General features: G+C 45.6%; 3 protein-coding genes across 4 annotated transcripts; 2 read left to right on the top strand and 1 right to left on the bottom strand.

The window, feature by feature from the left end:
- Window positions 1-37,830: 37,830 nt before the first annotated feature.
- NME6 (NME/NM23 nucleoside diphosphate kinase 6) lies at window positions 37,831-54,589 on the top strand. The gene is given in 5 exon segments (XM_049777453.1): window positions 37,831-37,917; window positions 46,239-46,331; window positions 50,963-51,065; window positions 52,690-52,816; window positions 54,217-54,589. Coding segments are annotated over 4 exon segments (558 nt in total). The 5' UTR covers window positions 37,831-37,917; window positions 46,239-46,241; the 3' UTR covers window positions 54,455-54,589.
- A 7,707-nt stretch (window positions 54,590-62,296) lies between these two features.
- On the bottom strand, window positions 62,297-66,282 carry CAMP (cathelicidin antimicrobial peptide). The gene is given in 6 exon segments (XM_049777693.1): window positions 62,297-62,437; window positions 63,546-63,617; window positions 63,759-63,824; window positions 63,827-63,868; window positions 64,413-64,558; window positions 66,279-66,282. Coding segments are annotated over 6 exon segments (471 nt in total).
- Window positions 66,283-99,430: 33,148 nt separating this feature from the next.
- On the top strand, window positions 99,431-134,667 carry CDC25A (cell division cycle 25A). Of its 2 annotated transcripts, XM_049777372.1 has the most exons (15): window positions 99,431-99,621; window positions 101,448-101,521; window positions 105,660-105,702; window positions 109,203-109,239; window positions 110,120-110,218; window positions 116,861-116,980; window positions 122,042-122,173; window positions 123,626-123,700; window positions 126,607-126,780; window positions 128,052-128,150; window positions 129,739-129,801; window positions 129,893-129,991; window positions 131,370-131,500; window positions 134,201-134,312; window positions 134,527-134,667. In XM_049777372.1, the coding sequence occupies exons 1-15, from the start codon at window positions 99,431-99,433 to the stop codon at window positions 134,665-134,667; spliced, it is 1,590 nt and encodes a 529-aa protein (XP_049633329.1). The 2 variants fall into 2 exon arrangements, with proteins under 2 accessions (XP_049633329.1, XP_049633330.1); XM_049777373.1 differs by lacking the exon at window positions 116,861-116,980.
- The last annotated feature ends 9,512 nt before the right edge of the window (window positions 134,668-144,179 follow it).

Genomic DNA, 144,179 nt, shown 5'->3' with positions numbered 1-144,179 from the left:
TCTCTTCCTCTTTTCTCCCTTCTCCTTCCTTTCTTCTCCCTCCTCTTCAAAAAAAAGAGAAAAATAGGGGCCAGAGAGATAGCATAGAGGTAGGGCATTTGCCTTGCATACAAAATGATGGTGGTTCGAATCCCAGCATCCCATATGGTCCCCCATGCCTGCCAGGGGCGATTTCTGAGTGCAGAGCCAGGATTAACCCCTGAACGCTGCTGGGTGTGACCCAAAACCAAAATAATAACAATAATAATAATAATACTAATAATAATAATGTCAAGGGCAGGGATATGATACAATGGCAAAGCATATGCATGGATGCAAGAGATAAATTTTTTTACTCTATTTAAAGAAAATGCATCACTAGTTAACATAGTTGACTTTAATACATTTGTTTACAGATAAGTGAGAGTAAAGTTATTTAAAAAATAATAGAAAGTAAAATTTAAAAAATGAAAGGGAGGGGCCGGGAAGGTGGCGCTAGAGATAAGGTGTCTGCCTTGTAAGCGCTACCAAGGAACGGACCGCGGTTCGATCCCCCGGCGTCCCATATGGTCCCCCCAAGCCAGGGGCGATTTCTGAGCACATAGCCAGGAGTAACCCCTGAGCATCAAACGGGTGTGGCCCAAAAACCAAAAAAAAAAAAAAAAAAAAAAAAATGAAAGGGAAGTGGGACCAGAGAGATAGCATGGAGGTAAGGCATTTGCCTTGCATGCAGAAGGTCGGTAGTTCGAATCCCGACATCCCATATGATCCCCTGAGCCTACCGGAGTGATTTCTGAGTGTGGAGCCAGGAGTAGCCCCTGAGCACTGCCAGGTGTGACCCCCCCCAAAAAAAAAAAAAACAAAAAAAATGAAAGAGAAGAAAATCAAAAAGAAAGAAAAATGAAGTACAGTTACAGAAAATTATCGCTCTCCAATGTAGTTATTAATATAATGGCTGAAGATTAATAAACTCTTGTTTTTAGCTATCCATTCTGTTAAACTGGTGTGTTCCTATAGGGATGATAGAATCAAACAAATGAAGTTGTTCAAGAATTCAAAGCACTATTGCAGCTTTTGTGGCATATATTCTCAGTTGCCAGTTCTCTGGGAAGAAGGAGGATGCAAGGGAAGGGCTCCACACTCGCTCCAGGGAAACCATGGTAATATCACCTCAAATAGCCGTGTGCCTGTTTAGTTAGATTGGTGTCCCTGAAGAGAACTGTAGAGGAGTGGTGAGGCAGGGCCATAGGCAAAGCAGTGATTCTGGCTAATTTATGTAGCAGGTGTGGCTTTGGAAGGACAGGGGCTTGGCCTCTTCTCTCCTCCTAAGATTGCCAGATTTCTGGTGCATAGCCCACATACCCATGATCTTTCATGGCTTAGTTTACATCTCTTTGAGAAAAAGAGTGAGTCAATGGGACTGGCCCAAAAAGACATGTTTTTTTAAATTACATTTTAATTAATTAAGGCTCTGTAATTTACAACCTGTTATTAGCAGTTTCCCATGTACAAAATTCCCAGACCCCACCCAAAGCCAAGAGGTGATTTGATCCACAGTACCACAGAACCAGAACAGTAACAATAAAATGTCAACATTTACTGGTGATGAGAATGTAGAACAATATTGATTGATTAATTAAATGGACCCAAGAGAAGATAGTATAATATTAGGCATTTCCTTATACATGGATGAGGGCACCTATCTAATTATCGCTGGTGTTCATCACTTGTTCCACCTTTCTTACTTGCAGCCCATTGGGCCCTCTGTGAGCCCTCAGGATGTTCTAAGGTCCACAAATGAAAATAATATAATAGGGAAGTTGTAGCATGAAACCAAGGGCCAAATAGTAGGATAGTGGGACAACAGGAATGAAATAAGGTCAGAAGAGGAACATGGTGGGGAAAAGGTTGAGAAACAGGTTCATATTCATTTAGCTGCACTTCCTTCACACTGAAAATGCAAGGCCAGGCACATCCCAGTTGCTAAAAAAACTTGCCAGGACTCTAAAAAATTTACACTAACATCTTCATGTCTCCTCAGATCTCTGTGTGGCACCACAAAAATCCCAAGTCTCAGGAAGGGAATCTGCGGGCTGAGGGACACTTTCTGGCTAGCAGTATGTCTCTTAACACCAGTGCAGCCCCTATCCTCCCAGAACCCACTGGGATCTGTGCTTTGGGCCTTCCTGTTGGAGGGAATGAGCCTAACCTCCACACAGACTGGATTGAGCACACAGGCCTTTTCTGAAGGGTATCAGATGGTCTCTGCCTTTCCCTTATGACCTGACTCTTTTCTCCCAAAAACTAATAACTCACTCCATGTTTTCCTATAGGTAATACTTAGGAGGATCAGAGATGAACCCTTCCTTAAACAGCAACCACCACTCACCCATTGGAATGTTTCTCAGAAGTACCGTTTCCTCCTAAAATTTTCCACTTCGTTATTCCAAAACAGACTTGATTTTTCAGGTACATTTATGTGTCATTTCTCATAGAAATTGTTTGTTTTGGGTGTGAGTGACTACATTCAGCAATGCTCAGCAATTACCACACCCAGCAATTACTCCTGGCTCTGCATTCAGGAATCCCACCTGATTGTCTTGGGAGTGACTTGGGAATAGGGTGCTGGGTTTGAACCCAGATTGGCTGCTTGTGAGTCAAATTCACTACCTGCTGTCCTATCACTCTAGCCCCTTCTTATAGAATTTGGAATGGAGGGCCCAGAAAGATAGCACAGCGGCGTTTGCCTTGCAAGCAGCCGATCCAGGACCAAAGGTGGTTGGTTCAAATCCCGGTGTCCCATATGATCTGCCGTGCCTGCCAGGAGCTATTTCTGAGCAGCCAGCCAGGAGTAACCCCAGAGAACCGCCGGGTGTGACCCAAAAACAAAAACAAACAAACAAACAAAAAAAGAATTTGGAATGGAAAAACCTCCTATCAACAGGCCCCTTTTATATAAAGTGTAAGAAAACAATCTTACTTAAGCGGCATAGGGCAGTATAGGAAGTAATTTTTTGTTGTTGTTGCTATCGTTTTGGGGCCATACCTGTCAATGCTCAGGGGTTACTCCTGGCTCTGCACTTAGAAATTACCACTTGAAGCTCATGGTACCTTATGGGGTGTTGGGGATTGAACTCAGGTTGACTGTGTACAAACCAAATGTCCTACTTACTGACCTATGGTTCTGGTCCCTCATGTGTTTTTTTTAATATATCAAGTAAATCCAGTCTTCCTGAACTGTGCCATTTTACTAATTATAAAGTTTAATTCCTGGTTTGTTTACACAATTCAAATCAATATACAAACTCTTGACTACTCATTTCATACAAAATGTTCATGTTAAAATATATTGGGAGTGTGGTATTGTAGAGGTAGTACTGCAGTTGGGCACTTGTCTTGTATGCAGCTGACTTGGATTTGATCTCCACACAAAATATGGTTCCCTGAGGCTGCCAGGAGTAATTCCTGAGCATAGAGTCAAGAACTACCTGAACATCTCTGGGTGTGGCCCCCAAACAAAAACGAAGCAAAAATCTTTTTTTTTTTTTTTTTTTTTGGTTTTTGGAGCACACCCAGCGGTGGGGTTACTCCTGGCTCTATGCTCAGAAATCGCTCCTGGCAGGCTCGGGGGACCATATGGAATGCCAAGATTTGAACCACCATTCTTCTGCATGCAAGGCAAATGCCTTGCCTCCATGCTATCTCTCCAGCCCCGAAGCAAAAATCTTATAGTGCAAAACCATATGTTCTTCAAAGCCACATCAAGCCTTTTGTTGTTGTTGTTTTGTTTTGTTTTTTTTTTGGGCCACACCCTGCGGTGCTCAGGGGTTACTCCTGGCTGTCTGCTCAGAAATAGCTCCTGGCAGGCACGGGGGACCATATGGGACACCGGGATTCGAACCAACCACCTTTGGTCCTGGATCGGCTGCTTGCAAGGCAAACGCCGCTGTGCTATCTCTCCGGGCCCCCACATCAAGCCTTAACTGTGATTTTGCTTGTGTAAATCTGCTTGCTTGCTACCAAGCAGGGAAGAAAGAAAGAGAGAGAAAGAAAAAAGAGAAAGGAAGAAAGGAAGGTGGGGCCAGAGTGATAGCATATCGGTAGGGCATTTGCCTTGCACTTGGTCAATCCCTGACAGCCTCGGGTTCGATTTCCAGCATCCTATATGGTACTCCTAGCCTGCCAAGAGTGACTTCTGAACACAGATCAGGAGAAACCCCTGAGTGCCGCCGGATGTGACCCAAAGCCAAAAACTGAAAAACAAAAAAGGAAGGAAGGAAGGAGGAAGGGAGAGAGAAAGAAAGGAAGGAAGCGAAAGTGAAAGAGAAGAATGAAGAAAAAAGAAAGAGAGAAGGAAAAAAAGATACGTCAAAATTTTGAAAGGAGGTTTTTTTGTTTTGTTTTGTTTTGTTGTTTTTTGTTTTGGGGCCATACCCAGCAGCGCTCAGGGTTTACTCCTGGCTCTACACTCAGAAGGTATTCCTGGCAGGCTTGAGGGTGAGGGGTCCATATGAGATGCTGGGGATAGAAACTGAGTTGACCATGTGCAAAACAAATGCCCTACCCACCATACTATCGCTCCAGTCCCAAGGAATTTTGAAAGTTCTATAGGTGATTCAAATGAGAAGTTTGAGAACCTTTTCTCTATAAGGTGAGAATGTTGCTTTTCGTTTTATTTAGTTGTTATGTCTGTTTTGTTGAGCCATACCCAGCTGTGCTCAGTGTTAACTCCTGGTCCTGCAGAAGTGATCACTTCTGGTGGGGCTTGGGGGACCATAAGGGTACCAGGGATAGAATATAAATAGGCTATGTGCCAGGATAGCACCCTAGCCTCTGCACTATTGATCTGGCATCTTGTTATTTTGTTTTGTTTGTTTAGCTGCATGTAGCCACATTTAGGGGCCACTCCCAATTTCATACTTGGGCGACCAGGAATGGAAAACTAGAGCCTCACCTGAAAGTACTTTCTTTCTTTCTTTTTTTTTTTTTTTGAAAGCACTTTCTTAATTTCCTTTTCAGATTAGTCATTGTTAGTAGAAAGAAACAACTGTTTCTTTTTATTGATCTTAATATCCACCACCAAGATTATTAGAATCCAGTATGCAGAAAGATACAACTTTCTTTTTGTTGATTTTAATATCCACCACCTTTATTATTAGAATTCAGTATGCAGAACTAATACAAATTTCTATTGCATAAATTATTCATTTCATAACATTTGCTACTACAAGGACGCAGCTGGATAATGAAGATAATATCCAAGTTTAAATATTTTTTGTGTGGTTTTTGGGTCACACCTGGCAGTGCTCAGGGGTTATTCCTGGCTCCAGGCTCAGAAATTGCTCCTGGCAGGCACAGGGGACCATATGGGACGCCGGGATTCGAACTGATGACCTCCTGCATGAAAGGCAAACGCCTTACCTCCATGCTATCTCTCCGGCCCCAAGTTTAAATATTTTTAATTGGGCCCGGAGAGATAGCACAGTGGTGTTTGCCTTGCAAGCAGCCGATCCAGAACCAAAGGTGGTTGGTTCGAATCCCAGTGTCCCATATGGTCCCCCGTGCCTGCCAGGAGCTATTTCTGAGCAGACAGCCAGGAGTAACCCCTGAGCACCGCCGGGTGTGGCCCAAAAACCAATATATATATATATATATATATATATATATATATATATATATATATATATATATATATTTTTTTTTTTTTTTTTTAATCAAGGGGCTGGAGCAATAGCACAGTGGTAGAGTGTTTGCCTTGCACGCTACTGACCCAGGACGGACCTGGATCAGTTTGATCCCCAGCATCCCTATGGTCCTCCAAGTCAGGAGTGATTTCTAAGCACATAGCCAGGAGTAATTCTTTTTTTTTTTTTTCTTTTTTGGTTTTTGGGCCACACCCGTTTGACGCTCAGGGGTTACTCCTGGCTATGTGCTCAGAAATCGCCCCTGGCTTGGGGGGACCATATGGGACGCCGGGGGATCGAACCGCGGTCCGTTCCTTGGTAGCGCTTACAAGGCAGACACCTTATCTCCAGCGCCACCTTCCCGGCCCCCAGGAGTAATTCTTGAGTGTCACCGGGTGTGGCCCAACCCCCCACCCAAATCTTTAATCAATTACATCTATAAGATCCTTTTTTCCAATAAGATTTATATATTTATATATATATATATGTATATATATTCCCAGGTTTAGAATGTGGGTTTCCCTTTGGGGTGGGGTAATTTTTTCAGCTTACCAGGGTTGTTTTGATTTTCATTAATTCTATATAGTTTCTGGTTTCTTTTGTTATTTCTTCTTTAACCCATCATTTCAAAATTTCTTCTTCAATACTTGTTATTTTGCTTTCTGGGAACTCTGCAAATATAGTTCTCTTAGTGATTTCTAAGTTAAAATCTAGTGTGGTCAGAAAATGCATTTTGGAGAGATAGTACAGTGGGTAGGTTGCTTGCCTTGCATTCAGCCAACCCAGATTCATGGAATCCCATATATGGCCCCCCAGAAGTTATCATAGAGTATAAAGCCAGGAAGGAGTAAGCCCTGAGTACAATCTGATGTGATACCCTCAAAGAAAGAAAAAAAGAGAAAAAAGAATGGAGGAAGGGAAGAAGAGAGGAAGGGAGGGAAAATTTTGCTTTGTGAGGCTGGAGAGATAGTATAGCAGGCAAAGTACTGGCTTTGCACAAGGCTGATTCAGATTTGAACCCCAGAAAAAATATATGATTTTCTGAACCCACCAAGAATGATCTCTGAGCACAGAGCCAGGAGTTATCTCTGAACACTGCCAGGTGTGACCCACCACCCCCTCACCCTATCACCAAAGAAAGAAATGATTTAAATACTTTAGTGGGGGTTAGGATTCCATCTGGTGATACTTGGGGGGACCATGCTGTACCAATAATTGACCGATAATTGATGCAAAACATGTGTTCCAGCCCTTTGACTTATCTCCCAAGCCCCTTATTTGAGTACTCATAGGTTTATTGAGAATTGTTTTCCATGCTAGGATACAGTCCATTTTAGTAAATGTTTCGTGTTCCCTTGGAAAGTGTGCGCCATCTGCTGACTGGAGTGCTTTATAAAGGCCACTTAAGGCAAATAAATTGAATACAAAATTGAAATAAAGTGTGTAAAATTGCTTTAAATCAGTGGATACCTGGAAGAGCAGTTAAATTATACAGTACCAAGTGACTCTAATTCTTTTTTATTCCAAAACAATTCCTCTCCTCTTGTAATTCATAATCTCCTTCAGCTTAAATTTTAAATTAGTGATTAAAGTTTGTACCCTACTAAAATGGGGACAGTCATTGAAGAGATGTGTGTTAAACATATTTAAGTATATAGAAGAATCAATAGATGCTCATGTAAAGAAGTCAAGATTCTTGGGGCCGGGCGGTGGCGCTAAAGGTAAGGTGCCTGACTTGCCTGCACTAGCCTTGGACAGACCGAGGTTCGATCCCCCGGTGTCCCATATGGTCCCCCAAGCCAGGAGCAACTTCTGAGCACATAGCCAGGAGTAACCCCTGAGCGTTACTGGGTGTGGCCCAAAAACCAAAAAAAAAAAAAAAAAAAGAAGTCGAGATTCTTGTGGGTTTGTGATTCATTATGTGAAATCTATAAAATATTTGGTTTTTTTTCACGAAAAATAAACCAAAGTCTAGAAATATGAATACCAGCGATGATCTGGTCTAACCTTTGGGTCTTTAACTTTTTTTTTTTTTTTTTGGTTTTGGGCCATACCCGGCGGTGCTCAGGGGTTACTCCTGGCTGTCTGCTCAGAAATAGCTCCTGGCAGGCACGGGGGACCATATGGGACACCGGGATTCGAACCAACCACCTTTGGTCCTGGATCGGCTGCTTGCAAGGCAAATGCCACTGTGCTATCTCTCCAGGCCCGGGTCTTTAACTTTCATATCCAGTCTCTTCTTACCATATTATTATTATTATTTAGTATCATATTTTTTGTAACACTTGGCAGTGCTCAGGGATTATTTCTGACTCTGCACTCAGGAATCACTTTTGGTGAGCCATCCACTGTGCTATTGCTCCAGCCTGTTGTATTCATTATTTTTTCAATGAATAGAGAATAACTTAGCTTTTTGTTCACTTTCTTATTCCCTTATTCTTTGGGAATAAGGTGCTTGGGGGTCCACATGTTGCCAAGAAACGAATGCAGGGCTCCTAAATGCAAAGCTTGCACTCTTTGTGCCATCTCCCTGGTCCTTTGTTCCTTTATTATTATTTTTTAAATAGATACACAGGAGTCAAGTGTGGGTTGCTGCTGAGCCAAGGGAAGGAGGGTGAGAAGAAAGCTGCAGAGAAATAGAGAACTGGAGGGAAGAGAAAGGGAGAGGGAATGATGACAATGGTTTTCGATGTAGATGAGAAGAGGTAGATCTCAAAGTGGTAGTAATTAAGACAGCATGGTATTGTTCTAAAGGTAGACTCTCAATTCATTGGAATGTCTTGAGACAGATTCTCAGGTATGTGATTAATCTTTGATAAAAGAGCAAAAAATATGATTTGGAGCAAGAAAAATCTCTTCAATGAGTGGTGTTGGGATAACTGATCAACTATATACAAAAAAATGAACTTAGACCTCTTTCTATACCATGCACAAAATTCAAATCAATGATGCTAAAGGCATATTCAAGGGGGTAATACTACTGACCAACCAAGTGGTATTACTCTTCTATACCTTGGAGCTGGAGTGATAGCATAGTGGTAGGGCATTTGCCTTGCACACAGCTGATCTGGGACAGCCCTGGGTTCTATCTTCGGCATCCCATATGGTCCCCCAAGCCTGCCAGGAGCGATTTCTGAGTACAGAGCCTGGAGTGACCCCTGATCATTGCCAGGTGTGACCCTGAAACAAACAAAAACAAAAAAATCTACATTTCAAAGGAATCAATAACCAATAATCAAAGACAGCCCAAGAACTGGAAAAATTATTTACTTACCAATCACCTGATAAGTGGTTAATATCAATGATAAATAAGATACTGGTAGAAAAGTTATAAGAATAAGACGCCCAACCATATCAACAAATGGGAAGAAGATATAAACAGACATTTTCTTAAAAAGGAAATACAGATGGCTAAAAGGCACATGAAAAAATGCTCCACATCATTAATCATCAAGACGTAAATCCAAACAATGAGGTATCACTTCACAGCACAGAGACTGGCACAATCACAAAGAACAAGAACAACCAGTACTGGCGTGGGTGCAGGGAGAAAGGAACTTTCATTCATTGCTGGTGGGAATGTCAACTGGTCCAGCTTTTTTTGGAAAACAATATGGGCATTCCTTAAAAAAAAAAAAAAAAATCTAGGGAGCCAGAGAGATAGCATGGAAGTAGAGTGTTTTCTTTGCATGCAAAAGGACGATGGTTTGAATTCTGGCATCCCAAATGGTCCTCTGAGCCTGCCAGGAGCAATTTCTGAGCGTAGAACCAGGAGTAAACCCTGAGTGCTGCCGGGTATGACCCAAAAACAAAAACAAACAAACAAACAAAAAAAAAAAAAACAGAAAAAAAAATCTAGGAATTGAGTGTCCATTTGACCTAGTAACTCCAAAGGGACCAAAAGCAAAATGGAGAAAAGACATTTGTACCCCTATGCTCCTTGCACTATCCACAATAACCAAAATCTGAAAACAACCCAAGTGTTTAAGAATAGATGTTTTCTTGGATAAAGAAATTATGGTACATATACACAATGCCATAAAAATAGATAAAATCATGAGATTTGCTGCAACATAGAGAGACTAGACGCAGTGGTCCTCAAACTATGGCCCGTGGGCCACATATTGTATTTGTATCTGTTTTGTTTCTTCATTGCAAAATAAGATATATGCAGTGTGCATAAGAATTCATTCATAAGTTTTGTTTTTACTATAGTCAGACCCTCCATTGGTCTGAAGGACAGTGAACTGGCCCCCTGTTTAAAAAGTTTGAGGACCCCTGGTACTAGAGTATCATGCTGAGCGAAGTTAGTCAGACAGAGATATATCAGTACAGAATATGTTGGGATATATGTGGGGTATAAAGAAACATAATAGGGCTGGAGTGAAAGCACAGCAGTAGGGCATTTGACTTGCACTCAGTTGACCCAGGACAGACCTCGGTTCGATTCCTGGCATCCCATATGATTCCCCCAGGCCTGCCAGGAGCAATTTCTGAGTGCAGAGCCAGAAGTAACCCCTGAGCACCACTAGGTGTTACCTAAGCCCCCCCCCAAAAAAGACAATAGTAAAATCATGAATACCCAAAGACAATGAGAAATGGTACTCAGTAGAAAATATGCCACAGGGAGGAGATTGGGGATAGGACAAGGAGGAAGCAATGATTAGTGGAGGGAAGCATTCAACCAAGAGGAGGAGATGTGAAAAATGGTAAAGCATTATGGATGAAATCATATCAACAGCAGTAGGGAAGAAATACAGCTCCTGTAGAAGCAGACAGGTGGATGGGAGATAAATGGATGGGGTATATTGGGAGGTAAATGGGTAGGGGTACGTTGGTGAAAAGAAGTAAACAGTAAACAGTGAAGGAATCAATGTTGAAATATTGTATGCCTGAAACCCAAAAATGAATAACTGTGATTTCATGGACTAAAAAATTTTAAACTACATATTAGAAATTTAAAAATATAAACTAGAATTCTAGAGCTAGAGAGATAGTATAGTCAGTGGATAGGGTGTGCTTATTGCACACAGCCAGCACAACTTTATCAGCAAGGTTAGAGCATTCTAGTCTCCTTAACACTCTCTCTCTCTTTCTCTCTCTCTCTCTCCCCCCCCACCCTCTTTTATTTTTCAGAGTGAACTTGGCTTCAGTCTGATGCAAACAAACACCTTGTATTATCTCAGTACTATCTCTCCAAACCGTTATTTTGCTTGTTTTGGGGCTGCACCCAACAGTGCTCAGGACTTATTCCTGGCTCTGCACACAGGGGTCACTTTAGGCAGGTCTCAGGGGACAATATGTAATGCTAGAAATGAATCAGCATCAGCTGTATGAAAGGCAAGGGCGTGCTATTTGTTTTGTCTGTCTCTCTGTCTCCAACTACTTTATTTTATTTATTTTTTTTTGGTTATTCGGCCACACCCCTTTGATGCTCAGGGGTTACTCCTGGCTAAGTGCTCAGAAATCGCCCCTGGTTTAGGGGACCATATGGGACGCCGGGGGATCGAACTGCGGTCCTTCCTTGGCTAGCGCTTGCAAGGCAGACACCTTACCTCTAGTGCCACCTTACCGGCCCCTTATTTTATTTTTTTTACTTTTTTTCTTTTGTCATATATAGTCAAGATTTAAAATAGAATTTATGTCATTGTCATTAGAAATAAACTCAGATGTCAAAAATTATATTCAATTGAACACTCAAACTAAAATAACTATGACTAAGTTCTGTTTATTCCCAAAATAGATAGATCTTGTGATAATAGTGTTATTTAGAAATCAGGAGCAACAGATCAGAGAGAAAGTACAGCAGGAAAGAAGGCACTTGCCTTGTACCGGCCAACCTGGGTTCAATCCAAGGCACCACTTATGGTCCCTGAGCACTACAAGGGGGGATCTTGGAGCACAATGTCATGAATACTTGAATACCACCAGGTATGCCTAAACCATCCAACCCCCAGAACAGGGAAGAATCAATATACCTTATAGGCAGAAATATATCTTAAATTACAATGATCATTTTATCATTTTATCAATGACAATTATTGTTGGCAATTTTATTTATATAAATCTTTAGATCTAGGCAGTGTCAGGAGAAGGGGGAACATATGAATAATTGGAGAAGCCAAACTCAATAATTACTTGTCTCAAGAAACAAATTTAAATGAAAATGCTTAGGATTAGAATCCAAGGAAAACATGAATCACGGAACAAATATAAAGAGAGGAACAGATTTTTTTTTTTTTTTTTTTTGGGCCACACCCGGCGGTGCTCAGGGGTTACTCTGGCTGTCTGCTCAGAAATAGCTCCTGGCAGGCACGGGGGACCATATGGGACACCGGGATTCGAACCAACCACCTTTGGTCCTGGATCGGCTGCTTGCAAGGCAAACACCACTGTGCTATCTCCCCAGGCCCAGGAACAGATTTTTTATAAATAAATAGCTTTAACAGTTTTAAAATTGAGCAAGATTTCTTGAAGTTAGAACTGTACTCTGAGGGTTCTGGAATTAAAAAAAAAAAAAAAAAGCAAAACTAAGAGCCCATTCATGGAACTTCTCTCAAGCAGAGAGCAAGCAAATTGCTCTAGACAGGAGCTGACTTGTTGGGTCTCCCATAAGGAACCTTGTGTTGGGGACAGTCAGCCAGGAAGACTAAGTTAGAGTGTGAATAAGAAGAAAGTTCTGGGCCCGGAGAGATAGCACAGCGGCGTTTGCCTTGCAAGCAGCCGATCCAGGACCAAAGGTGGTTGGTTCGAATCCCGGTGTCCCATATGGTCCCCCGTGCCTGCCAGGAGCGATTTCTGAGCAGACAGCCAGGAGTAACCCCTGAGCACCGCCGGGTGTGGCCCAAAAAAAAAAAAAAAAAAAAAAAGAAGAAAGTTTTGAAGGCAAGAGGTTGGAAAAGCTGAATCACAGTTGGCTTCAAACCTTTCCAAGCAGGGGGAGATGTGGGTAATGTCCAAAGTCCAGAAGACACACTTTGCATATCCAGAAATGTAAAATAAAATAATCTGAACTGGGAATATTTCAGCAAACCAAACATTTGGTTTCTTTTTTTTTTTGGGGGGGGGCCACATGCAACAGCACTCAGGGGTTACTCCTGGCTCTGTGCTCAGAAATCACTCCTGGCAGGCTTAGGGAACCATATGGGATGCCAGGGATCGAACCTGGGTCAACCACAAGCAAGGCAAACACCCTACCACTGTGCTATCACTCCAGCTCATGGTTACTTAGTTTTGTTTGGGTTCTTTTTTTTTTTTTTTTGCCTTTCTTTTTGGGGCCACACCCCACTGTGCCAGAGCTCACTTTTGGAGGTGCTTGGGGGAACCATAAGGGGTGCTAGGGGTCAAACCCTGGTTACACTTGGCTTCTTGTTGTTTTGGAGCCACATCTGGATGATCTCTGATGTTACTCCTGATTCTGCACTCAGGAATTGCTCCTGGCAGGCTTTTTGGATAATTTGGGATACAGGGAATAGAACCCAGGTCAGTCGTGTACAAGGCAAATACCCTTTCTGCAGTACTATCTATCCAGTCCCCACACTTGGGCTTCTTAAGAGATCAGTTCCTGGGCCGGGCGGTGGCGCTAAAGGTAAGGTGCCTGCCTTGCCTGCGCTAGCCTTGGACGGACCGAGGTTCGATCCCCCGGTGTCCCATATGGTCCCCCAAGCCAGGAGCAACTTCTGAGCACATAGCCAGGAGTAACCCCTGAGCGTTACTGGGTGTGGCCCAAAAACCAAAAAAAAAAAAAAAAAAAAGAGATCAGTTCCTGGGGCTGGAGAGATAGCATGGAGGTAGGGCATTTGCCTTGCATGCAGAAGGACAGTGGTTCGAATCCCGGCATCCCATATGGTCCCCTGAGCCTGCCAGGAGCAATTTCTAAGAGTAGAGTAGAGCCAGGAGGAATCCCTGCGTACTGCTGGGTGTGACCCAAAAACAAAAATCAAAACAAACAAACAAACAAAAAAAGTCTTTCTGACTTCGTGATTTTACCATAAAGTGCTTCCTGAACCACTGACCACCCAAGTTGGCTGCTCACTTTAATTATACACCACTTATTAATTTATCTATATGGTAAAGGAATTAATGGACAAACAGAAATGTGAACATTAAAAATAGCAGGGGATGGACCGGGTGGTGGCGCTGGAGGTGAGGTGCCTGCCTTGCCTGCGCTAGCCTAGGACGGACCTCGGTTCGATCCCCCGGTGTCCCATATGGTCCCCCAAGAAGCCAGGAGCAACTTCTGAGCGCATAGCCAGGAGTAACCCCTGAGCGGCACAGGGTGTAGCCCAAAAAAAAAAAAAAAATAGCAGGGGATGGGGCCAGAGCGGTGGCACAAGCAGGAGGGCATTTGCCTTGTGTGTGCTAACCTAGGATGGACTGTGGTTTGATCCCCTGGCATCCCATATGGTCCCCCAAGTCAGGAGCAATTTCTGAGCGCATAGCCAGGTGTAATCCCTGAGTGTCATCAGGTGTGGCTCAAAACAAAACAAACAAAAAAAAAAATCACAGAGCCTGATCAATAGCATAGAGGTAAGGCATTTGCTTTGCAAGTGGCCAATACAGGACGAACCCCTGTTCAAATCCTGGCATCCATATGATCCTCTGAGCCTGTGAGGAGCAACTTTCAAGCATTGAGCCAGGGGTAACCCCTGAGCATTGCTGGGTATGACCAAAACAAAAATCACATATGCCATATGCTTCTCTGACTACCCCTGGGGTAATCCTTGAGCACAAAGTCAGGAGTATCCCTGAGTGCCACTTGTGTTATAAATACAAAATAGAAGTAGAAGAAAAATAAAAAAAGAATTAAAAAATGAGAAATCTTTTTTTTTTTTTTTTTTTTGGTTTTTGGGCCACACCCAGCGGTGCTCAGGGGTCACTCCTGGCTGTCTGCTCAGAAATCGCTCCTGGCAGGCACGGGGGACCATATGGGACACCGGGATTTGAACCAACCACCTTTGGTCCTGGATCGGCTGCTTGCAAGGCAAACGCCGCTGTGCTATCTCTCCGGGCCCAAAAAAATGAGAAATCTTAAATAAATAAATGAAGACTAACAAATTAGAGAATAATCTAATGTAACAATCACATTTATTCATTTATTAATTCAAATCAGTAAACGTATAATTATTAATTCATCAAGTCAATATTTTGATAATCACATTAAATGAAAGAATTACTTTGTGCATACACTTAATTTTCAGAGACTTCCTTGTTGAAAGGCGTTAAAGTAAAAATAACATATATCTGTGTGTGAGTATTGGCAAGGTGATATTTAGGGTGTATGATGGGTTAATAATAATAATCACCGGAGAGATAGCATGGAGGTAAGGTGTTTTTTGCCTTTCATGCAGAAGGATGGTGGTTCGAATCCCGGCATCTCATATAGTCCCCTGTACCTGCCAGGGGCAATTTCTGAGCATAAAGCCAAGAGTAACCCTTGAGCGCTGCCAGGTGTGACCCAAAAACCAAAATAATAATAATAATAATAATAATAATAATAATAATCCAAACATGAATGCCAGGGGTAACTCAGCTTAATATGCTGGATGAAAACAATGGCATTAGCTGTGATCTGTTTTCTATCTAGTCTAAGCACTTCCTACTCATGATTTCATGTGTTCAATATGCTTGTACTCAAAGTGACTGATTCTATTTCAGGCCCTCAAATACTTAACCAAAGAACACACAGATAATATTGTAAGCCCATACACAGCCAACTAAGTGTATCTTGTACTTATTTTTACTTGTTTTGTTTTGTTTTATTATTGGGGTTTTACTTGGGGGGAACCACACCTTCTGAGCTCAGGGCTTACCCTTGTCTCTGCATTCAGGTGTCACAGCTGGTGGTGCTCAGGGGACTATGTGGATTCTTGAACAACAAACCCAATCAGTCCTGTGCAAGGCAAACAATGAATCTCTCTCTACTGTGTCTCCAATCTCCTCTTTGTTTTTTATTCTTTTCTTTTTTTTTTTTTTTTTGGTTTTTGGGCCACACCCAGTGTTGTTCAGGGGTTACTTCTGGCTGTCTGCTCAGAAATAGCTCCTGGCAGGCATGGGGGACCATATGGGACACCGGGATTCGAACCAACCACCTTTGTTCCTGGATCGGCTGCTTGCAAGGCAAACGCCACTGTGCTATCTCTCTGGGCCCTTTTATTCTTTTTTGTTTTGGGGTCACACCTAGCAGTGCCCAGGGCTTACTCTTGGCTCTGGGGTCAAGGATCACTCTAAGCTCATAGGACCATAACGGGCCCCTGGCATTAAATCTGAGACAGTCATGTGGATGGCAAGTGTCCTTCCTGCTTACTATTGCTCCCCTCATTCTCACTTTTAAGGAGGTCAGGGGAGAAATAGTACAGAGGATAAAGCACTTTCCTGGCATGCCACTGACCCAGGGTTTTAGCCCCTGTACTACATGTGGTTCCTCAAGCACCACCAGAAGTGATTCCTGGGCTCAGAGCCAGGAGTAAGCCCTGAGCACAGCAGGTACTGCCCAAGTCCCTCTATACACACTTGCCTCCAGAAAAACCAAAACAGAACATCCAGGTTCAACCAGCCAGAGATCAGAGAAAAGTAGGTATATCACTATATATTAAATATATAATCCAAGTGATAATAGATAGTAAATAAATGAATAATAATTTATACACTGAATGTATAAACATCTTGAGATGTGGTTTGGAATTATATTTTGCACTGAAAATCATAGGAGGGTAAAATATCGTATTACAGTTAGGCCAGTATGATCACAGAAAATCTAATTGGAAAACTACCAAAATTACCTCAAAGAGAAACTTCCGGCGACTTCCAAAATGATGAGAAGCAGATGTCCCCAGACACTGCAAGTCCCTGGAGAGAGGCTAATCCCACTTTCCAGAGGAAGTATGGTTCCATGGAGACATAAGTGTCCCTCAATGGGTAATCCTGTCTACTTCCTCACAAACCTTAGATACCCAGGAATCTATTGTATAAACAGTGAGATAAAAATACAAACAAAATAGTGAGTACTAGAGCTGCCAAGGACATAGAAGAAAGACAGACCTTCCCCCACACACCAGTTATTTTAGCAAAGAGATCATGTTGGGCCAGGCAGGTAGCTCAGTGGCAAAGCACTGGCTTTGCATGTGGAAGGTCCTGGAATTCAATTTCCACAATTAAAAAAAGAGGAAGAAAGAAGAGATAAACTTTGATTATGTCCAAAACCACTGAAGGAAAATTAATATAAGTACCTAGAAGAAGCTCCCGAATTACATGTGAAGGAGGCTGTTGGGAGAATTGGGGTTCCAGTGATCTCAGTGACTGTGGTGTTGAAGAATCCAGGAAGTGAGGGCACATTTGTGTTGATGGTAATCCTATTAAAGAAGGTTTTTTTTTCTTAGTTTTTGGGCCACATCTGGCAGGAGTTACTCCTGGCTCTGTGCTCAGAAATCACTCCTTGCAGGCTCAAGGAAATATTTTGTTATGATTAGTCTTTTTTTTCTTTTTCTTTTCTTCTCTCACTTCTTTTGAGAAGGTATAGGAGAGAGGCAGGGAGGCAACGGTAAGGAGTGGGGGAGGCTAGGGAGAGAGGTGTAGAGAAGCCAGGAGGCAGGAGTAAGGATGAGGGCAGGCAGGGGAGAAAGAAGGTGGAGAAGGGCAGGAGGCAGTGGTGAGGAAGCTGGGGAGAGGGATGAGGGAGAAGCATAATTAGTCTTATGAGCTGTGTATGAGGTAGTTAAAAAGTCTTTTCTTGATTTTTTTTGGGGGGGGTCACACCCAGCAGTGCTCAGGAGTTATTCCTGGCTTTGCTGTACCCCGAAGTTACTCCTGGCAGACTCGGGGGACCATAGAGGATCAAACCCAGGTTGGTTGCATACAAGACAAACACCCTACCCACTGTGCTATTGCTCCAGCCCCTTAAGAACTTTAAAGTGAAAAGAGGGAAGGCCTTAGTGTATGTTCTGCTCTCTGGATATTTTTGTCAAATCATTCAGAGAATTTTCTAGTACCTATTCATGAGATTTCACTAGCTTGATGCCATCGGTATTCAAACTTTTAAACAAGGGGCCAGTTCACTGTCCCTCAGACCATTGCAGGGCCAGACTATAGTAAAAACAAAATCTAGGAACAAATTCCTGTGCACACAGCATATATCTTATTTTGAAGTGAAGAAACAAAAATGGAACAAATACAACATGTGGCCCATGGACCACACTGAGGACCACATTCCAGGAATGTCAGAATCATTCAGATCCTTTACTATTCCATCATGACAGAGAACAGCAAAGTCGCCATAACCTTGTGAGAATGTGAAATAAGAGAGAGAATATGAATGACTTTGTTATCTAGGGAACTGGAATTTGCTTTTGATTCCCTTTCCTGGGAGAAATGAAAACAACAACAATAACAACAATAAACAAACAGCATATTCTTGAAATAAATAGCCCATGCTACTTGGCAATTTATATTCTCTATTCTGTAAGATGAAGACATCTGGGCCTGGAGAGATAGCACAGTGGTGTTTGCCTTGCAAGCAGCCGATCCAGGACCAAAGGTGGTTGGTTCGAATCCCGGTGTCCCATATGGTCCCTCATGCCTGCCAGGAGCTATTTCTGAGCAGACAGCCAGGAGTAACCCCTGAGCACCGCTGGGTGTGGCCCAAAAACCAAAAACAAAAACAAAAACAAAAACAAAGATGAAGACATCTGCACAGCAACTACTCAGAGGTTAAGGGTAGAAGGGGTTCTCATCTGCATGATCCACCTGATCTTTGCATTACCAGTACTTAGGTTTACAGTCCAAGAATGTAAACTTATCATAAGTTACTTCCCAGAAATTTTTGTGGGGGCCAGGTATTACTCCTGGCTCTGCGCTCAGAAATCACTCCTGGCAGGCTCCAAGGACCACATGGGATGCTGGGATCGAAATCAGGTTCCTTCCTTGGTCGGATGCTTGCCAGGCAAATACCCTACTGCTGTGCCATCACTCCAGCCCCTGTTCCTAGAACTTTTGCTTCTCATGTGAAACGGACTTGAGCCCAGCACCATCTGGTCTACAAATGCCTCCATTTAGCATGAGGGCTGTAATAGGATTTTATGTCATGCCACTACTAAAGGGAGTTATTATCCATAATAATATCCATATCCAGCAGCTATTAATAGAGTATGCAGACCCTTTTGCACACAATCACAGGTTTCATCAGCCTGACTTGATGAATGTGTTTTTTATGCTTTTATTGGATATAATGGTCCCATTCTCAAGGAGTTCCAGGTCCCATCTCAGTTATAATATCTATGAACTGATTCATATAACAGAATTGTGCCTACAATTTATTGCTTGGCTACTGTCAGAAAAAAAACTTTTTCCTTGCTTTCTCCCTTCATCATTTATACTTCCTTTCTGGTCAACAGGTGTGGTGCGTTTTGTACCCACTCAAAGAAATCTTAGTAGCTAACTCTTGTTTTTGTTTTGTTTTTTGGGGCCACACCTGGCAGTGCTCAGGGGTTACTCCTGGCTCTGCACTCAGAAATTACTCCTGGGGCCGGAGAGATTAGTACAGCGGTTGGGCATTTGCCTTGCACACAGCAGATCCAGGATGGATGATTGTTCAAATCCCGGCATCTCAGAAATCGCTCCTGGCAGGCTCTGAGGACCATATGGGATGTCATGAATAGAATTTGGGTCCTGGGGCCGGGCGGTGGCGCTAAAGGTAAGGTGCCTGCCTTGCCTGCGCTAGCCTCGGACGGACAGCGGTTCGATTCCCCCGGCGTCCCATATGGTCCCCCAAGCCAGGAGCGACTTCTGAGCGCATAGCCAGGAGTAACCCCTGAGCATTACCGGGTGTGGCCCAAAAACCAAAAAAAAAAAAAAAAAGAATTTGGGTCCTTTGCATAAAAGACAAGGAAGAGAAAGAAGAAGGAAAGGAAGGAAGGAAGGAAGGAAGGAAGGAAGGAAGGAAGGAAGGAAGGAAGGAAGGAAGGAAGGAAGGAAGGAAGGAAGGAAGGAAGGAAGGGAGGGAGGGAGGGAGGGAGGGAGGGAGGGAGGGAGGGAGAAAGGAAGGAAGAGGAAGGAAGAGGAAGGAAGGGAGGAAGGAAGAGATAAAAAAGAGAGAGAAAGGAAGAGAGAAAAAGAGAGAGAAAGGAAGGAAGAAAAAAGGAAGGAAGGAAGGAAGGAAGGAAGGGAGAGAGGAAGGACAGAGCAAAGAAGGGAGGGAGGGAGGAGGAAGAAAGGAAGGAAGGACTTCAACTGAACAAGCATTCTCCCATAATGTGTTGCCAGTCACTGATGAGAGTATTAAAATAGAAGTCCCACTCTCTTGTATGATCACCCAGATATAATACATTATACATATATTCTTCAGATAAGCAACTCTGCACATCGGAGGCCAGCATCATGAAGCCAATCTTGAAGTGAGAAGGCAATGACCTATCTGTATTAAGTCACTAGTTTTGGACCACAGAAAAATGAACTTCTCCTATGGTAATGATAAGAGAAAGTTCTGTATCTGGGAGCAAAATCCTCACCCAAATTGGGCTCTTATCTTCCCCCCAGAAACTGGAAGATGACGATAGAGGCATTATTCCTTTGGCTTTTATTTCTGAGATAGCATCAAATTTTGGCAATGTAGTTTATTAGTAATAAAGTTTGAAAGAGACACATTTCACTTCTACAAAAAAGTGCACATCCGGCTGGTCCGAGTGCAGCCAATTACAGATTTCTTTGTTCCTTCTCCACTCCCACTGCTTCACTTGACTAGCCTTAAAAAAAGAAAAAGTGTGGGTCGGAGAGATAGCACAGTGGCGTTTGCCTTGCAAGCAGCTAATCCAGGACCTAAGGTGGTTGGTTCGAATCCCGGCGTCCCATATGGTCCCCTGTGCCTGCCAGGAGCTATTTCTGAGCAGACAGCCAGGAGTAACCCCTGAGCACTGCCGTGTGTGGCCCAAAAACAAACAAACAAAAAAAAAAAAACAAAACAAAACAAAAAAGTGCACATACATTTTGGAAAGACAGCAAATACTGGCAAAGTTTCTAAATGTAATGCTGTAAGGAGCAACAGAGAAAGAAATCTCTTCTTTTATTTTCATTAAGGAAAAAATCTTATTTTACATTTGTGTTTACCCTTCAGTCAAATAGCACTTCTCTGTGTCAGCTGTGTTTATTCATAACTGTGTTTCCAGAATCCTTATAATATTCATCAGCTTCAAGTGTATTCATCCATTTCTTTTTTTTTTGGGGGGGGGGTTTGGTTTTTGGATCACACCCAGCAGTGCTCAGGGGTTACTCCTGGCTGTCTGCTCAGAAATAGCTCCCGGCAGGCACGGGGGACCATATGGGACACCGGGATTCGAACCAACCACCTTTGGTTCTGGATCGGCTGCTTGCAAGGCAAACACCGCTGTGCCATCTCTCCGGGCCCATTCATCCATTTCTTTATTCATCAGATGATAAGCAAATATCATGCTTTCTGAAACAATTCTGGACTACATTTATGTGGAAATGAGTTAGACATATTTCTTTTTTTTTTTTTTTTTTTTTTTTTTTTTTTTTTTTTGGTTTTTTTTTGGGCCACACCCGGTGACGCTCAGGGGTTACTCCTGGCTATGTGCTCAGAAGTTGCTCCTGGCGTGGGGGACCATATGGAACGCCGGGGGATCGAACCGCGGTCCGTCCTAGGCTAGCGCAGGTAAGGCAGGCACCTTACCTTTAGCGCCACCGCCCGGCCCCTTTTTTTTTTTTTTTTTTGTGGTTTTTGGGTCACACCCGGCAGTGCTCAGGGGTTTTTCCTGGCTCCATGCTCAGAAATTGCTCCTGGCAGGCACAGGGGACCATATGGGGCGCCAGGATTCGAACCGATGACCTCCTGCATGAAAGGCAAATGCCTTACCTCCATGCTATCTCTCCGGCCCAAGTTAGACATATTTCAATCATAAAAGAAATTATATTCCAAAGAAGGAAGCAGATAACAGATAAATAAATCAAGCTACTTAAATGTTTCTGTAATTTAATTATAGGTGCTATTAAGATTCATGCAGACAACAGACAGATAGCAGAATTGTTGCTAAGAGACAGAGAGGTGAGCAAATTAAAAAAGCAAAAATTGAAGTCTGTACATGTCAAGGAAGCCAGGGCTCACACGTCAAAGGATGAAGAAAATGAAGCAAAGTGAAAGACTCTAGTAGATAATTTCATTTCTACTTCCTGTGTGTCATCGGCAAAATATTTAGACAACACTGAGCAGAAGACTAAGTCGTTTGGCAGACGTTGAGTGACACATCTCAAGTGGTCCAGGGCACTCACTTTATATGCATGCATGTATGCCCAAGATTCTGACAGTCAATTCTCAGTAATTCATTACAACCCAGTCCTGGTGCTACTGCCCCCCAGAAAATGAAAAAGAAAAAGAAAGAAAGAAAGAAAGAAAGAAAGAAAGAAAGAAAGAAAGAAAGAAAGAAAGAGAAAGAAAGAAAGAAAGAAAGAAAGAAAGAAAGAAAGAAAGAGAAATAAAGAAAGAAAGAAAGAAAGAAAGGAAGAGAAAGAGAAAGAAAGAGAAAGAAAGAAACAGAAAGAAAGAAAGAAAGAAAGAAAAAGAAAGAAAGAAAGAAAGAAAGAAAGAAAGAAAGAGGGGCCGGGCGGTGGCGCTGGAGGTAAGGTGCCTGCCTTGCCTGCGCTAGCCTAGGAGACGGACCGCGGTTCAATCCCCCGGCGTCCCATATGGTCCCCCAAGCCAGGAGCGACTTCTGAGCGCATAGCCAGGAGTAACCCTGAGTGTCACAGGTGTGGCCCAAAAACCAAAAAAAAAAAAAGAAAGAAAGAAAGAAAGAAAGAAAGAAAGAAAGAAAGAAAGAAAGAAAGAAAGAAAGAAAGAAAGAAAGAAAGAAAGAAAGAAAGAAAGAAAGAAAGAAAGAAAGAAAGAAAGAAAGAAAGAAAGAAAGAAAGAAAGAAAGAAAGAAAGAAAGAAAGAAAGAAAGAAAGAAACAAAGAAAGAAAGAAAGAAAGAAACAAAGAAAGAAACAAAGAAACAAAGAAACAAAGAAACAAAGAAGGAGAAGGAGAAGAAGGAGAAGAAGAAGAAGAAGAAGAAGAAGAAGAAGAAGAAGAAGAAGAAGAAGAAGAAGAAGAAGAAGAAGAAGAAGAAGAAGAAGAAGAAGAAGAAGAAGAAGAAGAAAGAGGAACACGAGTGTGAGGAGGGGGAGGAGGAGGATAGCAGAAAATATCTCAAACACACCTCTGGCTCATGGTTAAAGAAAAAACTCAGTTTTAGAAATACATCCCAGAGAGAAAAAAAAAGAAAGACATCCCAGAGTTGCTATCATGTCAGCTCCATAGACTCATTTTATGCTGTAAAGAGATATAAGCCAAGCTGTGAAAATTCGTGGGCATACCAGGCTCACAGCTAAAATCTAGGGCACTCTCAGGAGGGGCTTGGACCAAGTCCCTGCCATACTGAAGCCTGGGCAGCTGCATCCACGCCCCACAATCATCACCACCAATGATGCATTTTCACTACCGTATTTTCTGGCATATAAGATGACTTTTGAAACAAACGAACAAAAAAAGTCAACCGAAAATCGGGGGTCGTCTTATACGCCGAGTATATCCCAGAAAATGTTTCAATATGCCGCTAAATGAAAATTGTCTGAATATTGCCACAAAAAGAATTTTCCAACTCGATCCTGTGCCAATCACTGCCAGGCTGCTTGGACGCCTCTCTAACTCAGCCAATCCAAGCAAGCTTTTCATGCATGCAAGTTAGACAATGTTCTGGACCCGAATCTACACTGTCAAAAGCCTGCTCAGATGGGCCAGAGTCAGAGAGGAAGTCTATTACAGCATAACCTTTGAACCTTTGCTTGTTGTGATTGGCTCACTGTGGTACATACAGTTGCAGCACAGGAACGTTCTGTCTGATACAGAGAAAATAGGCCTACACCTATGTTTTAACTGCAAAATTAGGGGGTCGTCTTATACGCCCAGTCGTCTTATACGCCGGCAAAAACGGTACTTTACTACTGTTCTCTGCACCTAATTGACAAAAACTCCAAGTATGCTGGTTTGGGGGCTGAGAACTCTGGCATCTTCTCAAGGTGAGAGTAGGCAGCCTTCTCCCTCCACTCTACTTCTGGAAACCTCAGCAGTCACAAACACATTCCACGGCTGCCACCTGTCAAGACATGGTTCCAGCTCCAGAGATCCTGAAATTCCTGGAGCATGCACAGAAGGATGAGGCCACATATATAGCCACACAACACCTCCAAATGTTTCAATACTGACAACCCCGCAGGAAAGCACAAAATTAGATGTTAAGTTAACACAGAAGCAATCTATATTCCACACAAACAAAACCAATAATTCAGAATGCCCAACCAGCAACAAATAACTTAGTAAGACCTTTAGAGAATGACTTAGTAATGAAGATTGAGTGGATATAAAAACTGTAGATATAGGGGGCCGGAGAGATAGCACAGAGATAAGGCATTTGCCTTTCATGCAGAAGGTCATTGGTTTGAATCCCGGTATCCCATATAATCCCCCGAGCCTGCCAGGAGTGATTTCTGAGCCCAGAGCCAGGAGTAACCCCTGAGCACTGCCAGGTGTGACCAAAAACCAAAAACCAAAAAAAAAAAAAAAAATTGTAGATATAAGAATTTTCGGGCCCGGAGAGATAGCACAGCGGCGTTTGCCTTGCAAGCAGCCGATCCAGGACCAAAGGTGGTTGGTTCGAATCCCGGTGTCCCATATGGTCCCCCGTGCCTGCCAGGAGCTATTTCTGAGCAGACAGCCAGGAGTAACCCCTGAGCAATGCCGGGTGTGGCCCAAAAACCAAAAAAAAAAAAAAAAAAAAAAGAATTTTCACAATTTTTCTTTTACTGAAGTTTTTAATAATTCCATTACCATTTAGTTGTATAAATATACAAATATATAATTTATATATAAAGTGTAAATATATAATATAATGCTACATATATAAAGCATAAATATATAATACAAAGTAAATATTTTCTTTTTTTTTTTTTTTTTGGTTTTTGGTTTTTGGGTCACACCCGGCAGTGCTCAGGGGTTACTCCTGGCTGTCTGCTCAGAAATAGCTCCTGGCAGGCACGAGGGACCATATGGGACACCGGGATTCGAACCAACCACCTTTGGTCCTGGATCGGCTGCTTGCAAGGCAAACGCCGCTGTGCTATCTCTCCGGGTCCATATTTTCATGCCTACCAAGAGGATAGTCTTGAGGGGGGTGGTAGGAAGCTGAGAACAACAGTGAATTATGCTAGTGGTGAGATTGGTATTGGTATGCCAATAGGAATTCCATAAAAACTATATTATGAGTAACTTTTAAACCACAATGTTCAAGTAAAGTAATAATTTTATTTTATTTTTTTTGTTTTGTTTTTCGGGCCACACCCATTTGATACTCAGGGGTTATCCTGGCTAAGCACTCAGAAATTGCCCCTGGCTTGGGGGGACCATATGGGACGCCGGGGAATCAAACCGCAGTCCTTCCTTGGCTAGCGCTTGCAAGGCAGACACCTTACCTCTAGCACCACCTCGCCGGCCCCAAAGTAATAATTTTAAAAAACTCAATTTTATGGGGGAGGGGTGTAAAAAAACTCAATTTCAGGTCCGGAGCAATAGCACAGAGATAGGGCATTTGCTTTGCATGTGGCCAACTCAGGATGGACCCAGGTTTGATCCCTGGCATTCTGTGTTCCCCCAAGCTGAGCCAGGAATAACCCCTGAGCACCACTGGGTGTGGCCCCATCTCCCCCGCAAAAAAAAAAAAAAAATAAGCCTCAATTTTAGTGTGTATGCTTCTTCCCGATGCTCAGAATGGAAGGGTTCTCTTCTGAGTTGCTTCAAGCAAAGATAATCAAAACCAACCAAGGCCCACTAATAGAATCTGGATCCCTACAACTGAGAGCAATAAGCAAGGAGCTAGAGAAGACTCCTGCTTGGCTTTGCCTCCAAGTTCTCTACTTTTTCTTTGATCTCTCCTATTCTTAGTGTGTCTCTGACTCCATCATCTTTACACTCTCTTCTTTTTCATACAAATAGTCATTCAATATCTAATCAATCTTTTATTTGACAAATATTTACTGAATACTTACAACATACCACATGCTAAGTCAGGTGTCTAGAGTAAGAGTAAAAAATTCCAAGGTTGGAACACAGTGTCATGTTGGTGAGCCTCAGCCCCTACCTCCTTACATGCTCCCTTGCCCCCACGCTCTCTCCCTCCCCATCCTACTTGGTCAGAGATGAAGAGTAAAACCTGAGGTTGTTCCCAGGTGAGGCCCAGTGTTTAAGAAAAGGGCAAAAGAGTGAGTGCACAAGAAATGTTTGATGAACAAATAATGACCGTCAAAGCTGGACCTATGACTGAAAGGATACGGTTAGGAATGCACAGGTCCAGGAACACAAAGTTTTTGGGGAGCAGAAGATGTCTGCCTCTGCTTCTTAGGGCAATCAACCATGAATTTTAAGTCCTGGGCACCCTCTTTTCCACATTGTCTGTGGCCCTGACTTTTGAATCTGTCGACCAGAGGACACTCCTGTGACAACTTCTCTGGTGGTCAGAACTTGCATTCACAGGAACAACAGGTCAAGAGGAAAGAAAGAAAGACTTCTGTTTGCTTTTAGGTCACTCCTGTTTATTTTCAGGGGTTTACTCTTAGCTCTACACTCAGGAATACTGGTGGTGTTTACAGGAACCATATGGGATGCGGGGGATCAAACCCTAGTCAGTTGCACCCTGCCAGCTGTACTATCTCCCCAGTCCCAGAAAGAAACAGTTCTGAACTGGCTATCACAAGATGGCTCAGCTCAGAGAGGCAGATAGAAATGCCCACCCCCTGTGGCATAATAATTATTCACGGGGCCGGCGAGGTGGCACTAGAGGTAAGGTGTCTGCCTTGCAAGCACTAGCCAAGGAAGGACCTCGGTTCGATCCCCAGGCATCCCATATGGTCCCCCCAAGCCAGGGGCAATTTCTGAGCGCTTAGCCAGGAGTAACCCCTGAGCATCAAACGGGTGTGGCCCGAAAAAAAATTATTCACATACTTTTAAAAACTGTGTTCTGATGGGGCCAAAGATATAGCACAGGGGTTAAGGCACTGACCTTACACACTGTCAGATGTGGGCCAAACTCCAAAACCACACCTGGGAAGGGAAAAAATGAAATTAGAAAAATTCAAATGAGGAAACAAGAAATCTAGAATGAGACATAGCCCCAGGAAACAAGAGAGATGTGATTACCTGATAGTGTTTAAAATAAAGATGCTTACTGAGCTCAAGATAATAGATGAACAAAGGAGAGCATTCATCTATTTTTCAAAACTGTTTTAATTAATGTGTGTTAAATAGATGCAGGGACTCGTTGACTAAAGTAGGTAAAGACCCAAAAATAATTACAGGCCTGCTAGTGAAATAAGAGAGAAAGGTTTCAAGTCACAGATTTCAATTTCAAGTCACAGATTAAAATCCCCTTTCCCAGGAATAAGCAATATGTCTTGGTGGAAGAGTACTTGCCTTCCAGGAGAGGCTCTAGATTTTCAGTCCTGATCTCCCAAGCACGAAACTGGGAGTGGACCTCAAATGTGGCTACATACAGCTAAAAACAAATAAAACTAAATAACAAGATACCAGATCAATAGTACAGCTAAGGTGCTTGCTTTGCACATGGCAGATTTGAGTTCTGCCTGAGCAAAATTTATGGTCCCCATGCTCCACCAAGATTGATTCCTGATGCATGCCAGGAGTTAGCCCTGAGCACAAACTTACAGTGAGTTTTACACCTGTGAAAATGTTCTATATCAAAAGGATTAGAAACAACCAGTGGTGGTAAAACTGAGATGAAAAAGGAACCCTCATTCACTGTTAGCAGAAATTTTATTTGGTCTGCTTCTATAAAAATCAGTATAGAGAGTGGGTTGGGGGATGGTTGAGAAAAAAAATCAGTATAGAGGGGGCCGAAGAGATAGCACAGTGATAGGGCGTTTGCCTTGCATGCGGCTAACCCAGGAGATGGTGGTTCAATTCCCTACATCCCATAAAGGTCCCTGAGCCTGCCAGGGGCAATTTCTGAGTGCAGAGCCAGGAGTAACCTCTGAGCACTGCCAGGTGTGACCCCCCCAAAAAAATCAATATAGACATTTTTAATTAAAAACAGAGGGGCCAGAGAGATAGTGCAATAGGTAGGACACTTGCTTTGCATCAGAAGAGTGAAGTTAAATTCTTGGCACCCCATATGGTCCAGAGTCCAATCAGAAGTGATCCAAGTGCAGAACCAAGAGTAAGCGCTGAGCATAGTAGGTGTTGCCCAAAACCAACTAAAAAAATGACTTTAAAATAGAGCTCCCAAATGTCCTATGTTTCTACTTCTTGATTTCTAGCCCAAGAACACAAAAACATTCATTCAAAGAGATCATAGCAACACTAGTTTCAATAGTCAAGATCTGAAAACCACCCAAGGGCCCAATGATAGATGAGTGGATAAAGAAATTGTGGCATACATACCCAATGGAATACTTAACTATATTAAAAAATAAAATCCTTCCTTTTTTGGATGTAACTAGAGGGTAGCATGTTAGGCAAAATAAGTCAGAGGGTGGACAATTGCCAGATGATCTCATTCATGTGGTATATAAAGAAACAAAGAAAAGGAATGAAAGCATCCAATGAAAACAAACCCTTGGACTAAGGTTACCAAGTGGGCAGGGGGTGGGAGTAGCATCTAACAGGGAGAGAGAGGCTGGATTCAAAGTAACATAAGGACAGCAATGGAGCGTCTCTGACCTTTTGATGGTAGAATAGAAATAATAATTCGTACATCAAAAGCATAAATATTAATAGTGTATCCATGCAGTCACTAATAATAAAAACGAGTAATAAAAAACTTAAATAAATTTTAAAACAGTGAAATACCTATATATTAAAATAACTAAAAGTAGGAGAGAAGCCATCAGACTGAACCTGGTAGGCCTGGGCTCTGGGTCCAGGTCACTGGAACCTTCTCAGGATAGGACAGGCCCAGTCACTGCCCTGTTGGAGTTCCCTGCGCTCCACCAACCTACACCCATTTCCACTTGCATTTATTGTTTTGTTTTTGTTTTTGTTTTTGGGTCACACCTGACAGCGCTCAGGGGTTACTCCTGGCTCTGGCTCAGAAATCATTTCTGGCAAGCACAGGAGACCATATAGGATGCCAGGATTCAAACCGGGGTGTGTCCTGGGTTGGCCACGTGCAAAGCAAACGCCCTACCACTGTGCTATCTCTCCGGCCCCTTCCACTTGCATTTAAACAGCCTGGCCCCATGACTCATCTCAAAGAGAAGCTACCTCCAATCCTGTTGGGCCCAAGATGCCATGATGCCTAATAATCCCAGTGCTACAGCTGTGGGAATATGTGGTCACATACGCAGCCACAACATCATATCTAAAGTTCACAGGACGGACAGCCTAGTAGAAACCAAGAAAATTAGATAGGAAACTTGCAATGTTGTCACCAAAGGGATATCATGCATATCACTTTCTCTCTTTTCAGCACCCACTTCTTGTCCAGAGGGATCATTTCCAACTATCATTGTCACTGTGTTCTGTAGCATATGAAAAAGTTTCCATAAGATGATTCTTGGAATTGTATATAAAAGTGTTTCCTTAGGATTGTTCTGTGACTTTTGCCCCACCTAACCCTTCCAGGTGGGGCGCTGTGGAGTTGGGAATAAATAGCTGGAGTGAAGGGTCCTTCTGTGAAAAGCTGCTGGCTGCAGGAGGATTCTTTGGCTCTCCTTGCCCGATCTTTTAAACCCTATCGTTCTGGTCTGTGTGGATTATTATTTGCTGCGGATAAATATTTCCAAGGTCTTCCCCCGAAAGGGGACAAGGGGATGGGAAGTAATTTCTCATTCTGGGGACTGTTCTTGGATTCACAAATACCCAGCCAAGATAACAGCGAAGATATCTTGCAGTGTTCTATCTCTATTCTTTTTTCTTTTTTTTTTTTTTTTTTTTTTGGTTTTTGGTTTTTGGGCCACACCCGGCGGTGCTCAGGGGTTACTCCTGGCTGTCTGCTCAGAAATAGCTCCTGGCAGGCACGGGGGACCATATGGGACACCGGGATTCGAACCAACCACCTTTGGTCCTGGATCGGCTGCTTGCAAGGCAAACGCTGCTGTGCTATCTCTTCGGGGTCTCTATCTCTATTCTTTTATTTCTTTTTTTTCTTTGCTGAAGCATATTAACACAAATCTCATGTCATTTTTACTCCTATGTCGGAGTAAATGCAAGACTCCTCCTTGCACTCTAAGAAGCGTAGAGAATTCCTTAAATATTCACATTGTTGTTATTTTACCTAATTAGTTCCTTTCAACCTCCAATTTACTTCATGTGCAGATTTTATTACCATCTCTGAAAAATACATCTTCCAGGGAAATGCATTTTGGTTTAATAATTCCAAAGTAAAAAAAAAAAAATCTAACACTCTCTTTTCCCTTTTTTTTTTTTTTTTTTTTTTTTTTGGTTTTTGGGTCACACCCAGCAGCTGTCAGGGATTACTCCTGACTCTACGCTCAGAAATCGCTCCTGCAGGCTCAGGGGACCATATGGGATGCCAGGATTCAAGCATGCAAGGCAAACACCATACCTCAATGCTATCTCTCTGGCCCCTCATTTCCCAGTTTCTGAGATCTTGACAAAAGATACCAGTTAGAACATAAAATTTTATTCTTTCTGCTCCTCCCTGCCCCATGCTGCTGCTATAAAACCAGAGGTCAGGGGCCGGGCGATGGCGCTAGAGGTAAGGTGCCTGCCTTGCCTGCACTAGCCTTGGATGGACAGCGGTTTGATCCCCCGGTTTCCCATATGGTCCCCCAAGCCAGGAGCGACTTCTGAGCGCATAGCCAGGAGTAACCCCTGAGCATCACCGGGTGTGGCCAAAACAAACAAACAAACAAACAAAACCAGAGGTCACACATGCTTGGTTATATTGTTCAGAAGTTTGGTTGAAGTCCTTACTAAAGCTCACGCATGAAGTCTCATGTTTATTTGGGTCACTCTCCTTTAATGATATTCATGCAAATTCCTGCTGTAGTGCTTGCTAGGTGTCACTGTGATGCCCTTACACATATTAACCCAGGGTCACACACTCCTGGCTGCAGTGCTCACACATCTTCAGTCGCCATACTGGCTGACAGTCTTGCACGCTTCTGGTTGTCGGTTCAAGAAGCTTCACTCTGTTGCAGTGTTGGGGTCCACAACAGAGTGAACAAAGTCAACAGAGATATCAATACTGCGCTCTGCATATGGGAGGCACCAGGAATCAAACTGATAGCCTTATCCTTGCAAGGCAGGAACTTTTGCCACTGAGCAATCCCCCAAGCCCATTAAAGATTATTCTTTGGGTGCCAGAGTGATAGCACAGCGGTAGGGCATTTGCCTTGTACACGGTCGAACTGGGACAGACCTGGGTTCGATTCCCAGCAACCCATATGGTCCCCGAGCCTGCCAGGAGCTATTTCTGAGTGGAAAGCTAGGAGTAACCCCTGAGTGCAAAGATTGTTCTTTGTATGAATATGACAAGCTTTTCTTAGTCCCATCTAGATATTATGTCATTGACTTTAACGTCTTTTCCTAAATGCCAGGAAATTAGGAAACACACACATGCAGAGCATATGCTCTGCCATTGAGCTCTCTCCCAGTCAGGATTTTTAAGGTCATGAGTCAAAGGAAAAATTCCGATGATGCTATGGAGATTATTAGAGCACTAAGAAGCATGGCAGTGGGTCTGGAACAAATTTTTTTTTTTTTTTTGGTTTTTGGGCCACACCCGGCAACGCTCAGGAGTTACTCCCGGCTATGTGCTCAGAAGTTGCTCCTGGCTTGGGGGACCATATGGGACACCAGGGGATCGAACTGCGGTCCGTCCAAGGCTAGCGCAGGCAAGGCAGGCACCTTACCTTTAGCGCCACCGCCCGGCCCCTGGAACAAATTATTTTGAAATAGAAATTAAAGAGAGGAAAAAAGGAAATTAAAGAGAGGGGCCTGAGCGGTGGCACAGCAGTAGGGCGTTTGCCTTGAATGTGGCTGACCTAGGACAGATCTCGGGTTCAATCCCTAGTGTCCCATATGATCCCCTGATCCAGGAGTGATTCCTGAGCGCATAGCCAGTAGTAACCCCTGAGTGTCACCGGAAATCATAAATTGTTCCTGGCAGGCTCAGGGACCAGATGGGATGCCGGGATTCGAACCACCGTCCTTCTGCATGCAAGGCAAATGCCTTACCTCCATGCTATCTCTCCAGCCCCAATCAGTCCCTTCTTTTATCACTGAGTTCGTAATAGTGCAGCAGTGTATGAACCAGTGCCAGGGATCAAACATACAGTGGAGGCTCTCTGCCACTGTGAATATTCCTAGGATTAGTCAAATTATTTGTTTGTTTATTTTTCATTTGGGGGTCACACCTGGCACTGCTCAGGTGTTACTCCTGGCTCTGCACTCAGGAATCATTCCTGGCAGGTTGGAGGGGGCGGTGCTATGGGATGCTGGGGATCGAACCTGGGTCAGCCACACATGCAAGGCAAACATCCTACCTGCTGTACTATCACTCCAGCCCTTATTTGATCTGGGCTAATTTTTAGAAGATCCTATCAAATCTCCTCTAATTACATCTGGATGTAATGGCCCTCATCAAATAGGCCTTTTGTCTAATGTCCCTTTCAACCTTGAAACTTGAACTAGAGATTTTGTGAAACTGGGATTCCAAAGAATGGTGTCTGGGGCCATCTGCTGGCAGAATTACTTTTGACTTGTGGAAGATGGGTCTTGTTCTATTCATATCCTCAGTTAATTTTACTCTAAACCCACAAGGAAAAAAAAATTTTTTTTTTGTGCTACTCCCGGCAGCACTCAGGGGTTACTCCTGCCTCTGCCCTCAGAAACTGCTCCTGGCATATGGATGCCGGGGATCTCACCCAAGTTCATCCTGGGTCAGACACATCCTGGGTAAGCTACAAACACCTTACCGCTGTGCTACCACTTTGACCCCTAAATCCACAAATTTAAATCTTAATCTCATTCTAAAGACCATCACAGAAATATAGCTTTGTCAATAATATTTGACCAAATACTTGGGTACCATGGTCCCATCAAGCTGATATTTAAAATTGATCATCACAGCTAGAGGGTATAGTTCAAGTAGTATAGCACATGTCTTGATATATAAACCCAGAATTCAGTGTCCCCCACCTACTAACACCACTAGTGTGGCCTTGCTAACTCTGAGCTCCACTGTGCCAGAGTACCCCAAGGTGTGAATGTCACCAGGTGTGGCACCATAATAATTTTTTTTTCAGGCCCGGAGAGATAGCACAGTGGCGTTTGCCTTGCAAGCAGCCGATCCAGGACCAAAAATGGTTGGTTCGAATCCCGGTGTCCCATATGGTCCCCCGTGCCTGCCAGGAGCTATTTCTGAGCAGGCAGCCAGGAGTAACCCCTGAGCAACGCCGGGTGTGGCCCAAAATCCAAAAAAATAAAATAAATAAAATAATTTTTTTCATTAATCATCACAGAGTCTACCCCTGAATCACTAGTTAGAAAGCAGTTGCACTCCAATGCAAACACCTACTCCAGGAGTCACTATTGTTTGTCGATACTCAAAAGTGTATAAATATCAGACAAATTCTAGTAAATGAGACAAAAAGTATTCATCTGTGGGGCCAGAGTGATAGCACAGTGGGTAGGACGTTTGCTTTGCACACGGCCTTCTAGGGTTCGATCCCTGGAATCATAAGGTCCTTCAAACCTGCCAGGAGTGATTTCTGAGCACAGAGCCAGGAGTAGCCCCTGAGTGTTGCTGAGTGTGGCCCAAAACTGTCACAGACCGATTGGTCCTGACACTATGGAATCTTTAGGGTTCCCTTGAAAGGTATGTACTCAAGTTTGGCAATGGGAAACAGAGACCAAAAAGTCAAGTTGAATTCAAACTCTATTCATTTATTCAAAGCAAAAGATGAAATATTTGGGGCCAGGAAGGTGGCGCTAGAGGTAAGGTGTCTGCCTTGCAAGCACTATCATAGGATGGACCACGGTTCAATCCCCCGGCGTCCCATATGGTTCCCCCCAAGCCAGGAGTGATTTCTGAGCGCTTAGCCAGAAGTAACCCCTGAGCATCAAACGGGTATGGCCCAAAAACCAAAAAAAAAAAAAAAAAAAAAAAGATGTAATAGTTATACTCAATTTCTTGACAAGTCATAATTTTCAGAAAAAGCTAATTTACGGGGGGGGGGGAAGGCACAGATATTTTTCTTTTGTGGGGGATGCTCAGGGGTTCCTTCTGGCTAATTCCTGCACTCAGGAATTATTCCTGACTTGAGGGACCATACGGTCTGTCCTAGGTCAGCACGTGCAAGGTAAATGCCCTACCACTTGCACCACCGCTTCAACCCATCACAGACAATTTCTTTGGGTTTTTTTTTGGGGGGGGTCACACCTGGCCAAACTCAGGGGTTACTCCTTGTTCTGTGTTCAGAAATTGCTCCTCGCAGGCACAGGGATGCCAATATTTGATCCACCGTCCATCCTGGATCAGCTGCTTGCAAGCCTTACCGCTGTGTTATCTCTCCGGCCCAACACAGACATTTTTCTTTTTTTTTTTTTTTTTTGGTTTTTGGGCCACACCCGGAGGTGCTCAGGGGTTACTCCTGGCTGTCTGCTCAGAAGTAGCTCCTGGCAGGCACGGGGGACCATATGGGACACCGGGATTCGAACCAACCACCGTTGGTCCTGGATCGGCTGCTTGCAAGGCAAACGCCGCTGTGCTATCTCTCCGGGCCCACAGACATTTTTCTGACGCGGGACAGTATCACTTTGGAAGCTGCTTCTTGCTATCAATAATTTCTCAGTAGCAAGGTCAGTTCAGAATTGTTTTGGTTTTATACACACTGAACTGGGGCCTGAAATATTAACTCTTACTATGACTGCACATAGACTAAGAGCAAAATTAGATTTGAGGATGAAAAATTATTCTGTAAGACTAAATAAAAGTACTTGAATCTACACAAATGTTCCTCATAAGTTGTGTTCACATATCTGAGTAATTTTTAAGAGAGGATCTAAAAAAGTGAGTAATAATTATTAGTAAAGAATATTTGGGGACTGGAGAGATAGCATGGAGGTAAGGCATTTGCCTTGCATACAGAAGGACAGTGGTTTGAGTCCCGGCATCCCATATGGTCCCCCGAGCCTGCCAGGAGTGATTTCTGAGCATGGAGCCAGGAGTAACCCCTGAGCACTGCCGGGTATGACCCAAAAACCAAAAACCAAAAAAAAAAAAAAAAAAAAAGAAAAGAAAAGAATATTTGAATCCATGTAAATGTTAAATCTGAGTAATCGCTAAAATGTTAGCTGAAATTATGCCTCAATTAATATTTATGCTACATCCCCTTTTTTTCCTGAATGCCTCATGGTCAGGGAACCAAGATTTTTCAGGGCCCTAAGGCCTGTGAGTACAAGTTATTTTTTTCAAGCATCTTTTCTTTCAGGTTTCATTTTTCATGCTGCCCTCTTCAGCAGAGCACAGGCTTTGAAAAAGTTCCTGTAATAGCAGACAGCTTTTTAAAAACCCTCCCTTAGGTAGCTAGGACCTTTGTAATTTGATGCCTTCCTAGATCTCAGGATTTGTTAATACGGGGAGATGTAGCACAAAACCATATTTAAAATATATATATATATTCACCTGTGAATGAATAATGAATATATATTCCCTGTGATAGCAGCAAAAATCAGAATGTTGCCTAATGTCAAATGGAAATGCCAACTAGAGCGATCTATGCCCTCATGATCTGTAGTGACAGCATAGATTATTGCAACTATACAAAGTAGCAACCTACCATCACTAAGACAAAGTAAGAAACTGAACACATGCAAATTCTATGATTCAGCATCCCTAAACCTAAGAAATCATAAAAACATTGTAGTGGCAGGATAGATAGTACAATAGATAGGGTTCTTACCATGAATGCATCCGACCTGAGTTCAATTTCTGGCACCCCATATGGTCCCACAAGCCTGCCAGGAGTGATCCCTGAGTGCAGAACCAAGAGTAAGACCTGAGCACAGCCAGTGAGACCTAAAAAACAAAATAAATAAATAAATAAATAAATAAATAAATAAATAAATAAATAAATAAGGAGGCAGGAGAGATAGCATGGAGTTAGAACGTTTGCCTTTCATGCAGAAGGATGGTGGTTCGAATCCCGGCATCCCATATAGTCCAGGAGTAGAGCCAGGAGTAATCCCTGAGCGCTGCCAGATGTGACCAAAAAAAAAATTAATTCGGGGACCAGAGTAATAGCACAGTGGTAGGGTGTTTGCCTTGCATACTGCCAACCAGGAACAGACCCGGGCTCAATCCCGAGCCTGCCAGGAGTAATCCCTAAGGGCCCCTGAATGTGGCAAAAAAATAAATAAATAAATAAATAAATTCGTTGTAAAGTGATGTTTAGTATGATATATTTATTCTTAATGGCAAGTGGCAGGTTGGTGCCAAAGCAGATAAGACCTGTCAAGAAACTTATACGGGGGCTGGAGAGCTAGTTCAAGGGGTAGGGCACTTGCCTGTGCATGACTGACGGGGTTCAATCCACAGCACTCCCATGGTTCCTTACACACTTCAGAAGTGATCCCTGAGCACAGACCCAGGAATAAGTCCTGAGATAAAAAGTAAAAGGAGGGGGCCGGAGCAGTGGCACAAGCTGTAAGGCATCTGACTTGCCCACTCTAGCCTAGCACAGACCTCGGTTTGATCCCCTGGTGTCCCATATGGTCCCCCAAGCCAGGAGTGATTTCTGAGTACATAGCCAGGAGTAACCCCTGAGCGTCACAGGATGTGGCCCAAAAACCAAAGAAAAAAGAAAAGAAAAAAGGAGAATAATATAGGCAATCCAAAAGCATATAAACTAAAAATAATATGAATTGAAGAGTTTGCACAAACACACATGAAGAAAAAGATTCACTCTGAGCTCAGTAAAATGATTATCTATTGAGTAAGGAGAAAAAGAATGAATAAATGATGGCTCTCTCCTTAGAATCTTTTATCAAAGCAAAATTGAAGCTCCATTTTCTTTTTTTTGGGGGGGTGGTTTGTTTTTGGGTTACACCTGGCGGCACTCAGGGATTACTTCTGGCTCTGTGCTCAGAAATCGTTCCTGGCAGGCACGGGGATGCCAGGATTCGAACCACCATCTGTCCTGGATCAGCTGCATGCAAGGCAAATACCCTACTGCTATGCTACCTCTCCGGCCCCTAGAAGCTCTACTTCTAATAAAATTACAAAGAAAGTTAAAAGAGCAAAAGGGGCAGAGAGCCAGTACAACAAATAGGGTGCTTGCCAGCACCCTATATGGTCCCCTGAGCCCCACCAGGCCTGATCCCTGAATACAGAACCAGGAGGAGTAAGCCCTGAGCACAATTGATTTGATAACCAATCATGTCCATTTCACTGTCACATGCTCCTTTTTATTTTGACAAGTGTTCGAGTAACTATTTTTCATTCTATGCAGGATAGTACTTCTTTGTTAGAAGTACTTCTGGATTGGCCCTTGTCCTACCTGTTCTCCACCCTAAGGGCTGGTCTTTCGCTTCCCAATAAAGATCTCTGGTCTCAGCCTAATATACATCATGGAAAGTTGTCCTAATTCCAGCACTTAGGTTGTTCTGAGCTAGACCCAAGGCCAAAAACCAAAATGTGAATTTTTCCCCCAGTGTGATTTTGTGAGCAAACAAGAATTCTCACACCCCTCTTGCTCTCTTTTAGTCTCTCTCCCCACTTATTCTTTAAGGAACAGTTCTCATGCTCTGTGTGTTTGCAGGGGGGGGAATGGGTCCTCTGAGTATACTCCTGGGGCTATTCAGACCCCAAGTCTCCCCCTTCGTCTTGGAAAATGATTTGGGCCATGCATGCATGAGATCCATCCATTTGGAGCCAGACTAACACCGGTAGGCCCATCATCTCAGTGCTGCGCTGGATCCGCCGGTCCGCCAGGGGGCGCTCAACCCTCGCTCGCCGCCCGCCTGCCGCAAGCACAGCTCCCGCTTCCGCCCTCCCATCCGCGGGGCCACGCCCACTCCCGCGGCTCACGGCAAGGACCCCCACGCCGCCAGCGGGGCTGCCCGTTCGAGTGCCTGAAAGACCCCCGCTGAAGTCTCACGGGCTGGCTAACGGAGCGCCTGGAAGGGCCTGGTGAATCTGGACCTAAGCTGCTAGACTCCTAGTCCAGCATCTGGGGTGAGCTCTAAGCCTCGAGTACAAGGCTGCAGGCTTGCAGAAAGAGGGGCAGAGGTGGGCTAGGGGCCATATTAAATGCTGAGGCTGTAAGCTGGGGGGCTAGAGGATGGAGCTTCTGTTTGGGGGGTAGGCCACACCTGCGGTGCTCAGGGATTACTCCTGGCTCTGCACTCAAAAGTGGCTCCTGGCAGGACATATGTGCTATCGCTCTGGCCCCAGAGACGGAGCTTAGGGGCTGCTGGTCTCCCCCCAAGAAAAGACCCTCCCAGGGAGAGAGGAAAGGAGACTTAGACCTAGAAATGTTTTTAGGCCAAGTTTGGAACTTGTAATTTCTTATTGGAATGACTTTTGATTTTACATGTACAGCAAGTGTCAGCATTTGTAAATCAGAGCCAACCATAAATTAGATGGCTTTAGGAAAGGAACCACCACCTCCCCTGGAGAGCCCCTGTTTGGCCTTGGATTAGCTAGATATAGTTCATTCATTAGTTCCACTAGTGCTAGGCACTCAGCATAAGTACTGAGGTTATACTGGGGAGCAGAATACATCCCTATTTTTATGAAACTGACCTCAGAGGAAAGAGGGCATAACAAGAAAACAGGCGAGGAAAATAACCCAAATGCCCCCAAACAGTTGAGTGGATAAACTGGTGCATCTCTGCAATGGAATACGATGCAGCTGTTAGGAAAAATAAAACTTATACATGGATAGACATGAAGAGTATTATGCTGAGTAAAGTAGTCAAAGGGAGAGGGACAGTCATAGAATGATTCCACTCATCTACGGGCTATTTTTTTAAAAAACACACACACCATAGTAGGTGAATAGTACCCAAAGACAATAGAAATAATGAGTGGGAAATGCAGTTAAGACCAATGACAATGGGCCCGGAGAGATAGCACAGCGGCGTTTGCCTTGCAAGCAGCCGATCCAGGACCAAAGGTGGTTGGTTCGAATCCTGGTGTCCCATATGGTCCCCCGTGCCTGCCAGGAGCTATTTCTGAGCAGACAGCCAGGAGTAACCCCTGAGCACCGCCGGGTGTGGCCCAAAAACCAAAAACCAAAAAAAAAAAAAAGACCAATGACAACAGTAGTTAGACATGATCACTCTGGGCAAAAATTGGGAATTAGGGCCCGGAGAGATAGCACAGCGGCGTTTGCCTTGCAAGCGGCCGATCCAGGACCAAAGGTGGTTGGTTCGAATCCCGGTGTCCCATATGGTCCCCCGTGCCTGCCAGGAGCTATTTCTGAGCAGACAGCCAGGAGTAACCCCTGAGCACCGCCGGGTGTGACCCAAAAACCAAAAAAAAAAAAAAAAAAAAAAAAAAATTGGGAATTAAAAGGAAAAGTGATATGCATGGAAATCTTTCAATGACAATATTCTCTTATCATATATATGGGGGGGGTTATGGGCCACACGGAATGGCACTCAGGAGTTGCTCCTGGCTCTGCACTCAGAAATTGTTCCTGGCAAGCTCAGGGGAACATATGGGAGGCCTGGGACCTAACCCAGTTATGCTGCTTGCAAGTCAAATGTCCTACCCATTGTGCTATTGCTCCAGCCCCTCAATAACAATATCTAAGCCACTGTGCCTAAAAGGAAAAAGAGAGATAGAAAAGTATCTATCAGGGGCCGGAGAGATAGCATGGAGGTAAGGCGTTTGCCTTTCATGCAGGAGGTCATCGGTTCGAATCCCGGCGCCCCATATGGTCCCCTGTGCCTGCCAGGAGCAATTTCTGAGCCTGGAGCCAGGAATAACCCCTGAGCACTGCCAGGTGTGACCCAAAAACCAAAAAAAAAAAAAAAAAAGGAAAGTATCTATCATAGGGCAGGTTAGGGTGAGGGTGGGACAACTGGAGGGTAACTGGGGAAATTGATGGTGAGAGATAAGCACTGGTGAATAGATAGGTGTTGGAACATTGTTGACTGAAATTCAGCTAACTCTTTTTTTTTTTTTTTTTTTTTGGTTTTTGGGCCACACCCTGTGGGGCTCAGGGGTTACTCCTGGCTGTCTGCTCAGAAATAGCTCCTGGCAGGCACAGGGGACTATATGGGACACCGGGATTTGAACCAACCACCTTTGGTCCTGGATTGGCTGCTTGCAAGGCAAATGCCACTGTGCTATCTCTCCAGGCCCAATTTGACTAACTTTTAACTACATATATCTTATGGTGGTTTTATTTAAAAAAAAAAAAAAAAAAAAAAGGAAAGAAAGAAAAGAAAATAGGCAAGGAGCCAGTAGAAGTGTAATGGGAAATGAGCTAAGGTATGGTGGATTTTAAGAGGTAAGCAGAATGAATACACTCTTGACTGCAAAAACTTCTCAGCCAAAGGCTCTCTGGCCAGCTGTAAGGGGGCCAGAGCATTAGTATGATATACACTTACCTTACACACAGCCAACCAAGTTCTATCTCCAGCATCCCAGGTGCCACCCCTTCAGCACCACCAGGAGAAATTTCTGAGTGCACAGCCAGGAATAACCCCTGGGCATTGTCCAGTATGACCAAAATTCCAAAAAGAATTAAAAAGGAGGGCTGGTGGGCCCGGAGAGATAGCACAGCAGCGTTTGCCTTGCAAGCAGCCGATACAGGACCAAAGGTGGTTGGTTCGAATCCCGGTGTCCCATGTGGTCCCCCGTGCCTGCCAGGAGCTATTTCTGAGCAGACAGCCAGGAGTAACCCCTGAGCACTGCCAGGTGTGACCCAAAAAACAAAAAAAAAAAAAAAAAAGGAGGGCTGGAGAGATAGCACAGCTGTAAGGTAAGGCGTTTTGCCTTGCACGCAGCCAATCCAGGACAAATAGTGGTTTGGAATCCCAGCATCCCATATGGTCCCCCGTGCCTGCCAGGAGCAATTTCTGAGCATGGAGCCAGGAGTAACCCCTGAGCACTGCCAGGTGTGACCCAAAAACCACACACAAAAAAAAAAAAAGGAAAAGAAAGTGTCAGCTTTTACACCCAGAGGCTGAAATAAAAGTAAATAAGTAAATTAAGGATAATTAAAAAAAAAGTAAATTAAGGACTATGAAGTTTCAGAGGCAGCTTGAGAGAGAGTAGGCATGAGAAATAATAAGACCTGGTAGGCCACTTAAAGGATTTGGAGGTTTTCACAAAAACAGGTTACAGATGAAAAGGCTAAGGAGAAGAATGATATTATTAAATGTATTTTTTTGGTTTTGGTTTTTCGGGCCACACCCGTTTGATGCTCAGGGGTTACTCCTGGCTAAGTGCTCAGAAATTGCCCCTGGCTTGGGGGCGCCATATCCACGGCGGGGGATCGAACCACGGTCCTTCCTTGGCTCGCTTCCAAGGCAGACACCTTACCTCTAGCGCCACCTCGCTGGCCCCATTCAATGTATTTTTAGTTCACTGTGACACAGGATGCAAAGCAGATTGTAGAGCATGGCATGAGTAGAAACTGAAGATTGGAACAAGTATATAACAAGTAGGGCACTTCCATTTCCCACAACCTGGTTCAATCCCTGACACCATGTATGTTGTTCCAGCCCCACCAGTAGTGATCCCTTAGCTCAGAGCCATAAGTAAGCTCAGTTGCAAACCAGGCAGGGTGTAGCCCCAAAACAGACCCCCCCACAAAGAAAAAGAGTAGAAGGTGAGAGACCATTGAGGAGACTATGCAGAAGTCCAGGGGCAGAAGATAATGTGGATTTTTTTTTCCTTTCCTGGATTTTTGGGCCACACCCAGCTGAGCTCAGTGATCACGGGCAGGTCCTCATACAATGCTAGTGCCTTCCCTACCCATGTCCTATCTCTCCCACCCATAATGACTTGAACTCTAGAGGGAAAGAATTGTATGGATTTGAGATATGCTGGGTATGTAAAAATGCCAGGACTTGATAACATATAAATGGAAGGTGAAGGAGGGAAGATGTCAAGGAATGCTTCTCTTTAGACTTATGACAAAGACACAACTTACATTGCTTACTCACTTCCTGTGAAAAGGAGGGACTGGCTGGCTGATCTTATCCCAGTGTGTCTAGGTTTAGCGTAGTTTGGAGTTGGAGCAAGCAGCCAGCTAGAAGACACAAGCAGAAGAAACCTTAGCATCATTTCTTCACTTACATCTGATCCTAACACCACCTTTAACATGATTTGGGCTTCATTTCATGTTAAAAAATATCAGAGTGAGGCTGGAGCAATACAGTAGGGCATTTGCCGTGTGTGCAGCCAACCCCAGATGAACCTAGTTCGATTCCCAGCATCTCATATGGTCCCCCAAGCCTGCCAGGTGCAATTTCTGAGCACAGAACCAGGAGTAACCCCTGAGCACTGTTGGATGTGACCCAAAAACAAAAACAAACAAACAAAAAGATATTAGAGTTTTGTCCTGACGATATTCATAGAAACCTTCTGAATTTATTGGCAAATTGGGGGCTTATACCAGATAAAAGACCTGATCTTGGGGCCAGAGAGATAGCATGGAGGTAAGGCATTTGCCTTTCATGCAGGAGGTCATCCATTCGAATCCTGGCGTCCCATTTGGTCCCCCGTGCCTGCCAGGAGTAATTTCTGAGCCTGGAGCCAGGAATGACCCCTGAGCACTGCCAGGTGTGACCCAAAAACCACCATAAAAAAAGGCCTGATCTTAGATTAAATCACATCTGCAGAGATAATCAACTTCTCAACGTAATAGAATCTCATAGTTGGTAGGGACTCATTTCTCTTAGCTCAGTTTATAAAATGCTTGCGTATTTATTGAATCATGTCCACCATTACTTATTGAACTTTCATGCCTATCTCAACACTAGAAATATAAAGATGAATATAATTATAATTGATCAAACAGCTCTGTGCAGGGCACTGTTTTAGCTTCTTCAGATACAAAATAATTGCAACCAAGAGTTTCCTGTCTAAAAATTGATTTCTGCAGGGAAGATGTAGACCTCGATATAAGATTAGATAATAAATGTTGGAACTTGGGCCGGGCGGTGGCGCTGAAGGTAAGGTGCCTGCCTTGCCTGCGCTAGCCTAGGATGGACCGCGGTTCGATCCCCCGGCGTCCCATATGGTCCCCCAAGAAGCCAGGAGCAACTTCTGAGCGCATAGCCAGGAGTAACCCCTGAGCGTCACAGAGTGTGGCCCAAAAACCAAAAAAATAAAATAAAATAAAATAAATGTTGGAACTTAGGGGCCGAAGTGGTGGTGCCAAAGGTAAGGCAGATACCTATCTTGCAAGCGCCAGCCTAGGATAGACCACGGATTGATCCCCCGGAGTCCCATATGGTCCCCCCAAGCCAGGAGCGATTTCTGAGTGCATAGCCAGGAGTAACCCCTGAGCATCACCGAGTGTGGCCCAAAAAACAAACAAACAGAAAAAGAAATGTTTGAACTTGGAGAAAAGAAAAAAAGAAAGAAGAAATTTTGGAGCTTGGGACCAGAGCTATGTAGCACAGTAGGTAGATAGTACAATGGGTAGGGCCTTTGTCTTGTATATGGCTGACCATGGTTCTATCCCCAGCCTCCCATATGGTCCCCAAGCCTGCCGGGAGCGATTTCTAAGCACAGAGACAGTAGTAACCCAAGTGCCACCAGGTGGGGCCAAAAACCCAAAAAATAAAGAGTTGTATTGAAGCATAATACAGTATGTAGAGTCTTGCCTTGCAGGTGGTTTACCCAGGTTTGATCCCCAGTACTCCAGAGGGTACCCCAAGCCCTGAGTATAGAGCAAGAAGTGAGCATTTGTTGTGACCCCAAAATAAAATGCTGGGGGGGTGGGCGGAGAGATAGCATGGAGGTAAGACGTTTGCCATGCATGCAGAAGGACAGTGATTTGAATCCCGGCATCCCATTGGTCCCCCCGAGCCTGCCAGGAGTGATTTCTGATCATAGAGCCAAGAGCAACCCATGAGCGCTGCCGGGTCTGACCCAAAAAAAAAAAAAAAAAAAAAAACCAATAAAAAGAAATGCTGGGGCCAGAGTGATAGCACAGTGAGTAAGATTCTGGATCCAATCCTCCCCACTCCATATGGTCCCCCAAGCACTGACAAGAGGGATCCCTGAGCACAGAGCCAGAAGTAAGCCTTGAACTCTGCCAGATGTGGCTCAAAACAAGCAAACTAAATAAATAAATACTGTGTATCCCGCTCACTTTGGGTGACCTGCACCTCTCAATTCTTGTTCACACAATTTTCCAGGATTATTTAGGGGATGAGGCAGAGGGGGTCAATGTTATTTTGATGTTGGGTCACACCCAGCATTGTTCTGGGGCTACTCCCTGCTCTTTGCTTGGGACTGCCCCCAGCCCTGCTTGGAGGAATGTATAGTGCCAGAAATTGAACCTGAACCTTTGCGTGCACACTTTTAGCCCTTTGAGTTGTCCCTCTGATCCCTCAGTCTTCCAGTTTTCAAACTTAATGGTTAAGTGCTAAGGAATAAGAGGAACCGAAAGAAGAAAGATACTGTACCATTGTGGCCAAGCTGTTTCAGAGTTTAAGTTTTATTTTTGGTTTTTGTTTTGTTTGTTTTGTTTTTTTGGTTTTTGGTTTTTGGGCCACACCCGGCGGTGCTCAGGGGTTACTCCTGGCTGTCTGCTCAGAAATAGCTCCTGGCAGGCACGGGGGACCATATGGGACACCGGGATTCGAACCAACCTCCTTAGGTCCTGGATCGGCTGCTTGCAAGGCAAACACCGCTGTGCTATCTCTCCAGGCCCAGAGTTTAAGTTTTAAATGCTCTATAGAATATAAAGGAAATTGGGGCCAGAACAATAGTACAGCAGGGAAGGTACTTGCCTTGCATGTGGCTGACAGGTTTTGGTTTTTGTTTGGTTTTGGTTTTGTTTTTGGGGCCACACCAAGTGGTGCTCAGGGGTTATTCCTGGCTGTGTGCTCAGAAATTGCTCCTGGCAGGCTCAGGGGTCGGTGGAGACCTTATGGGATGCCAAGGATCGAACCAGGTTTGTCCTTGGGTCAATCATGTGCAAGGTAAATGCCCTACTGCTGTGCTATAACTGACAGGTTTTGATTCCTGGAACCACATAAGTTCTCCATCACCAGGCACTAGGGCACAGAACCAGGAGTAAGTCCTAAATACTGCCAGGTGTGGGGAAAAAAAAAAAGAATATAAAGGAAATTTGGGGAGGGGGATATTGGTGGAGCTAGTATTTCAACTTGAATTGCTCTTTTTTTTTTTTTTTTTTTTTTTTTTTGGTTTTTGGGCCACACCCGGCGGTGCTCAGGGGTTACTCCTGGCTGTCTGCTCAGAAATAGCTCCTGGCAGGCACGGGGGACCATATGGGACACCGGGATTCGAACCAACCACCTTTGGTCCTGGATCGACTGCTTGCAAGGCAAACGCCGCTGTGCTATGTCTCCGGGCCCTTGAATTGCTCTTGAATTGATAATTCCACTATAAGCTTATAGTTGCACAAACTAGAGAATAAAAATACTCCAGAGAACAACTTGCACCACTACTCGCTTCCCTCAATTTCATAAGCACCTAGATACAATAACATAGGGACTGGATCACATGCTTTGTGTTATGGGACCACCAATACTGCACGCTCCACCTAACACCACTAGGAGTGTCTCACCTAGCGAGGAGTAGCCCCTGAGTATTACCAGGCATGACCAAAAATAATAATAACAATAATAATGTGGACCAGAGAGATCATGCTGGGGTTATTTTTAGCATGCAGCCAACCCCACTTAGATCATCATCAACAAATATCCAAATATTGCCCCTTAAGCACCTTAGGATTAGCTCCTGAGCACCACCGGATGTGTACCAACCCCCTCCCCAACTAATATTAATGTGCAGGCTTATGATGTAACTGTCCTGTGCTTATGAGTGTTAGAAGAGCAAGGGTGGGGCCAGAGAGAAGACATGGAGGTAAGGCATTTGCCTAGTATGCTGAAGGACAGGATGGTGGTTCGAAAATCCCGGCATCCCATATGGTCCCCTGTGCCTGCCAGGGGCGATTTCTGAGCCTAGAGCCAGGAGTAACCCCTGAGCACTGCCGGGTATGACCCAAAAACCAAAAAAAAAAAATAGAAGAGCAAGGGTGTTAGGGCCGGAGAGATAGCACAGCGGTAGGGCGTTTGCCTTGCACTAGGCCAACCCTGGAGGGACCCGGGTTCAATTCCCAGCATCCCATATGGTCCCCTCAAGCCTGCCAGGAGCAATTTCTGAGTGCAGAGCCAGGAGTAGCCCCTGAGCGCCGCTGGGTGTGACCCAAAAACCAAAAAAAAAAAAAAAAAGCAGGGATGGCTTTTGAAGCTGCAGAGTTGTAGAGTTGCAGAGCTGGGAGGGTGGAGCTACAGCCCAGTGGCCTCTAATCCTAATCAGCTCTCTGATGGCAGGAGATGACCTCAGTCCTGAGAAGCCCTCAGGCTCTCCAGCTCACTTTGGCCCTCATCAAGCCCGATGCTGTCGCTCACCCGCTCATCCTGGAGGTAAGCATGAATCCTGTGCCTCTCCCATAGGCATTGCTTCTTTTCAGGAACCACACTTTGCTTCTCTTGCAGCCATTTTAAAGACTTGTGAAGACTGACTGTATCAGAGATGTGTTACATGCTGTGGCGGGAAAGAAGACATGGACTCTTACCCTAGCCTGGAAACCTCCTAAGAGAATTGGAATGAGGGGCCAGAGTGATAGCACAGTGGTAGGGCATTTGCCTTGCACACAGAATACCCAAAACATAGCCAGGTGTGATCCCCAGCATCCCATATGGTCTCCCGAGCCTGCCAGGAGTGACTTCTGAACACAGAGCCAGGAGTAACCCCTGAGCACTAACCAGTGTGGCCCAAAGACAAACAAACAAAAAAGGATTGAAATGATACAAATATAAGAAAGGGTCCAATACAATAGAAAGAAGCAAACTTCAAAACAGTGTGTCTGGGCCCGGAGAGATAGCACAGCGGCGTTTGCCTTGCAAGCAGCCGATCCAGGACCAAAGGTGGTTGGTTCGAATCCCGGTGTCCCATATGGTCCCCCGTGCCTGCCAGGAGCTATTTCTGAGCAGACAGCCAGGAGTAACCCCTGAGCACCGCCAGGTGTGGCCCAAAAACCAAAAAAAAAAACAACAAAAAAAAACAGTGTGTCTATTAGTTTTCTCTTGTAGATAATAAACTATCACAAATGTAATGTCTTTATTTTAAAAAGATTGCTTAAGTAGCTCACAATTCTAGAAGTTAGAGAGCTAGTGAGCTTCCTTGGGTTCTTTCCTTAGGGTCTCACCAGGCCAAAGTTGAGGTACTAGCTGATTGGTCCACATCTGGAGGGCCCAGGGACGAAAACAAAGACTGCAGGAGAAAGAGTTGGGTGGCAATTTTTTTTTGTTTTGTTTTGTTTTTATTTTTTTTTGTTTTTAGTTTTTGGGTCACACCCGGTGGTGCTCAGGGGTCACTCCTGGCCGTCTGCTCAGAAATAGCTCCTGGCAGGCACGGAGGACCATATGGGACACCGGGGATTCGAACCAACCACCTTTGGTCTTGATCGGCTGCTTGCAAGGCAAACGCCGCTGTGCTATCTCTCCGGGCCCCGGGTGGCAATTTTTAACTAAAGTTTGTGCTACTGCAAAACAAACAAACTTTTAAAGTCATTTAGGCTGTTGCCAGAATTTGCTTTCTGTGCTGATTCTTTTTTTTTTTTTTTTTTAATTATTTGCTTTTTTTGGCCACACCCTGTCACGCTCAGGGCTTATTCCTAGCTATGCACTCAGAAATTGCTCCTGTCTTGAGGACCATATGGGATGCTGGGGGATCGAACCACAGTTCGTCCTGGGTTAGCATGTGCAAGGCAAATGCCCTACTGCTTGCACCACCGACTGTGGTGCTTATTCTTGTGGGACTGAAGTCCTTGTTCTGTGTGGCCTTTAGGCCACACTGCTTTCGCAAGAACATTTACATTCCTTCTTACACATTGCTATCTTTTTGGTTTGGTTTTGGGCCATACCCAATCATATTCAGAGCTTCTCCTGGCTAGACACTCAAGAATTACTCCTGGCAGTGCTTAGAGGACTGTATGGTATGCTGAGGATTGAACCCAGGTTGACGCAGGGGTCTCAAACTCAATTTACCTGGAGGCTGCAGGAGGCAAAGTCGGGGTGATCCTTGAGTGCAAAGTCAGTAGTAAGCCTTGAACATTGGGGATGTGTGACCCAAACAACTAAAACAAAACAAAATAAAAAAAAAGATTCCTCTAAGGCTGGGCCACAAAATATTGTACGGAGGACCGCAAACGGCCCGCAGGCCGCGAGTTTGAGACCACTGATTAGTGCAAGGCAAGTGCCCTATCGCTCCCAGCCCCTGCTATCCATCTTTAAGCAATAGATGCACCAGATGCTTCTCATACTTCAAATCCCTCCTAATTTCTCCTATAGCTCCCAGCCAGATAAAATCAGCCTGGTTTGGATTTTTTCAGTCTGTGCTTGAGGGTTACTCCCAACAGGTCTTGCACATGGTCAACATGGGTTGATTCCCCTAGACCCCATAGAGTCCACCAAGCACCACTGAGTGTGGCCAACAGAGTAAAAAACCTTTTAAGAAGAGCCCATGTGACTAATCAGGGCAATCTGAAGAGTGTCCCTTTTATTTAAAGCAAGGTCAATTGATTAGTCAGGTTAATCACACCTGCAAGATCTTTATGCTATAGAACATAACAATCATACTGTTTCGATTTTACAGTTCTGGAGATTAGAATTAGGGCTTTTTCGAATAATGCCTGCCCTGGCTTGACAAATACTGGCTGAACAGCACTGTTAAATAAACCCACTGAGAACAGAGGGATAGAGCAACTCTCAGTGGTCCTGGGGACGGGCCATCGATGCCCGTCCTAGTGCCACACAAAGTACAGACCCCATGGCAAAAGGGAAAACCCCTGCCTCCAAACTCTGGGTCTTTCCCACTGAGTTTACCAATAGGTACTCTACTTTACCTAGGGTGCAGCAGTGAGTGTTCCATGGTAGGTTTAGGGCCTGACCCGGCCTGTGGTTGTAACAAGACCGGATTCTGGACCCACCTTAGGCCTGGTTCTAAGTGGGTTTGAAACTGGTGCCATCAGCCCCAACCCAACTGGACCACTCCCAAGTACCAACACTCATCTATTACTAAAAAATATAAGAGGAACTGGAGAGATAGCATGGAGGTAAGGCATTTGCCTTACATGCAGAAGGTTGGTGGTTCGAATCCTGGCACTTCTGAGCATAGAGCCAGAAGTAACCCCTGAGGTGTGACAAAAAAAAAAAAAAAAGAATGCAAGTATCAAGAGCACCTATATTTATTTATTTATTTATTTATTTATTTATTTATTTATTTATTTTGCTTTTGGGGCCACACCTGGTAATGCCCAGAGGTTACTCCTAGCTATGGGCTCAGAAATCGCTCCTGGCTTGAGGGACCATATGGGACTCCTGGAGATCGAACCTTGGTCCGTCCTATGTTAGTGTGTACAAGGCAGATGCCTAACCACTTGTGCCACCGCTCCGGTCCCATAAAGTATTTAATATTCAAAATAAATATAAAGTCAACCCACTGAAGTGCAGAGGAGGACCAAAGTTTTAGGAATAGTGGCCCGCAGTGTGGGAAGCCAGCATACCTCAAGGAAGATGCTGCTTCAGGTAATGTACAATATAGGTTCAGGTGTTCCACAAAAGGAACACAAAAGGACACAGAACAGTACAGTCTTATTAACTAGGCTGAATGTTCTTCATTCCATAAAGAAAAGAAGCCACAGGGAGCCCAGGGTTAGCTCCAAGTACTGGTCTTGCAGGCATGAGGCTGAAAATTACATCCCTGGTGAATTCCACATGCACCCCAACATTCTGCAAAGCACACTGCAAACACAACAGCCAAGCGTGGTCATTGTGAAAAAGACAAGGGAAGGTAGATATAAAAATATTGGAACCACTCAAATGCTTCTGAGTAGAGTGAGATGCATAACTGGGTGGTTTTAAGTTTGGCTTTTTGCTTGTTTGTTTTTGTTTGGGGGCCATACCAGTGATGCTCAGGGGTTACTCCTGGCTCTGCACTCAGAAATCTATCCTGGCTTGGGGGACCATATGGGACACCAGGAAATCTAACTGCAATTCATCCTTGGTCAACACATGTGAGGCAAACACCCTACCACTGTGCCACCACTCCGGCCCCTAGGTTTGTCTTTTTTTATTTGGTTTTGTTTCTTTTTTTTTTTTTTTTTTTTTTTTGGTTTTTGGTTTTTGGGTTTTGGGCCACACCCGGCGGTGCTCAGGGGTTACTCCTGGCTATCTGCTCAGAAATAGCTCCTGGCAGGCACGGGGGACCATATGGGACACCGGGATTCGAACCAACCACCTTTGGTCCTGGATCGGCTGCTTGCAAGGCAAACGCCGCTGTGCTATCTCTCCGGGCCCGTGGTTTTGTTTCTTAAGACACAAAAGTGATGCCCAGGACGTGCTCCTGATGCTCAGGGGTTACTCCCAGTGGGACATGAGAAACTACATGTGATGCTAAGACTCAAACCCAGGTTTGCCACATGCAAAGCATGCAACCTTCTTACAGTCCGATTTATTTCTCAGGTCCTACTGTAGGTGTTTATAATCTGTCAACACTGTCATGGTTTGGAGATAAAGAAACTCAAGGCTAGATTGCTAGCCAGGAAAGTGAATCCTTTGGACTAAAGTTGAGAGGGGTTATAGGAATGGCACTTCCACTTCTGCTCGAATCCCACACTGTTGACTGTGTAACTGGAGGTCTTTACCTCATCACTTTTCTTCTGTTGGCCCATCAACAGAATAGACCCTAAAGTTGTGAGCTCCTAGGAGACCTTTTCTTTTTCTTTATTTTTGGTTTTTGGGCCACACTCGTCGGTGCTCAGGAGTTACTCCTGGCTCTATGCTCAGAAATCACTCCTGGCAGGCTCAAGGGACCATATGGGATGCTGGGGATCAAGCCCAGGTCTATCCGGGTCTGCCACGTGCAGGGCAAACGCCCTACCGATGTGCTATCACTCCAGCCCCAGGAGACCTCATTTTCATCATTCTGGATCTCCTACTCACTAAAATGGTCCTGTTGGCTGATATTTATCTCTTGGATGTTGTTTATCCAGGCTATTCATCAGCAGATTCTGAGCAACAAGTTTCTTATTGTCCGAATGAGAGAACTTCTGTGGAGAAAAGAAGACTGCCAGAGGTTTTACCAGGAGCATGAAGGTAGGGTTAACAGTCCTCTGAAAAGAGACTCCCAGCAGGGTAGCCAGGGAGATTTTATCTGACACCAGGACAGACTTTCCTACATGCCATCTGAAACTGCAGCCAGTCTTCTCAGATCTGTGATTTATACACAGACTTTTTATGATTATCAGACTTTAATTCCATTTACTTTATGGTCCAATCAGAAATATAATATTTGAACCAGACCGAAAGCACAGTGAGTAGAGAGCATTTGCCTAGCACACGGCCGACCCAGGTTCGATCCCCGGCATCTCATATGGTCTCTGAGCCTGCCAGGAGCAATTTCTGAGTGCAGACCCATGAGTAATCCCTGAGCACCATTCGGTGTGGCCCCCCCAAAAAAAAGAAATGTAATGTTTATCCTCATGCATCATTAAAAAATGATACATTACTTAGTATTTACTCGGTCATCTGTTGTCCCAGTGCATAGGATTTCATTTACTTCTCCCAGTAGCTCTATGAGGCAGTTGTTGCTATGTCCCAATGTATAGATCAAATCATTTACCTAAAACTCTACTGGTTCCAAGTGACAGAGCAACTGTCACTTGCAATTCAGAAAGCTCCTGTGGATGTCCCTGTCTTGACGAAGGTCTTCTATCTTTGCAGGGCGTTTTTTCTATCAGCGGCTGGTAGAATTCATGGCCAGGTACTTTTTTTCTTTTCTTTATTTTTTTTTGGGGGGGGATGCCACACTCAGCAGTTTTCAGGGTTTACTCTTAGCTCTGTGCTCAGAGATCACTCATGACAGGGCTCAGGGAACCATATGAGATGCTAGAGTTCAAACCTGGGTCAACTGTATACAAAACAAGCCCTCTACCCCATTGTACTAAGTCTCTGGCCCCATGGCTCGGTATCTCTCCTGCTCCCGACATTAATTATATTTGCTGCTTTAAATTGGGAGCAGTGAGGCCGGAGAGCTACCCAGCGGTAGGGCATTTGCCTTGCACGTGGCCAACCTAGGACAGATGGTTGTTTGATTCCCGGAATTCCATGTGGTACCCTGAGCCTGCCAGGAGCAATTTCTGAGCGAAGAGCCAAGCAATCCCTGACTGCCACCAGATATGACCCAAAAACCAAATAATAATAATAATAATAATAATAATAATAATAATAAAATTGGGATCAGTGTCTAAAGTATAAAGAAACATGAGCTGGTGGAGCAATGCTGACTCCTTGTTGCATGGTAGTTTCTGATCCAGTGCTATATAAGAATATTTTTGAGGTGCTTTCCTCCGGGATCTCCTGTATCCAAACTCTGGGTGCATTATCTCATCTTTGCAATCCTGAAATTTCCCATGCCCTTCTTTAGGGGATGAATTGTTCTCTCTCTCTTCCCATTCCCCACCTCTCCCCTTCATTTGCCTTTACTTTTAGCGTGCTTTCTCTCTATATATCTCTCTCTTTCTCTCTCTCCATTCCCTCTCCTCCCCCTTCATTTTCCTCAGCAGTGGACCTCCATCCCCTTCTACTTGAAGCAGCTTTCCATGTGCTTAGAAGGCCAAGAAAGCCCTGCTGTCTAGTTTGCAGTGCTTTTTGTCCTGATCACAACACATACTCCTGAGACAGGCAGGCAGGCTCCTGACAGGTGCTCTTTTGTTCCCAGTGGGCCGATCCGAGCCTACATCCTTGCCCGTGAAGATGCCATCCAATTCTGGAGAAAGCTGATGGGACCCACCAGAGTTTTTCAAGCACGCTACGTGGCCCCAGATTCAATTCGTCGGGAAGTCTCGGCCTCACTGATATCCCGCAAACCACCACTCATGGCCTCTGGTGAGTTTTTTTCTTTGACAACAGTTGAGAATAAGGAAGGGAATGTGAACAGACTGTATGGTGAGGTTGAGAACAGGTGCCCCCCACTGAGTTCTGAGTTTTTCTTCCCAGTTTTCTGTCTGTTTTGTTTTGATGCTCAGGGCTTACACCTGGCTCTGCTCACGGATCACTCATGGTGGGCCTCGGGATCATAGGAGTGCCAGATATCAACTCTTTTCTTTTTTCTTTTTGGTTTTTGGGTCACACCCGTCAGTGCTCAGGGGTTACTCCTGGCTCTATGCTCAGAAATCGCTCCTGGCAGGCTCGGGGGACCATATGGGATGCAAGGATTCGAACCACCGTCCCTCTGCATGTAAGGCAAACACTTTACTGCTGTTCTATCTCTCCAACCCCCAGATTTCAACTCTTGAGTCAAGAGATAGCATAGTATTAGGGCATTTGCCTTGCATGCAGCTGACCTGGGATGGATCAGGTTCCATTTCCAGCATCCCCAGCCTGCCTGGAGTGATTTCTGAGCTCAGAGCAGGAGTAACCCCTGAATGCAGCTGGGTATGGCCCAAAAACAAACAAACAAACAAAAACAAATCTGAGTCAACTGCATGCAAGGCAAGCTATCCTACCCTCTCTGTACTGTCTTTCTGACCCTCATTTTTATTTGGGCCCCTTGTAGCCATCTCTCACCAGATAAAACTGCCTGGATTTCTTTTATATGCCTGGAGATTGAAGAAATAAAAAGTAGAGGGGCCAGAGAGATAGCATGGAAGGCAAGGCATTTTGCCTTTCATGCAGAAGGTCATCAGTTCAAATCCCGGCATCCCATATGGTCCCCTGTGCCTGCCAGGAGCAATTTCTGAGCATGGAGCCAGGAAGAACCCCTGAGCACTGCCTGGTGTGACCAAAAAAAAAAAAAAAAAAAAAAACACAAAAAGAGAAATAAGGGCCCGGAGAGATAGCACAGCGGCGTTTGCCTTGCAAGCAGCCGATCCAGGACCAAAAGGTGGTTGGTTCGAATCCCGGTGTCCCATATGGTCCCCCGTGCCTGCCAGGAGCTATTTCTGAGCAGACAGCCAGGAGTAGTAACCCCTGAGCACTGCCGGGTGTGGCCCAAACCAAAAAAAAAAAAAAAAAGAGAAATAAAAGTAGAGGCACCGGAAAGATAGCACAGCGGTAGGGCATTTTTTATTTGCCTTGCACGTAGCCAATCCAAGACAGATGGTGGTTTGAATCCTGGCATCCCATATGGTCCCTGTGCCTGCCAGGAGCGATTTCTGATCGCAGAGTCAGGAATAACCCCTGAATGCTACTGGATGTGACCCAAAAAAAAAAAAAAAAAAAGAAGTAGAAAGCTGGTTTCCTAAAGCTCATTATGATCTTCATGCCTTCCTCCTGCACTCTATGAAAGCCCTTTCTCTGTCTTACATCTCTTACAGACTCTGTGGTTTCAGCCAGTAGAGAGATTGCAGCCTTTTTCCCTGACTTCAGTGAACAGCGCTGGTATGAGGAGGAGGAGCCCCAGTTTCGCTGTGGCCCCATCCGCTACAGCCCAGAGGGAGGCATTCACCTTGCAGCCACCACAGGAGCCCCCAGGGACAGCATGATGCAGACTTCTCAGTCTGTAAAGTCCGGCGATGATACCAGTCTGTTCTTGTGGAAAGATCTCTGATCTAGAACATTCTCTTAAGGAAGACCAGGGGAACCTCAGAGGACATTTTGGCATCTCTGCTGGACACTGCTGCCAGCCCTGGATATCTACCTCCTCACATGAAAACTTCTCTCACTTCTAACTCTCTACCTCTTCTCCAGAACTATCCCTGGTGGACTCAGAAAAATCAAAAGATCACCTTTTAGGAGGAGAACTGTTCCTCTCCTTTTTTAGGGAGGAATTTGCCTAAGGAGACTGTCTAAAAAAAAAAAAAATGCAGTGATTCTGTGTAAGCAATATTTGGCCTGCCTTTCTCAGTAAAAAATTAGGGTTCTGGGCCCGGAGAGATAGCACAGCGGCGTTTGCCTTGCAAGCAGCCGATCCTGGACCAAAGGTGGTTGGTTCGAATCCCGGTGTCCCATATGGTCCCCCGTGCCTGCCAGGAGCTATTTCTGAGCAGACAGCCAGGAGTAACCCCTGAGCACCGCCAGGTATGGCCCCAAAATAAAAAGTAAGTTTATTTGAGACTGAATAGCTGCCATGGCCCTGCACCCGCCATAATTCAAGAGTAAGCATTTTCTAGAACTTTGCTAACACAGACTCCCCAAAAAGTTGTGACCTAGACCTCACCTCCAAGATAGGCATATTTGGAAGGCCTCTTGCCCCTTCTTTCTGCAGATGGTAGAGTCCTCTAGTATCCTGCTCATTTCTTTTCTGGGCATTATCTACTCTGCAGTTGGATTCACTGTTTACCCATTTTATGGTAGAAATGTCAGGGTCTAACAGTACCCCTATCCGTTGGCTCTCAGTGGCTGCTAAAGCCCTTAAATAGACTTCCAGGTAAGCCATCCACAAGGGCACCGCTGCCAGTTGGCTATAGTCTTTGGGCACAGGATTCACTCGAATTGTCAGTCACTGACCTATGTGATTTGAAAGGCTTTTGAGAACTGATGGGCTCTCAGGGGATGGGCAGTCAGTCTGGGTTATTGTGTAGTTTCCTTAAGCACTTCTGCCTTGGAGCCAGAGAGCTAGTACAGTGGTAGGGTGTTTGCCCTGCACGCGGCCACCCAGGACAGAGAATAGTTTGATATTCCCAGCATCTCATTGGTCCCTGGAGCCTGCCAGGATCAATTTCTGAGTGCAAAACCAGGAGTAACTCCTGAGTGCCGCTGGGTGTGACCCAAAAACAAAATAAGAAAGCAAAAAAGCACTTCTGCCTAGGCCAGCTCTTTCATTGGTGTTAGGTGATCTCTTCATGCACAGACAACCTGCCCTCCAAACGACCTTCTTTCTTTCCTCACAATTTTTTTGTTTCTTTTTGTTTCTTGATCACACCTGGCAGCTCTCAGGGGTTACTCCTGGCTCTATGCTCAGAAATCGCTCCTGGCAAGCTCAGGGGACCATATGGGATGCCAGGATTCGAACCACCATCCTTCAGCATGCAAGGCAAACGCCTTACCTCCATACTATCCCTCCGGTCCCTTTCCTCACAATTTTGCTCTCACCAGTGACTAATTGGGTTGAGCATCTGGTGCACATTCATTTGTGAGATGTCTCACTGCCACTGTCTTAACCACAGCCTCTTCCCAAATGGCAGCATGGAGAAGTATTACTTAGACCTCAGGCATCTGTTTTCACAATAAGTTCAACAGAATCAGCCACCTAGCTCTAGGAATGTCCATCAAATAAAATAACATGTTAGTTTCTGGGCTCATGAAAGAACTGAATCGAAACAGCAGGGCTAGAAGGATAATAAGGTGAGTAGGGCATTTTCCTGGCTTGTGGTGTTTTTATCAGAAGTTATAAATTAGCTACACATATGGAAGGGTTTTTCATTGTTTTTAAAACTGGCGTTCATCAGGGGCCAGAGCAGTGGCACAAGTGGTAGGGCATTTGCCTTGCGTGAGCTAACCTAGAACGGACCAAGGTTTGATCCCCCATCGTCCCATATGGTCCCCCAAGCCAGGAACAATTTCTGAGCACAAGCCAAGAGTAACCCCTGAGCATCACCAAGTGTGGCCCCAAAACCAATAAAGTAAATAAATAAAACTTGCTTAAATCATTTAATTTTCCATGTATGAAAACTGTGTGATAGTTTCTAAAAGAAAAAAGGAAGAGGGCCCGGAGAGATAGCACAGCGGCGTTTGCCTCGTAAGCAGCCAATCCAGGAACAAAGGTGATTGGCTCGGATCCCGGTGTCCCATATGGTCCCCCGTGCCTGCCAGGAGCAATTTCTGAGCAGACAACCAGGAGGAACCCCTGAGCACCGCTGGGTGTGGCCCAAACCAAAAAAAGAAAAGAAAAAAAAAGGAAGAGAGAAAAGAATGTCTGCCGCAGAGACAAGTAGGGGGATGGCAGAAGGGAAACTAGGGACATTGGTGGCTGGAAGTATGCACTGGTGAATTGTATGACTGAAACTCAATCATGAACAACTTTGTGACTGTATCACAGTGATTCAATTAAATATTTTTTGTTTTTGTTTTTGGGCCTCACTTGGTGATGCTCAGGGGTTACTCCTGGCTCTGTGCTCAGAAATCGCTCCTGGCTTGGGGGACCATATGGGACACGGGTGGGGTGGGGGGGAACGACACACAGAACCGCAGTCTGTCCTAGGTCAACCACGTGCTAGGCAAATGCCCTACCGCTATGCCACTGCTCTGGCCCCTAAATAATTTATTTAAAAAAAAAAATACTGTGGGGCCCGGAGAGATAGCACAGTGGCGTTTGCCTTGCAAGTAGCCGATCCAGGACCAAAGGTGGTTGGTTCGAATCCCGGTGTCCCATATGGTCCCCCATGCCTGCCAGGAGCTATTTCTGAGCAGACAGCCAGGAGTAACCCCTGAGCACCGCCGGGTGTGGCCCAAAAACCAAAAAACAAACAAACAAAAAAAAATAATACTGTGGTGGCCACAGTGGAGTCTGGGTCCTTTACACAGAGATTCTGGTGTGAGTCTTCATGAGATGGTCAATGAATTCTTGATACAAGGACTTAGGAACACAGTCTCCTTCCACCGGTCAGAGTAAGATAGCTGTAGGTGAGCCGAAGGGTGGTGCAGCCCATGACTAAGGTGTAGCAGTCCTCAATATCAGGCATTACCAGCAGTTTCTTGGGCACTGGTGCTGAGACTCTATGCCAGGGCCTCTGGGTAGGGAAGGATGAGGCACCCCAACATCACAGTGTGGGGCAGTGTAGAGCTTATGAAGGAGCATATGTGGTTTTATTTCCAAGAACAAAAAGTTCTTCATTTTGTAAAAGACAGCAACTTTGTTTTGACAGCAAGGCATTCGGTTTCCTGAATCCACCACATTGTTTCAAGAAACTTTGGCAAAGAATCTTCTGAATTTTGGTTTTTGGGTCACATCCGGCAGTGCTCAGGAGTTACTCCTGGCTCTATGCTTAGAAATCGCTCCTGGTGGGCTCAGGGGACCATATGGGATGCCAGGATTCAAACCACCATCCTTCTGCGTCTAAGCAGCTGTGCTATCTCTTCAACAGGAATCTTCTGAATTTTAATGTGCTTTATCTCCAACTATTGGATGATAACACAGAAGATAGAGGCATCCAGAGGGCGACTATCACCCGTTTAGTTCCCAGCACCACTTGTGGTCCACTGAGCACTGCCAGGGGTAACTCCTGAGCAGGAACCAGAAATATATTCTGAGCACTATCAAGTACAGCTCAAGCACCAATTCCTAACCCCACCCACCAAAGAAAAAGAAAATGTCAGGGTCTCTGAGGGATGGGTCAGTGGAAAAATCGCCTGCAAGTATGTGCCTTTGAGTTCAATCCCAGTGCTATCCGCATGCACCCAGTGAAGTCTGGCAACTCTGCTGTCTGTGACCCTCAATACCACAATAAAGTGTGAGCTCCTGCCTACTCTAGCCTCATGTGTGTGAGTACCACAACTTAAGAACCCAGCAAAGCACCAGAATTCAAAACTCAGCCAGAACTGTAACCCCCCCACAAGCACATATGCAAGTATCACAATTCAAATGAGCAACCCCAGTAAGCACTTGGCCAAGAGTGCAAGCGCTAAAACTATAAAACTAGATCAGCACCCCTGTATGTAGCACATAACTCAGTGTACAAGCACCACATCAACCATGTGTGGGCATGGGTGTAGTATAACCCCTAGTCTTCACGACGATAGCAACAAAAAGTGTGAAGGGGGCCAGAGAGATAGCATGGAGGTAGGGTGTTTGCCTTGCGTGCAGAAGGATGGTGGTTTGAAGTCGGCATCCCATATGATCCCCCATGAAATGCCAGGAGCCATTTCTGAGTGGAGAGCCAGGAGAAACCCCTGAGAGCTGCCGGTGTGACCCAAAAACAAAAACAAAAAAAAAGTGAGGAAAGTGGGGAAGGAGAGGGGATATTTCCCCCCATTTTGGGGTCATATCAACAATTATCAGAGCATTCAGGGACCACTCCTAACTGGGCTTGAAGATCAAACCCAGGTAGATCACATTGCAAGGCAAGTAGCCTACCTACTATACTATCTCTCTGGCCCCAAGGTTCAGTTTTAATCTTGTTTTTTGTCTGTGTAAATGATATTTAACTACTATTGCAGGACAGGGAGTGAATTCCCAGTCTACTGGTTTAGTGGATTCCAGGAGATTGCAAGCATTCTCTGCAAGTATACCTTTAGATGCAAACTCACTAACCCTTCCCCCGCACTCACACCCTCCAGAACCTGTGCCTTTAACCCACAGTCCTAATTGCCCCAGGTTCAGGCATCAGACCTCTGGGAGCAACCCTTGCACACACCCCCAGCCTCCTGACATTCTTCCAACTCAGGCATTCTAAATCTGGTTAGCCCACATACTTACCTTGGTTCATTCCTTCTCTCTAAAACCAAAACCATAATAAATGCTCTCCCTTTGCTTCCCTCTGCCTGCCTGACCTTCTCCTGTACTGACATTCCTGCTCCCAACCTCCTCCTCCATCACCCCCAATTAAGGTTTACACACTTCTTTTTTTTTTTTTTTTTGAACACACCAGGTGGAGCTCAGAGGTTACTCCTGGCTCTGTGCTCAGAAATCACTCCTGGATGCCAGGAATCGAACCTGGGGGGTCCGCCCCAGGTCAGCCACCTGCAAGGCAAACACCCTACCGCTATGCTATAGCTCCGGCCCCATTTACTTTTTTTCCTTCTTCTTCTTTTTTTGGTTTTTGGGCCACACCTGGTGACCTGGCTATGTGCTCGGAAATTGCTCCTGACTTGGGGGACCATCTGGGACACCGTGGACCAAACTGTGGTCCGTCCTAGGTTAGCACGTGCAAGGCAAACACCCTCCTGCTTGTCCTACTACTCCGGCCCCTGTTTACTCTTTTTTTAATACAAAATTAATTTTAATAATGTTTGCTCTGAATCAATACCTGCTGTGTTCAGGGACACTCCTGGCCAGGTTCTGGGGACCATATGTGGTGCTGGGGAATCTACCTGTCAGTTGTTGTAAGGCTTTACTTACCCACTTTACTATCTTTCTGGTGCAACAACAATCTTTTCCATGTTAATGGTCACCTGATAGATTGTGATATGTTCATCTCAACATATCTGAATAAAATCAAAATCCTAGACACATGAAACAATAAAAAGGAAGGCTGAGGAGACAGTTCAAAAGACTGAACACATGCTTTCATGCAGGAGGCCTAGATGTGGGCCCCAACACTGTAAGACCTCAGCACTGCAAGTACCTCTGGAACAATTCCTGAGCAACTCCTGCCTCTACACTCAAGGATCACTCCTGGCAGGCTCAGAGGACCATATGGATTTCCAGGGACCAAACCCAGGTCAGGCACAGACACATGCAAAGCAAGTACCTTAAGGGTACTTAAGGTACTTAAGGGTATTTTCTCTCTGGACCCATACTTTTTTGGGGGAGGGACACACCTGGCAGTGATCAGGAGTTACTCCTGGCTCTGCACGTGGGAATTTTTCCTGGTGGTACTCAAAGTATCATATGGAATGCCAGAGATTGAACCCTGCTTGGCCACATGCAAGGCATATATCTCCTGGTCACTATGCTGTCCCACTAGCTTCCCCAAACCCTCTTATTTTTACTGATACAAATTTTTTTTTTTTTGGGCCACACCTGGTGGTGCTCAGGGGTTACTCCTGGCTGTCTGCTCAGAAATAGCTCCTGGCAGACACGGGGGACCATATGGGACACCGGGATTCGAACCAACCACCTTTGGTCCTGGATCGGCTGCTTGCAAGGCAAACGCCGCTGTGCTATCTCTCCGGGCCCTACTGATACAAATTTATTGTACCAAATGCAAGCCCACAACTTAAAACTGTTACTCAAGGGCCCGAAGAGATAGCACAGCGGTGTTTGCCTTGCAAGCAGCCGATCCAGGACCTAAGGTGGTTGGTTCGATTCCCGGTGTCCCATATGGTCCCCCGTGCCTGCCAGGAGCTATTTCTGAGCAGACAGCCAGGAGTAACCCCTGAGCATCACCAGGTGTGGCCCAAAAACAAAAACAAAAACAAACAAACAAAAAAAAAACCTGTTACTCAAAGCTGGAGTGAGATTCAATCCCGAGCATCCCATATTGGTCCCCTGGCCTGCCAGGAGCGATTTCTGAGCACAGGGCCAGGAGTAACCCTTGAGCACCACCGGGAGTGGCCCAAAAACAAAAACAAAAAATAAAAACTATTTTGGGAGCCAAAGCCATAGCACAGTGGTAGGGCATTTGCCTTGCATAGGGCCAACTTGAGACAGACCCTGTTCAATCCCTGACATCCCATATGGTCTCCCCGTCTGCCAGGAGCAATTTCTGAGTGCAGAGCCAGGAGTTACACCAGAGTGACACTGGGTGGGGCCCAAAAACCAAAATCAAAAAAATAAAAAATAAACCTGTTACTCAGAGGACAAGAGAATAATGACCTAAAGGGTCCCTCAAATCCTGCCAGGAGTAATCCCTGCACATAAAAACATCTCTAGGTATGGCCCCCAAACCAAAATAATGTGGCAGGCTGTAGCATAAGGCTCAATTTCTGGCACTGCTGGTACTGAAAAAGTCCAAGAGCAAGCCCACTTCCTGCAACACTGAAGCAGGGGGCCGAAGCGTGGCGCTAGAGGTAAGGATCTGCCTTGCAGTGCTAGCCTAGAACAGACCACAGTTTGATCCCCCAGCAGGAGGTATGTGAAGGGTATGGAGAAGGACCCTAACAAAGAAAACTAGAAATGTTGCTTGAGATCCCTAAACTCTGCTGCTTCACCCCACGCCCTCCTGGAGAGACCAGCTCCCCTCATCCACCTCTCTTTGTCACTTTCTCTCTCTGATTCTCTCTCTCACACACAAACACACACAATCATGAACCTATGATTTGAGGCAATAGTACAGTGGCTAGGGTGTTTCCTTGGCATGGGGCTAACCCACGTTCAATCTTTGGCACAACATATGGTTCCCTGAGCAACGCTAGGAGTAATTCCTTAGTGCAGAGCCAGGAGTAACTCCTGAACATAACCAGATATGACAATAAATAAATAAATAAATAAATAGGAGAGATAGCATGGAGATAAGGTGTTTGCCTTGCTTGTAGAAAGATGGTGGATCAAATCCTGGCATTCCATATGGTCCCTCAAGCCTGCCAGGAGCAATTTTTGAGCGTAGAGCCAAGAGTAACCCCTGAGCACTGCCGGGTGTGACCCCAAAACAAAACAGACAATAAATTAAATAAATAAATACTCTTAGTCATGAAAAGTGAGAAAAGCCAGACAAGTGAAATTGAAGCCCAGAGATGATTGCTTTCACAAGAATTTATTTTTCAGACTCCAAAAGCCTGAGCAAAACCTAGGTTTCTTCTTCCTCTGGCTCCACTCTGGGCTGAAGATTTCGAATGAAATCCTTGATTTTTCTACCAAGTTTGCGGATCTTCTGTCCACCTTTCTTGATTAATTTTTTCAGTCGTTTGAACAGGCCGACTCCTTGCATCTGCAAACCAAAGACAAAAAGTTCTGTGTGGACAAGGCTCCTCCCCAGGGGCCGGAGCAGTGGTGCAGGACCTAAGGCGTCTGCCTTGCGTGCGCTAGCCTAGGACAAACCGAGGTTCAATCCCCCAGCGTCCCATATGGTCCCCCAAGCCAGGAGCACTTTCTGAGCACATAGCCAGGAGTAACCCCTGAGCATGTGGTCGGGGGAAAAAAAAAGCAAAACAAACAAAAAAACAAAAGAAGACTCCTTCCCAACTTAGCTATTCCCCTATGTGGGTCCACTTCTCCCTCAGGCTGTGATCTCTGGAGCAAATAATGATGGAGTCCCTGCTCCATAGACAAGTAAAAAAATGGGGCATGGAGTTGGCAAGTGATGTTCCAGGATAACTCAGCCTGACCCCAGAGGGCTGTTGTAGGTGCATGGGCATAGAACACCCACTGAGTCTGCTTCTCTCAGAAATCCCAGAGAGTTTGCTAATGTACAAATATGTGGGCCACATCCAAAATTGGGTCAGAGGGCCAGAGAGATGACACAATGGGTGTAGCAAAAAGAAAGAAAGAAAGAAAGAAAGAAAGAAAGAAAGAAAGAAAGAAAGAAAGAAAGAAAGAAAGAAAGAAGGAAGGAAGGAAGGAAGGAAGGAAGGAAGGAAGGAAGGAAGGGAAGGAAGGAAGGAAGGAAGGAAGGAAGGAAGGAAGGAAGGAAGGAAGAAGGAAGGAAGGAAGAGAAGGAAGGAAGAAGAAAGAAAGAAAGAAAGAAAGAAAGAAAGAAAGAGAAAGAAGAAAAGAAAGAAAGAAAGAAAGAAAGAAAAGAAAGAAAGAAAGAAAGAAAGAAAAAAGAAAGAAAGAAAGAAAGAAAAGAAAAAGAAAGAAAGAAAGAAAGAAAAAAGAAGAAGAAAGAGAAGAAAAAGAAAGGAAAGAAGGAAAGAAGGAAAGAAGGAAAGAAAGGAAAGGAAGGAAAGAAAGGAAAGAAAATAATCACTGCTCCAGAGTCAGGATTGAGTCAGGTCAAGGGGGGATCCCAGGAGTGACTTTCTGTACCCTGGATAGAGTTACTGGATCCATAAATGTTCAACATATCACCCCCTCATCAGCCTGAGGAACCTACTCACCTTCTCACAGTTGATGTCGAAGGAACCCCTGACAGAGTCCAGGGTGACTGTTCCCACACACTGTCTCACCGACTAAGAAGGAAAGGCCCTGAGTTACAATGAGACCCGCTGGAACTCCAATCCCTCCCAGCCTCCCCCTATGGTGGGAATGTCCCCCACAAGCCTACCATTCATTTCCTGGGAGGTGGGAGATCCTGACAACCTCAGCCTCACCCCTTTCTCTTTGAAGTCACACAGCTGCAGTGGCTGTTGCTCTGTCTTGGAACACACCGTCTCTTTTTTATTAGGACAGGTATGGGCTGTGGACTGCTGGGGTCTTCATCCTGGCCGGGGAGAGAAAGGGGGAGACAGGACTCGAGGCTACATTCTTGCCTTCACACAAGAGAGTAGTGTTACAAAAGCCCAGTATATGCTGGCATTGAGGCTTGATGCTGGGTACAGACACTGCTTCCTGCCCTCCTCGCATGTACAGAGAGCAGACTCAAAACAAGCTCAAAAGTGCGGGAGCTGCGGTCTCCTGGAGGAAAGCAAGGCTGCTGGCACCTCCCCATCCTTCCCTCTGTGGGCCAGAGGAGAGTTCAGACGAGAAAGGAGACTTCCCAGAGCTCATGTCTGGACTCCTGTCCCTGGAACTCTCTTCCAGAAGTTACTCAACATAGGGAAGTTCTTTAGTAAAGAGGGGTGTGAAGGGGGACCGCTCCTCTCAGAGGACCTTTTGGACTAGGAAGTTCTCAGACTCCCAGATCTCTGGGAGAGTGGGACCCATGACCCATGACAAGGAGATGAGTGTGAAAAAGGGAGGGACAGAGAGAGACAGAGCCCTGGCTAGAGAATACACCCATTTTCCCTCCCCTAGGCCGGACTCACTTCATTGGGCCTCTGGTTCAGTTCCAAGAGGCGAAAGTAATTGGATTCTGACGATTGCTGGTTGAAGTCTTCCCACAGCGCTGAGAGCAACCTCCTCATAAACTGAGTAGACGTTTTTGAGAGTCTCCAAATTCCTGAGTAGAGGCCTGAGGGAGCAACAGCAAAAGCACACAGTGTACACCATGCCAAGAAAAGGTTATTCCTCTGGTTCCCCATGGTCCCTCAAATGCCCTCTTCCTGACCCAAGGACCTCCTTTATGTCCAACTCGAGCGCTGATGCAAAGACCCAACCAGGAACCTCCCTGACCATCCATGGAGGCCTGCCAGCGTGTGGTCCAGGGCTTGCCTCAGTTCCGCTGTTGCTTCAGAAGACTTACAGGGTTTGTGGGGCCGCAGCCAAGGGGAAGAAATGGTTTCTCCATCTCCTTAACAAGGCCTCAGCCTCTCTTGTGAGTCCACAGGGAAATGTTATGTCAGGGATCCTCCAGAAAGTTGAGCTCTCCAGAAGGGAGCCCCTTACCTCCTACCCTCCAAAGGTGAACACCACAGAAATCAGGGCAATTCCCACCTATGCACCTCCAGTTCTTGGCACTTCTGAACCAGTGGACACTCACTGATGTTTGATGCATAACACTAACTGCCAGACTAGAGATTCAGGGGCACAGGCCTTTAGAGACAGTGTCCTGGACTACATGTCAGTCATGTCATGTCAGTTGGTCATGTTAGTCATGTCAATCACATGTTACCTTTGCCCCTGTCCTGAATTCTCATTTACTACAATGTCCCTAAGCATGGGGACTTTCTACTCAGTGGTAGAAAGTCAGCCTTGTGGACATGAGTCCCTGAGTCCCCATCCCCTGGCACCCTCCTTTCAGAACAAACCCCCACTACACTGTTGTTGAGATTCCTGGTGCCATACAAGTATATAATCTCCTTCACCTGCCAAATATCTCATCCTGCTGTGAGCCCCATAACTGAGTATGTTCATCCCCCACTCACCACATCAGCAATGGAGTGGGCTAGAAAGCCAGTACATTGGGGCCGGAGAGATAGCATGGAGGTAAGGCGATTGCCTTTCATGCAGAAGGTCATCAGTTCAAATCCCGGCGTCCCATATGGTCCCCGTGCCTGCCAGGAGCAATTTCTGAGCATGGAGCCAGGAATAACCCCTGAGCACCGTACATTAATTAATTAATTAATTAAATACATTAATTAAAGCCAGTACATTAATGGAGGCACTAGCTTGGCATGTGGCTGACCCAAATTCAACTCATATGGTCCCCCCAGCTCCTGAGCACAGTCAAGAGTAATCTCTGAGCACTGTTGAGTGTGATCCAAAATTAAAAACCATACAACAGCAACTGAGAGAAAAGAGGAAAACAAAAAAACAAAATAAATTAAAATGTCCCCTAGTCTCCACCCACCTTCTTGACTGAACTTTTTCTTTATTTTTCTTTTCTTCTTTCTTTCTTTCTTTCTTTCTTTCTTTCTTTCTTTCTTTCTTTCTTTCTTTCCTTTCTTTCTTTCTTTCTCTTTCTTTCTTTCTTTCTTTCTTTCTCTCTTTTCTTTCTTTTTTCTTTCTTTCTCTCTCTCTTCTTTCTCTCTCTCTCTTTCTCTCTCTCTTTCTCTCTCTCTCTTTCTCTCTTTCTTTCTCTCTTTCTTTCTCTCTTTCTGTCTTTCTTTCTTTTCCTTTCTTTCTTTCTTTCTTTCTTTCTTTCTTTCTTTCTTTCTTTCTTTCTTTCTTTCTTTCTTTCTTTCTTTCTTTCTTTCTTTTTCTTTCTTCTTTCTTTCTTCACCTTAGATGACAAATTGTTCATGTTTTGAGTTTTAGGCACAAAATGTTCCAACACCAGTTTGTCCCTTTACCCATGTCTACTTCCCTCCATTAATGGCCCTAATTGTCCCTGGATATAACCCAGAAAAAAAACCAAAATTAAACCAAAAATGTTGAACCGGGTGACATTCCCAACAGCAGTGATAAGGGTCCCTTCCCTCTGAAAATCCATGCCAACATTAATTGTTTTTGTTCTTTTTGTTTTGCTTGATTTTTGATTGTGCCACACTGTGGTACTCAAGGTTTAGTTTTTTTAGTTCTGGTTCTGCACCCAGAAGATCCAGAATTTGGGGAAACATTATAGGAAAACTTTTTTTTTGGTCTTGCATGCAAGGAAACACCCTACCGCTGTACTCGCCCTGACCCTGTTTTTTATTGTTTTCCATGCATTTTCTGAGTTTTATTGAAATCTTTTATTTTTGCTTTTTTGCTTTTTTTTGCTTTTTTTTTTTTTTTTGTGGTTTTTGGGTCACACCCGACAAGTGCTCAGGGGGAAACTCCTGGGCTCCATGCTCAGAAATTGCTCCTGGCAGGCACAGGGGACCATATGGGAAGCCGGATTAGAACTGATGACCTTCTGCATGAAAGGTAGCCCCTGAAATCTTTTTTTTTTTTTTTTTTGGACATACCCAGCAGCGCTCAGAGGTTACTCTTGGCTCTACACTCAGAAATCGCTCCTGGCAGGCTCAAGGGACATATGGGATGCCGGGATTTGAACCACCAACCATCTGCATGAAAGGCAAACACCTTACCTCCATGCTATCTCTCCGGCCCTGTTTTATTGAAATCTTACACAAGTCAGAAATTGGAAATATGAGCACATCATAGAACAAATTGCCATGATTTTGACGTTTATTTTTATTTATTTATTTATTTATTTATTTATTTTGTTTTTTTGGGCCACACCCGTTAGATGCTCAGGGGTTACTCCTAGCTACGCGCTCAGAAATTGCCCCTGGCTTGGGGGGACCATATGGGACGCCGGGGGATCGAAACCGTGGTTCTTTCCTTGGCTAGCGCTTGCAAGGCAGACACCTTACCTCTAGCGCCACATCGCCGGCCCCAATTTTGTCGTTTAAACCAAACAAATTTTTGTAGGTCGGATTTCAAAAAGACATTTTGTGTTGTTTTGGTTTGGTTTTGGTTTTTGGGCCACACCCAATGACATTCAGGGGTACTTCTGGTTGTGGACTCAGAAATCACTCCTGGCTCTGAGAACCATATGGGACACTGGGGATCAAACCAAGGTCTGTCCTAGATCAGCCACATGCAAGGCAAATGCCCTATGCTGTGCTATCCTTCCGGCCCCAAAAAAGGTGTTTTTGTTCTTTTTGATGAGTACCAGTCTCTCTGGTGTGAGAGGATTATCTCATGGCTGTTTTGATTTGCATTTCCCTAATGTGATTAGTGATGCAGAGCATTTTTTTTTTTTATTTGTCTTTTGGCCATTTGTATGTCTTCTTTGAGAAGGTTTGTTCATTTCTTCCCCTCATTTTTTGATGGAGTTGATTTTTTTTTTTTTTTGTGGTTTTTGGGTCACACCCGGCAGTGCTCAGGGGTTATTCCTGGCTCCATGCTCAGCAATTGCTCCTGGCAGGCACGGGGGACCATATGGGACGCCGGGATTCGAACCGATGACCTCCTGCATGAAAGGCAAACGCCTTACCTCCATGCTATCTCTCCGGCCCCGATGGAGTTGATTTTTTTCCTTATAAAGTTCTCTATATATCTGAGATATTATGAGCTCTTTATCGGATGAGCAGCAAACAACTATTTTGTCCCAGTCTATGGAGTGTCTTTGTATTTTGGTTATTGTTGTTTCCTTTGAGTTCAGGAGCTTTTTCTTTTTTGTTTGTTTGTTTGTTTGTTTTGGTTTTTTGGGCCACACCCGGTAACGCTCAGGGGTTACTCCTGGCTATGTGCTCAGAAGTTGCTCCTGGCTTGGGGGACCATATGGGACACCGGGGGATCGAACCGCGGTCCGTCCAAGGCTAGCGCAGTCAAGGCAGGCACCTTACCTTTAGCGCCACCGCCCGGCCCTGTTTGTTTGTTTGTTTTTAAGGCCAATCCTGGTGATACTCAGGGGTTACACCTGACTCTGCACTCAGGAATTATTCCTAGCGGTGCTCAGGAGACCATATGGAATGCCAGGGATGGAACCCAAGTTACCACATGCAAAGAAAGTGCCCTATGCATCTTAATTTAATGTAGCCCTGGGGCCCAGAGAGATAGCATGGAGGTAAGGCGTTTGCCTTTCATGCAGAAGGTCATAGGTTCAAATCCCCGCATCCCATATGGTCCCCTGAGCCTGCCAGGAGTGATTTCTGAGCGTAGAGCCAGGAGAAACCCCTGAGCAATGCCGGGTATGACCAAAAAAAAAAAAAAAAATCTTAAAAATTTAACATAGCCCTATTTATTTATCTTAGCTTCCATTTGCTTGGCCAATGGCACTGAATTATTATAGACGCCTCCAATTTCAATTTTCTCTCACAGTCCAAATTTCTCTCACAATCCCCAGAAATTCAGAAATACTCTCAAGCCTGTATTTGCAGCACAGAGGTTGGAAGCCTGCTCTGTTCCTGAAATAGTGAAAGTTGCTCTCGGAGAAGTGCTCCTGAGCCTTTCCCTGTCTCCTCCAGATTTGTTTCCTGACCTCACACCTCCTTGGTTTTATTTTTGTTTTTGGGTGGTTACACCCAGAGGCACTCAGGGGTTACTCCTGGCTCTACACTCAGAAATGGCTCCTGGCAGGCTCGGGGGACCATGTGGGATGCCGGGATTCGAACCACCATCTATCCTGGACAGGCTGTGTGCAAGGCAAACACCCTACCCTGTGCTATCTCACCGGCCCCCTCACACCTCCCTGGGAATTCCCCTTAGGATGCTGATTCTTATCAAATTGACAAATCCCAAAATTCAGACTATGAAAACTGTATGCCAGTGCATGAATTCTGGGATGAAAGCCACAAGTTACACTTCCTCAGGGATCCTACTCAACCTCCCCACCTCCACAGGAACAACTCTCTTGGGAAATTCCACACCCACCTCTAAATACTACCTTTCCTGGCTTCTAGGCTCACTCAGATCTCAGTCCTTTCTTCTGTTACCCGACTGTGTTTGCAGTTGTTCACAGCAGTGTTCGGGGCCATGGAGTGCTAGGGACTGAATCCAGGGCCTCTAGCATGCAAAACTTGCCCACAAGCCCCTTCTCAACTGACCTAAATACTCCCCACTACACTCACCCACCTCCCTGCATGTCTCCTAGGGCCCAGGCTACCATATATACCTCGATCATTCCTAAGTCCTGATACTTTTTCCCAAATCTTCTACTTATCCTCTGTAGAGCCTTCCCTGATTTCTACCCAGACACACCAACTGCCTCCTCTTTTCCCACAGCTCCCAGGAAATTTCCTCAAATCCTACACAATGGGGGCCGGAGAGATAGCATGGAGGTAAGACGTTTGCCTTTCATGCAGAAGGTCATCGGTTCAAATCCTGGCGTCCCATATGGTCCCCCGTGCCTGCCAGGAGCAATTTCTGAGCATGAAGCCAGGAGTAACCCCTGAGCACTGCTGGGTGTGACCCAAAAACCACACACACACACACACACACACACACACACACACACACACACACACACAAAATCCTACCCAATGATCCCACCTTGCCCAGAAAAAAAAAAATTGGCAGGATTGGTCTGAGCTGACTGGTGTGAAGGGTGGAGGATATGAATGGGAGAGCTGACAGGCCAGCATGGTAGAGGTGTCCTGAGTCAGGAGTTAAGTTTCAGTGCCTGTCCCCTATCCTCTTGTGGCTTTGACACCTGGGTTGCTCACTCACTCGGCCCCATAGGATATGAGGGGGTTTGAGAAGGCTCCTTGGAAGGCAGCAACCTCTGCACACAGGCCATAGGTTGCGCAGGCTGCTGAGAAGGAAGAGGGCAGAGGCTCTGTGTAACCTCTTTTCCCACCCCAGCATTGCCACAAGGCCTCTTGATCAAACAGGGCTTGCATAGAAGCTCCTGCACAGTGGTTGGGAGAATGGTCACCCCAAAATTGAAATCCCTTATGGCTGTCAGTCACTCAGTCTCTTCCAGCTAGTTACAAGTGCAAACAGCTGCAGGGTTGGTACCTTCTGCCAGCTCAAGGTCTTGTAGGGCTGGGCAAGTCTCAGGCCTCATCTAAAGACTCAGATGGATACTTACTCTGTTCTTCTTGGGGTGGGGGGGTGTCCCTGAAGCCAACAGAAAAGGGGAGAGAGACAAGAGAGCCCTGCGAACTCATGTCACCCTTTATCCCAGGTAGAGACACTGCATTTCTTGCAGCTCACAGGCTCCCCAGGGGACACAATCTAATTTTTTCTGGCACCCTTCTCAGGACCTAGTATTGAGCTCTGCCCCCAGTGGGTTGCAGATGGGTGAGAATAGAGGCCACTGGACGAGCACCAGATTCAGAAAGCATCTTGTTGGGTAGGAGAAAAAGTTTGGTGGGCTGAGCACACACTTATCAGGTAGGAGGCTCGCTCAGGTTTGGTCTATAGCACCCCACCCACATGGTCCCCTGAATGTGCTGGGAATGAACCTCATCACCAGCATCAAATACAGAGTAATAATCTCCTGGTATGGCCCCCCGATTTTTTTTTATTGGTTTTTGGGTCACACCGGCAGCGCTCAGGAGTTACTCCTGGTTCTACGCTCAGAAATTGCTCCTGGCAGGCTCAGGGGACCATATGAGATCCTGGGATTTGAACCACCGTCCCTCTGCATGCAAGGCAAACCCTTACCTCCATGCTATCTCTCCAGTCCCTCTTTTTATTTTTTGGTTTTTCCCAAAATATGTTTTAATTTAAAAAGGGCAGTGGGGGCTGGAGAGTTAGCATGGAGGTAAGGCGTTTGCCTTTCATGCAGAAGGATGGTGGTTCGAGTCCTGACATCCTATATGGTCCCCCATGCCTGCCAGGAGCGATTTCTGAGCGCGGAGCCAAGAGTGACCCCTGAGTGCTGCTGGGTGTGACCCAAAAACCAAAAAAAAAAGGGGGGGCAGTGAATGGCATGGAGGTAGGGCGTTTGCCTTGCATGCAGAAGGACAGTGGTTCAAATCCCAGCATCCCACATGATCCCCTGAGTCTGCAGGAGTGGTTTCTGAGCACCAAGCCAGGAATAATTCCTGAGCATTGCCAGGTATGGTCCAAAAAAAAAAAAAAAAAAAAAAAAAGAAAGAAAGAAAGATGGAGTAGTCTTTATGGGGAAGTTGAGAGTGGTACTCCCCCTATCCTGTTCAAGAGGATGCCCTAGAACTGAACCACCAAGTATAACTTGGAGGACTCCTATCCCAAAATAAAGATAGTATGTACTGAGAATCTTCAAGAAACAGTAAAGGATGGGCCGGAGAGATCACATGGAGGTAGAGCGTTTTGCCTTGCATGCAGAAGGACGGTGATTTGAATCCTGGCATCCCATATGGTCCCCTGCGCCTGCCAGGAGTGATTTCTGAGCCTAGAGCCTGAGCGCTGCCGGGTGTGATCCAAAAACAAAAAAAAAAAAGAAGAAAGGAAGGAAGGAAGGAAGGAAGGAAGGAAGGAAGGAAGGAAGGAAGGAAGGAAGGAAGGAAGGAAGGAAGGAAGGAAGGAAGGAAGGAAGCGAGGGAGGGAGGGAGGGAAGGAAGGAAGGAAGGAAGGAAGGAAGGAAGGAAGGAAGGAAGGAAGGAAGGAAGGGAGGGAGGGAGGAAGGGAGGGAGGGAGGGAGGAAGGGAGGGAGGAAGGAAGGAAGGAAGGAAGGAAGGAAGGAAGGAAGGAAAGAGAGAGAGAGAGAAAGAAAGAAAGAAAGAAAGAAAGAAAGAAGAAAGAAAAGAAAGAAAGAAAGAAAAAGAAAGAAAGAAAGAAAGAAAGAAAGATACGAAAGAAAGAAAGAAAGAAAGAAAGAACAAGAAAGAAAGAAGAAAGAAAGAAAGAAAGAAAGAAAGAAAGAAAGAAAGAAAGAAAGAAAGAAAGAAAGAAAGCAAGAAAGAAAGAAAGAAAGAAAGAAAGAAAGGAAAAGAAAGAAAGAAAAGAAAGAAAGAAAGAAAGAAAGAAAGAAAGAAAGAAAGAAAAGAAAGAAAGAGAAGAAAGAAAAGAAAGAAAGAAAGAAAGAAAGAAAGAAAGAAAGAAAGAAAGAAAGAAAGAAAGAAAGAAAGAAAGAAAGAAAGAAAGAAAGAAAGAAAGAAAGAAAGAAAGAAAGAAGAAACAGCAAAGATTGGGGCCGGAGAGATAGCATGGAGGTAAGGCGTTTGCCTTTCATGCAGGAGGTCATCGGTTTGAATCCCGGCGTCCCATATGGTCCCCTGTGCCTTCCAGGAACAATTTCTGAGCCTGGAGCCAGGAATAATCCCTGAGCACTGCCGGGTGTGACCCAAAAACCACAAAAAAAAAAAAGAAACAGCAAAGATTTACATATGTGTGTACAGAAAAAACCTAGTCAAAGGAAGATTCTTTTTTTTTTTTTTTTGCCTTCCAAGCAGTGCTCAGGTGGGGGTAATGGGGACCACCATATTGTTGGCCAACCAGGACAATGCAAGGGTTGGAGGATGTGATGCTGCTAGACCACCTTAGCAGTGCTGGCCGCCCCCAGGGCCTACTCCTAGCTCTACACTCAGGCATCTCTCTTGGCTCTGCACTCAAGGATTACTACTGGTGAGGTTCAGGGGACTATAGGGGCGCCAGGATCAAAACCAGTCAGCCACATGCAAGACAAGCACCTTATCTACTTTACTATCTCTCCAACCTCTCATACCCACCCATTATACTTGGGAGCTAGGGATCACTCCTGATGATATCTGTCCCTTTGCTGCAATGACAGGTTGGTGCTCAGGCCCTACAATGCAGTGCAACTCAGGTTCAGCTATGCTGAGACCAATTGGCTACAGCAGGCAGTGCTAGGTATCAACCTAGGGCCTTATGCATGCCAGACATACACTGCACTCCTTGAGCTACCTTCATAATTGTCCTTTTATCGCCAATCACACAGACATCTTAAAAGGCCTAGAGCAGTCCCTGGAGTCTGAATTTTAACTCAGCCATAACTCCCTGTGAGGTAGGTATAATTCAGGACTAGAAAGGGATAGGACCTCAAAACCATTCCCGCCACGGTCCCCCCATGAGGCACTTTACCCAATGGGGGCATTTGTTAATCAGCTAATAGGACAATGGAGCAAGAGGGTCTAACTCAACCTGGACAGAACGGAAACCCAGGAAGAATTTCACCTTCCAGAGCCACTGGGATTAAGAAAGACAGAATGACAACACAGAAATTGCTTGCTAATCCCATGTCCTTCCAGCCTCCAAGTTCATTCTTTTATTTTTTTTTAATTTTTAATTTTTGGGTCACACCCAGTGGCACTCAGGGGTTACTCCTGGCTCTGTGCTCAGAAATTGCTCCTGGCAGACACGGGGTGGGGTGGGGGGGGATATATGGGATGCCAGGATTCGAACCACCATCTGTCCTGGGTTGGCTGTATGCAAGGCAAAAACATCTTACTGCTGTGCTATCTCTCGGCCCCTCCAGATTCATTCTTTGTGAGACACAGAATCTAATGGGCCTAACTTGCCATCAAAGACCTTAGACTTCAGGAGGAAGGATTTCAGTCTATCTTCCATATTACAGCCTTTGAGAAGTTTTTCTCTCTGTGTTCCAGTATCTTCCATGGCTCCCTTTTTTGTTTGGGATATTTTGTTTGTTTTTCAGACCACATATAGCAGTGCTCAGGGTTTGCTCCTGGCTCTGCACTCAAGGATCACTCCTGGTGAGTTTGGGGAACCACATGGCATACCAGGATAGACCATAGGTCGGCTGTATGCAAGACAAGCAGGCTGTTGTACTATCGCTATACTATTGCTCCGGCCCTGTAGATCTTTACCCCAGTGTTCTTCGTGGTCTAACCAGTGCTGCTGGCCCCACTCAGGCCTCCTCACCTCCACTTCTAGTGAACCCCCCTCTCCGAGAGCCGCCAGCGTCTGGCACTCACCATCACGGTGTACATGACTCTAGTGTCACATCCAATAATATGAAATGGATTTGTAGAGATAGTATAGCTCGTAAGGCATTTATTCATCTTGGATGTGGCTAACCCACATGTGGCTATCCTCAGCATGGCATAATGGTATTCGGTCCACTAAAGGCTCCCAGATCCCTGAGCACAGACATAGGAACACAGTCAAGTGTGCCTCTCCATCAAAATATGTGACATTTGCATGGTGAGAGGCAGAGAGGGAGGTTTCAACTGCCCTTGTCATTTCTCCAATCTACTTTATTTCACACTCATGAAAAGTATGTATTGAGGGGCCAGAGAGATAACATGAGGGCAAGGCGTTTGTCTTGCATGCAGAAGGATGGTGGTTCGAACCCCAGCATCCCATATGGTCCCCGGATCCTGCCAGGAGTGATTTCTGAGCGTAGAGCCAGGAGGAACCCCTGAACGGCACCAGATGTGACCCCCAAAAAAAACAAAAACAAAAATAAACCAAAAAAAGAAAAGTATATATTGAGGGTATGTACTGAAGGTATGTACTAAAAAATATGTACTGAGGATGTGGCTCAGCAATATAGCATTTGTCTTAAATGTGTGAGTCCCTGGGTTCACTTCCTAGCAGCAAACTGTGTTGTATATTACAGTGTCTAAAACAGAAACATGGGCTGGAGCAATGGTACAGAGGATAGGGCATTTTATTTACATGCCATCTACTCAGGTTCAATTCCCAGCACCCCATATAGACCTCTGAGTACCACCAGGAGGGATCCCTAAGTGCAGACCCTGGAGTAAGCCATAAGTACAGCTGAATGTGGCCCAAAACAAAACAAAAGGACAACTAAAGTAAAACATTAGAAAAGAAAATCCTAGGGGCCCGGAGAGATAGCACAACGGTGTTTGCCTTGCAAACAGCCGATCCAGGACCAAAGGTGGTTGGTTCGAATCCCGGTGTCCCATATGGTCCCCCGTGCCTGCCAGGAGCTATTTCTGAGCAGACAGCCAGGAGGAACCCCTGAGCACCGCCGGGTGTGGCCCAAAAACCAAAAAAAAAAAAAAAAAAGACAGGGCCGGGCAGTGGCGCTAAAGGTAAGGTGCCTGCCTTACCTGCACTAGCCTTGGACGGACCGCGGTTCGATCCCCCGGTGTCCCATATGGTCCCCCAAGCCAGGAGCAACTTCTGAGCACATAGCCAGGAGTAACCCCTGAGCGTTACTGGGTGTGGCCCAAAAACCAAAAAAAAGAAAAGAAAAGAAAATCCTGAGGCTGGAGTGATAGCACAGTGGTTGGGTGTTTGCCTTGTACGCAGATGACCTGGAGTGAACCTGTGTCCAATCCCATATCATCTCTTGAGCCTGCCAGGAGCAATTTTTTTCCTTTTTTTTTTTGTTTTTTTTTGTTTTTTTTTTTTGTTTTTTTGGTTTTTGGGTCACACCCGGCGGTGCTCAGGGGTTCCTCCTGGCTGTCTGCTCAGAAATAGCTCCTGGCAGGCACAGGGGACCATATGGGACACCAGGATTCGAACCAACCACCTTTGGTCCTGGATCGGCTGCTTGCAAGACAAACGCCGCTGTGCTATCTCTCTGGCCCCCAGGAGCAATTTCTTAGTGCAGAACCAGGAGTAACCCCTTAGTGCTGCCGGTTGTGGCCCCAAAACCAATGTGTGTGTGTGTGTGTGTGTGTGTGTGTGTGTGTGTGTGTGTGTGTGTGTGTGTGTGTGTGTGTATCCCAAGTGCTTATTCACTTATTTACTTAACTTATTTATTCTTGGGTTAAATGTGAATGGGATCAGGACTAACTCCTGGTTCTGAGCTCAAGGATCAGGAACATAGAGTGTTGGGGATCAAACCCAGATCAGCTACATGCAAAACAAGCACCCTACTCAATGTACTATATAGCTCAGGCCCCCACTTACTTATTTTAATTTGAGGGCCACACCTAGTCCTGTTCAGGAGTCACTCCTCCATAACACTTAGGAAACCAAATAGTGATCTAGGGCTCCTGCAAACAAAGCATGTGCTCCAACCCTTTGAAGCATTTTCTCAGACCCTGAAAATTATTTATACTTTGTTGCTCTCAGTTGCTAATGCTTTTGTGTGATAGGCTAGTGAGGAGTCATCCTTCCTATGTCTTCTGAAGACTTAACCCAAGAACAAAAGTGGTTAAGGGTATGGGATGTGGCTCAACAGTAAAGTACATGCCTTCTATGCAAGCTGGGTTCCATCCCTGACACCCCACACACGCACACTTTGAAACCAAAGAATGTGAAAAACCAAAGCTCTCTGGGCCTAGGACCAAGGTGGTCCCAAGCTCCCAGTAAAGCCACAGTAAAGTATTCTTCCACTCTATAACTTCCCCATAGGCAGAGAGTGTTAGCCCAAAGATAAAACCGCAAAATGTACCCTCTAAAGAGCAATACCCCTCTGTTCTGCTGAAATAGAGGAACTAGGTGGGTCTGAATTTCCACCAGATAAGGACCCCTTGACACAATGAGTTGGGACATCAATCCTAAGACGTGATGTGATTTGTGTGCAAATGGAAATGGGCAAAGATGAACTGCTTGTATTAACCAGTGAAATGCTTGAGTTGTTGAAGCTTGTAAAGCCCTATGTTCTGCTTGACGATTTGACTTGGGGTCCTTGTTAAGACTCCACTGTGGGGGCCAGGAAGGTGGCGCTAGAGGTAAGGTGTCTGCCTTGCAAGCGCTAGTGTAGGATGGACCAAGGTTCAATCCCCTGGCGTCCCATATGGTCCCCCAAGCCAGGAGCAATTTCTGAGCGCATAGCCAGGAGTAAGCCCTGAGCGTCAAACGGGTGTGGCCCAAAAACAAAACAAAACAAAAAAAAAAAAAAGACTCCACTGTGTTGGATGAGATGTGGACTTTGGCTAGCCAAATAAACTTTCTTTTGCACCTTGCGTTGTTGGAGGTGGTCTTTGATTCTTAGAGCCAATTCAGTGATCAGCTTGGACCCTTACATCACTAAGGTCCCATCACTTCTGAATGTGTCCCATGCCCTCTTTGTCAGGTCTTTTAGGCCACACCCAGCAGCACTCAGAGTTGATTTGAGGATTGACTCTGTGCTCTGGGATCACACCTGGTGGACTCAGGGGTTGTTAGGGTCAGCAATATGCAAAGCAAGTGCCCTACTTACTATACCTCTCTCTGGTTCCTGGATATGATCCCTATTTAAAACGTTCACACAGGGGCCAGAGAGGTAGCTCAGCGTTAGGGCATTTGCCTTACACGCAGCCAACTCAGGATGGACTGGACCTGGGTTCTATTCCGGCATCCCATATGGTCCTCCGTGCCTTCCAGGAGTGATTTTTGAGCATAGTACCAGGAGTAACCCCCTGGGCACTACTGGGTGTGACCCAAAAATAAAAAAAATTAAAATAAATAAATAAAGCACGCATACAGAACCGGGAGTCAGGAAGGTAACTCCTGGCTTACATGTATAAGATCCTGGATTTGATGCTTGGCAAGATAAAGATAAATAAATAAATAATATAAAGTATTTGGTGCTGAAAAGACAGCTCAAAAGAATGGGGCATGGGCCAAAGCAATAGTACAGCACTATGTTTACTATATGTGTGACCGGCCTTGGTTTGATTCCTGACACCACATATGGTCCCCAAACACTATCAGGAGTAATTCTGGAGTGCAGAGCCAGGAATACCCCAGAGCACCGTTAGATGTGGTTCCAAAACAAAACAAAAATCTAAAAGAAACAAACAAAAAAGTTGTGACTGAGGGGCTGGAGAGGAGGCCTTGCATGTGGCCAACAGTAGCTTGATTCCTGGACCACAAATGGTTTCCAAGCCCTGCCATGAGTGATCCCCGAGTGCAGAGCCAGGAGTAAGCCCTGAGCATCTCCATGTGTGGCCCCGAAATAAACAAACCAAAAGAATTTGCCACTGAGATAAAGGGCCATAGAGATCTAGCACAGGTCTGTGGTTCTGATCCTAAGGATATATTATCTGTAAAAGGCTCTATAAACAGATCCATAGCAATTGGGGTTCATTGCCCTTCTCACTTGTTTGGCTTCCAGCCCTCTCTCACTAGTACAGCACCTTTCTGATAACCACTCTTTACTACTCTTTCCCGAAGATTATCTCCTGTGACCAGCAGGAGGTGTTGGGAAATAGCTCAAGTTGCTGGAGGCATCCCCACCACTCACTGGGTCCTGTGTAAAACATATGGTGTTCTGAGCACTTCGAGAGAAGCCCTGGTGGCCGAAGCACTAAACAAGATGGGGCTGAAGAGATGAAACAGCAATTAAGGCATTTTCATTGCATGAAGACTATCCTGGTTCATCCCCAGCACCACACATGATGTTCTCTTTTTTGGGGGAAGGGTTTGGGCCACACCTGGCAGCGCTTTTTGGTTACTCCCAGCTCTGAGCCCAGAAATCGCTCCTGGATGACTCAGGGGACCATATGGGATGCTGGGAATTGAACCTGGATCTGTCCCCGGTAGGCTGCATGCAAGGCAAATGCCCTACTGCTATGCTATCACTCCAGCCCCTATGCTCTCCTTTTTGTAAAAATGGTTTTTAGGCCATGCCTGGCAGTGCTCAGGGCTTACTCCTGGATTGACGCTGTGGTCACAGATCACTTATGGTGAGCTCAGGGGACCATAAGAGGCGTCAAGGATAGAATCAGGGTTAGCCACATCCAAGGCAAATGCCCTACCTGCTGTACAACTCTCTGACCACACATATGTGGTACTCTAAGCACTACCAGGGAGACACAGAGCCAGGAATAAGCCCTATGCATCGCCAGGTGTGGCCCCAAGTCCCTTTCCCAAGTAAATAAGTAATAATACTCTGTAGGTCTGAGTGATATAGTATAGAAGGAAGGGCGATTTCCTTGCATGCAACCTGTCAGGTTCAATCTCCAGCAATTCATATGGTCCTCCAAACCGGGCCTGAGCATAGAAACAGGATTAAGTTTTGAGAACCACTGGCTGTGGCCTCCCCATAAAATAAAATTAAAAATCCTGGGAAGTACCAGGGAGGAACCATTGGGTTTGATCCCCAGCACCGATGATCCCCTGAGAATCAAGAAGTTGTACCCCCTTGAAGATTGCCCAGCATGGTCCAAAAGCAAAAAAAAAAAAAAAAAAGTTTGGGAAACGAGTGCCCCCTGGTGGTCGTCCTATGTGCTAATGAAAAGGACTATTATCATTATCCTAAGACTTAGGACCTAATAAGTCATTAAGTCCTTTAGGTCTTGGGTGGGTGGGTGTGTGTGTGTGTGTGTGTGTGTGTGTGTGTGTGCTTTCCTCTTGCCTTGTGTGAGAAGTCAGTGTGTGTGTGTGTGTGTGTGTGTGTGTGTGTGTGTGTGTGTGTGTGTGTGTGCTTTCCTCTTGCCTTGTGTGAGAAGTCAAATGGCTCCTTCCACCATTTGTAAGCAACTGGAAAGAAGAGGAAAAACGAAGAGGAAATTCTGGAGAATGCGTTCTGAAAGCCGAGTGAAGCAAATATTTCCAGCGGAAGGGATCGTCTTATTCAGTAGCCAATGGTTAGCTACTAAACAGAGTAGAACTAGACAAATTGTTCCCAGAAACAGCAAAAGTCCCAGGGGAACTTGACAAAAGTCTTTTCCGGTGGAACAGAAAGGGTAAATTTGCAACTGGAGAGAGTTTGAGAGGAAATAAGAGGGGGGAAACTAAAGATAAATTTTTTTAAGTTTTTTTTTCCCTTCCCCTCCCCCAAATTTTTTAAGTTTTACAGTAAAAGGAAGGAGTATCTTTGGAGAAGCAAGAGGGATCAAAGTAATGTTGATTGTCAATATTCATTGAGGGGTCAAAAAGCTATGCCAGGGGTTATAATGCTTTCCTTGCATACAACTTACTCAGTTTTATTTCCAATAACACATGAGTCCCAAGCACTGCTGGACAAAGTCAGGAGCAGTCCTGAGCTGTTGGGTGTGGTGCAAATCCCTACCCCCAGAACCAAATAATAATAAATATTAAATAAACTAGCATTTCACTGAACCCATGTCACAAATGAAAAAAAAAAACAACAATGAACTTGATGTTGTTTATTTTGTGATGCCAGGGACCAGGATTCTCACATGTGAAGCATGAACTCTATCATCAAGGCTCATGCGTGTGCCCTTGATATCCTTTAATCAGGGAAAACAGAATATGGAAAGTGGCCCAAAAGGTCAGAGTGCATATATTGCATATGTGACTCTCAGCTTCAATTCTTTTTTTTTTTTTTTTTTTTTTTTTTTTTTGGTTTTTGGGCCACACCCGGTAACGCTCAGGGGTTACTCCTGGCTATGCGCTCAGAAGTCGCTCCTGGCTTGGGGGACCATATGGGACGCCGGGGGATCGAACCGCGGTCCGTCTCCTAGGCTAGCGCAGGTAAGGCAGGCACCTTACCTCCAGCGCCACCGCCCGGCCCCTCAGCTTCAATTCTTGACACCATATGATAATATTTTTACTTATTGAATCACCATGAATTACAAAGTTATTCATGACTGAGTTTAGGTGTACAATGTTTGGACACCTATCTCTTCAACAGTATCTCTTGGGGCCAGAGTGGTAGCACAGGATAGCAAACAAGCGTTTGCCTTGCATGCAGCCGATCCAGGACGGATGGTGGTTCGAATCTTCATATCCCATATGGTCCCCCGTGCCTGCCAGGAGCGATTTCTGAGCTCAGTCAGGAGTAACCCCTGAGCGTCACCCAGTGTGACCCCCAAAATATAAATAGAAAAGAAAGGGCTATATACAACAAAAGGAAGAGCTATCTACAACATAGAAAGACACTACATACAATACTGACGGGCATTAAACAGACATAGGCATGGCCACCACATACATACACACACACATAGATGGAAACGAAGATTGATCCATAAGTTGCAGTTGAAAATCTGGCCCAGGTGTAACAGGTCAAAACGCTTCAAAGTATAAAGCCAGCATGTCCGGTGTAAAAGTTTTCCAATTCCTTGGAATAATCAACGATGATGGAAGAGAACTTTGCTTAAAAAAGGCTTCATGTGGGCCCGGAGAGATAGCACAGCAGCGTTTGCCTTGCAAGCAGCCGATTCAGGACCAAAGATGGTTGGTTTGAATCCCGGCATCCCATATGGTCCCCCGTGCCTGAGCAGACAGCCAGGAGTGACCCCTGAGCATCGCCGGGTGTGGCCCAAAAATCAAAAAAAAAAAAAAGAAAAAAAGAAAGGCTTCATGTTCATGTTGGGGCCGGAGAGATAGGGTGTTTGCCTTGGATGCAGAAGGATGGTGGTTCGAATCCCAGCATCCCATATGGTCCCCCATGCCTGCCAGGAGCGATTTCTGAGCATAGAGCCAGGAGTAACACCTGTGACCCCCCCCCCAAAAAAAAAAGGCTTCATGCTCTAGAATGTGTACAGAACATTTCCAAATCAATTATAATTTTCAAGTCTAGAACACTAGGTAATATGGTAATGAGCACTGTAAAAAGGGTCTACACCTCGAAGTATATTTTCCCATGTTTTGAACATCCAGGTTCCTTTCCTGAAGGCAAACTGAGAACAAAGGCATATAATATAGTAGAAAACTAGCATGAATTCAAAGTAAATTGCAAAAACATACTCAATGACTGAGCACTGTAGCAAGAGTTCATGGCATTCAAATGCCTTATCCAAGGATCTCTGTGGAGAGATAGTAGATCATACAAGCAGTTATAATTAAATGGAAAATGAATCATTTAAAATATTTGTTAAGACATTATCATAATGAGCATTGTTAGGAGTCCTGTAGTATATATCACTGTAATGCAAAATTAGGGCATCCAAACTATATCTCCTAGGATCACTGTGAACAAGAGCAATAGAAAATTATTATATGAGGCACAATAGTAGTGCGTTTGCCTAGCACACAGCCAACATGGGATGGACCCAGGTTAAATCCTCAGCATCTCATGGTTCCCTGAGTCTGACAGGAGCAATTCCTAAGTGGTGCCAGGAGTAACCCCTGAGCACCGCCAGGTGTGGCCCCCCCAAAAAAACAAAGAGAAGTTATTATAAATAATAGTATTGCAATTAAGACACTAAAACATTCTCATAGTGAGCACTGTAGTAGGCGTCCATGTCTTCCAAACACATCCTGCAGCTGTTTTTTATTGGTAAAATGTTAAATTATGGGGCTAGAGCAGTGGCACAAGTGATAAGGCATCTGCTTTGCCCGAGATAGCCTAGGACCAACTGTGGTTTGATCCCCCAGCATCCCATATGGTCCCCCAAGCCAGTAGTGATATCTGAGCGCATAGCCAGGAGTAACCCTTGAACATCACCGGGTGTGGCCCAAAAGCCAAAAAAAGTTAGAATATTATTGTAGACATCTATAAAGAGTATTTAGCATTTAGTTGAATATCTGCTAATCTAAACAGCTATATCTGTTGCAACAGGTCTCTTTGAAGTATAAAAAAGAATATAAACTGCTGGAGATTTCACAGATGAGTTGGAGGTTTCTGAAACTTCTTCATCATCAAATTTAAACCAATATCACCTTGCTGCATTTTTACAATAGGCCGGGAAATGACCTTTTCCATTTCACCATAATGGTTCGAAACAGAATAAATTGTATTCTTCAGGGTTGTCCTTAGAGTCCATAGTATACTGTAATAAGTGAAGGTTTTCTGAAGGAATGTCCACAAGGACTGTAGTTTTTTCATCTTCTTGCCTTCATAGAAGCAGCATTTCAAATATATTAAGAGCATAGGTGTGGGGCCAGAGAGATAGCACAGCGGTAAGGTGTTTGCCTTGCAAGCAGCCGATCCAGGACAGAGGTGGTTCAAATCCCAGCATCCCATATGGTCCCCCATGCCTGCCAGGAGCGATTTCTGAGTGCAGAGCAAGGAGTAACCCCTGAGCGCTGCAGTGTATAACCCAAAAAACAAACAAACAAAAAAGAGCAAAGGTGCTTTCCAAATTTCTTTTCTTTTTAAGAAATCCTGTATGAGCTGAAGAGATACAACGGAAGTAGGACGTTTGCCTTGCATGCAGAAGGATGGTGGTTTGAATCCCGGCATTTCATTTGGTCCCCCGAGCCTGCCAGGAGCAATTTCTTTTTTTTTTTTTTTTTTTTTTTTTTGGTTTTTGGGCCACACTCGGCGTTGCTCAGGGGTTACTCCTGGCTATCTGCTCAGAAATAGCTCCTGGCAGGCACGGGGGACCATATGGGACACCGGGATTTGAACCAACCACCTTTGGTCCTGGATCAGCTGCTTGCAAGGCAAATGCCGCTGTGCTATTTCTCCAGGCCCACCAAGAGCATTTCTGAGTTTAGAGCCAGTAGTAACCCCTGAGCACTGCCGGATGTGACCCAAAAACAAAAACAACAACAACAACAAAAAAGAATTAAGAGATATAATAGAGGGATCGGAACAATTGCATTACATATATTCTACATGGATTCAGTACCTAGCACCATATACGGTCCCTTGAGATGTCATCTTTGACCTGTGATTCTTTGCCATAGTCCTTAACCACAACACAACTACAGCCAACCACTTTAAGAGTCTCCCCCTCTTCAATTTTACAGAGGCTGACCCAGTCCCTTAGATTTTTTTGTTGTTGTTGTCATCAACCTTAGGTTGATCTGGTGTTCAGTACAAAGTGTCTCCAACAACTTGACATTCATAGGTTCATCACAGTTGGATGCAAGTACACAAAGATGAGTTTGGCACCTGTCTAAGGCTTTGGCAGCTTAATGGATTCTACATACAGCGCGTTGTGAATGAGGGCAGGCCTCAGCACCTCTTGCATAGTAGTATTCATGTCCATTAAACCTCAGAAGTAATGCCTTCCTAGGCCATGGTGATTACGGGTGGAGCCAAATCTTGAATGCACCAAGCCTCTGCCTCTGCTCAATTCTGTGGCAGCAGGAAAAGGTCATTTTTCCTTCTTCTTTTTTTTTTTTCCTTTTAGGCACTGTGGTTTACAATATTGTTATTTTATTTTATTTTTTTGATTTTTGGGTAACACCAGGCAGCACTCAGGGGTTACTCCTGGCTCTGGACTCAGAAATCGCTCCTGGCAGGCTCGGGGACCATATGGGATGCTGGGATTCGAACCACCATCCTTCTGCATGCAAGGCAAATGCCTTACTTTCTTTCTTTTTTTTTTTGGTTTTTGGGCCACACCCAGGGGTTACTCCTGGCTATGCGCTCAGAAATCGCCCCTGGCTTGGGGGAACCATATGGACCATATGGGACGCCGGAGGTCCGTCCTACGCTAGCGCTTGCAAGGTAGACACCTTACCTCTAGTGCCACCTTCCCGGCCCCAAACACCTTACTTTCATGCTATCTCTCCGGCCCCAATATTGTTGAAAGGCTATTAAACATATCATTTTTATCTCCTTTCAGCACCCAGCTCTTCTCCAAAGTGATCGTTTCCCATTGTCATCATCCAAGTGGACCCTTCTCGGTTGATCCTTAGCACTGCACAGTCCCAAGTGCCTCTGGCAACAATCTCCATCAAATACTAAACACAGGGGCCGGGCGGTGGCGCTAGAGGTAAGGTGCCTGCCTTGCCTGCGCTAGCCTTAGATGGACCGCGGTTCGATCCCCCGGTGTCCCATATGGTCCCCCAAGCCAGGAGCAACTTCTAAGTGCATAGCCAGGAGTAACCCCTAAGCATCACCGGGTGTGGCCCAAAAACAAAAACAAAAACAAAAAACAAATACTAAACACAAAGCACTAAGCATCAAATCAAAGCACATCAAATACTATCAGGTGTGGCCCTCAATAAAACCAAAACAAAACAAAACAAAACAAAAAAACTCTCTACTTACCCATTCGTCAATCAATAAGTGGAAATTGGGTCAATTCGGCTCAGTTCTGTTTAGAATTAAAATGAACAATGTGGGATCAAAGTGATAATAAGGTGGTAAAAGGTCCTTGCAGTGGCAGGAGGTGGGAGCCGGAGTACGATAGTAAGGTGAGTAGGGTGCTTGCCATGCAAACAAGAGACGTGGATTCGATCCCTGGCATTTGATATTATGCCCCAAGCACCAGAAGTAATTCCTGAGTACTGAGCCTGGAGTAAGCCCTGAGCACAGCATCACTGGATATGGTCAACAAACAAACAAATGTAAATAAATAAATACTTGCTTTACATGCAGTCAACTTTGATTTTTTTCTTTATTTAAACACCATGGTTACAAACATGACTCTTGTTGGGTTTTAGCTACAAAAAGAACACTCCCCTTCGCCAGTGCAACATTCCCACCACCAATGCCCCCACATCTCCCTCTTCCCACACCCCCTGCATGTATTCGAGACAGGCATTCTACTTCTCTCACTCATTAACATTGTCATGGTAGTTGTTAGTGTATTATTTTTCTAACTGCATTCACCCTTCTTTGAAGTGAGCTTCATATCATGATCTGGTCCTTCTGGCCCTCATCTCTGGGTATTATTACAATGCCTTTTATTTTTCTTAAAACCCATAGATAAGTGAGACTATTCTGTGTCTATCTCTCTCACTATGATTTATTTCTTTTTTTTTTTTTTTTTTGTGATTTTTGGGTCACACCCGGCAGTGCTCAGGGGTTACTCCTGGCTCCATGCTCAGAAATTGCTCCTGGCAGGCACGGGGGACCATATGGGATGCCGGGATTCGAACCGATGACCTTCTGCATGAAAGGCAAACGCCTTACCTCCATGCTATCTCTCCAGCCCCCACTATGATTTATTTCACTCAGCATAATAGTTTCCATGTCCATCCATGTATAAGAAAATTTCATGACTTCTCTCCTAACGGCTGCATGATATTGTGTATATGTACCACAGTTTCTTTTTCTTTTTCTTTGGTTTTTGGGCCACACCTGGCGGTGGTCAGGGGTTACTCCTGGCTGTCTGCTCAGAAATAGCTCCTGTCAGGCACGGGGGACCATAAGGGACACCGGGATTCGAACCAACCACCTTTGGTCCTGGATCGACTGCTTGCAAGGCAAACGCCGCTGTCCTATCTCTCCGGGCCCGTACCACAGTTTCTTTAGCCATTCATCTGTTGAAGGACATCTTGGTTGTTTCCCGAGTCTGGCTATTTATTTTTTTTAATTTTTATTTTTTTATTTTTTATTTTTTTTTGGTTTTTGGGCCACACCCGGTAACGCTCAGGGGTTACTCCTGGCTATGCGCTCAGAAGTTGCTCCTGGCTTGGGGGACCATATGGGACACCGGGGGATCGAACCTCGGTCCGTCCAAGGCTAGCGCAGGCAAGGCAGGCACCTTACCTTTAGCGCCACCGCCCGGCCCTGAGTCTGGCTATTTAAATAGTGATTTTAATTTCCAGCACTATGATGGTCCTCTGAGCTCAGTCAGACCCCTGAGCACTGTTGAGTGAGGAACTGCCTTCCCACATGAACAATGCACCTGTGACTATTCTTGGTTGGGGCTTACTTAGAAGTAAGTCTATGTCATCTCTTCCCTTCCCAAAGTCTTTCTCACCTCTCACCTTTCCTTCCCAACAAACATGACAAAGACCTCCACTGGGTGGGGGGAGGAACTGGAGTGAAAGCACAGCGGGAGGGCATTTGCCTTGCATGCTACAGACCTGGAACGGACCCAGGTTCGCATCTCATACGGTGCCCCGAGCATGCCAGGAGCGATTTCTGAGCACAGGGACGGGAATAACCCTTGAGCGCTGCCGGGTGTGGCCCCAAAACAAACCAACAAAAAGACCTTTGCTGGGTCCCTGTGACTCCAATGGAGTCTCTCTGTACAGTGCAGGCCTGCAGAGTATGTAAACTCTCTCTCTCTCTCTCTCTCTCTCTCTCTCTCTCTCTCACACACACACACACACACACACACAATATATATATATGCACAATATATATATATATATATATATATATATATATATATATATATATATATATGCGCTCATCCCAAGAACCAGAACTGCCTACTACCCACTGTCACCACAAATACATACATGCCAGAACCAGGACTGAACACTCCCCACTGTGTCCCTGTGACACCCCACAGCCCTGTCTTTATGCCTCCACTTCAATCTTCTATACTAATGTTCCCAAGACCAATCTCCTAAAACTCTTTTTTTTCTTTTTTTTTTTTTTTGGTTTTTGGGTCACTCCTGGCTCTACGCTCAGAAATTGCTCCTGGCAGGCTCAGGGGACCATATGGGAAGCCGGGATTCGAATACCTTCTGTATGTGAGGCAAACGCCTTATCTCCATGCTATCTCTCCCGCCCCATTTTTGCACATTTTCAAGGAGAATTAATACCCTCATTCGAGTGAACCCCAAATCTCTCTCCTAAGTGCTACTCTGGAAAGTACATAAACACAAGACTGAGCTCATCAAATTTCTCTGCCTCGAAATCATTGAAAAGTTTCCATTTTAAATTATTTACTTCAACTATTACCTAGGAATCATAGTCCTTTCTCTCCTTTCTTTGGGCCACACCCGGCGTTGCTCAGGGGTTACTCCTGGCTTTCTGCTCAGAAATAGCTCCTGGCAGGCACGGGGGACCATAAGGGATCACCGGGATTTGAACCAACCACCGTTGGTCCTGGATCGGCTGCTTGCAAGGCAAACACCGCTGTGCTATCTCTCCGGGCCCTCCTTTCTCTCCTTTATTCCCACTCTCCTTTATCAAAATCTAAAGGAGATAGGCTCCTTCCTGGCACCCAAGGCCACTCCCTTGCTTTGAGGCACCAGCAACTTCTAACCCCAGGACCTTCAACCCCATTCCTAGGTTCTGGAGCTCAACCAAAATTCAGAATCTCTCTCAAACAGCTTAGACAGCCCCTCTTCATCTGGCAGACTTCCCTTTCACCCCCCACTTATCCACCCTGCAGCAAATCTGATTCTATTATCATCGACCTCCACACCCTCCACAGTCCACTGGATAAGGCCCAACCCTTCAGCAACCTCCAAGAATTATTCCCTTTTTCCCATTTTCCCTCACAGTTCACTCCTGTGTGTGCCGGTTCTAGAAATTTGCTTGTACAGCAACCAAGAAGCAGTTTCTAGAAAGCTCAGATCTTTACCTTCAGACTTTTGAAGACTCTTTCTTCACACCTTCATGCTTCAGTGTTTTACTCTCCCTAGGAGGTTCCCCCTAACACTCAAACAGTGTCCCCCCTCTCTGCCCCTCCTCCAGCTCCCACAACCCTCCCGGAAAGAGTAGCCTTGATCTTGGTGATGGATTCATTATGAGGATGCTCCTTCTGAGAGATAGCGTATTGTTTGTTTGTTTTTAGGAAACCTATACCCCTGGAGGTAATGATTTGTGGCATTTGACTTGAAACACTGGGTCTGCCCCTGTAAGCACTGAATAAACATTTGTTTAGAACTGGGTTGAGCCCAGTATTAGATCATGTAAAACTGGAGGAGAAGGAGGATATTTCTGAGATTTAGCAGATATAAATTTTTGAAAAAGCTGCTGGGCCAGGGAGAATACCAGGAGGTGTAAGGACACTGGAAGGGGGTAAAGGAAGAAGGGAGGTGCCAGGTGGCATGGTGCATTGGTGAAAGGAGGTCGATACTGGTGGTGGAATTAGCTCTGAAACATTGTATGTCTGAAATCTAAGTATGAAAAACTTTATAAATCACAATAATTTCAATAAAAAAAATTTAAAAAAAAAAAGAACACAGGCCTCGGTGGCCTTTGGGGGGAGGGAAAGAGGTTAATAGGGGTTCTGGTGAGAGAAAACAGGAGATGAGGGTAGAACAATAATACCACAGGTAGGGCTTTTGTCTTGCACTTAGCTGACCTTGGTTTTGATCTTCGGCTTCCCATATGGTGCCCTGAGTCACAGCAGGACTAATTCCTGAGTGCTGAGCCAGGAGAATTCTGAGCACTGCTAGGTATGGCCCAAAACTCCCTCCCCCCAAAAAATTATAAAAGAAAAAAGAGGATTAAGGGTTGGAGAGATAGTGCAGCAGTAGAGTATTTGCCTTGCATGCAGCCAACACAGAACAAACCTGAGTTTGATTCCCGGCATCCCATATGGTCCTCTGAGCCTGCCAGGAACCATTTCTGAGCGCAGAGCCAGGAGTAATCCCTGAGCATCACCAGGAGCGACCCAAAACACAGAAACAAAAACAAAAATGAAAAGGGGGATGAAGCTTCAAAAGGAACCTTACTGTAAAAAAATGCTCTAAGTCAAAGGTTTAGGACTTTAGCCTGGTCAGTTATTGCTTTCCAAACCTACAAGCAAATCAATCATAACATTAATTTTAGGGCTCATGGTCAAGATTTTATTTTGGGGGGCATTGGACCATCACTGTGTTCAGGGTTTATTCTTGGTTCTATGCTCAGGGATCATTCCCAAGTAGGCTCCAAGCAAGACAACTATCTCTGTAGTCTGAGAGCACTTGCTTAGAATATATATGATCTGGGGCAGGAATGATAGCACAGTGGTAGGGTGTTTGCCTTGCATGTGGCTGACCCAGGACAGACCTGGGTTTGATTCCTGGGTTTGCATCCCATACGGTTCCCCGAGCCTGCCAGGAGAGATTATCTGAGCACAGAGCCAGGAGTAACCCCTGAGTGCTGCCTGGTGTGGCCCCAAAACAAACAAACATATATATATATATATATATATATATATATATATATATGCTCTGGGTTGGATCCCTGGCACCAAAACTTTCACAAAAAAATAGTTCAGGGGCCGGGAAGGTGGCGCTAGAAGTAAGGTGTCTGCCTTGCAAGCGCTAGCGTAGGACGGACCACGGTTCGATCCCCCGGCGTCCCATATGGTCCCCCCAAGCCAGGGGTGATTTCTGAGCGCATAGCCAGGAGTAACCCCTGAGCATCAAACGGGTGTGGCCCAAAAAACCAAAAAAAAAAAAAAAAAAAAAAAAAAAAGTTCAATAGGGCCCGGAGAAGTAGCACAGCGGCGTTTGCCTTGCAAGCAGCCGATCCAGGACCAAAGGTAGTTGGTTCGAATCCCGGTGTCCCATATGGTCCCCCGTGCCTGCCAGAAGCTATTTCTGAGCAGACAGCAGGAGTAACCCCTGAGCACCGCCGGGTGTGGCCCAAAAACCGAAAACAAAAAACAAAAACAAAAACAAAAGAAAACCAACCAGTTCAACAACATACATAAAATATGAAAGCCCCCTACTTGTAGTAATGTAATGGGTTTTAAGCAGGAGGTGAGGGAAGTCAGATGCCCATTAGAGCTTACTTGTATGCATGTATGGGGTGGGGTGTCAGTATGTTAATGTCCTCCCAAAATAGGGCAGCAGTGGCAAGAAGTAGAAAGGGTTGCAGGTTTGAAACTGAGAAATGGTCTGCAGTAACTAGGCTTCAGTTGCCAATGGGCCTAAAGTCCATTCTGATGAGAGGAGTTGGGATTTAGGAGGGAGATTCTAGTTTAAGGTGGGAATTTAGAAGTGCTATGGCATAAAGTGGAGTCTGATCTAGTACTGGAGTGAGTGTAACTTCAGAAAATGGGGGTGCTGAGCCAGGGGGATTAGCTCAAAGGGTGACCTTTCTTGCAGAAGCCCAAAGTCCAATACCTGGCATGCAAAAAAAAAAATTGGGGATAGGGGCCAGAGAGATAGCACAGCAGTAGAGCGTTTGCCTTGCATGCAGGTGATCCAGGACAGATGGTGGTTTGAAACCCAGCATTTCATATGGTCCCCTGTACCTGCCAGGAGCAATTTCTGAGCTCAGAGCCAGGAGGAACTCCTGAGCACCGCCAGGTGTGACCCAGAAACAAACAAAAAAAAAAATTGGGGGAGGTGTTTTGGGCCACATCTGGTGGCACTAAGAGGTTACTACTGGTTCTGCATACGGGATGCTGAGGATTGAACTGCGATCAGTTCTGGGTGGGCAATGTGCAAGGCAAATGCCCATCCACTGTGGTATCACTCCAGCTCCAGAAAAAAAAATGTTTAAGCAAGGTCCACTAGAAAATTTTGCCATTTTAGGTTCAACATTGTGGGCCAGAGAGATAGTTCAATGGGTACTGCACATGGCCAATCTGGATTCAGTTACCAGCATCCTAGATGGTCCCTCAAGCACCACCAGAAGTAATTCCTGAGTGCAGAATCAGGAGTAACACCTGAGCATTTTGGGGTATGGTCCAAAAACAACAACAACAATATAAATAAACATTGAGCTATAGTTGGGGCCCAGAGCAATAGCACAGTGGTAGGTAGGGCGTTTGCCTCGCATGTAGACCCTGGTTCAATTCCTGGAATTCTATATGGTCCCCCAAGCCTGCCAGGAGTGATTTTTTTTTTTTTTTTTTTTTTTTTAGGAGCGATTTCTGAGTGCAGAGTCAGGAGTAACCCCTGAGCACTGCCTGGTGTGACCCAAAAAACAAACAAACAAAACCATTGAGCTATAGAACAGAATCTAGCTTGTGCTCAGAATACTACTATCCTACAAAGCTTATTGCCCAGTACAATCAAGTATAAATACAAATTATGAATCTATTTTTTTTTTTTTTTTTTTGGTTTTTGGGCCACACCCGGTGGTGCTCAGGGGTTACTCCTGGCTATCTGCTCAGAAATAGCACGGGGGACCATATGGGACACCAGGATTCGAACCAACCACCTTAGGTCCTGGATCGGAAGCTTGCAAGGCAAACACCGCTGTGCTATCTCTCCGGGCCCATGAATCTATTTTTTAATTTGGTCACACTCAGTGGTGCTCAGGACTTACTCCTGGCTCCATGCTCAGACATTACTCCTGGTGGAGCACAGGGGACCATTACTATCTTGCTGATCCCCAAATTATGAATTAAATGTGTTGGATCTCTGGTCATGAATGACCTCGGAGGTCATACAGTTTAATGGGTTAAACCCATTGTAGTTCAGAATAATTCATAGAGCAATTTTTTTTTTTTGGGTCACACCCGGCGGCGCTCAGGGGTCACTCCTGGCTCTCAGAAATCGATCCTTTCAGGCTTGGGGGACCATATGGGATGCCGGGATTTGAACCACCGTCCTTCTGCATGTAAGGCAAATGCCCTACCTCCATACTATCTCTCCGGCCCCCTAGAGCGATTTTTATATTCAGGCAGGGCTCCCCACTAGGATTATGAAATTAAAATGTCCAAGGGAGGGACCAGGCTGAGATGTGGTTTGGGGACGGAGCATTTGCCTTGCTTAAAATGATACCCTGAGTTTTATCTCAGCACTGCAAAACAAACAAACAAAAACCTAGCCTTTGGAATCAAGAAAATAGCTCAAAAGGCTGGACCTCAGCTCTAAAGATGTGTGGGGTGGGAGGGTAGGGAGTGGGGGTTATCACCAGCACTGCCAGGAGCAACCCTTTATTTTTATTATTTATTGATTTTATTTGTCTTTTGTTTTGTTTTTGTGCCACACCCAGCTTTCTCCAGACTCTGCTTAAGAACCATATGGAATGCCAGTGACCGAACCCAGTTCAGCCACACAAAAGGCAAATGATAGTAACTTTTATACTATCTCTCAAGGCCCAGGAACAATTCCTTAGTACTTACTAATAGGTATGCTTCAAAACAAATTAAGAACATCTCTAGGGGTCAATAGCAATAGCGCAGTGAGAGGGTAGTTGCCTTGTGTGTAGCTTACCCGAGTTCAATCTCTGGCTTCCCATATGATCCCTTGAGCCTGCCAGGAGCAATTTCTAAACTCAGAGCCAGGAGCAATCCCTGAGTGCCTCTGGGTATGGCCCAAAACAAAACAAAAATCTCTATAACATACTGATGTCTATGTAACATTTTATTTTATTTATTTAGTTTTGTTTTTGGGTCACACCCAGCAGTGTTTAGGGGTTACTCATGGCTCTGTGCTCAGAAATCACTCCTGGCAGGTTCAGGAGACCATATGGGATGTCAGGGATAGAACCGGTGTTAGCTGGGTGCAAGACAAACACCCAACCTACTGTACTATCACTCTGGCCCCTAAAATTTTTATTTTATTTTATTTTAAATTTAAAGTATGTATAGGAGAGTATATATGTCTACTGGGTAGAACTGAGTAGACAAGAGTCTTCAGTGACAGGGTCAGAGAGATAGCACAGCAGTAGGGCATTTGCCTTGCGCGAAGTTGATCAAGGATGGACGATGGTTCGAATCCTGGCATCCCATATGGTCCCCCATGCCCGCCAGGAGCAATTTCTGAATGCAGAGCCAGGAGTAGCCCCTGAGCACCACCAGATGTGGCCCAAGGGGGAAAAAAAAAGCAATCAGAGTTTCTTGGGGGCCCGCGGTGATAGCACAGTGGGTAGGCCATTTGTCTTGCATGTGGGCCACCTAGGTTTGATCCCAGGCATCCCATATGGTGCTCCAAGCCTGTCAGGAGTATTTTTTGAGCACAGAGCTAGGAGCAACCCTGAGGACTGCCTGGTTTAGCGCGCGCGCACGCGCGCGCGCGCACGCACACACACACACACACACACACACACACTCACACACACACACACTCACACACACACACACACTCACACACACACTCACACACACACACACACTAACAGACACACAAAGTTAGAGCTTCTCAAATGATAATTATAAAAGAACCAAAATGTGGGGACCCTTGATTCTAAAGGTGCCTCCTCCCCAAAGCAGCATTCAGGAAAGAAGTAATACAGCTTTCTGAACTGCTTTCCATTTTGGAAGACTCTAATTCTTCTGACTTTGCTTCTTAGTACTAAACTGAAAATGAAGGTCCAGTAATATTTCTTTTTTTTTTTTTTTTGTTTGTTTTTTGGGGGGGCCACACCCGGCAGTGTTCAGGGGTTACTCCTGGCTGTCTGCTCAGAAATAGCTCCTGGCAGGCACGAGGAACCATATGGGACACCGGGATTCGAACCAACCACCTTTGGTCCTGAATCGGCTGCTTGTAAGGCAAACGCTGCTGTGCTATCTCTCCGGGCCCAGTCCATTAATATTTCAGGTTTAGTTCATGTTCCAGGCTGAGTTTTGATTTACCATTAGCCCTCCAGGCCTGTCCAAAACAATAACAACAACAACAACAACAAAAATAAACAAGAAATCTAATAGACTCATGAAATGATCATCTAACAGTACCATGTAAGGGCCAAATTGATATTATAACTGATAAGGTGTTTGCCTTGCACACCTGAATTTGATTCCCAGCATATGGACAAGCATTGCCAGGAGTGATTCCTTGTGGCCAAAAAAACAAAAGAAAGAGGGGCCGGAGAGATAGCATGGAGGTAAGGCGTTTGCCTTTCATGCAGGAGATCATCGGTTCGAATCCCGGCGTCCCATATGGTCCCCTGTGCCTGCCAGGAGTTATTTCTGAGCAGACAGCCAGGAGTAACCCCTGAGCACCGCCGGGTGTGACCCAAAAACCACAAAAAAAAAAAAAAAAAAAAGAAAGTACCAAATAGGCCCGGAGAGATAGCACAGTGGTGTTTGCCTTGCAAGCAGCCGATCCAGGACCAAAGGTGGTTGGTTCAAATCCCGGTGTCCCATATGGTCCCCTGTGCCTGCCAGGAGCTATTTTTGAGCAGACAGCCAGGAGTAACCCCTGAGCACCGCCGGGTGTGACCCAAAAACCAAAAAAAAAAAAAAAAAAAAAAAGAAAGTGCCAAATAAATTCAGGATTATTATTTTCAAAATTTTAATATAAATCTAGTTTCTCAGGCCCTAGAGATAAAATCCTAGCTCCAGATTTTGGTCTCTAGGCCTCTTTGAAGTCTGTTCCCTGATCAACCTCTTTCTGGATCTCTGATCTGCAGGGCTCTCTTTCCAGTCAATGCCTTTTTATTAGGGCCTGTCCTTTTGCCCCAGATACTTGCTTCCGCCTCCTAAGCACTTATTCTAGTATCTCTAAGAGATTGTTGTTTCTGTTTTTCATAAATCCGTTAGTTGAATAACTGTGAAGTATTCAATTAAATGAACAACAAAGTTGTTTATGATTAAGTCATACAGTGTCCAACACCCTTCGCCAGTGCACATTTCCTGCCACATTTCCTGCCATCAGTGTCCCCAGTTTCCTTCCACCCTCATACCTGCCCTCCCCCATGCAGCCTCTGTGACAGACTTTTTTTTTTTCTTTTTCTTTTTGATTTTTGGGCCACACCTGATGGCTGCACTCAGAAAGAAATAGCACTGGCAGGCTCAGGGGACCACATGGGATGCTGGAGATCAAATCAGGGTGGGCCATGTGCAAGGCAAACTGTACAATCACTCCAGCCCCTACGATTCCTTTTTTTTTTGGGGGGGGTCACACCTGGTGGCGCTCAGGGTTGCTCCTGAGCTCTACACTCAGAAATAGCCCCTGGCAGGCTCGGGGGACCATATGGGATGCCAGGATTCGAACCACTGTCTTTCAACATGCAAGGCAAATGCCCTACTTCCATGCTATCTCTCCAGCTCCAGTCTAGCTTTTTCTTCACAGTATGTACTCATGGAGAGATGAGTTCTTTTTTTTTTTTTTTGGTTTTTGGGCCACACCCGGTGACACTCAGGGGTTACTCCTGGCTATGCGCTCAGAAGTCGCTCCTGCTTGGGGGACCATATGGGACGCCGGGGGATCGAACCGCGGTCCGTCCTAGGCTAGTGCAGGCAAGGCAGGCACCTTACCTCCAGCGCCACCTCCCGGCCCCGAGAGATGAGTTCTTTAAACAGTTCCTGGGGGACAATGGAATGAAAGAAAAAAGGCAAGAGCTCTGTTCTTTTAAGTCTCTAGTTCATTGTAATGACTCAGGATCTTAAAAATCAGGTAGATGATAGCTGGGGAATGTGTTAGGGTGACTGAAGGCAGAGCTGAAAGGGTGGGTGTTAGCTAAGTGAATTGGGTTGGGGTGGGGGGAGGAGGGAGGGAATTCCAGTCAAATCTCAAAGAAAACATTGAAATTGGTTCAAATCTAGAAAAATCTAGCAAAAATCTAGCTAGGCGAGGCAGTAGATTGGATGAAGGAGTGAGTGACTAGTAACCTGTCCTGAAACAAATACAGATAGAACTTGATATCCCAAGTCACAATACAGGACTTTTCCCTTTAAGTGTGGCACTGGGACTTCCCAGAATGGTCCTAACCTAATGGGGTTTCTGTGTAAGAATTTGGTTAAATTATTCTTTTCCTTTTCCTTTCATTTCACAGCTGAACGTGGTCCCCTAAACATAATCAAAATATAGGCTTTGGGGCCCACTCAGTGGTATTCAGGAGGTATTTCTGTACACTCTGAGCACTCTGTGCTCCTTTGTTGCTTCTAGCCACTGCTTGGGAGACCAGGTAGCAAAACTGATAATTAAAACTGGGTGGACCTCTGATATACAAAGCATGCACTCCAGTCTTTGTTTAGTCAATCTTTAAGAGAAAATATGGGGTCAGAGAGATATCAGAGTGATTAAGACATTTGCCTTGTACATGGCTGAACTAAGTTTGTTTCCTGGTACCCCATATGGCCCCTAAGCAGTGCCAAGAGCAATCTCTGAGAGCAGAACCCAGAATCCCAAAATAAAACACGTGTTGCCACCTTTCCCCCACAAATAAAGAAAGAAATGGTGGGATAGTACAGGGGTTAAAGTGCCTGCCTTGTATGTGGTCAATCCAGTTTGATCCTGGCACTGAGCAGTCCCCAAGCATCATTGGAAGAAACTCTTGAGCACAGCACTGGGAATATATGCTCCCAAACAATATCATATGAGGCCCAAATCCCCACTCCTAAATTAAATAACATGAGCAGAAACTTAATGGTAGGCCCTAAGTACAGATTGTGGTCAAAATCTCTACTGGACATTTAAAATACCCAAGATCTAAATAAAGAGTATTTACTATAAACATGCTAAAATCAAGTCTCTTTTCTTTTTCATAATTCCAGGTATGTTAACCAAGGCTTCAGACGTGCAAGGCAAAGTCTTCTGTCACTGAGCTGCGTGCCTTGCCAAAGTCTGATTGCCATTGTTTTGTTTCCCCCTTTTTTTCAAGGGGGGTTTATGGTCCATACCCAATGCTCAGGACTTAATCCTAGCTCTGGATCATTTCTGGCTTGCTCAGGAGACCATATCAGGAAACCATAGAGAGTGCTGGTTGTTCAAACATGGGCTGTCTGTGTGCAAGGCAAATACTTTATCCTTTGTACTATCGCTCCAGTCCCACTTAGTCATTCTAAGTCATTCTAAAACCTAGATTTCTAGAAGAAGGCTCAAAAGCTTGGAGGAATACTTTCACCACCAGGAACCCAAGCTCTATCAGGTGTATCCTCAAAACAATAACAACCTACAATCTCATAACCACCACTGGTACTCTAGGAGATACAAAATAATTATACAACTATAAAATGAGGTCAATTCCTTCCTTAAAGTTGTTATAGCAATTAAATCATACAAATCGGGCCGGAGAGATAGCATGGAGGTAAGGCGTTTGCCTTTCATGCAGGAGGTCATTGGTTCGAATCCCGGTGCCCCATATGGTCCCCCGTGCCTGTCAGGAGCAATTTCTGAGCCTGGAGCCAGGAATAACCCCTGAGCACTGCCGGGTGTGACCCAAAAAAACCAAAAAAAAAACATACAAATCAAGCACTAGGCAGTGTGTGGCCCAAAAGCACTATACAGGGCAATAGTACAGTGAGTAGGGCACTTGCATTGCGTACAGCTGATACAGGTTTGATATCTGGTGTCTAGAACCCCACCAGAAGTGATTCCTGAGTGAAGAGAAAAGGAGCTCAGGACTATAAGGAAAAAAAAAGTGGGCAGAGCAATAACACAGCCATAGGGCATTTGCCTTGCAGGCGTCCAACCCAGGATGGACTTGGATTTGAATCCCTGACATCCCATATGATCCTCCAAACCTCCCAGGAGTGCTTTCTGACTACAGAGCCAGGAGTAATCCCGGAGTGGCCCTGGGTGTAGCCCAAAACCAAAACCAAAACCAAAAAATAAAAAATAAAAAAAAAATAAAAGAAGAAGAAGCATTATACAACCAGTATCTACTTTATTTACTACATTATCTAGGAGCACCCAGTGGAGTAAGAAAGCATGGAAGAAGGGCTGGAAGGTCCAGTTCACAACATGAAGCTCACCAAAAAGAGTGCTGAGTGCAGTTAGAGAAATAACTACATTGAGAACTATCACAACAATGAATGAGTGAGGGAAGTGGAAAGCCTGTCTCAAATATTGGGGGTGGAGAGAAGGGAAATTTGGGACATTGGTGATGGGAATGTTACACTGGTGAAGGGGTTTGTTCTTTACATGACTGAAATCCAACTACAATTATATTTGTAATCAAGGTGTTTACATAAAGATACTAATTAAAAAATGATATAAGAAAAAGAAGAAAAAAAAGAAAGGATGGAAGAGAAGGAAAAGATGTCCTAAATAAATGGTAGGGAGGTGAAGGGAGAATTTTGGCATCCATAAGCTAAGCTAGGCCCAAATTCAGGCTCAATTTAGGACATTCAGTTTCTTCCCTTGTTCTAAATTGGGGGGTACTGAAACAAGGAGAGGGAGATGATAGGCAAGGATCCACAGCATTAAAACTGCAAAGACTGCACCCTACTTTAATTCCAATGAACCCTCTAAAGGCCCTTCAGCACACTCCCCATTATTTCAGTGCAAAATGTGCAGGCCTTTAGCCAAAGCCAAAGGGGAGTGGAAGAGAAGAGCAATGGCGGCGGGCCAGGAAAGAACTACAACTCCCAGCATGCTCCGGGGCGTCCCTCGCTCTCTCTAACCCTGCCCTCCCCGTCTCGGGAGCCGCTCAGCGTGAAGGGGGTGGGGTCGGGTTTGGCGCCGGCCCCGCCCCTTTCGGAGAGCGGGTGAAGGGGAGCCGCGCGCGTGGCGCGAGCGCTTTTCCCCCCGCCTTCCCACCTCCGCTTCTGATTGGTCGAGCGCCGCTGCCAATCAAGGGCCGGAAGTGGGAACGCCGCGTCCTGATTGGTCGGTCCCGTTTGGCGCCAACTCGGAAAGAAAGGGGGCGGGGCGGCTGCTCTTTGACCCCAGCGACAGCTCCGGGAGAAGAAGGAGAAGGTGAAGGCTGGAAGGAGCGGAGGAAGGCGCGTCGTCGGTGGCGTGGGGGCTGAGGAGGGGAAGAAAGAAGGGAAGGAAGACGGGGAGGGGACCCCGATCGCCGCCGCGCGGCCTCCCCGCCTCCTCGCCGCGCTGAACTTGGCGCGTTTGTTTAGATTCGAGCCTGAGGCGAACGCCGCCCGCCGCCTCGCGGGCCCCGAGGAAGCTCAGCCGCCGTGCATGCGGGTGGCGCCGGCTGGGGCCCCGCTCAGCCCTCGCACCCGTCGCCGCCGCCGCCATGGAGCTGGGCCCGGAGCCCCCGCACCGCCGCCGCCTGCTCTTCGCCTGCGGCAGCCCCCCGCCCGCGCCCCCGGCCCCGCAGCAGCCCGTCGTCAAGGCCCTGTTCGGGGCCCCCCAAGTCGCCCCCGCGGGCCTGTCGCCCGTCGCCAGCCTCGCCCTCACCATGGGCCGGCTGCAGGGGCTGGACAGGTGAGGTGGGGCTGGGGCACCGGCCTCCCCTCATCCCCCCTCCGCGGGGAACCCCCCTGGAAGGCTCGTCTCGGGGGTCCCCAGCCCGCTAGCCCCCTCCTGGGTCAGGAGCTGATGGATCGCCTCCCTCCCTCCCGCCATGTGCACCTCTTGAACCCTGGGCCAGAGAGGCCTTGTCGATCCCTCTCTTTCTCTCCTCAGGGTCACCCTGGTCAACCCTACGGGTTTGGGGTGACCCCCCTATTCCCCATTCTCACTGCACCTCTCTATCTCTCCTCAGGGTCAATCTCATTTCTGAAATGGGCCCTCTAGGGGTTTGGGGTGACCCCTTCGCTGCCCCTCTTTCCTCAGGGTCATCCTGGCTCCTGAAATGGCCCCTTTAGGGGTTTGGGATGACCCCTAGTCCCCATCCTCACTGCCCCCTCTCTCTTTCTCTCCTCAGGGTCATCCTCGTTTCTGAAATGGGCCCTCTAGGGGTTTGGGGTGACCCCTTCGCTGCCCCTCTTTCCTCAGGGTCATCCTGGCTCCTGAAATGGCCCCTCTAGGGGTTTAGGGTGACCCCCTATTCCCCATCCTCACTGCCCCTCTCTTTCTCTCAGGGTCACCCTGGTCAACCCTGAAATGGGCTCTCTATGGGTTTGGGGTGACCCCCCCTACTCCCCATTCTCGCTGCACCTCTCTGTCTCTCCTCAGGGTCAATCTCATTTCTGAAATGGGCCCTCTAGGGATTTGGGGTGACCCCTTCGCTGCCCCTCTTTCCTCAGGGTCATCCTGGTTCCTGAAATGGCCCCTCTAGGGGTTTGGGATGACCCCTAGTCCCCATCCTCACTGCCCCTCTCTCTTTCTCTCCTCAGGGTCATCCTCGTTTCTGAAATGGGCCCTCTAGGGATTTGGGGTGACCCCCTCGCTGCCCCTCTTTCCTCAGGGTCATTCATCCTGGTCCCTGTAATGGGCCCTCTAGGGATTTGGAGTGACCCCCCATTTCCATCCTTGCTGCCCCTCTTTCCTCAGGGTCACCCTCGTTTCTGAAATGGGCTCTCTAAGGATTTGGGGTGACCCCCCTACTCCCTATCCTTGCTGCCCCTCTCTCCTGAGGGTCACCCTCTGTTTCTGAAATGGGCCCTCTAGGAATTTGGGGGTGACTCCCCACTCCCCATCCTTGCTGCCCCTCTAAGTAGGTCTTGCCCCTGGACCATCACCTCTACACATCAACCAGCTGGCTCCTGGAAAACGAGGCTCTTACGGAGGGAAAAGCAGACCCCACTCTCCCCCAGGCACTTGCATCCATCCACATTTGGCTGGCTGAAGCATTTCCCCGGGATCGTGGTTTCCTATGAGCTTTGTTCCTCAACAAATGGCCCCTAATGGCATTTTTTCCTTCCTAGCCTTTGTGCACGATCCTGGCAGTTCCCCTAAGTCCGGACATTTCTACTTTTGCATATTCTGAAACTCCTCTCTCAGGATATTTCCTTTTAGCAGAATATGCATCCCCCATAGTGTTTTCTGGAGCAGCCAAGCTAAGCACATGTCTAGCATCTTTTCTAAGACGGCAAAAGCAGCAGCGTGGCCTGTGTGTGCCTAGAGCACTTCGTCCCATTTCTGGAAAAAACCTGCAGACATTAGTGTAGGCCTGTGTCTTTCTTTGTGATCCAGAAATGTTAACGGCTGATCTGGGCAAAAGTGTGGTTTGAGGTGAGGCCTAGAACTGATGGTGACCCACAGCGGCCTAACCTTTTGCTAGCAGATCACCCCAGAACCCATATCCTGTGTGTTGTGTGACTTTGCAGTGATGTAGTTATAGAAATGGAATTATTTCTTTGTTTCAGTGACTATGAACAGCCAATGGAGGTGAAAAACAGCAGTCTTCAGAGAATGGGCTCCTCAGAGTCTACTGATTCAGGTATTCTTTTCTTTTAGTCTTTCTTTTGGGGCGGGGGAGGGCTGCAACCAGCTGTGCTCGGGGATCACTTCTGTCTGGCTCAGGGAACCATATGGGATGCCAGGGATTGAACCCAGGCCAGCTGTGTGCAAGGCAAGCTCTCTGCCCACTTGTACTATCAGTCTGCATCCCCCCCCTCTTTTTTTTGGGAGGGCCACATCAGGAGGTGCTCAGGGGTTACTCCTAGCTCTGTGCTCAGAAATTGCTCCTGGCAGGCTTAGGGGACCATATGGGATGCTTGGGATCAATCCCAGGTCAGCCATGAACAAGGCAAATGCCCTACCCACTGTGCTATCATTCCAGCCCCCCCCCATTCCCCCTCCCCCCATTTTTCTTTAATTGAAACAATGTTGGTCACTCCTGGTAAGCAATGTCTGGAATTAACCAAGATAAATAAGTCTTAAGCATTTCGAAGTGCTGTATAATTTCAATACTTGAAATTTGCTGAATCTTATGATTTCACCTAGGTATTTAATTTGTTGAGTACTGGAAAAAAAGATAGAGAGAAGCCATGGCATTGACTGTCCTTAAGAGCTATGCAAGGACGGGCTGGGGAAAATGTGCAATGTGTTTATTTTTTGTTGTTTGATTTTGGGTCACACAAGGCAGCACTCGGGTTACTCCTGGCAGGCTTGGGGGACCATATGGGATGCCAGGGTTCGAACTACCGTCATTCTGCATGCAAGGCAAACACCCTACCTCTGCTCTCTCTGGCCCCTGCAATGTGTTATTTTGTTTTGTTTTGGGGTCACACCCAGTGGTGCTCGGGATCATATGGGATACTAGGGATTGAACCTGAGTTAGCCATGTACAAGGCAAACACTCCCTGCTGTGGTATCGCTCTGGCACAAATTGTGCAGTGTGTAAGAAACTCAACTTGTAGCCAACATGGGTTCAATCCCATAACACTCCACCTGAACCTGAACCTTCCAGAAGTGATCTCTAAGTGGTCATGAGTAAGTACTACAGGGTTGTGCTGTTCCAACCCCCCTCTAAAAAAGGAACTGCAAAGAGGAGCCAGAGAAATAGCAGTGAATAGGCTGCATGCAGGAGTAATTCCTTGAGCACAGTCAGGAGTACGCTAAGTTTGCTCCCTAACAAAATAAGGCCTCTAAGGTCTCATTGTGATAGTCTGTAGACAAAGGTAACATGTGCCTGGTATCTGCAATGATTTTGTATGTACTTGGACAGGGGAGTAAAGTTTACTGTATTTTTATGTGGTACTGAGATCAAGCCCGGGACATGCAAGATAAGCTCTACCATTGAGCCATATCTTTTGCTTAGTCTTACTGCTATTAAATGGCAGTCTGAAAATCTTGGTAGTTAAATGTATGACCAAATTATGGAAATTGTAATGAAATTTCAACAAACCTGTGGTGGATGAAATTTACCAGTGCACTTTATTTTAATTCATATTACTGCTGGATTTATAGGTATTCGTGTAGATGGGAGCATTCTGGACATAAACTCCAGGAACTATAAGACCAAGTCTTAAAATACAGGTTTCATGGGGGGCCGGAGTGATAGTACAGTGGTAGGTAGGGCACACATTTACCCAGGGCTGATCCAGGTTCAATATCCAATATCCCATATATTCCCCTGAGCCTACCACAAGCAATTTCTGAGTGCAGAGCCAGGAGTAGCCCCTGAGCAACGTTGAGTGTGGCCCAAAACCTAAATAAAAAATATAGGGCCCGGAGAGATAGCACAGCCGGGTGTGACCCAAAAAAAAAAAAAAAAAAAAAAAAAAGAAATAGCTCCTGGCAGGCACGGGGGACCATATGGGACACTGGGATTCGAACCAACCACCTTTGGTCCTGGATCGGCTGCTTGCAAGGCAAACGCTGCTGTGCTATCTCTCCGGGCCCTATATAGGCTTTTTAAGAACAAGGGCTGGGATTCTCATTTGTGGCTACATGGTGCTTTTGGTAAGGAACTAACATATTTCCAGTAAGGTTTATATAGACCCAGAGGAAAAATGGGCAGACATTATTTATTTACTTTTGGTTTATGGACCCCATCCAGTGATAGTCAGGGTTTACTCATGGCTCTGTGCTTAGGGATCCGTTGGTTTTGAGAACATGTGATATACAGGATCAAACCTGGCTAGGCCAGGTACAAGGCAAGCAAACACCTTACCTGGTGTACTATCTCTGTAGTGTTCTAGGTAGGCATTATTGGCTCAGGAATATGCTAGTGTCTTCCTGCTGCCTTAGCTAAGATGGGTACCTGACTTGGTATTATTTTGTTCAAGGTAACCACTCTATACTTGCTTGGCTTGGCTTGTGACTAAAATTTACAAAGCCTCAAATAATGCACATGATCTGAAAATCAAAATGATTCCAAAGGGACAGCTTTTGGAATTCCTTGGAGCACAAAGCTCTAGAGTAACTCCTAGCATCATTGAGTACTTCAAAAATTATCTTGGGGGAGGGGTTTGAACCACACCCAGTGGCGCCCAGTGGTTATTCCTGGCTCTACTCAGAAATTGTTCCCAGAAGGTTCGGCAGACCATATGGGATGCCTGAGATTGAAATCAGGTAGTTTGGGTCAGCTGCGTGCATGGCAAACACCCTACCACTATACTACTGCTACTTCTCTGTTTGAGAAAGGATTGTTATTTTGTTTTTTGTTTTTCCTTTTGGGTTTGGGTTTTGGGCCATACCCGGCTGTTATTCCTGGCCCTGCACTCAGAAATCTCTCCTAGCAGGCTTGGGGGATGGTATGGGATGCCAGGAACCGAACCGGGGTTCATCCCAGGTAGGACACAACTAGGTAAATGTACTGCTGCTATGCTATTCCAGCCCCAGAAAGGATCATTTATTTATTTATTTAATTTTATTTTTTATTTTTGGGTTTTTTTTGGGTCCCACCCGGCAGCGCTCAGGGGTTACTCCTGGCTCTACACTCAGAAATGACTCTTGGCAGGCTCTGGGGACCATATGGTCTGCTGGGATTCAAACCCCCGTCCTTCTGCATGCAAGGCAGACGCCCTACAGCTGTGCTATCTCCCGGCCCCCAGAAAGGATCATTTCTAACTGAATTATCAAACATCCCTGAGAAAATTCAGTTAAATTCATTTTCTTTTTTTTTCTTTTACTTTTTTTTTTTTTTTTGGTTTTGGTTTTTTGTAACCCTGGTGGTGCTCAAGGGTTACTCCTGGCTCTATGCTCAGAAATTGCTCCTGGCAGGCTTGAAGGACCACATGGGATGCCAGGGATTGAACCAGCATCCTTCTGTGTACAAGGCAAAAGTCATACCTCCATGCTATCTCTCTGGCCCCAGTTAAATTCAGTTTATTTGGAGCCAGGAGTAACCCCCAATCACCAAAGGTGGCCAAAAAAATAAAACTCAAATTTTGTACAGCCTTTTATTTTGTTTTTTTGGGCCATACCTAATGGCCATTACTCCTTGCTCTGCTCAGAAACTGCTCTTGGCAGGCTTAGGGGACCATATGGGACGCCAGGGATAGAACCTGGGTCTGCTGTATGCGAGACAAATGCAGTACCCGCTGTGCTATCGCTCCCGCGCGCCCCCCCCCCCCCCCATCCCCTCAAGAATTTTTGTTTGTTTGGGCCACACCTGGTGAAAGCTCAGGTGTTACTTATGGCTGCACTGGTGATCGAATTCAAGCACTAAGTCTCTGCAGCGTACTTCATTTCTTTTTATTTATTTATTTATTTGGTTTTGGTTTTTGGGTCACATCCGGCAGCGCTCAGGGGTTACTCCTGGCTCTACGCTCAGAAATAGCTCTTGGCAGACTCAGGACCATATGGGATGCCGGGATTTGAACCACCGTCCCTCTGCATGCAAGGCAAATGCCTTACCTCCATGCTATCTCTCCGGCCCCTATTTCTTTGAAGTATATAAAAACTATTCCCCTGGCTGCTTTATTTTTCATGTTTTTCGGGCCACCCCCAGCTGTTCTCAGGCTGGCTCCCTCACTCCTGGCTCTTAGCTCAGGAATTACTCCTGAGTGCGGGGGACCATATATGTTGCCTGGGTTCAACTACATGTGTAGTAGGCGCCTTATCCACTCCATTAGCTCTCCTAACTGGCCTTTTTATGATGATATAAAATAAAATATAATCTTCCGCAGGTTTTTGTCTGGATTCTCCTGGACCTTTGGACAGTAAAGAAAAGTATGTATTCACTGCTTTCAATGTTTTAAAATGTGCATAGACTTATTTTTTGTGATGCTCAGTACTTACACCTGGGTCTGCTTGAGGATCATACCTGACAGACTTGGGTGCCCATGTGGGGTGCTGGTTTACTGTATACGAGGAAAGTGCCCTACCTGCTGTACTATTGCCCTGGTCCCAGAACACACTTTTCTTTTATTCGGGAGGGGGTCCACACCTGACAGGCACAGGGGACTAGATGGGATGTCAGGATTCAAACCACGGTCCTGGATCGGCTGTGTGCAAGGCAAACACCCCCATAGCTGTGCTGTCTTTCAGTCCCTTACTGATACTTTCTAACTTTAGTTCATATTTCTAACTTAGTATTTGGTGGGCCGGAGAGATATAGCATGGAGGTAAGGTGTTTGCCTTGCATGCAGAAGGATGATGGTTTGAATCCTGGCATCCCATATGGTCCCCTGAGCCTCCCAGCAGCAATTTCTGACGCAACAGGAGCGATTTCTGAGCGTAGAGCCAGGAGTAACCCCTGAGTGCTGTCGGGTGTGACCCAAAAACCAAAAAAAAAGTATTTGACTTGAAGTCTCTGGATCAGGTTTTTAAATCTGTCTCTCCTGCCACCAACACCCCTGGTCTCCATTTAAATTATTTTCCCCAGTGGCCCCTTGGAGTATTCTTCGGCCACATGGTCCCTGCTTGAGAAACACTGCTCTAAACTGATAACTTTTTGAAAATGAGTACTGTAGTATGTCATCTGCTTTCAGAACTTTGCTAGCTGTAATTTTTGTGTTCTTTTTGGTGTCTCACCCAAACCCTTGTTCCATCCTTTGACATATATAAATTGAGAATATAGTTTATAAAGTTTTTTTTTGTTTTGTTGTTGTTTTTTTTTTTTTGGTTTTTTTTTTTTTTTTTTTTTTGGTTTTTGGGTCACACCCGGCGTTGCTCAGGGGTTACTCCTGGCTGTCTGCTCAGAAATAGCTCCTGGCAGGCACGGGGGACCATATGGGACACCGGGATTTGAACCAACCACCTTTGGTCCTGGATGGGCTGCTTGCAAGGCAAACACCGCTGTGCTATCTCTCCGGGCCCTTAAAGTTTTAATCACTGAATTAGTTACCTATTTTCAGGTGTACAATGGTCAAACACCAATCCCTTTGCCAATGTCTGCTTCCTACCACTCATATCCTGTTTCCCTCCTGTTCCCACCTTTTTTTCCCCTTTTATCCTGTAGGCATTGTGACTTACAATTATAGTACTGGGCCGGAGTGGTGGCTCAAGTGGTAGGGCATTTGCCTTGCATGCACTGACATAGGACAGACCGTGGTTCGATTCTCTCCCCCCCCCCCTCCCGTGTCCCATATGGTTCCCCCGATTCAGGAGCAATTTCTGAGCGCAAAGCCAAGAGTAACCCCTGAGTGTCACCGGGTGTGGTCCAAAAAACAAACAAAAAACCACAAACAATTATGCTACTGATAGAGTACCATTATCACTTGACCTCCATTCAGCACCTAGTTTTTATCCAGAGTGATCACTTCCTTCATGATGTGTTTTAAGAGAAGTGTGCTAACTGGACTTTGTATTCCACTGAGAAGCTAAATATTGATGTAATTTGTGAGAATAGCAAAGCTTAAGTTTGTTTCTGTGAGGCTGGAGCTATAGGGGCCAACACAGGACGGACCCTGGTTCAAATCCCTACTAGGAACGAGTTCTGAGCACAGAGCAAGAGAAGAAAAGTTTTCTGAATCCACACTATTGATCTTATTCTGTTTAATCCTTACATAATGAAAGACTTGATACAAAGCTTTAATGTCATACATAAAAATCAATTTAACTTTTTCTTTTGGGGTCAGAGTGATGGCATAGCAGATAGGGTGTTTGCCTTGCACTCTGGCTGACCTGAGTTTGATCCTCGGCATCCCATTTAGTTCCCTGAGCCTGCTAGGAATATATTCTGAGCGAAGAGCCAGGAATAGCTCCTGAGCACTGCCAGGTGGCACAGGACAGTGCTTAGATGCTAATTCCAATGGTGCTCAGGAGACTGCAATGCTGAAATAAATCTAGACCATTTGCATAATAAGCATGCACATTAATCCCTTGAGCTAGCTCCCCAGCTTACTGTATTTTAGGGAGTTAGAAGGCAACTTTTGTTTTTGTTTTTGGACCACACCTGGAAGTGCTCAGGGTTTACTCCTGGGTTTAATCCTGGCAGATTTAGGATGCTGGGGATTGAACCCAGGTGACCAGTGTACAAGGCAAATGCCCTGCCCCACTGTACTATCGCTCTAGTCCCAGAAGGCAAATTTAATTTTTTTATCTTTTTTTTTTTTTTTTTTTTGGTTTTTGGGCCACACCCAGTGATGCTCAGGGGGTACTCCTGGCCATGAACTCAAAAATTGCTCCTGACTTGGGGGTGACCACATGGGATGCCAGGGGATTGAACCACGGCAAACACCCCACCACTTGCATCACCGCTCCGGCCCCAACCAGAAGGCAAATTTAAAAGTAATGAGATATCGAAACTGGAGAGATAGGACAGTGAATAGGGTGCTTGCCTTGCCTGTGACTAACTGGGCTTGATTCTTAGCACCCTATAGAGTCCACTGAGCCCCTTACTCAGCATAGGGAGAGGAGCAACTTCTGAGCATTTTTAGGTGTGGCCCAAGGCCTTCTGGACACCCCCCAAAAAAGGTAATTGATGTCTTTTATAACCAGGCATCCTTCTTCAGTTAAATTTTTCAATAAATTCCCATCTGTCTGGCTAACTGCTTTAAATACACAAATACTTACTATAAGAATATAGAGAGGCTAGAGCTCTAATATAGCAGGTAGGACATTTGCCTGGTGTGCAGCCAATCCAGATTCGATCCCCAGAGTCTCATGGTCCCCCAAGCCCACCAGGAGTGATTCCTAAGTGCAGAGCCGGTAGTAATTCCCTGAGCATTGCCAGATATGATCCAAAACAACAATAAAAAAGATTATATACACTACTTTGACTAATATATACCCTTGTCCTTCCTGCTGTTCCCCTCATAGATGCTATCAACTCCATTATCTCTGCCAAAGTACACTCCACTCAATAGCCAGAGATGGCTCAAACTTAAACAGATGTTTTTGCTTGTAGGAGGCTTGTGCTTTATTGCCAAGAGCATGTTTCCTTAGGCACCACTGGGAATGATCCCCAGTACAGAGTCAGGAGTAGCTCTCAAGCACCAATGGGTGTGACTCAAAACACAAAAATAAAATTGTTCTTGGGGACTGAGATACAGACTGTTTACTGTATGCTTTGCATGTGGGAGGCCCAGGTTCTAGCCCTAACACTGCAAAGTGCTCCCGCATCAAACTAGCAGTAACCCTCTCAGTGTCCCCAAACCAAGATAATCTGTTCTTTCATGTCTAAAAAGAGATTTTTCTCCTGCTTAAATCACAGATAGGATGCAGCTTGTACTGTGAATGTCTTTTTTTGCTTTATTCTCATCTTTTACCTTCTGATCTCATTGCAGCCTCGAAAATCCCATGAGAAGAATAAATTCCCTACCTGTAAGTTAGTTCCATTGTTTATCTTAAGATATCAGTGATTACTTTCCCTTTTAGCTTAGTCATGGACCCTCGGCAATGAAGACTTTCAAGCATTGAAGTCTCAAGCATTTTTTTTTTTTTGGCTTTTGGGCCACACCCGGCAGTGTTCAGGGGTTACTCCTGGCTGCCTGCTCAGAAATAGCTCCTGGAGGGGCCGGAGAGATAGCATGGAGGTAAGGCGTTTGCCTTTCATGCAGGAGGTCATCAGTTCGAATCCCGGCGCCCCATATGGTCCCCTGTGCCTGCCAGGAGCAATTTCTGAGCCTGGAGCCAGGAATAACCCCTGAGCACTGCCAGGTGTGACCCAAAAACCAAAAAAAAAAAAAAAAAAAGAAATTCAAGCATTTTTAGCAGCTTTTTTTTTTTTTTTTTTGGTTTTTGGGTCACATCCGGCGGTGCTCAGGGGTTACTCCTGGCTGTCTGCTCAGAAATAGCTCCTGGCAGGCACGGGGGACCATATGGGACACCGGGATTTGAACCAACCACCTTTGGTCCTGGATCGGCTGCTTGCAAGGCAAACGCCGCTGTGCTATCTCTCCGGGCCCTTTTAGCAGCTTTTTAATTACTACCTTTTAATTTTTTTCCCTCAATCTCTAGCAAGCAAAGTTTTTATTCTTTTTATGTAAGTGTTAATTTGGGGTTGAGCTGGCTCCCTAAATCCTTTCTGAGGATTGTGTATACTGTGAAGTTAGGTGTAAAGCCATGTAATGGGGGTAGGGGCAAAAAAGGAGCTCTAGCCACACTTTTTTTTCTTACAGTGTGCACCACCATTTTTCTGTTGAGAACAGCTTCCATGAAATTTTCATGTATGCACCCTAATTCCTTGTTTTTATTTTGGTAGCAGAAGTTCTTGGGGTGTAGCCCAGCGCTGAAGAGGAGCCATTCTGATTCTCTTGACCATGTCTTTCAGCTGATGGACCAGGATGAGAACAAGGAAAATGTGAGTGTTCACATTAGTGTTGTAATAGGAAAGAGGCAAAATTCACAAGTGTGGCTTACAGAGAAATTAACTCTATTGAGTCAGAAACCTAGACTGGATCTTGCTGTTCATGAGGCTTTGATTTCTAGACTTGGTTGGACTAACACTATGTAGTAGGCTTTTTTGGGAACTAAATTTTAGAGCTGACATTTATAGATGTTTTTAAATGGTTTCTAAATATAAATATATTTCTGACAGGTAGAAGTCACTCGTGGGAGGTCTGAGCAGTTAATTGCCTTGCATGTAACTGACCTGGGTTTGATCCTTGGCATCTCCTATGATCCCCAAGCCCACCAGGAATGATTCCTGAGTGCAGAGCCAGGGATAATAAACTCTTGAGCATCTCCTGGTGTGACTAAAAAGTTAAAGGGGAAGGGGAACAGTACGTTATGGTAGTTCTTTTTGTTAGCTGTTTGGACAAAATATAGCTCTGCTGAGCATTGGAGGGGGGAGATGGACTGTCTAACCAGGGCCTTGCAAGGATGTATGGTCCTCCACCTTGCACATTCCCAGCTTTCTGAGAATAATAATACTTAGGAATAGTATATCTGGAAGGGTCTTCTTTGTGTTTACCTGAGATGAGTTGTGATCTTGAAAAAAGGTTTTTTGGCTGTATTTGAAAGAGGACAGCAAGTTCCAGGGATTCATAGCATATCTCAACAGTAGGGGGAGTACGTTATTTTTGATGGGGTCATAGTCAACTGTGCTCAGGGATCACTGTACCAGCTCTCTGGCCTCCAGGTAGATTTGGTGTGTGTGTGTGTGTGGGGGTGTTTCACCGGGGTTACTCATGGCTCTCTGCTCAGCACTCCGTCCTGGCAGGCTCAGGGGACCATATGGGATGCCAGGATTCGAACCACCGTCTATCTGCATGCAAGGCAAACGCCCTTCTCTGTGCTATCTCTCTGGCCTCTAGGTAGATTCTTTTGTTTTTCTTTGCTGGGGGATTAAAGAGACTCCTGAGCTGAGAATACCTGGGCCCCAGATATTATTTGCTAACTAGGCCAGCAAGTCATTGCATTATTTAAGCTGTGATGCTGTTCAGGCATCACAGTGTACAGGGTGTCATGTGGTCTGGGGAACTAAACTGTCTTCACATGCTTGGTAGGAACGAGTCTCTAGTGCTACACTATCTCCCTTTTCCCTAAAAGGAGTGGTTTGTGGGTTTTGGGCCACACTTGGTGTTCTTGTTACTCCCAATTTGGTACTTTGGGGAAACCATGCAGTGCTGGGAATCTAACCATCTCCCACATGCAAGGCAAATGCTGTACCACTGTGCCACATCCCAAGCCTTAGAAAGTAACTTTTTAGGGTTTTTGTGTTTGGGGTATGGGTTGTTTTGGTTTCTTATGTTTGTGGGCTACATCCAGTGATGCTCCTCGAATAATTCCTGATAGTGCTTGAATGATCATATGGGTAGAAGGTAAGTTTTTATTCATGCAAAAATCAAAGAAACCTCAAAAAAAAAAAAAGAAACCAACAACCCACAAAGAAAGGGGGACCAAAGCAATGGCGAAGCAGTAGGGTGTTTGCCTTGAATGCGGCTGACCTAGGACGGACCACGGTTCGATCCTCCAGCGTCTCATAGGTCCCCCAAGCAAGCTAGGAGCGATTTCTGAAGTGCACAGCCAGGAGTAACCCCTGAGCGTCACCAAGTATGGCCCAAAAACAAATGAACAAACAAACAAAAAAGATCAAAAAGCCTGACTTTTCTCTCACACCTAGTAGTATGCCCTTGCTCAGATAAACATCCAGAAAAAGTCACTCTCTCACCCTGACTGCTTAGGGACATTCCTGGTGGATCTTGTGTGGGACCATTATATGATGCCAGCAATAGGGCCTGGATAAGGCATGTGCAAGGAAAGCATTCTACCTGGTGTATTCTCATTAACTTTTCTCATAGTTCTGTGCCACTGTAGTATTTAGTAGTATCTGGAATCAGTGTAAACTCTATTTCTATTAAAACTCTTTCAGCATGGGACCAGAGCCATAGTGTAACAGATGGGCACTTGTCTTGCATTTAGCAGACCTGGATTCAATTACTGGCATCTTATATAGTTCCCCAATAACTTGCCAGGGTTGATCCCTGAGTGTAGAGCCAGGAATAACCCCTTAGCATCACTGGATGTGGTTAAAATTACATTTTGTTTGTTTTGTTTTTGAGGCCACATCCAGGATCACTCGAGGTTACTTCTGGTTGTATGCTCAGAAATTACTCCTGGTAGGCTCAAGGGACTATATGGAATGCCAGGGATTGAACCATGATCAGCCATGTGCAAGGAAAATACTCACCCGCTGTGCTGTCGCTCCAGCCCGTCTTTTACCTTTTTTTTTTTTTTTTTTTGGTTATTTTTGGGCCACACCCGGTGACGCTCAGGGGTTACTCCTGGCTATGCACTCAGAAGTTGCTCCTGGCTTGGTGGACCATATGGGACGCCGGGGGATCGAACCACGGTCCGTCCTAGGCTAACGCTGGCAAGGCAGACACCTTACCTCTAGCGCCACCGAGCCGGGGCCCCCCCCCCCTTTTTTTTTTAACCTTTATTTTTTGCTACACTTGTTGGTACTCAGGGCTTACTCCTGGCTCTGCACACAGATCACTCCTGGCAGTTTTCAGGAATTGATGGAGTTCCAGGAATCAAGCCCAGGTTGGTTATATGCAAGACAGGTGTCATTCTGATATTATACTATTTCTCCAGACCCTTAAAACTTTTTTTTTTTTCCGTTTTGGTTTTTGGGTCGCACCTGGCTGCGCTCAGGTGTTACTCCTGGCTCTACACTCAGAAATCACTCCTGGTGGGCTCGGGGGACCATATGGGATGCCGGGATTCGAACCACCGTCCTTCTGCATGCAAGGCAAATGCCCTACCTCCATGCTATCTCTCTGGCCCACTACCCTTAAAACTTTTAATGAAGGTCTTCTGGAATAGGTTCAATAGCCTTTGAAGACCAGAGAGATAGTACAGCTATTCAGAGCCAACCCAGGTTTGGTTAAGAGCCAAAGTGGGTTTGATCCCAGCACTATATATAGTCACTCGAACACCAGCCAGGTGTGGATCAAAAGCAAATAAAGCCTTTGAAGTGGTATTTTCTGTTCCTTTTCATGGCCTATCATATGCTTAATGTACAAAGCCTAACTTCCTGATCTTTAAAATGAGATTGGATAAGTGGTTAGTATTGAGTTGCTGTACAAAAAGGACTTAATATTGGCGATAGTACAAGGATACTTACTTTGCATGGAGCCAACCCAGGTTTGATCTCTGGTCTGCCATATATGGCATCCTGAGCATCATGAAGATCCCTCAGACATGTGCCTAATACTGTTCGACAAGTAAATCATCTAATATTAGCTGTTACTGCTCTGAGCACACAAGTTTTTGTTTTTATTTTTTGCGGTATTGGAAATTGAAACTGGAGCTTCACACAAGCAAGATAATTGCTCTGCTGTTGAGCTATATTTCTGACCCTTTAATGATATGTCCTGACATAGAATTTCATTTTCTTTTTTTTTTTTTTTTTTTTTTTGGGCCACACCCAGTGACGCTCAGGGGTTACTCCTGGCTATGCGCTCAGAAGTCGCTCCTGGCTTGGGGGACCATATGGGATGCCGGGGGATCGAACCACGGTCCGTCCTAGGCCAGTGCAGGCAAGGCAGGCACCTTACCTCCAGCGCCACCGCCCGGCCCTGACATAGAATTTCAAATAAAGAAACTGAGTACTTCCTTCCTTCCTTCCATTTCTTTCTTTTTTTTTTTTTTTGTGTGTGTGGTTTTTGGGTCACACCCAGCAATGCTCAGGGGGCACCGGGATTCGAACCCCGATGACCTTTCGCATGAAAGGCAAATGCCTTACTTCCATGCTATCTCTCCGACCCCCTGAGTGCTTTTTTTTATTGTTTTATTTTTTTTTTCCTTTTTGGGCCACACCCGGTGAAGCTTGGGTTACTCCTGGCTGTGTTCAGAAATCACTCCTGGCTTGGGAGCTTATGGGACGTTGGGGGCGTCGAACCATGGTCCATCTTAGGTTAGCATGTGCAAGGCAAATGCCCTACCACTTGTGCCACTGCTCCAGCCCCTAATTTATCTATATCTATCTATCTATCTATCTATCTATCTATCTATCTATCTATCTCTGGCCACACTTCTTTTTTGGGGGGGGGATTTGGGCCACACCCGTTTGATGCTCAGGGGTTACTCCTGGCTATGTGCTCAGAAATCGCCCCTGGCTTGGGGGGACCATATGGGACGCCAGGGGATCGAACCGCGGTTCGTTCCTTGGCTAGCGCTTGTAAGGCAGACACCTTACCTCTAGCGCCACCTTCCCGGCCCCCTGGCCACACTTCTTAGCCAAGGCTTACTCCTAACTTTGCATAGGGTTCACTCTTGGCGGGGCTCAAGGGAACCTATGTGATACTGTGAATGGGGCCTGTATTAGCTGCATGCAAAGCAAAGGCCCCACCTGCTGTGCTATTGCTCTGGTTCCTAGCAGGGTTTTTTTTTTTTTTTTTTTTTTTGGTTTTTGGTTTTTGGGCCACACCGATGGTGCTCAGGGGTTACTCCTGGCTGTCTGCTTAGAAATAGCTCCTGGCAGGCATGGGGGACCATATGGAACACCTGGATTCGAACCAACCACCTTTGGTTCTGGATCGGCTGCTTGCAAGGCAAACGCCGCTGTACTATCTCTCTGGGCCCCCAAGCAGATTATTTTTACCTGTAGATTTTAGTATAAAATGTGATCATTTTAGGGGCCGACCTGTAGATTTTAGTATAAAATGTGATCATTTTAGGGGCCGTAGCAATAGCGCAACAGAAGGGTGTTTGCCTTGCACACGGCTGGCCCAGGACGGACCTCCGTTCAATCCCCGCATCCCATATAGTCCCCCAAGCCAGGAACAATTTCTGAGTGTAGAGCCAGGAGTAACCTCTGAGCGTCACGGGGTGTGTCCCCCACAAAAAAATGATTATTTTAGGTAGGAAAAATTATTAGTAAGTAGGTGTGAAAGGGAAAACCCTCAAATCTAGACTGAGTTTTTATTTTTTATTCTGTTTTTGGACCATGCTCAGGTTTATTCTGACTGTGCTCAGAGATCACTCCTGGTGGGCTCTAGGGACCAACCAGATGGGGTGCTGGGGATTAAGCTTGAATCAGCCATGTATAAGGCAGGTGCTCTACCTACTGTATGATTGTATGATCATTCAAGTTATTGAATGATCCCTCCTTCAGTGTATCAGGATCCCGACACCATTATCCTATATTCCCTTCCTCCTCCCCAATTCTCAGTTCCATGTTTTGTTGTTCATGTTTCAGGATTTGTTTCCATTGGGAAGCATTTAATTCCTTTATTTCTTTATCTTTCCAGCCCTTGGTCTTACTAATTCACTTCACATAGCATTGATAACCTTTGTTTCATCCAGACTGCAGCAAATTGCAAGGTTTCATCATTTGGGGTTTGGGTTACATACATCCAATTGCTCAGGGCCCCAATCTAGGTTGGGCATTAGCAAGCCATGTGCCTTTGCCCTTTTACCATCTCTCTGATTTCAAGACTTCATCATAAAGCTGAATTGTATAATTATAGGATAGGTTTTGTTGTGTTTTTGGAGTGCCAGAGATGAACCTAGGACCTCATACTCCAACCTAGAAGAAAAAGTTGACTGCCATTTACAAGAATTCTATTGAAATGACTTCTTTAGATTTTAGAAAGTTGTTGATTTATGGTAGCTTCTCAGTGTAATGTCTTGTGAATTTTTGGAAGATTCTTATTTGTGTTAGAAAATTAATTGTTTGGCTTGAGAGAAAAAGAAGATGTTGGCTCTTGGTCTTGGAAATTCTTAGTTTTGTGGCTCCAGTGGTGGAATTTTTTTTTTTTTTTTTTTTTTTGGTTTTTGGGCCACACCCAGCGGTGCTCAGGGGTTACTCCTGGCTGTCTGCTCAGAAATAGCTCCTGGCAGGCACGGGGGACCATATGGGACACCGGGATTCGAACCAACCACCTTTGGTCCTGGATCGGCTGCTTGCAAGGCAAACGCCGCTGTGCTATCTCTCCGGGCCCTTTCTTTTTTTTTTTTTTTTTTTTTTTTTTTGGTTTTTGGGCCACACCTGGCTGATGCTCAGGAGTTACTCCTGGCTGTCTGCTCAGAAATAGCTCCTGGCAGGCACGGGGGACCATATGGGACACCGGGATTCGAACCAACCACCTTTGGTCCTGGATCGGCTGCTTGCAAGGCAAACACCGCTGTGCTATCTCTCCGGGCCCGGAATTTTTTTTTTTTTTTTTTTTTTTGGTTTTTGGGTCACACCCTGCGTTGCTCAGGGGTGACTCCTGGCTGTCTGCTCAGAAATAGCTCCTGGCAGGCACAGGGGACCATATGGGACACCGGGATTTGAACCAGCCACCTTTGGTCCTGGGTCTGCTGTTTGCAAGGCAAACACCGCTGTGCTATCTCTCTGGGCCCTCCAGTGGTGGAATTTGATGAGACATGTATAAGTCTTTTACAGAGACAATCAGCCTAATCCTTTGACATATTAGCTGAGATGCAGTGGTGGCCCCTTGAGCTAGTTTTCATAGACAGTGGAAGATGTCTTGACCATGCTATCTTGCAGGAAGCCTTTGAATTTAAGAAGCCAGTAAGACCTGCATTTCGTGGCTGCCTCCACTCTCATGGACTTGAGGAGAGTAAAGATCTCTTCACACAGAGACAGAACTCTGCCCCATCTTGGATGGTATGTTCATTGGCTGTCACAGAAGGACTTCTGGGGGAAGGGAATTGCAAGTTTTTCACCACGGTAATTCTTGTTATCTTTTATCTCAATTTTTTTTTTTTTTTTTTTTTTTAGTTTTGGTTTTTGGGTCACACCCGGCAGCGCTCAGGGTGTGACCTGGCTCTGCTCAGAAATCACTCCTGGCAGGCTTGGGGGGGGGGGCATATGGGATGCTGGGATTCGAACCACTGTCCTTCTGCATGCAAGGCAAATGCCTTACCTCCATGCTATCTCTCCAGCCCCAGCCCCATTATCTCGACTTTTTAAAACTCTTTTAAATTTATTATTTATTTTGTCTGCTTGGGGGGCACATCCACCCAGCAGCGCTCAGGGGTTACTCCTAGCTCTATGCTCAGAGCGATAGCACAGTGGGTAGGGTGCTTACTTTGCATGCGGCCAACCCAGGTTCGATTCCTGACATCCTATGTGGTCCCCTGAGCACTGTCAGGTGTGGTGTCCCCCCCCCCACCTCATCCCACCTACCCACCCCCAAAAAGAGAAATTTACTCCTGGTCCGCTCCAGGGACCATATGGGATGCTGGGATCAAACCTGGATTGACTTTGTACAAAGCAAAAGCCCTCCTACTCACTGTGCTGTCGTCCGACCCCCTGAACTTTATTTTTAACTAGCTATCATATTTTTGTAATTTAAATATTAGGCTTGAGTCAGCCACATTGCAAGGCAAGTGCTCTACCTGCTCTGGCCTCAAGGCACTTTTCTTGTATACAGTCCACCAGTGGACACAAGTACTACATAAGGTCCCTCAGGAAACACATACATGTACACTTTGTGCAAACAGAGTGGGAGTGGCCTTGGAACATAGCCAGGTGTGACACAAAAACAATGCAAAACTTGGACTAGAAGTGATAGTATAGTGTAGTGGAGAGAAGGGCTTGCCTTGCATGAAGCTGACCCAGGAGTGGTTCCCAAGCCCAGAGCCAGGAGTAACCTAAAACCAAAACCAAAACAAACTTGTCTCATTCCATTTATCCTTAGTACAAGAGATGCTTCCAAGAGTTGTTTTTTGTTTGTTTGTTTGCATTGAGGTGCACACCCAGTGGTGGGTTGCTTCTTGCTCTGAGCTCAGGAATCACTCCTGGCGGGCTCTGGGGAACATATGAGATGCCAGGGATTGAACCTAGGTCAGCCATGTGCAAGACAAACACCCCTACCAACTATTGCTCTGGCCCTAGAGTTATTTTGTTCAATATGGCTTGGTTCTTCCAAAGGTTGTTGATTGATAGTAGTTATGAAATCTAATATGAACTAGCTAGGGCCATTTGCAGATTGTCTTTTATTTCTGAAATTTCCTACTGCTGTTTCGGTAGTTGCAAACTAGAGACCCATCTTAAGCAGAGTGGTCATACTAGTTTCCAGTATTTCCTAGGAACTTGTATTTGAGACTTCAGCTTTCCAAGTCTTGTTTGTTTGTGGCTTGTAGTTCAGGTCCAACCAGTGTTGCTTTTCTGTCTAGCATTTGCATAGAACTCTTTTATGTATATTGTTTTTAATCTAAGTATGAGTTAGATGGAGGTACCCCATTTTACAGTGGTAGAAAATATAGTCAGAAAAGTTGGATGGTTTGCCAAAAGAAGTAGGTAAATAGAATACCAAGATTTTAATCACACCTGGAGAATTTCTGTTTTGGGGAGACCACATCTATCAGCATGGTAAGGATCATTCTTGGTGGAGCTCAGGGGGGCCATTTATGATTCCAGGGATTGAGTGGACCTTAGTTGGCTAAATGTTCAAGTACCTGTTGTACTATAATACATTATGTGTTTTTCCTACATATTTTGGTATTCAGTATTATGGATTTTATAATAGGGATTTCTTTTTGTTTTGTTTTGTCTTGTTTTTGGGCCACACACAGTGACACTCAGGGGTTACTCCTGGCTATGCACTCAGAAATTGCTCCTAGCTCAGGGGGGACCATATGGGACCCCTGGGAATCAAATTGCAATCCGTCCTACGTCAGCCGCATGCAAGATAAACACCCTACCGCTGCGCCACCGCTCCAGCCCCAGGATTTCTTTTCTAATAAAAACAATATTACTAATGAAGGGGCCAGATCTGTAGCACAGTGGTAGGGCGTTTGCCTTGCTTGCAGCTGATTCAGGACTTATGATGGTTTGATTCCTGGCATCACATATGGTTCCCCCCATCCCCCCAGGAGCAATTTCTGAGTGTAGAGCCAAGAGTAACCCCTGAACACTGCCTGGTGTGACCCAGCCCCCCCAAGTAACCCCCCCCCCAAAATAGATTACCAATGAAGTATTCGCTGTTGTTATTGTTATTTATTTATTTTTTTTTTGGTGGGGGCCACACGTGGTGATGCTCTGGGGTTACTCCTGGCTATGCGCTCAGAAATCACTCCTGGCTTGGGGGACCATATGGGACACCAGGGATCAAACCGCAGTCTGTCTCCTAGGTCAACTGTGCCACCACTTTTTTTAAGGGAAGAAACACTGAACTTCCTTGCTTAAAAAAGATATTCTATTAATCATTTAATGATTAAAAAAAACAATTGAGCAGGAGCAAAAAGTTTGTTAATGTGAAAATACTGAGTTGAATTTTTGTTTTGTTTTGTTTTTGGATCATACCCTGCAGCGCTCAGGCATTACTTCTGGCTCTACGCTCAGAAATCGCTCCTGGCAAGCTCGGGGGACCATATGGGATGCCGAGATTCAAACCACCTTTCTTCTGCTTGCAAGGCAAACGCACTACCTCCATGCTGTCTCTCTAGCCCTGAGTTGAATTTTTTAAATGCCCTCCATTTCCCTCCTCCCTCACCCCTTGCTTGCATTCAAGACAGGCATTTTATTTCACTCACTCACGACCATTGTCATGGTAGTTGTCGGTGTAGTCATTTTCCAACAACTCATCACTCTTTGTGGCAAGCTTCGTATCATGGGTTGGACCTTCCAGCCCTCATCTCTATTGTGTCTATGTATTATTACAATAATGTTTTTTACTTTTCTTAAAACCCATAGATGAGAGAGGCTATTCTGTGTCTGTATCCTCGCTCAGCATAATAGATTTCATGTCCATCCATGTATAGGAAAATTTCATCACCTCATCTCTTCTGATGGCTGCATAGTATTCCATTGTGTATATGTACCACAGTTTCTTTAGCCACTCGTCTGTTGCCGGGCATCTGGGTTGTTTCCAGATTCTGGCTATTGTAAATAGCGCTGCAATGAATATTGGTGTGCAGAAGGCATTTTTGTGTTGTGTTTTGTGTTCCTAGGGTATATATCCCTAGGAGTGGTATTGCTGGATCATATGGGAGCTCTGTCAGAACATTGTATATTTTAGATACTAGCCCCTTATCAGATGGGTATTCAGGGAATAGTTTCTCCCATTCTGTGTGTGGCTTTGTATCCTCATCACTATTTCCTTTGAGGTGCAGAAGCTTCTCAGCTTAATATAGTTCCATCAGGGACCGGAGAGATAGCATGGAGGTAAGGCATTTGCCTTTCATGCAGGAGGTCATCGGTTCGAATCCCTGCGTCCCATATGGTCCCCTGTGCCTGGAGCCAGGAGTAACCCCTGAGCACTGCCGAGTGTGACCCAAAAACCACACACACACAAAAAAAATAGTTCCATCAGTTTATTTCCACTTCCACTTGTTTGGGCAGTGCTCTTTCCTCCTTTGGTCTTAATGTGATGGAGTGTTTTACCTATATGTTCTTCTATATAGTTTATGGTTCTAGGTCTTGATATCAATGTCATTTGGATTTGAACTTTGTGCAATGGTGTAAGATGGAGGTCCGAGTTCACTTTTTTGCATGTGGCTGACCAGTTGTCCCAACACCATTTGTTGAAGAGACTTTCCTTGCTCCAGTTTGCATTTCTTGTCCCTTTATCAAAGATTAATTGGTTATATGTCTGGGGAACATTCTCTGAACGATAAGCTGTCTTAAACAAAGTTTGAGTTGGCAAATACAGGAAAATAATTGTGTTTAATATATTTTAAGTTATATGGTGGATTTTATATGTATATATATCATAATAGTCCAGCACACAATAATTCCATTTAAAACTGAACAGCTGGGAAGCCAGAGTAATAAATAGCACAGAGGGTAGGGCATTTGCTTTGCATGCAGTCTTAGTTTGATTATTGGAGCCCCATATTGTCCCCCATGCCCTGCCAGGAATAATTTTTTTGTTTTTTGGCCACACCCAGTGGCCCTTCTGGCTCTGCGTTCAGAAATCATCACTACTGGCAGGCTAGGGGGACCAAATGGGATACCAGGAAACTAACCCAAGTCTGTCCCGGGTCAGCCCTGTGCAAGGCAAACACTCTATGGCTGTGCTATCTTTCCGGTCTCAGGAATAATTTCTGAGTGCAGGAATAACCCCTGAGAAGTAACCAAGAGTAACTCTGAACATTGCCAATAAACAGACAATAACAACAAAAACCCTTGAACAGGTGAGTCAGAAATAGAGTATAGGAGGTAGAGGGTGCTTGCTTTACATGCTGCCAACCAGGATTTGATACCCAGTACATATTATTCCCCCAAGCACTGGATATGGCTAAAAAAATCAAAATAAATAAGATTGAAGAGTTTTTATTTAACTTCCAAATCTAAAAACTAGGATAGATATTTTTAGAACCAAAGCACCCTTTTTCTTTCCCCCTCTGTCAGAGCTAGAGTTAAGTAAGTAATTTCTGGGCCATTGTGGTCTCCATTGACACCTTTTCATTCGCCAATCCTCATGTTAATAGGTAATCCTGGAACCAATCCCTGTCCACCCATTACAGTCTAATAAAAGTAAACCTTGTTCTTAGAAGAGACTATCCACAGACTCCACTAAGGTGAATTGCACCTCAGTTCTCTGAAGGGCAATCCTTTTGAGGCCTGATTCAGGACAGCATGTGAACGTTAAGTAATCTATAACCTTAGGATTCACCTTTCTTTACTCGTAGTTAAGGTGTTAACTTCTTGCAAAGTTGCTGGACACATCCACAGAAATCAAACCTGATTATTTAACAAACCATGTTTTCTGTCTTGTAGTTTTCCTCAAATGAAAGAGACGGTGAACCCGGGAATGTTAGTCCTCATTTCATGCCCCAATCACCTGTAACTGCCACTTTATCAGATGAAGATGACGGCTTCATGGATCTTCTTGAAGGAGAGAATCTAAAGGTAGTGGGAATAGTGGGAGGTAGATGAGGGTATATGCATTGCTATTCCACTAATAAACCTGGAAATTTGAGAAAGTCAGCAATTCCCTGTTTAACTGTTTATGCTCATTTAATGAGAATTTACAAAGGCTCTGATTTTAGTGTAGTTAAACCCCGTTAAGGTTTAAAAGAACAGTGATAGGGGCTGGAGAGATAGAACAGCGGTAGGGCATTTGCCTTGCACACAGCCTTGCACACAGTGGGTAGTTCAAATCCCAGCATCCCATATGGTGTTCTGAGCTCGTGTGACCCACAAACCAGAAAAAAAAAAGAATCATGAAACAAGAATAGTGGAGCACTGGTTGCCATATAATATTGAACTGAAAGGATTAAGGATATCTCCTCGGGGCCGGAGAGATAGCATGGGGGTAAGGTGTTTACCTTTCATGCAGAAAGTCATTGGGGCCGGAGAGATAGCATGGAGGTAAGGCATTTGCCTTTCATGCAGGAGGTCATCGGTTCGAATCCCGGAGCCCCATATGGTCCCCCGTGCCTGCCAGGAGCAATTTCTGAGCCTGGAGCCAGGAATAACCCCTGAGCACTGCCGGTGTGACCCAAAAACCACCAAAAAAAAAAAAAAAAAGAAAGAAAGTCATTGGTTTGAATCCTGGCGTCCCATATGGTCCCCCGTGCCTGCCAGGAGCGATTTCTGAGCACGGAGCCAGGAAAAACCCCTGAGCACTGGGGTGTGGCCCCCCCCAAAACAAAACAAAAAAGCAAAGGATATCTCCTCACCTATGGTCAAGAAATGCTAAATGACCCGGCCTGGAGAGATAGCACAGCGGTGTTTGCCTTGCAAGCAGCTGATCCAGGACCAAAGGTGGTTGGTTCGAATCCCGGTGTCCCATATGGTCCCTCGTGCCTGCCAGGAGCTATTTCTGAGCAGACAGCCAGGAGTAACCCCTGAGCACTGCCGAGTGTGGCCCAAAAACAACAAAAAAAAAAAATGCTAAATGAACCTGTGTTCAGATACCTTTATGATTAATTGTGATTCTTCTGGTTTTAAATTGAATGAGTTGCGCACATGCTTTCAAGTGGTCAGTTTTAGCTGAAGCACACAATTTATTATACTGCTCACTACAGGTTGTACCTTCTGAGCGATTCTTGACAGAAGCCAGATTTCTTTTCTAAGTGCCAGAAATTGGGCATTTGAATTTGTTAGGATGAACCAGTAATGCATATACCTATGCCACTGTACCATTTCTGCAGGCCCTCCATTGAATCTGTAGTGTTGGGGACAGCGGTCACATATGCAGCAGTGCTTTGAAGCTATTCCACCGGTTCTCAGGCAACCATAGATTGCAGGGGTTGACACTGGGGCTCTCACATGGCAGAGCATGCACTCCAGCCTTTTTGAGCCTTCTCCCTAGGTTGTTTACGTACTGGATCTTTAAATTGCTCTTTTTCTTTTTAGAATGAGGAAGAGACCCAATCATGTATGTCAAGCCTCTGGACAGCTCCTCTTGTCATGAGGAGAGCTACAAATCTCGTAAGTTGTTCCTGGTGTCAAGAGGATGAAGCCTTAAAGGAATTGCCTGCCTGGTATAATGGACGAGATTAAATTTAAAACAAGCCCAGAGGCTGGAGAGATAGCATGGAGATAGGGCATTTGCCTTGCATGCAGAAGGACTTCCGGCATCCTATATGGTCCCCCGAGCCTGCCAGGAGCGATTTCTGAGTGTAGAGCCAGGAGTAACACACTGCCGGGTGTGACCCAAAAACCAAAAAAAAAAAAAAAAAAAAAAAACAAGCCCAAGAGAGATAGATGGCACAGTGGTAGGGTGTTTGCCTTGCAAGCAGCCGACCCAGGATGGACCTGGGTTCAATTCCTGACATCCCATGTGGCCCCCTGAGCCTGCCAGGAGTGATTTCTGAGTACCGCCAGGTATGGTCCAAAATATTAAAAACAAACCCTTTTGTGGCTAGAGAGATAGTATAGCACAATGATAGGGTGTTTTACCTGATTCCCTCCATCACATAGGGTCCCCTGAGCACTGCTGGGTGTAGCCGAAAAAAGAAAGAAGACCCTTTTGCCCTCATAATAGGAGTGAAAAGAGTTTGGTGGTACAATTTATCCTGAGGCTGACTTTTGACTCAGAACCCATAAAAAGGGACATGTTGGATCAGGGTGTAGTCAGTAGTGGTAGAACATTTGCCTGAGATATATGAGGGCATAAACTATCTCTGTGGCCCCCTTTCACCAATAAATAAGTGGAATAAAAACTTTATTGGTCTTCTGAATTTTACTTTCAACAATTGTGAGTAGAGACTATTGGGTGAAAAAAAATGGCTAGAGCTGGAGCAATAGCACAGTTGTAAGGTGTTTGCCTTGCACACAGCCAACACAGGACGGACCCTGTTTCGAATCCCGGCATCCAATATGGTCCCCCGAGCCTGCCAGGAGGGACTTTTGAGTGCAGAGCCAAGAGTTAACCCCTGAGCGCCACCAGGTGTAACCTTCCCCAAAAATACATACATACATGCATACACAGAGAGAGTCAGAAAGTCTTCGATTGAAGAAAAATTAATCTTTTTCATTAAAATCCAAAAAGCATTTTGTTTGGTGGCTGCATCTAGTGGTGCACAGGGTTTATAGTATGTTGCATATGGGAAATAATTGTCTGATTTTTAAAATTATTTTTTAAGAACATCACTATTGGCATCAGAGCGATGATAGCACAGCGGGAAGCCGTTTGCCTTGCACGCTGCCAACCCCAGTTAGACTCCCACTCCTTTCCTGGCATCCCATATGGTCCCTCTAGCCTGCCAGGAGTAAACCCTGAGCGCTGCCAGGTGTGACCCAAAAACCAAGTAAGTAAATAAATAAATTGGACCAGAGAGATAGCACAGCGGTAGGGCATTTGTCTTCATGCTGCCGACCCAGGATGGACCTGGGTTTAATCCCTGGCATCCCATTTGGTCCCCTGAACCTGCCAGGAGCAATTTCTTAGCACAGAGCCAGGAATAACTTCTAAGCTCTAAGTGTGGCCCCCAAACCAAAAATAAAGATGAGGACCTTCTGTTTATTTTGTCTTTTGGGGCCCAACTGGTGTGCTCAGGGCTTAATCTTAACTCTGCACTCAGGAATTACTCCTGGAGATGTTCAGGAGATCATATAGCAGGGGTGGCGAACCCTTAGCTCTCTAGCTGCATGCGGCTCCCGCCCAAAATGATTACTGTTCTTTGCCTCTTATTATTTTGTATACTGTGGCTCTTTGCCAAGTTTGGATTTTGTTATGCTGCTTCTGAGAAGAGATCTCCGAGTATGTAGTCCTGCCCCCAGGCTGTGTCATCCCATATCCCATCCCTCAGAAACAACTGCATGGGCCAGCGAGGGGGGGAGAGACACGGACCCATGTGTCATATGTTGTGTCACATCTTGCCGTTAGTTCTTAGTATGGAGGACATAGCACACCCTCACCATCACTGCAGGATTTTTACCCTCACTCAAAATGGCAAAATGCAATATGTGTTTAATAGATTATTATTAAAATTATATGCTTTTGTGTGAGTGTCTGTTTTGGCAGGTCACTGCGTGGTGTGGCTCTCTGACTCACAGTTTAAGATTTTGGCTCTTTGTGTTGAACTCGTTCGCCACCCCTGTCATTTAGGATGCTGAGGATCTAATCTGAGGCAGCTACATGCATTGCAAGCATCTTACCATTTTCTCTAGCCCCAAATGAGGGCACTTTAAGCATGCTTTCCATTTCAGGACCCTGAGCCATGGCGCAAGCCTAGGAAGTTTGTCTTGCACACGTTAACTTAGGACGGACCTTGGTTGGGTCCCCCAGCGTCCCATATGGTGGTCCCCCAAGCCAGGAGCAATTTCTGAAAGCATAGCCAGGAGTAACCCCTGAGCATCACTGGGTGTGGCCCAAAAATCTTTTTTTTAATCTTATTTTTAATTCCGGAGAGATAGCCTGGAGGTAAGGTGTCTGCCTTCCGGACAGAAGAATGGTGGTTCAAATCCCGGCATCCCATATGGAGCTCCTGAGCGCTGCAGGGTGTGACCCAAAAACAAAAAAATAAAAATAAATAAAAAGATGGGCCAGGGCTATAGCACAGCAGTAGGGCATTTGCCTTGCATGCAGCCAGCCTAATATTGACCCCATTTTGATTCCCAGCATCCCATATGGTCCCCCAAGCCTTCAGGAGCGATTTCTGAGCACTGCCAGGTGTGACCCTAAATAAATAAAAAGATGCCATAGAGCTAGCTCAGGGACTATGGTTCATGCTGGAGAGGGGAGGGGGCATGCCCAGAATGCTCAGGGCTTAATTCTGGGTCTGTCTAGAAATCACCTAGAGATGTACCATGGGAATCTAATTGGATAGCTGCATGGTGATTGAGTAAGGTTTTAATTAAAAGGGGTCTTTTTCTCCCTCTTTCCTCTTAAGGGCAATCGAAGCAATCTGTTTGACTCCCCTTCCATATATAGCTCCACTGCACGATCAATGCTGAAAAGATCAGAACGATCTCAAGAGGAATCTCCACCTGGAAATCCAAAGCGGAGGAGGAGTGTGACTGGGGCCAGACCCGAAGAGGCTGTTAGTCCAGAGAAAACCCAAGAGGTTAGTTTTGCAGGTGTTGTTTTGTTTGTTTGTTTTTGGCTGGAGGACAATGATCCAACCCCTCCCCTTTTTTGTTTTTGAATAAACTCTTTGTTTTTGTTTTTCATGTCACACCCAGTAACTCCTGGCTCTGTGATCAGACTCAGGGGACCATATGGGATATCAGGACAAATCCTGGTCCATCCCGGGTCGCCCTACTGCTGTGCCATCACTGATAACTTTATAGAAACTTTTTTGTTTTTGTTTTTGTTTTTTTTGGGTCACACCCAGCAGCACTCAGGTTACTCCTGGATCTACGCTCAGAAATTGCCCCTGGTAGGCACCTGCAAGGCAAATACCCTACTACTGTGCCATGGGTTCAGCCCCTTATGGAGACATTTTTATGATTATTGTTTTAAAATCGGGGCCGGGGCGGTGGCACAGGGCATAGCTAGCGTAACATAGCGCGTGCTAGCCTAGGACGAACCATGCTTCGATCCCCTGAGTGTCACCGGGTGTGGCCCTAAAAGCAAGCAAACAAAAATTTAAAATTTAAAATCCTAATTGGGCTGAAGAGTTAGCAATGGTAAGGACACTTGCCTTGTATGTGGCTGACTTGGGTTTGATTGCTGGTATCCCATAGAGTTCTGTACAAAACCAGAAATAACCCAAGTGCCACCAGACATGGCCCAACAATTAAATAAATAAATAAAATCTTTGTTAAACCATCCCAATTTATTATGGCTTATGAGTTTTGTTTTTGTGGTGTCAGGGGCATCCAGCTTAGTGCTCCTGGGGGGTTTTTCAATCAACTACAAGACTGTTACATGCAAAGCATACTTTTTTGTTTGGTTCTGGACCACACCTCAGTGCTCTGGTTTTATTCCCAGTTCTGTGCTCAGGAGACAATGTGCGGTGACTGGATCGAATCAAAAAGTTGGCTGCATGCAATGTCAAGTGACTTACTTGTATATTATCGCACCACGGCTCTGCGTCTCTTATCTCCCCTACCTGCTATTCAGAGCTGAGTGCAAGGCAAATGCTCTTATCTAGTGTACTAGCTCTGTAGTCCTTTCCAGACTGCTTTCGTTGTGTTGTTCGTTTGTTTGTTTTTGGGCCACACTTGGGTTACTCCCGGCAGGCTTGGAGGACCATATAGGGTGCTGGGAATCTAACCCAGGTCAGCCACATGCAAATCTACCTGCTATCACTCAACTCCCCATATTCCAGATGGATATTTGCAAGTCATGTTCAAAGCACTGATCTCATTCTCTTTGTTGTTGTTGCAGCAGAGTCTTCTTCCGTCTTTATCCCTGGCATTTTCTCCAAAAGGGACTATTGAGAACATTTTGGATAATGACCCAAGGGACCTTATAGGAGACTTCTCCAAGGTAATTGAAAGCAGGTGCAAGTAGGGCCTGGGATATTGCTCAACAATCGAGCACATTCCTTGAATGCATGACATCTTCAGCACCTCAAAAAAGAAAGCATGGGATGCCAAGAGATGGTACAGTGGGTAAGGCTGAGTAAAGAAAGGAATAAACTCTGAACACCTCCAGTTGAGCTCAAGAAAAAAAGAAAGGAAGCATGTACAAGTAATACTGCTTTGACTGACTCCTCAGCCTTCATTATATCATTATATATATATATATAATCATTATATCCTTGACTACGGAAATGTTTCATGACTAAGGTGTGCCTTGGTCTTTGTGATTGTTGACATGGTAGTTTGCTGATCAGAGGTTTCATATATAAAGCCAGAAACCAGGCTCTCATGGAATTAACTTCTATTTATAAAATCAGTACATAATGCAAGCCAGGAGAGAAAGTGTGATTTGCCTGCAGGAGGCTAAGTTTAACACCTAAACCACTAAGAGAAAGTAAGCACTTAAACCAGGTCCTGGGTACTGCTAGATATGGTACAAACCCACCCACCTCAACCCACAGGAGAAAGAGTTCTGTAGAATCAAAATATCATCTATGGTCCCTTCTTCCTCTCTTCCTCCTTTCTTCTATCTTGAAGAAAAAGAAATTGTTTTCAGTATTTATTTTAGAATATCTGGGTTGAGATTAAATTTCTTGTCCTTTTTTTTTTTTTTTTTTTTTTTTTTTTTTTTTTTTTTTTGTGGTTTTTGGGTCACACCCGGCGGTGCTCAGGGGTTATTCCTGGCTCCAGGCTCGGAAATTGCTCCTGGCAGGGACGGGGGACCTATGGGACACCGGGATTCGAACAGATGACCTCCTGCATGAAAGGCAAACACCTTACCTCCATGCTATCTCTCTGGCCCCGAGATTAAATTTCTTCATTGTCCAATTAAAATGTCATTTGAGGGGCTAAGTGTGATAGAACAGTGGTAGGGCATTCACTTTGCATGCAGCTGGCCTGGGACAGACCTGGGTTTGCCATTTCATGTAACCCCTGAGCACCGCCAGGTGTGGCCTGAAAACCAAAAATAAAAGTGGGGCCAGAGAGATAGCACAGCAGCATTTGCCTTGCAAGCAGCCAATCCACGACCAAAGGTGATTGGTTCGAATCCCAGCATCCCATATGGTCCCCCGAGCCTGCCAGGAGCTATTTCTGAGCAGATAGCCAGGAGTAACCCCTGAGCACCACTGGTGTGGCCCAAAAACCAAAAAAAAAAAAAAAAAGTTATTTGAGGGGTGATGCCCCTCTGGAGCCCCAGGAGCCAATCATGAAAATTATCTAGAGATTTCTATATATATATATATTTTTTTTTTTGAGATTTCTATATTCTTATCTAGCTGACTGATAGCTTAGCTTTGGCCTCTAAAAATGATGATGTGGGGCTGATGTCCAATATGGTCCCCCAAGCCAGGAGTGACCCTTGAGCACATCGCAGAGTGTGGGCCCCCCCCAAAAAAAAAAGAGGATGATATACCTTCTGATTTTAATTATAAGGCAATAATAAATGTTGAATTTGAGAATTTTAAGATTTGCCCCCCTTTCTTTTTTTAAAGGGTTATCTCTTTCGTACAGTTGCTGGGAAGCATCAAGATTTAAAATATATCTCTCCAGAAATTGTAAGTATCCTTTTAGAATATGCCACGTGGGATATTTTACTCTAGATGTTCGTGTCAGCCGTTCATTTTTTTCATGGCATTCTTTCCACAGGTGGCATCTGTTTTGAATGGCAAGTTTGCCAACCTGATTAAAGAATTCGTTATCATTGACTGCCGATACCCATATGAATATGAGGGAGGCCACATCAAGGTATAAGATTCTTTTTTGTTTTTGTTGGTTTTGGGGCCATGCCTGGCAGCGCTTGGGTTACTCCTGGCTCTGTGCTCTGAAATGGCTCCTAGCAGGTTCAGGCAACCATGCTGGGAATCAAATCCAGGTCCATCCTACTGCTGTGCTATCTCTCCAGCCCCAAAGTATTAAGTTACTGTTACTAAGGCTTCCTAGTGAACTTTTTTTTTTTTTTTTTTTTTTTTGGTTTTTGGTTTTTGGGTCACACCCGGCAGTGCTCACGGGTTCCTCCTGGCTCGACGCTCAGAAATCACTCCTGGCAGGCTTGGGGGGACCATATGGGATGCCGGGATTCTAACCACTGTCCTTCTGTATGCAAGGCAAACGCCCTACCTCCATGCTATCTCTCCGGCCCCAATAGTGAACATTCTCAGGGGTGACAACGAAGGAACTTAAATTGTATCTGCTTTACCAAACATGGGGAAGTGGCACCTGCTCACATGCTGATTAGGAGAAATTGGGGGCTGAAGTGACCTTACAGGGGTAAAGACTTTTGCTTTGCATGAGGCTGACCCTGATTTGATCTCTACCACCCCAACATATAAGGCATTTGGCTTCTGGTAGCACTGGAAGAGTTCTGTGAACAACTCCGCGTAGTGCTGTCTAATGAGTGCTGTTTCTTTTTACCTTGGGCCACCAGCAGCAGCAAAGACAGAGCTCTTTGGTCTCTAGGCATTGTGATATTTGTTAGTTTGTAGTTGTGCTGCCTGGTGTAGGAGGTTTTAGGGAGTAGTTCCATTTTATGTATTAACCTTTAGCCCTGAAAGGACTCAGATACATGGTAAGACTCAATTAATTATATGTTAGTTTTTGCTGATACTTTACAACTTTTAGAAATCCCAAGTTCGGGGCCGGGAAGGTGGCGCTGGAGATAAGGTGTCTGCCTTGTAAGCGCTACCAAGGAACGGACCGCGGTTCAATCCCCCGGCGTCCCATATGGTCCCCCCAAGCCAGGGGCGATTTCTGAGCACATAGCCAGGAGTAACCCCTGAGCGTCAAACGGGTGTGGCCCAAAAAAAAAAAAAGAAATCCCAAGTTCACAAACCCTACTCAGTGCACAATAGTTAAGAGATTTTGAGCTGTCTCTTTAAAGATCAGATAGCACAGTGGCGTTTTCCTTGTAAGCAGCCGATCCAGGACCTAAGGTGATTGATTCGAATCCCAGCGTCCCATATGGTCCCCCGTGCCTGCCAGAAGCTATTTTTGAGCACATAGCCAGGAGTAATCTCTGAGCACCGCTGGGTGTGGCCCAAACCACCCCCCACCCCCACAAATCATTCTCACAGAACTATTGTAGCCTCAGACATGCAAGTGCCAAAAGTCTCTGGTGCCTTTACAGGGTGCAGTAAACTTGCACATGGAAGAAGAGGTTGAAGACTTCTTGCTCAAGAAGCCCATCACCCCGACAGATGGGAAGCGTGTTATCATCATGTTCCACTGCGAGTTTTCTTCTGAACGAGGCCCTCGAATGTGAGTGTTGTGTAAAAACTTAGGTTTTTATGGTACCAAATGGTATGGTACTAAATGAACCTGGAGCATATCAACAAAGCATTTCCATGCTTTACCCACACTTGGCATGTAAAAACAAACTTTCAGGGGGCCAGAAGGAATAGCACTGCAGCAGTAGGGCATTTTGCCTTGCATGAAGCCAGTCCAGGACAGACAGTGGTTCGAATGCAGGGAGCGATTTCTGAGCACAGAGTCAGGAGTAATCCCTGAGTGCCACCGGTGTGACCTAAAAACCAAAGGGAAAAAACCCAGTTTTGTGAAGGTAATTAGCCGTCACTAGATCTTAATAGCTTTCTTTCTTTTTTTTTGTTTTTATTTTGGTTTTTGGTTTTTGGGCCACACCCAGCGGTGCTCAGGGGTTACTCCTGGCTGTCTGCTCAGAAATAGCTCCTGGCAGGCATGGGGGACCATATGGGACACCGGGATTCGAACCAACCACCTTTGGTCCTGGATCGGCTGCTTGCAAGGCAAATGCCGCTGTGCTATCTCTTCAGGCTCCTCTTTTTTTTTTTTTTTAACTTCTCTTGAGAAGGGAGAGAGAGAGTTTAATAGCTTTCTTGAGCATAGGCTTGACCTAATAATTTAAGATGCCAAGAACTTTTGGCTCCTCTAGTCTGGTGCTGGTGTTGTCCCTAAGGTGTCACCCAAGGATTCTTGCCATGGAAGTATCAGTTCTTTTGTCAAATACTTTCATAAACTCATGTTAATAGGAAGGGTGGGTTGTATACTTTATATTGCCTTTTTTTTTTTAAGTTTTTGGGTCACACCCGGCAGTGCTCAGGGGCCACTCCTGGCTCTACACTCAGAAATTGCCCCGGGCAGGCTCGAGGGACCATATGGAATGCTGGGATTTGAACCACTGTCCTGCGTGCAAGGCAAATGCCTTACCTCCATGCTATCTCTCCGGCCCCATCTAAGATTGAATTTTAAAACATTTTATAGATAGGGCCCGGAGAGATAGCACAGCGGCGATTGCCTTGCAAGCAGCCGATCCAGGACCAAAGGTGATTGGTTCGAATCTCGGTGTCCCACATGGTCCCCCGTGCCTGCCAGGAGCTATTTCTGAGCAGACAGCCAGGAGTAACCCCTGAGCACCGCCAGGTGTGGCCCAAAAACCAAAAAAAAAAAAAAAAAAAAAAAAAAAAAAAAAACCAAAAACAAACAAAAACCCAACATTTTATAGATAAAAGTATAATTAGGAAATATTAGTGTTTTTTCCAGTTTTGGAGGACCACACCTATTGATGCTTAGGGACCACTCTTTTTTTTATTTGTTTTTGTTTTTGGGTCACACCCGGCAGTGCTCAGGGATTACTCCTGGTTCTACGCTCAGAAATCACTCCTGGCAGGCTTGGGGGGAACATAGGGGGTGCTGGGATTCAAACCACCGTCCTTCAGCATGCAAGGCAAACACCCTACCTACGGGGCCGGGCGGTGGCGCTGGAGGTAAGGTGCCTGCCTTACCTGCGCTAGCCTAGGAGACGGACCGCGGTTCGATCCCCCGGCGTCCCATATGGTCCCCCAAGCCAGGAGCGACTTCTGAGCGCATAGCCAGGAGTAACCCCTGAGCGTCACCGGGTGTGGCCCAAAAACCAAAAAAAAAAAAAAAAACACCCTACCTACATGCTATCTCTCCAGCCAAGGGACCACTCTTGAGCAGCACTGGGTATGACCATAAAAACAAAATTCTAGAGTGGTCAGAAGGGAGACTTAAGAGTAAGTAAACTGCAGATTATTAGAAAGTGCTTCAGGGCCAGAGCAATAGCACAGCGTTTGCCTTGTGCATTTGTGCATTTGCCTTGCACATGAGCAACACAGGACAGACCCCAGTTCAATCTCCGGTATCCCATCCCCAAGCCTGCCAGGAGTGATTTCTGAGCACAGAACCAGGAGTAACCCCAGAGCACTAATTGTCGTGGCTCAAAAACCAAAAAAGGGAGGGAAAGGAGAGAGAAAAGGCACCACCTATCAGCTGAGACTGTTCATGGAGAACATTACAGTATTCCATTCAAACAGATGCTGCAAGTCTATATCCTCAGGCAGATATCTTCTTAGGTGTGAGGGCCTGTAAGTTAAGTGGGTGCAGATGCAGGTGGTATCTGAGGATTGCTTTGGGTGGAGGAAGGGATAGGACCAAAGAGATGGTACAGCCTTTACAGTACTTGCAGCCACCCCCTCAACACTACCCAAAAGTGAAAAAATCAAGACAGCAGGGCCCGGAGAGATAGCACAGCGGTGTTTGCCTTGCAAGCAGCCGATCCAGGACCAAAGGTGGTTGGTTCAAATCCCGGTGTCCCATATGGTCCCCCGTGCCTGCCAGGAGCTATTTCTGAGCAGACAGCCAGGAGTAACCCCTGAGCACCACTGGGTGTGACCCAAAAAGCTTAAAAAAAAAAAAAATCAAGACAGCACTGTCTATCTTTGAGCAGAGCCTGTAAACATTTCCTAAAGCTCACACATATGTGGGCCCTGTGAATAGAGCATTTGCCCTCAATGTGTGGCACCTAAATTTGTCCCCTGCACCAGAGTGGGGAATCTATACACATAGCCGGGAACTTATGATTTGAATTGGGAAGATGTGTGAAGGCCCAGACCACTGCTTTTACTGCTACCCCCACCTTTCTCAGGATAGATAAGGTAACTTTGCATTACTCCTTTATAGGTGTCGATATGTGAGAAAGAGAGATCGACTTGGTAATGAATACCCCAAACTCCACTACCCCGAGTTGTATGTCCTAAAGGGCGGTTATAAAGAGTTCTTCCTGAAATGCCAGGTAAGATGGACAACCTGACAAGGGCAGTCAGTTCTCCACTTGTTCAGCTTGGAGGTTGACTCTGAGGGTCAGCTGTTTTTGCCAGGAGTCAAGGGATTTGATTTACTCTGCACTGGAAGAGGCTTGGGCCCATCCGGCTTTGCATTGCTTCTCCCAGAGTGGGCTGAATCTGAGGTGCATATGCCCTGACCTTACACTCCCTCTTGTCTTCTAGTCTCACTGTGAACCCCCAAGCTACCGGCCCATGCACCATGAGGACTTTAAAGAAGACCTAAAGAAATTCCGCACCAAAAGCCGGACCTGGGCAGGAGAAAAGAGCAAAAGGGAGATGTACAGTCGTCTGAAGAAGCTCTGAAGGCAGTGTCCAGCAGCAGAAGCAGCGGAACTCTCCCTTGTCCAGCCCTCTTTTTTGCTACAGAGAAACTTGACAAAGAGACCAGCTGTTCCCACTTGGAAAGAAAGCCCAAGGCTTCCAAACCTTAAATCTACTTGCCAACACTCCCAAGACTGGAGCCATGAGCTGCGTTTCTTCGTCCCTATGAGCCACCCTTCCCTGCATCAGGACTGTCTGCAAAGCTCACTCGCCACAGCACAGAGCAAGATATTCTGAGTCCACATCCCCCAGTGGGAAGAGCCTTCTTACCGAGCACTGACTTTTGTCCTGGAGGGCAGGGGAGGAGAGTGGGACTGGAGCTGTGACAACGAAATGCTGCTGGCTGAATACCAAAGACAGCCTGTGAAGCAAAGAGCTTTGTGGGGTCACCCGTATCTTTAATTTATTCAACTACATCAATCACTTTATTTTTTGAACTCCTGGAGACTTACTTAACTGCTTTAGGTCAAAATACTGCCGTTCTTGGTAGGGTTTTAGCATCCCAGGTACTACCTCTGTTAAAAAAAGAAAGAAAACAATTGGGGGTGAAGAGGCAGACTGGAGAGTTAGTTGTCAGTTTAAAATGCTGTCGCCCCCCAGGAGGTACTGCAGTACTTTAAATAGCTGCTGCTATTTAAAGCCAAGAACTGATACAGTGGGAACAAGCCCCCCAACTCAGCCTTGGGCATAGGACATAAGCTAATTCTCCTAGACCTACCTCAGGCCATTGAGAACCATTTAGGGTTGCCTTTGCCCTTCCTTGCTCCAGTTCCTTGGGTTGTCTGGTTTAGGGTCACAGTCAGGAGAGTACTTGAGGCAACTTCCATTGGGCCACCCTCAGGTCAGTGTTGAGCACAGCAGCATAGGTATCAGAGGAGGAGGGCTAAGGATGGCGGCGGGGCTGTGATGGAGGAAAGTATCCACTGTCTTCTGATACTCTGATAGCTTTTATTTAAACTTTAAAAAAAAAAAAAGTCATTTTATGACTCAAGGAGTATCAAGGCATGTCGACTGGGCCACCCAAGGGTGGGGAGAAGGGGCTGGAAGCCCTGGTCATGAAAAGGGAGTTGGTGCTGGCGGGAGATGACCACATAGAATGTTTCTCGGGTAGCGTGGTGGCTTGAAGGTAAAACTTTCTGAGTTTATCATGTTTTAATTCAAGGGGCAGGAGGTGATGGATCACTACTTGCATCTCCTTATCCCATGGAAGTGGGGGGTCCCAAAAGAACACCTCCTATCCCAGGAGCTAGAGCTGACTTGATCAATTTTAAAGGGGCCTGCTTGGTTCCTTTTCACCCCCCACCCTTCGGCACCAGCCTCCTCAACATCTTCACTCCTTTGGGGTATAGCCAAGTTTATCTTGAACTCAAGAGTCGGTCTCAGCTCTTGCCTTGGCTTCCTATTGGCGGGGTGGGGAGGGAATCAGTGATGCTGGCAATGACTGGTTGATGTGTTATGGGTTTGAGTTACTTTGGCTATAAAACAATCTTGTTAGAAAATGTATATGTGAAATAGCAACAGGAGAAGCGAGAGAAGGCCTCCCTCACATACTGAGACTTATTTGGTTTCTAGTCTTGTAGGTCAATGTCTGAAGAGGGAGGTGGAGTTGCCTTCAAATGTACTAGGTTATTGTTAGCCAACTGCTACAGACTTTGAAAATAAAAACAATCTTGAACCCTTGTGTCTAGTTTTCATGGAATCTTTGTTTTGTGTCATTTTCTTGTGTTTTTTGGACAATGCTGGGGGTTTACTGCTGTCTCTGCGCTCAGAACTCTTGGCAGGCTCAGGGGATCATATGGGATGCCCAGGATCAAACTCAGATCTATACCACATGCAAGGCACTGCTATCTCCGGTCCATTCCTTGTAATTTTTGTCCAAGTGTATGAAACTCTAGCATGCCTTACTGAACAGTTGTTTATCTGGCATGAAAACTTGAAGATCCTACCATTAGTGAAAGCTATCTATATTAGGCAGGAATCTTCCCTTGTCTAGCACCTTATTCCAGATGTTTTTCCCTTACTGGAATTATCTGGGATCACACAAGATCTTCCTCTGTTGTGGTATTTGCACACTTGACCGCAGTGCAGTGCTCACCGGGGTTGAACACTAGTTTTTGGTCCTATTCAGTTGGGCTCTCACCAACTTGTTTTTCTTGTGCCCACCAGAGGTCACTATTATCCTCACATATATAGTCCCAAAAGTGGCACTCGCATCTGGCAGCACTACCAAAGATTGTGCATGGAAATACCAGTAAAGCCACACAAGGACTTCATTATAAATGGAATTGAAGTCATGACCCTGTTTTGCATGGCAAGTCAGAGCCAGGCCCCCACATATTTTCTGCATGTTTTGCGGGGAACCCTACTACAATACTTGATATGGGACCGCTTGTGGACTCTGCCGGGCTGAGATTGAACTACCTAATGAAAAGTAGGAGCTCCAGTCTTGAGCTATTATCCTGGTCTCCCAGATATTTGAACATTTCCAAAGAAATTTAATCCCTACCAGAGTCCATTTTTGTCTTTTTTTTGGGGGGGGGTTTATTTTGTGCCACATCCTGTGACATTCGGGGGTTACTCCTGGCTATGCGCTCAGAAATCGATGCTGGCTTGGGGGGACTATTTGGGATGCCAGGATACGAACCACCATCTGATGTGCTCCAGGGACCGACAGTGTGTTGTGCTGGTGACCACTTGTACGACCTCAACCCCTGTACCATCCATTTCACTGGTCCCGTATTGCTATGCTGTTAACCATCCAATTTTGCAATATTTTCCCAAAAAGTAAAATTCTAGATCAAGGAAAATGAATATGTGCCAGGAGAGGTCCAGGGTTGGGAGCGCAACAAGCAGAAGGCTGAGGGAGGAGGGCCAGAAGGGGAGTCCCCCGGAAAGTCAGTGACTCATTGATGACCTTGGCGAACAAAGGCTGAGCCTTTGGGGACGGGAAGAAACCGTGGCCGGGACGAAGTAGGCTTCCAGAGCGACAGCCGGCCCAAGACAGCGAGAGGGATTCCTTCCATGACTAAGATGGCCCAAACCTTGACGCCTGAAGGCCCTGGAAAACCCACTCTGAGGTCCAGAGCTTTCTGACTCCGCGGGTTCTGGAGATCTGCAGAGCCGGCCCCTCCTGGTGCCTCCACCCACTGGTGCCTTTGTTCTCGCTTCTTCCTGGGACTTGTGGGCCCAGGCGCTGCCGTGGCAGATACGCCGCCAGATGGCGATGGTGTCCTGCAACATCTGCTTTTCGGTTTTTCTCTCCTGAACCATAGGCGAGAGGAACTGGGCCTCTAGGCGCTCTCAGCCATCCTGTCTTCAGTCTGCATTCCAGAGCATCCTTCCTACTTCGAGTTCATGCGAGGCTTGGCTGTTCTTGGTGCAATTGTTGCCAGTGCTTCATATACCACAGAGCAAGAGCACCAAAATGGAAAACAAATAGGCAGGATATAATTTATAAATATAAACACTTGGGGTCCAAGGACGAGACCACACAATTGGAGTAAAGCAAAACAAAACTTGATTCCGTCGGCCACAAGCCCCACACTGACCATCCCTGGCCGTATCCCAGAGGAAATGACTACGCCCAAGGTCCCAAGCTATTTTATTATAGGAAGGGGAATGAGTAAAGGGAGGTTCTAGCTGCTTGATGATTTTTTAAAATGATTGGCTGTTGTCTAGGGTACCTTCCTACTGCTCCCGCATGTCCTTTCCAGATAGGCACCCGGGATGGCCAGATATCTCAGGGAGGTGTTAATGGAAACATAGGCTTGAGAAAGAAGCTTAACACACGTGGTCTTTACAGCATAGCATTCCACCTTGTTCAGAACCCATGGTCCCACAATTTGATTTTTGAAGCTACTTGGCGATGCTCAGGGGACACTCCTGGCTCACTGTCTGGAGGTAGGTTCAGTGCTGGGGAATGAACTCAGACCCCCTCCATGCAAAGCTTGCATTCCTATCCTTAAACTATCCCTTCAGCTTCCTGATGAGTTCCTTCCTTCCTTCCTTCTTTTCTTTCTTCCTTCTTTCCCTTCCTCCTTATCTTCCTTTCTTTCTCAAAGTAAAATAGTTATTTAGGAAAATAGGAGAAAAGATAGAGGTATTCAAGTGAAAATATACAGGCTTCTCCAGAAGATAGAGAAGGCTGAGAGTGAGTTCTGCCATAAAATAAAAAAGGACGGACACACCTCAGGTTGAGATGTCAGTGACACATGACCCAACCACCTTGAGCTACTGATGATTCAGGGTGGGACACATAGTGGGATCCAGCTCATGTTTTTTTTTTTTTTTGGGGGGGGGTCACACCTGGCAGCACTCAGGGGTTACTCCTGGCTCTATGCTCAGAAATCGCTCCTGGCAGGCTTGAGGGACCATATAGAATGCCGGGATCCGAACCACAGACCTTCTGCATGCAAGGCAAATGCCCTACTTCCATGCTCTCTCTCAGGCCCCTCAGCTCAAACTTTTGAATTGAATGCTTACGTATTATCCAATGTGGGATGGTTCTGATCAAATAGCAGGCTCTAATCAATAAATTAAAAGCCAGCATTCTAGGGCTGAAGTGAGTACAGGTGGAAAGACATCCAGCTTAATCTCTGGCATCACATGGTTTCGCCTTTTGTACTAGAAGTGATCCTTGTGCACAGAACCAGGAGTAAGCCCTGAGCACTGCCTTGTGTGGTCCCCCAAAACAGTGCCTACCTACCTGTGTGACCCTGAGCAAAAGTCTTAACCTGGACCTCGGATCTATAAAGGAGGATGGACTTGGAGATAGTAATTTCTTTCTTTTTTTTTTTTTTTGGTTTTTGGGCCACACCTGGCGGTGCTCAGGGGTTACTCCTGGCTGTCTGCTCAGAAATAGCTCCTGGCAGGCACAGGGGACCATATGGGACACCAGGATTCGAACCAACCACCTTTGGTCCTGGATCGGCTGCTTGCAAGGCAAACGCCACTGTGCTATCTCTCCGGGCCCGGAGATAGTAATTTCTAACAGGGCTTGTCTTTTATTTATTCTTTGGTTTTGGGGCCATACCCAGTGGCATTCTTTGGTTACTCCTGACTCTTCTCTCAGAAATTGCTCTTGGCAGGCTCAGGGGACCATATGGGGGTGAGAGGGATCAAGCTTGGGGTTATTGCCGTACAAGACTCTGGCCCTAGGTCTTGTCTTGCATGCAGCACACCCCACTTCTGTTCCTGACACCACATATGGTCTCTCAATGCCTGCCAGGAGTAATCCCTCAGCACCACAGGTGTGCCCCAATCTGATAATAATAATACAAAGGATCAAATTGGACAATTTTCGTGCGTGCCTTTGTGTTTGCTGACATCTATTGGAAATGCCTTTCTCATTCCACAGAACTAATTGGTGGGAGGCTTTAATTTAGAAGCCACACCTAAGGGCATTTCCCTTGCATGCAGCTCATCCAGGTTCAATACCTGGCACCCCATGGAGCCTACAAGCTCATCAGGAATGATCCCTATCACAGAGCCAGGAAGTACTCAGGAAGTAGCCTGAGTTCTGCTGGGTATGACCCCTTCTCCCCTGCCCCAAGAAAAAAGAGAAAGGGAAAAAAAAGAATAAAATTATTGTTCCCAGAGAGAGCACAGAAGTAGGGCATTTGTCTCGAAAGCAGCCGACGCAGGACCAATGGTGGTTCGAATTCTGGCATCTCATATGGTCCCCCGAGCCTGCCAGGAGCAATTTCTGAGCATAGAGCCAGGAGGAACCCCTGAGCACCACTGGGTATGCCCCCCCCCAAAAAAAATTATTGTTCCCAAAATAGGTGATACTCTATTCTATACCTTTGGTTCTGTGAAAGGCTTTGTTTTTTTTTTTTTTTTTTTTTTTTTGGGCCATACCCGGCGGTGCTCAGGGGTTACTCCTGGCTGTCTGCTCAGAAATAGCTCCTGGCAGGCACGGGGGACCATATGGGACACCGGGATTCGAACCAACCACCTTTGGTCCTGGATTGGCTGCTTGCAAGGCAAATCTCCGGGCCCTTTTGTTTTGTTTTTTAATTGTTAGATCACACCCTGCCATGCTCAGAGCTTACTCCTGACTCTGTGCTTAGGGATCACTCCTGGTAGTGTTTAGGGAACTGGGGATTGAATCTGGTTCAGCTGCAAGCAAGGTAAATGCCCTACCCACTAAACTACCTCTTTGGCCATGCTGGTGTCTCTGCTTTGTGGCTTTCTGAAGACTTAACTCCCACCTTTTCACGTATCCTGAAGATCATCTAGATAAATAAAATGCTTCCTTCTGGGCACAGCGGCGTTTGCCTTGCAAGCAGCCGATCCAGGACCAAAGGTGGTTGGTTCGAATCCTGGTGTCCCATATGGTCCCCCGTGCCTGCCAGGAGCTATTTCTGAGCAGACAGCCAGGAGTAACCCCTGAGCACCGCTGGGTGTGGCCCAAAAACCAAAAACCAAAAAAAAAAAAAAATGCTTCCTTCTGGCTACTCAGTTATAAATTGCAGAGATGGGAACTGACGTCTACTCCTCAGCTTCCAGCTTCAACACTCTTCCCTGATTTTCTCCTTGCAGTCACCTTCCTGCCTCACCCCACTGGGTTAGAGAGCCAGGAGCCTCCTTGGGGGAAGCCAGAAGGGCTGTGGATTTGGGAACCCCTATTTGAGGATTCGGAGGCAGTGACAAGGTCACTGCAGCAGCTGGTCAAACTGTAAATGAGGGCTCAGCCCTGAGTCACCCCTGGGGACCGTTCTCCTCTCTCCTCCCCCCACTCTCAGCTGTCTCTGGTCTCTGGAAGGTGACAGGACTGGAGCTGGGACAGGCAGGTTGCATAACAGGTGGGGTTTCCTTGAATATAAGGATAAAATAGCACCCTGGGTTAGGGTCCGCAGTGTGCAGGAAAGTGGGAGAGCAGTCCATTGAAGGGAGCTGTGAGAAGGAAGGTCCCCAAATTCATTTTGTTTTTGTTTAGTTTTTGCTTTGTTTTTTTGGGCCACACCCGGCAGCATTCAGGGGGTATTCCTGGCTCTGCACTCATAAATCACCCTTGGCAGGCTTGGGGGACCATATGGGATGCCAGAAATTGAACCCAGGTCCATCCTGGGTCAACCAAGTGCAAGGCAAACACCCTACCAATGTGGTAGAGCTCCAGCCCCTTGTTTTTGTTTTTGAGCCACACCCAGCAGTGTTTTGGGTGTTACTCTCTGGCTCTGTGCTCAGGAATCACTCCTAGCAGGTTCTGGGGACCATACAGGATGCCAGAGATCCAACTCAGGTCAGCCATGTGCAAAGCAAACATCCTACCTGCTGTACTATCACTCCATCCCCATTTATTTATATTTATTTTTATTTTTATTTTTTTGCTTTTGGGCCACACCCAGAGATGGTCATGGGTTACTCCTGTCTCTGCATTCAGGAATTACTCCTGACTTGGCTCGGGGGACCATATGCAATGTGGAGGATTGTACCAGGGTCAGCTCTGTGCAAGGCAAGACCCTATCCACTGTACTCTCTCTCTCTCCAGGCCCACCCCTTGTCTCCTGTGGAGCCCCACCTCACCAGGGAACAGGGGCTTTTCTGAATGAACAGAGGCTATTTGCCAGGTCCTTAGTACATTCTTTACTTATTTTTGTCTCCTTTTTTCAGTTAAAAGTGCTTCCACCCTGGACATTTCCTTCCTAAACACAAAGGAGCACAGGGTGGTGGGGAGAACAGCAAGAGGCCTTGGCACCAGCTAGCTGGATAGGGCCACCCACTTGGGCCTTCAGTTCCAGAGGAAGCTGTAGTTTCATGCGCCCTAAATCTCCCTGAAACATTGCTGAATTCCACAAAGATTTCACCCCGATATACTCTGGGCCAACCCACTTTGTTTCTCTCTCTGCTGGGCTCTTGCTGGACTGTAAAGGCAGGACAGACTCCACAGGGAGAGACAGACTGCCCCTGGGCGTAGGACTCCTCCTGGCCACTTATGTTCCTAGACACAGTGTCTCTCCCTGGACGCGGCTGGACACGCATGGCATGTTGTTCTGAGCGTCACTTCCAAGTTCAGGCCTTGACTCAGCTGCAATCCAAGCCTGGGCGACTCCCCAACTGCCCTCTACCTGGGCCAGGCCTCACTTCCTCACCTCCCTGGCATCTGCTGCTCCCCAAACAATAAGGTGTGTCAGAGTGCAACCCCGGGTGAACAGACCTGGAGCAGGAGGGCTGTGAGGATTAAGAAAGCAGGACAGACATAACACATAAAAGCATGGTGTAACACCATGTAACACCTCCCAGCCTCACGGACTGAGTGCCCAATTGTGCTCCATGTAAAATATTTATTGTTGGGGCCGGAGAGATAGTATGGAGGTAAGGCATTTGCCTTGCATGCAGAAGGATGGTGGTTCGAATCCGGCATCCCATATGGTCCTCGAGCCTGCCAGGAGCGATTTCTGAGCGTAGAGCCAAGAGTAACCCCTGAGCGCTACCGGGTGTGACCCAAAAAAAGAAAAAAACAACAACAAAAGAAACAAAAAAATTTATTGTTCAGTATCAGTCAACATGGGAGGAAGGAGAAGTTGGTAACAGACAAAAGTACCTATGTAATGCTAACCAAGCCTAAGCGAGTCATTTGGTGGTGGGGGGCTACACCCAGCAGTGCTCTGGGGTAACTTCTGTTTCTGCGCTCAGAAATCACTCCTGGCAGGTTCGGGGGACCATATAGTATGCCAGGGATAAAACCTGGGTCAGCGCGGTTCGATCCCCAGGCGTCCCATATGGTTTCCCCAAGCCAGGGGCAATTTCTGAGCGCTTAGCCAGGAGTAACACCTGAGCATCAAACGGGTGTGGCCCGAAAAAAAAAACAAAAAAAAAAGAAAACCTGGGTCAGCAAATGCCCTACCTGCTGTGCTATTACTGTGCTATTGCTCTGGCCCCTTTTTAGAGGTGTATGTGAGGCCGGAGCTATAGCACAGTGGTAGGGAGTGTGGCTTGCACACAGCCGATCCAGGACATAGCCAGGTTCAATCCCTGGCATCCCATATGGTCCCCCAAGCCTGCCAGGAGAGACTCCTGAGTGCCGCCAGGTGTGACCCCAATAAGGGGGTGTATGAAGGGAAGAGAGCTAGGGCAAAGTCTCTGTGAATTATCTTCCTCCTCCTGGAGAGATGACAGATAAGAGTGAACACAGGTTTGCTGAGGCTTGCATCAGGTAATTCAAATGAAGTCTTTAAATCATCTCTTTCCCCACTCTCCACAGACTGTCAACTGTCTCGCTAAACTTATTTATTTCTTGGATGTCTTCATATACAACAGAAGTTTACAGAGAGGAAGGTGTGTTGAGCCACCAGGGAGGTGATGTTAGGGCAAGTACAGCAAGTGGGTAGAGCAGGAAGGCTGAGGAGCTTAGGAGCTTAGGAGCCTACTTAGACGTCTGACTGGCTCAGGAAAGCCAAGTGTGTGACACATGTGGGCTGACACTATCCTCAGGTCACTGAGCTCCAAGTGAGCTGCTGAGCAGAGAGGGATTAAGTGGACAGAAACTTCAG

Source organism: Suncus etruscus, chromosome 7 (genome assembly GCF_024139225.1).
Source record: "Suncus etruscus isolate mSunEtr1 chromosome 7, mSunEtr1.pri.cur, whole genome shotgun sequence".
NCBI lineage: Eukaryota > Metazoa > Chordata > Mammalia > Eulipotyphla > Soricidae > Suncus > Suncus etruscus.
Note: the sequence above shows the minus strand (reverse complement) of the source record. Positions and strands in the feature narration are given on the sequence as shown.

Coding starts and splice junctions, on each gene's coding strand:
- CDC25A (XM_049777372.1), top strand. CDS start 99,431: ATGGAGCTGGGCCCGGAGCCCCCGCACCGCCGCCGCCTGCTCTTCGCC. Junction 123,701..126,606: donor TGAGGAGAGCTACAAATCTC/GTAAGTTGTTCC, acceptor TTTCCTCTTAAG/GGCAATCGAAGCAATCTGTT. Junction 131,501..134,200: donor TCTGAACGAGGCCCTCGAAT/GTGAGTGTTGTG, acceptor ACTCCTTTATAG/GTGTCGATATGTGAGAAAGA.